The 127,821-nt window shown below is 34.9% G+C and overlaps 4 protein-coding genes across 5 annotated transcripts; 2 read left to right on the top strand and 2 right to left on the bottom strand.

Moving 5' to 3' along the window:
* Positions 1 to 4,010: 4,010 nt before the first annotated feature.
* LOC100372046 (putative ATP-dependent RNA helicase DDX52) lies at positions 4,011 to 15,389 on the bottom strand. Its single transcript, XM_002740962.4, has 13 exons — positions 15,237 to 15,389; positions 13,335 to 13,673; positions 12,965 to 13,150; positions 11,930 to 12,010; positions 11,009 to 11,183; positions 9,739 to 9,811; positions 9,002 to 9,205; positions 8,258 to 8,348; positions 7,852 to 7,974; positions 7,101 to 7,327; positions 6,014 to 6,085; positions 5,333 to 5,425; positions 4,011 to 4,331 (listed from the first exon to the last, which is right to left on the bottom strand). Exons 1-13 carry the CDS (start codon positions 15,324 to 15,326, stop codon positions 4,040 to 4,042), a joined length of 2,046 nt encoding a protein of 681 aa, XP_002741008.4. The 5' UTR covers positions 15,327 to 15,389; the 3' UTR covers positions 4,011 to 4,039.
* LOC100371285 (glyoxalase domain-containing protein 4-like) lies at positions 15,377 to 24,943 on the top strand. Its single transcript, XM_002740958.4, has 9 exons — positions 15,377 to 15,538; positions 17,090 to 17,139; positions 17,308 to 17,428; positions 18,621 to 18,765; positions 19,328 to 19,378; positions 20,449 to 20,618; positions 21,807 to 21,920; positions 23,071 to 23,157; positions 24,355 to 24,943. The coding sequence occupies exons 1-9, from the start codon at positions 15,449 to 15,451 to the stop codon at positions 24,427 to 24,429; spliced, it is 903 nt and encodes a 300-aa protein (XP_002741004.1). The 5' UTR covers positions 15,377 to 15,448; the 3' UTR covers positions 24,430 to 24,943.
* Positions 24,944 to 37,513: 12,570 nt separating this feature from the next.
* On the top strand, positions 37,514 to 75,603 carry LOC100371895 (serine/threonine-protein kinase TAO1-like). 2 transcript variants are annotated; one of them, XM_006824268.3, is made up of 19 exons: positions 37,514 to 37,622; positions 54,876 to 55,142; positions 55,501 to 55,572; positions 55,933 to 56,034; positions 57,062 to 57,107; positions 58,550 to 58,699; positions 59,221 to 59,281; positions 59,969 to 60,060; positions 62,280 to 62,455; positions 62,602 to 62,769; positions 63,103 to 63,237; positions 65,069 to 65,119; positions 67,014 to 67,358; positions 68,188 to 68,316; positions 68,949 to 69,143; positions 70,031 to 70,270; positions 70,887 to 71,099; positions 71,657 to 71,839; positions 72,180 to 75,603. In XM_006824268.3, the coding sequence occupies exons 2-19, from the start codon at positions 55,008 to 55,010 to the stop codon at positions 72,384 to 72,386; spliced, it is 2,700 nt and encodes an 899-aa protein (XP_006824331.1). In that variant the 5' UTR covers positions 37,514 to 37,622; positions 54,876 to 55,007; the 3' UTR covers positions 72,387 to 75,603. The 2 variants fall into 2 exon arrangements, with proteins under 2 accessions (XP_006824331.1, XP_085347208.1); XM_085491082.1 differs by lacking the exon at positions 65,069 to 65,119.
* Positions 75,604 to 76,094: 491 nt separating this feature from the next.
* LOC100371745 (phosphatidylinositol-3,5-bisphosphate 3-phosphatase MTMR4-like) lies at positions 76,095 to 121,678 on the bottom strand. The gene is made up of 16 exons (XM_085491081.1): positions 121,502 to 121,678; positions 108,739 to 108,929; positions 105,782 to 105,991; positions 101,551 to 101,633; positions 100,864 to 101,048; positions 100,201 to 100,294; positions 99,909 to 100,022; positions 97,253 to 97,428; positions 96,680 to 96,850; positions 96,245 to 96,356; positions 95,556 to 95,751; positions 95,004 to 95,189; positions 94,435 to 94,605; positions 91,966 to 93,270; positions 84,994 to 85,190; positions 76,095 to 81,390 (listed from the first exon to the last, which is right to left on the bottom strand). The coding sequence occupies exons 2-16, from the start codon at positions 108,739 to 108,741 to the stop codon at positions 81,213 to 81,215; spliced, it is 3,381 nt and encodes a 1,126-aa protein (XP_085347207.1). The 5' UTR covers positions 108,742 to 108,929; positions 121,502 to 121,678; the 3' UTR covers positions 76,095 to 81,212.
* Positions 121,679 to 127,821: the final 6,143 nt, after the last annotated feature.

The raw sequence follows: 127,821 nt of genomic DNA, 5'->3' as shown, positions 1-127,821 counted from the left end.
GATTTGTCTGAAACTTAATGCACAGATGGCCAGGGATAATCCATAGGCTGATTAGTTTTGGGTTGCAACTTTGAATGTCAATTACCTAATTTACATATTATTTAGCCAGTTTTTGACTTGTCAGGTGCTATAAATGGATAAATTTGACTAACATACCAAATGACCACATATGACATCCAACCATTCCTCTGCATTCTCCGCTCTTCATCTAATTCACACCTGACTTGGTCTCAAGAGATTGAAGGTTTGCTGACATTAGATGTACCAGCTTTCTTACCTTGTACAGACATGAGCAAGTGTCAGAATACGCCTTGGATTGTCCTCAAAACAAGAATGTTTGTCAGCTATTGTTCAATTGTGTGATGTTCTAATATGTCTACTCAAAATTGTTCAATCTGTGCGAGTTTCACTTCAAGGAGTTAATTCACTGTTTGCTAAAGCACCAAGATACATGCAAGTAAAAATCTTATAAACACACAACGAAGTGTAGTTTGTAATGTCACTGTTTCGTAACAGTGATTTATTCATATGGGACCTTTAATTTTTTCTTTTCTGTTCTCAATTTTGACTAGGATTTCAAGAAAACCTTGACTCGTGCAAGTGTGATCATTATAATTTCAGTATACAATCAGTACTATGATAACAAATTTCTTATCTGACCGTGAAATATTTTCTTTATCTCGCAACTGTAAGCTGATATAGTCAGAATGGCAGTTTAAAAAAAAAACAAGCAGCCTATCGGCTGAGATAGCTCCGCTGTTAGCAATGCACATTTCAATTAAAGAACTGAAGACATCATTAGAAAATGAACAATATGAATAGTATCAAAGCAATCGGACTTACAGTTTTTAACAAGAAGTGGATATCATCACGAAATGAACAAATCTGAGAGAGGTCCACATGTAGTACCTATATATGTAGTATCAAAGCAATTGGACTTGCGGTTTTTAACAAGAAGTCGAAAATATCACTTTTTACCAAAAATTACAAAAATATTCACCAAAATTAGAGAATTGAAGATATCATTACGAAATGAACAAATCTGAGAGAGGTCTACCCAAGGTACATATACACCAAGTATCAAAGCATTCAGGCTTGTAGTTTTCAAGAAAAAGTCGAAAAAGTAAAACATTGACACGGACGACGACGACGACGGACAATCACTCATATGATAAGCTCTGCTCGACAAAGTCGACAGCGGAGCTAAAAATATCAGAATTATAAAAACATTTGTGGACAATCCAACTTTAGGGATAGTCTGACGACTTGCGCCCTCCGTAGTGCGAGGGCGCTACTACGCCTACATGTCAGGCTACTTTCGGGTTAGATTGGGAATGCTAAAATGTCTTGTGATCAATCTTGGGTTAAACCAATCCCATACTGAGGGACACATTACATGTCTTGTGATCAATCTTGGGTTAAACCAATCCCATACTGAGGGACACATTACATGTTTTGTGATCAATCTTGGGTTAAACCAATCCCATACTGAGGGACACATTACATGTCTTGTGATCAATCTTGGGTTAAACCAATCCCATACTGAGGGACACATTACGGGTTAGACTGGGAATGCTAATGTCTTGTGATCAATCTTGGGTTAAACCAATCCCATACTGAGGGACACATTACGGGTTAGACTGGGAATGCTAATGTCTTGTGATCAATCTTGGGTTAAACCAATCCCATACTGAGGGACACATTACGGGTTAGATTGGGAATGCTAATGTCTTGTGATCAATCTTGGGTTAAACCAATCCCATACTGAGGGACACATTACGGGTTAGATTGGGAATGCTAATGTCTTGTGATCAATCTTGGGTTAAACCAATCCCATACTGAGGGACACATTACATGTCTTGTGATCAATCTTGGGTTAAACCAATCCCATACTGAGGGACACATTACATGTCTTGTGATCAATCTTGGGTTAAACCAATCCCATACTGAGGGACACATTACATGTCTTGTGATCAATCTTGGGTTAAACCAATCCCATACTGAGGGACACATTACGGTAAATATCAATATAAGATGCAAATAATTATTTTCATCCAATCATAATTTCTGTTTGTCAAATGACATGTATTTACTGATGCATGCGAGTCTCGCATTGACATTTAGCTAAGCTGTGCACCCTAGTAAAAATGGTTTGATCTAACCAGTTTGAGTAATACCACTAATCTTTGGATTCATACATAGCAAACCCATTCGCAACTAAGCTGGTAAAAATGCTGCTTGGTTTTTAAAAACAACATGCATGGTGGTGACAGTAATTGTGAAGAAAACTGAAATCAAATCTGTGAAAGTATTGGTGAATGGGTTGTGGTTCTTATACACAGGTTAGGACTGCTTAAAAGTGGTCACTATATGCAGGTGGGTCTTTATATAGAGGTGGTCACTATAGGCAGGTGGGTCTTTATATAGAAGTGGTCACTATATGCAGGTGGGTCTTTATATAGAGGTGGTCACTATATGCAGGTGGGTCTTTATATAGAGGTGGTCACTATAGGTCTTTATATAGAGGTGGTCACTATATGCAGGTGGGTCTTTATATAGAGGTGGTCACTATATGCAGGTGGGTCTTTATATAGAGGTGGTCACTATAGGCAGGTGGGTCTTTATATAGAGGTGGTCACTATAGGCAGGTGGGTCTTTATATAGAGATGATCACTATAGGCAGGTGGGTCTTTATATAGAGGTGGTCACTATAGGCAGGTGGGTCTTTATATAGAGATGATCACTATAGGCAGATGATCACTATAGGCAGGTGGGTCTTTATATAGAGGTGGCCACTATAGGCAGGTGGTCACTATAGGCAGGTGGGTCTTTATATAGAGATGGCCACTATAGGCAGGTGGGTCTTTATATAGAGGTGGCCACTATAGGCAGGTGGGTCTTTATATAGAGGTGGTCACTATAGGCAGGTGGGTCTTTATATAGAGGTGGTCACTATAGGCAGGTGGGTCTTTATATAGAGGTGGTCACTATATGCAGGTGGGTCTTTATATAGAGGTGGTCACTATAGGTCTTTATATAGAGGTGGTCACTATATGCAGGTGGATCTTTATATAGAGGTGGTCACTATATGCAGGTGGGTCTTTATATAGAGGTGGTCACTATAGGCAGGTGGGTCTTTATATAGAGGTGGTCACTATAGGCAGGTGGGTCTTTATATAGAGATGATCACTATAGGCAGGTGGGTCTTTATATAGAGGTGGTCACTATAGGCAGGTGGGTCTTTATATAGAGGTGGCCACTATAGGCAGGTGGGTCTTTATATAGAGGTGGTCACTATAGGCAGGTGGGTCTTTATATAGAGATGGTCACTATATGCAGGTGGGTCTTTATATAGAGGTGGTCACTATATGCAGGTGGGTCTTTATATAGAGGTGGTCACTATAGGCAGGTGGGTCTTTATATAGAGGTGGTCACTATAGGCAGGTGGGTCTTTATATAGAGATGATCACTATAGGCAGGTGGGTCTTTATATAGAGATGATCACTATAGGCAGGTGGGTCTTTATATAGAGGTGGCCACTATAGGCAGGTGGGTCTTTATATAGAGGTGGTCACTATAGGCAGGTGGGTCTTTATATAGAGATGGTCACTATAGGCAGGTGGGTCTTTATATAGAGGTGGCCACTATAGGCAGGTGGGTCTTTATATAGAGGTGGTCACTATAGGCAGGTGGGTCTTTATATAGAGGTGGTCACTATAGGCAGGTGGGTCTTTATATAGAGATGGTCACTATAGGCAGGTGGGTCTTTATATAGAGGTGGCCACTATAGGCAGGTGGGTCTTTATATAGAGGTGGCCACTATAGGCAGGTGGGTCTTTATATAGAGATGGTCACTATAGGCAGGTGGGTCTTTATATAGAGGTGGCCACTATAGGCAGGTGGGTCTTTACATAGATGTGGTCACTATAGGCAGGTGGGTCTTTATATAGAGGTGGCCACTAACACTGGTTTGACTGTACTACAAATAATTTTCTTGAATCTAAAAAGCATTCGGATAAAACTAGATGCATTTTAATCATCATAAGTTTTTCTTTGTTTTCTGTGTTGATTTCTTTGTGACTGATTTTTCCTTTCGATGAACTTGCTTTACATTTAATGTAGCAGTTTTTGAAATGGTTTCAGTCCTTGTGTCAGTTTTTGAATTCTTCTCCTTCACTTTGTTTGGTTCTGTAACATGACCACCATCAGCAGTTTCCTTTACAGGCTTTTCATTACTTTTCCTTCTTGTTTTGATTTTCACCTTTTTTTCATTTTCATTGACAACACTGCGGTCTTCATCCCTTCTCTGCTTGATCATTTTGATAAATTTCCTAGAGCAAAGAAAACAGACGACTTTTAAAAGCAGGTACCGTACATATATTCAAAGATCTGATCAGGCGCAATCTGAATTCTTGAAATTATGACGTTTGTATTCTTTAGTATGTTTAGTAGAGGATTTTTAAGATATTCTACTAGCCCCATGTAGTTTTACATAGACTTGACCAAGACTAGTGTATATGCAAATTACATGTCCATATATGGTGATATGCAATGAGAATGCTATTCTGTGTGAGCTCCAAACACTTGTCAGTCATACACATTTCTGACAAAAGTCATCACAGAATGTTCAAATTAATTATGGAAACAGAAATAAGTGAGATTATTGCATTATTAAAAATTCGAAAAACGTGCAAATACGCAATGACGCAGGAAAAATCAATTTCAATGACTCGCTGATCTACTAATTCTAGAAATGTACGTTAGTCTTGCTTTGTGTTGATGTGTTGTTTATCGATAACCTCATTATTTTAGAGCAGTGTCCTCAGTGCTGAAAACTGAGTGAAGTGTAAAGCAGCCATTATAGACCTACAGCTTTTTTAGTCAGTGTTTAAGAAACTTTGACCCTGCATTCAAAATGAGATGGAATGTAAATAATCTTCAAATAAATTATGATTTGACGATGAATCTGATTAATAATGCAAGACTGGGATATTCAATTTATTATGCTGATATAGTAATTTTCCTCGTATTTGGAAAATAACAAAAATTCAACAAATAAATCTGAACCATGATTCTTTATCATGTAAGTCACATGTACAATGTACTTGACTGCTAAAAACAAATACTGTAGAATACTTTATTTCCACTTGGAATTTATTTTCACTGAAGTGATGCATTAGTGAAAATAAAATCCAGCCAATATACTTTTTTTCCTATGTCTCACATTCAACTCATCAAAAATCAGTGAAAATAAATTCCATACAAAACACCCAAAAAGTTTTTTCAGCAAAAATTCATTCCAGCTAAAATAAAGTATTTCACAGTATCATACTTTTTCCTTTTTGTCCTTTGCAGTATATCTGTGGGTAATGTTCTGATGGTCTCTCTCTTCACTTCATGTTTTGCCAGCTGCTTCCTTGTTTTCCTGTGAGTTAAAAACATGTATGCGTAGGTGAATTGATCATTGTCTTATAGTAGATGCAGCTGCAGAGGTTTTTTTGTTAATGCTATGTAAAAACGAGTGAGGTCTCACATTTTCTGTTGCTGGCTACTTTTCTAAATCGCAAAAATTTAAACATTCTGCCCACTTGCCAGATTTGTTTTCAGTCATTATAAAAATTCACACAAACCTTTTTTCGCTTTAATTTCTCATACATATGTGGTAGATATCCTGTAGTGACCAGGGATGGACACAGATGTTTCAAAGACAGGCACATGGTCAAATGTCATGATAACCAAAGTGATTGACTCCTTATAATTAACGACTACAGTGAAATTTTCACTCTTTTGGAATTTGTAGATATTCCCCAACAAAAACTGTTCACATAAAATTGACATGTACAGTCATGATGACAATCATTTTCATTCAAAGAATAAATGATACCGTCTACAACTAGATATTTAAATCCAATATTGAAAGTTTAAATGAAACATACTCTAAATTAGATCAATAAATTTCCTGAAATTCATTCAATTTTCAATTTTTTAAAAACAAATTTTTAAATTTTCTTACTTGCTAGGTTTGGGTAATTCTAGCATGTAGTCTGGTACAGGACATCCAGCTTCTCTCATGACATTTGCAATACTGAGGAAACAATATACAAACAAATAAATCAAACTCATGACATTTGCAATACTGAGGAAACAATATACAAACAAATAAATCAAACTCATGACATTTGCAATACTGAGGAAACAATATACAAACAAATAAATCAAACTCATGACATTAGCAATACTGATGAGGAAACAATATACAAACAAATAAATCAAACTCATGACATTAGCAATACTGATGAGGAAACAATATACAAACAAATAGATCAAACCAATAACATTAGCAATTACTATTACAAACAATAAACAGACAAAGTTCAATAACCTCATTCTATCAGATCAGTATTTAGAAAAAATGTTATATGAGCTGGGAAAACTAAATAACATGTTTGGAAATACTACTCCACTCTAAAAACAATCATACATTACAAACATTATGTCCATCGCAGACAAATTTACAAACTTCTTTACGTGTACTATTTTGGTGCAGTTCAAAACATGCTTCATCCGAGTGGCCCAGAATGAAAACATAAATAAAACAAAATCAAGTAAAATAGTCCACTGAGAACCTTTTGACAGTGAGAAAAGCATCAAATAGAGTTCTATATTCTCCCCTCATTTTGTTCACTATTCCATTACGGTACCTTGGTTACAGAGATCAGTGGAATAGTACTGTAAAATACTTTATTTTCGCTTGGAATTAATTTTCGAGGAAGGATTGATTCAGTGGAAACAAAATTTTTTCTATATTTTACATTCAATTCATCAGAAATCGGTGAAAATAAATTCCATACAGAACACCCAAAAATTAATTCCAGCTAAAATAAAGTACTTTACAGAAGACAATGATTAAGAGTGAATAGAGCACAATTTGATTGGTCGAAACAAGTCACATGGCTCTCTCAGTGTTTATTTGTACTGCCAACATACATTTTACATACCGGGTACTGTTAAATGTTAATTGCACATATTTGTACTAGATAATCAATTTTTTCACTCTACCACATTCACAACAAACTCTCAGTATCAGTTTTAAAACCCACCTCCTGAGGTTTGTCACATCATCGTGTGTAAAGAATGTCACAGCTCTCCCAGCTCTGCCCGCTCTACCAGTACGTCCAATTCGATGAATGTAGCTCACAGCTGATGACGGAAAGTCATAGTTGACGACTAAGTTGACTCCTTTGAAGTCAATACCGCGGCCCATCAACTCTGTACATATCAGTATCCATATCTTGCCAGCACGGAAACTCCTCACAACGTTGTCTCTCTATAGAAATAAGAAGGCGCGATAAGGCAGAGTTGACATTTCACTCTATAATCATAATATGTATCAAAGTGCACAGTCAAAAGTAATCCTCTAACATGGCATGCTTGTATCTCAAATGTTTTCATTTAACATAAAAGCAGAATAAACACGCCTTGTTTTATGCATAGAATTTTAGTAACAACTAACCAGTTTTGAAATGGCGTACTGATAAATTTAGATAGAGTGCAAGGTTAACTTTTCCAATATTGCAATTTTCCAATATTGCTAGTACTTCAACTGTGTGATGATACTGTTTACAATATGATTGTAGAAACTGGGAGAACTTTCTTTTTAAATAGCAAAATAGCCAAACAAATTTGTCACATACATGTTTCTTTTTTTTATCTGCATTTCTACATTTTTGTAAAAAAAGTGTTGAATGATTTGAATGTAAAGAAAAACAACCTATAACTAAATGAGTTATGATGGCGAACAGTTAAAATTAAAAAATGTGTTATAACACACAAAGTACAGATGACACTGACCTGTGTTTGTGTTCTATCGGCGTGAATGACGTCTACGTTAATACCATCATAGATGAGTTCAAGAAATAACTCTTTAGCTCTTTCCTTAGACTGTACAAATACCAACATTGGAGGCTGAACACCCTGTATAGAAAGCAAAGTTTTAGTCAATAAGCTTAAACTTCAAGCCTTTTTCTACGTCAAATATACTACAGAAATGCTTCGCACACGAGAGTCACAAACTAAAAGTCAATCTCTGTGTATATGATTCAAAATTATGTTGAAATTTAAGAAAAATTTTTAAAATGTGTAAAAATTTATACTGAATTTTTTGTAGGAAAAATTGTTAAAAGTGTGCAGTCTGTAACATAGCATTTTATACAGGATTTGATCAAACATTTGGAAAATAAACTTTTCCAAACTTTACCTTCCTAATAATGTCCCTGATTGCTAGTAGTTTACCATATTCTTGGCCGACAAACAAAAGCTCCTGTTCAATAGTGTCAACTGCTGCATTCCTGGAAAAAAACAAAAAATTAGTCTCACATGAGGGAGTAATGTTTTGCACAGAAAAGATAAGAAGAAAACAAATGCTTTGATCTTTTTTAAAACAATTTCTATGAAAGAAATTACTAGTTTAGCAGTATAAAAGAAAGCAGGTGTGAAACTTGGAAATTTAGGTGTGCACTATGTTGTGCTGATAATAGATCATCCTTACGACAACAAGAAATTTTCTGCCGACTTGAAAACTAGTAACCTAAATATGTAACACTTTTTATTAGATATTAATCCTTTCAGCGCCACCATTTTTCCCGCCAAGCAATTTGCTTGTTTTTATGTATTTTTTGTTAATTTTGGACCAAATATATACATTGAAATAATATCATATTGGATACAGATCATGATCAAAATTTTGAAGAAAATATTTTAAAAAATGTTTTATTTTGTGGAAGTTGACAAAAATTAACTTTGGCAGTCAAAGGATTGACACTATAAAGCTGCTAATTTAGGTTGACTATTTTCCAATACAATGATGTGAGAAACATTCAAAAAATGTTCCAAACAAGCATTTGAGGTATTGCAATATAATGAGCACCCCTCCCCTTCCCCCTTCAACCAAAAAAATGCAACTTTTTGAGCCGCTATGATAATTTGAGCATGGATTCCTCACCTTTGACCAATAGTGACAGACGCAACATTATCTAAATTCAGTTTGCACCACTGTTCGACATCGTAAGCAAACGTTGCACTGAACATGGCACGACGTACTTGCATGGAGTCACACGCTTTGTAGATCAATGCTAGCTGCTCGCGAAATCCTTGTTTTCCTTCTTCAAATAGCTTATCAGATTCATCCACAATTAGCCATTCAACGCTGCACGAAGAACAGATAAAGACAAGTCAACAATCAAAGGTAGATAAAAGATTAGGGCACACAACTATGGTGACATGCACAAAAGATCCTACTTATCAAAAGTCATTGTGAGAAAATTAGTTAATCAAGAAATATAAGGGTATGCAACACAGAAATCCATGTGTGATGGAGAACTTCATGTGAAATTTCATGCGAGGTCTATGCGTGTGTCAATCAACATTATTTTTGACAATGAACTCATTGAACACAATGGACGCTTGGAAAGGTTTAATTGTGTGAATAGAAATGAATGTGGTTATACCAAATTGCACATGCACATTATATGAATACATATGCAAGACTGTTAAAAAGACAACAGAAAACACTAACAAGCTTTATCAATGTCTGGCTCATTTACGATGATATTTTCCGAAATGTGTGTTTGTCTTGCAAAATGGATGTTCATCGCATGTGTCATATATCCTTCATGTAATTCTTGACATAACACATAATGTAAACATTGGATGTATGTTTGGGAAACATAGGTTACTTACTTTGTAAGGTTCAAAGCTGGAGGGTGTTGATTCAACATATAGACCAGTCTGTTTGGTGTGGTCACTAAGATATCTAGCAAAGAATGAAAAAAATAGAATGTTTACATATAAGATGAATTTTTTTTATAGGAAATCAAACGTATGCCTTATTAAACAAGCCATGCCTGTTAGTCCCTGTTAGTTATCAAATCTAAGTTATATAATTTTGTTTATAGTAATATAGTACAAGTACTTGTCCATATTGAGAGAAATTGCTCTGGAACAACATTAATTAGAACAAAATGACCTCCGGTCGACCATTTTGAATCAGATCGATTTTGAATACATCTGTATATCTATATCTTATTCTATGATGTATAATATATAAAATTTGAACATCAGTCAAGCATGTCAGAGATATGGCTCTATAAACACATTCATTAAAACAAAATGGCCACCAGTCAGCCATTTTGAGTCCAATCTGAAAAACAAAATGACAAGCATCTGGGACCAATAATGTCTAATGTGTGTACAAGTGTGTACCAAGTTTGAACAAAATCTATTAATAAACAACCAAGATCTGGTTCCGAAATGACAGAAATACTTGAGTGTTGATGATTTTTTAGCACAAAAATGGCCACCATTCAGCCATTTTTAATTGGATCGCCAAACCAATATGTCTGTATATCTATGAGATGACAAATAATGAATATTAAATATTTGAACATAATCAATAAAAGCATGTCAGAGATATGGCACTAGAACCACATTCATTAAAATAAAATGGCCACCAGTCGGTCATTTTGAATGTCCAATGTATGTACCAAGTAAATGCTTGATTATAATGATTTTTCAGTACAAAAATGGCTACCATTCAACCTTCTTGAATCTTGATCAGAAACAAACTGATGTGCATATGTATAATATTATGTATGATGTATGTGTGAAGTTTGAATGTAATCAGTCAGGATGCACCTACACATGCACATTTAATAAGTTCTCGTTTTCAGACTATGTCCGAACAGGAACTAAAAATTAAGGCAACAAAACTTTGGGTTAAGATTTTGAATGATACAATTTTCTCATCAAAATTTTGGCACAACATTTTCCACATTTTTATAGACTGCTTTGCCATGTCCAAAATGATTGAAAAAAATTTTATTTTGCAAAACTAAATTGTTTTTCCTTTGAAGAAGAGCTCAAAATAACTTTGTTTACATTTGTTAATTCCTATAGTTTCTGTAACATGTCTCGTTATTTAATATGTATCAAAGACAAACCTCACACTCACCAAATTTTTGTGAAGATTGGGGTCCAAATTTCTTGGCCGCCTGAGAAGTCTTGTCGATGATATGAATCCTGAAACTTCTGCCCTCTGCAAGACGACAAAACTCTCGGTATGTTTGCTGGGCTAATTCTCTAGTTGGTGACACAACCACTGCACGGAATCCTTGCTTTCTTGGCTCCTGAAAAATATGTAATATTTAGTGTTAAATGTAAGACTTTTAAACTTAAAACATCAACTTGCACAATGACATCACCAAATTGCACAATGACATCACCAAATTGCACAATGACATCACCAAATTGCACAATAACATCACCAACTTTCTCAATAACATCAGAAAACAGATACATATAAATAAATTATGAGGGCTTGCAACTAGTGATTAGAATTAATTTCATTTGTAGCTGTTGTAAAGATTAAGATCCAATTAAGTCGAGCGCAATAATCCAAACCAATATGAACCCAAAGAATCAAAGACTTATTTTTTAGAATAAATATTATCCATATTTTTTTTACTAATAAAATGTGGGACCGTATATTAACTGTGGGATCAAAGGTGCACTATTAATTCTATGATAAACATAATTATGTTGTGATATTTCATTAACATCAAACAATTTGTCCAGGCAAGCATTGGTTTTAAAAGCTAGATAATAGTAGTAGTTCCTTGGTCTCCATAGACAGGGACTACAACTAGTTATTTAAACTGCAAGCACACATACCAGTACTAGTATGTTTCACAACTAGTTATAAAATCTCACCTTTGTGGCCAATCAGATTTGCACCAATATATAAAGACACAACATTTATCTAATTAGGACATGCACATACAATGCAGTTTCCACTTTTCATTTACTGCTTTCACAAACAACATATTGTCAAACATTTTTCCCGAAATCAGACTGCTCACTAATATATACCTACCTTCAGATGGTGTAATACTGGAATAATAAATGCAGCTGTCTTTCCAGACCCTGTTGGTGCACACACCAAAACTTCCCGTCTCTACAAGAAAAAGTAGAGTCTCGGCATTGTTGCTATAGCAGATGTGACTTGTGTGTGAATCCCTAAGATTGCACCATGGAATTATGGGACACCACGTATTATTATTACTAGTGTTATCAATCTGTCATTCGTTTTCCATTTAATCAGTTAATTAACACATTTTCTGCTGCGGGGTTTTCTTTCCATTTATTTTGGCTATCGGGTGAATTGATATGTATAAGTTAAAGATGAATTGCCTCTTTCACCAATAGATTCTGTAGACGTGATTTCCAGTCTGTGTTCACCGTATATAATCCAGTTATTGTTTCCTGCCCTCAATGATATTTGTTAGAAATGATGCAGCAGGACACAGAGTGGTAAAACTTTGTACTGTGAAATGGCAATTAACGGCATTGTTATCTGTACAAGTATTCTGACAGTCAATCATACACATGGAATGCGCTGGCTAGTTATTCAAAATAAATAAAATAAATTACTTTCAGTATAGTTAATTATCTGAATAAAATCACTCAGCGTGTAATCATTGGTTTGAGAGTCACAAAATTACATCATATTAAGTATGTAGAGTTAAGCATGAACACAAATAGTTTCGAATAACTTTAATAAGTTTTAAAATTGCACACAAATAATTACATTATACTTTAAGAACCTGACTGTAAATAATACTACAATTCCTGGTGATAAGAATGAAATACCTATAAAAATTATTTATTTCCACACCTTTAAATGATTGACAGATGCAAGACTATGACTATGTTTCTCCAGTCTCTTGCTTCTGAAGTTCAACAATTCAGCTTCTTTTTAACTTTGAGTTCTACAGCAAACAGGAAGTGATTGAAGGCACTAGACTTGAATGTGTTTCTTAGCATGGTTACTAAAACTACTTTTACTACTTTTTTAGTACGGTAACCGTGTTCTTAGCAAAAGAGTTGATCTCATCTATGGAATACTTACATGAAGCATCAATGGGAGTGTCTGCATTTGTATAGGTGTGGGAGACTGGTATCCAACGTCTTCAACATTTTTCAAGATTGTAGAATTAATTTTATATTCTTGTTTCAGTTGCTGGAATGAGTCGATGGGATCCGGGATGTCGGTTCCAGAAATATGGATTTTGTGTTTTTTCCGGAATGCATTTACCTAGAATTAATAAGTATATTTGGTTAATGAAAAAAGCATCTGGAAATCTAATCAAATACCGGGGTAATCAAATAAATTCCACTCAGAATGCAAGAAAAGAATATTTAATAACAACACATGGACTGCAATAGCATACCAAAACACATGGGTTTTGTTCATGCCACTTCAGTGACCTTTGACCAACCTTTTCTCGTCTGATTTGTTCAATTTTTTTAGGATTCATTTTCTTTTCTTCCTTGTTCTCCGGTTTCCATGACGACAACAACTGAACATCATCAAGATTAGCTGCACTGAAATTCTCTGTATTCTCAGCACCAGAATGGCTTTCTGTTATTGTTTTCTTCTTTTTCTTTTTTCTCTCAACATGTGCTTCTTCAATTATTTTCCTCTTTGGCCTTTCAGGGCTGTTCTCTGCAGCTAATTCACTATTCACATCACCATGCTTTATGGCTGATGTGCCAAAAAAATCTAGAGCCTTCAGCAAATCAGTTTTGAATTTCTTATCTTCTGCAGGTTTGACAAGCTGTAAAAAAAAAACAATATCTCTCACATTATGTACATTGTAGTATTTGTACACAGCTATAAACACATTGTGAAAGCCAAGTGAAACATGTTTCTTAACTTTCTAGATACTACTTCGTTTACTGTGCATTAAATTAATTTGTGATTTGACACTGGTCCACTAATTTAACCTGAGGAGAATTGTGAAATCTTTAAGATGATAATCTGATCGGCTAGTTATTTTTCATAACAAATTCCATTGTTAATTCTATTATAAGTACTGTAAAATCTGTATTAGAAGCTGCATCCCTAATAGAAGCGGCAAGCCGCACCCATTCTTTTTGAACAATTGAGAACCAAAAACACATCATTTCTCATATGTGTAGATGCTCTAATAGAAACTGCATCCCCTTTTTGCATTGAACCATTTTAATAGAAGCCGCGGCTTTTAATACAGATTTTACAGTACATCACAACAGCAATTGCTTGGCATTCAAAGGACACTAACAATAAAAGATGACTGCATACAGTGTGTTTATGTTTGATCTTTTGCACATAACTTGATTAAGTTCTTTGCTTGGGAAATCCACTCTTACAGTTGGGAATCCATATATCGTTATCTCTTGTGACACCAGAGTGTCATCCTCATTTTCATTGTGACCTCTAAGTTGATATGAAGTGCCAGTGACTCACAAAAATTTGCTATGACGCAACTAGTTGTGATGATTTACTGGCGTGTTACTAACGCAACAGAGAAACATATATTGAATCCCTACAAATTCTGTAGGATACACTACTATCAAAGACAAAATTCTAACAATCCTAATTTTAGCTTCATGTTATTTTAAATTTTATTACAATATTGCTATATTCAAGTGATATTCACCACGACCACCCCATTTTTGTGTGGTCATCTTAATATAGTAATTCCAAGGATCAGCACCTTTTTGGTGGTATGTAAAGGTGGTCATCAACAAGGTTGTGCTTGTCAACCGTCACCATTATATCAATATTATAACATTTTTACCATAGGTTCCTATGACATAGATATCATAAGCTATATATCAAATTGTAGGCTGGGGATATCAGCTGAAAAAATCATATATCGAGAACGATGGGATACTTTTTTGTTGTCCTGAATTATGTTTAAAATCTGAGTTTTAAAAAAATGTCAAAAATGTAATAATGCGTTCTATGGAATTGTTCTAAAAATAGCCACTTTTGAACAAATATTAGAACAAATTTCTCCAAATACTTCACTATAACACACAAACGGGAAAACAGCTCCATGATTTTTCACAATAAACCGATTTATGACCAACTTTCTTAAAAATTATGAGCAAAATTTCTACATGTACCTTGAAATTAGCCCTGCGTATAGCGCTGTGTTGATCGGGCGATTTGCATCGTATTATGATACTAAGCCCACGCACGACACAGTCTATGTACGCAGGGCTACCGTACCGTACATGTGCATGTGGTCCCGGTATGTGAAGTGGTCGCTAAAAACTGTTACAATATTGTGACTCTTACAATCCCAAGTTAAATGTTAGTGACCTATAGTTCGGAATGTTTAACTTCTTACCTGAAACCTCTCTGCGTCTTTCTGGAAACGTCTAAGATCAAATTTAGCTCCGGATCCAAGCTTTCGAAATAAGTCCATGGAGGTCGCCATTTTGTAAATACAAATTTTGACTTGTGATGGCGCTATATACTCACAAATGTGACCTGTGACCTAACACCTGAGGGTCACGATGGGGTAATGTCTGTGTGTTTACAGAAACCATTGTTTTTAGAATGTCGACGAGACGAGCCTTGCATTTTGTCTTTAAAGTCGGTGACCGGCGAAAAACAGCGAGATTTTACCGAGAAGTTCTGGGGATGAAGGTATAAAGTACTTGTTAATCCTTTTTTTTTTTAAATGGTATCCATGTAAATACTAATACAGTGTGCGCCAGAAACCTGTTGTTCATAATGAACGCATTTACAAGTATCTGTAAATACCGGTCTTCAGCTTTCATTCATGTTTATATATGAAATCGTGATTGGCTCAAAAGCTCAGCATATTTTTTTACACCTAATCTGTGTGCATGATTTATATATGAATGCAAGTTCATTTGCTGATTGAAGGGCGGTAGTTGTTGCACCACGCATGCGCGAGATATATGGGTCTCGTATGTATAAGATTCCGACTTTGACTCTTGCGCAGACCAAACAGTACAAACTGAGACATTACCATGCTTTAATTACTTATTATGTCAGGTGATCGAAGTAGTCATCGACGGTTGCACGTCGCACCCAGGTCAAACCTTATATACTTATGTTTTTCATTATTAGAAGAGCGCACTGGATTGTGGGAGAATCAATGTTTATCAACACAAATGTCGCACATGTTTGGTGCAACGAACACTGCATTTTAATTGGCATTGAACTAACTCATTCATATATTTTTAAAAAAATAACCATAATATAATGTAACCACACTATTGCTGGGTTGGTCGGTTGGAATTACAACAGCCATTTTAGATTCATAAACTCTGTATAACGTACGTCCACACCTTTTAGTCAGGCACTGTCTGATACATTTATCTTTGTTTTAACAAATGAGGAAACACATACCGTATTTATCCGGGTAAGAGCCCAGGGTCCTGAACATGGAAAATTGACAAAAAATAGGGGTGGGCCTATGCCCGGGCATCCCCTGTTCAGTGACATGGCGTATAATTATGGTAATTATATGCAAATTATTGGTAAACTATCTTTGATGTATCTTTTCTAGCTGTCAGGAACCCATGCAAGTATTAACATATAACATACTACCACTTATTTGGAACTATACAAGGGTCATTTATATGGACTGAAAAATATTTTTAAAAATTGGCGAATAAATGAAGTTCATTCCCCTTTTCACTGATTCTTCATAATTGTATGCAGAACTGTATTTTGTAACACACTCTTACTGTGCCCAGAATATGTGATATTTGATGTTTTCATTGATGTTCTTATTATTATATAGCATTCCCTGTATACTGCTTCTTGTTTGTTTCAACCACTAAACAAACCTATTTTTATAGCCGTAATGGATACCTGACTTTAGGCCTCCACAGTTGCTACTAAGGTTACTGTGACATTGGTTGGCTGAGAAATTCAGCATAAATTCAGTTTAAACTGCATGATGGCCAAACACAAGAAAAACAAAATCTGAGTATGAATCTCACAGTTGCCTTCTGTTACATCATTAACCACAGCTTCATACTCTGCTCCAGGGCATCACTGTGCAATTAAATCACTACAGGCGACCTCGACATTGATTGGCTGATTAAGTTCAGCACATATGGTGCTAATCTGAATATGCTAGTGTGAGTTTTTTCAACTACCTAATAATTACCACATCAATGAAAGTGACCAGTTTGGAAAAATGATTATTTGTGTTTTCAGGTATTAAGGCATGAAGAGTTTGAAGAAGGATGCAAAGCCACTTGCAATGGGTGAGTGTTTGAGTACAAACGGGAGAAAATTCACTTGTATCTGAGCAGAATTTGTCACTATGTGAAATAATCCGTACATAATGTAAACAGCTTATATTTCATTCAGGAAATCTAGCTCTAGTTTTAAAATTTAGCAGTTTATCATATAGTATTTGTATCTGTTCATAGACCGTATGATGGGAAATGGAGTAAAACCATGGTGGGATACGGTGCAGAAGATAAACATTTTGTTGTTGAACTGACGTATAACTATGGAGTTGGACAGTATAAACTAGGAAATGATTTTATGGTGAGTGAGCTTCACTGTGCCTTGTGACTCCTTCTCGATGACTCCTGTCGGTTGAATCTGACTCTGTCTCTGGCCTAGAAAACATAATCCAATAATTATTGTAAAAGTGCATTCATCAAGTTGTTTTTATTCAAAATCAGAGAATAAACCAACATGCTGGTATTGTAGGCACATGCACAATTGTAAACTTCTAGATAAGGAGTAACTCCTAGACAAGACATAGAAAACAATGAACATTTACATGGCAAGTTTGTGAATTAGTTTCTAAACACACATCAACAAATTTTGTTTCAGTTTTAAAGAGTCAATCAATTAGTCCTCTCGAAAACTGGTTTTGCTAAACTTTTTTACAGCACACAAATTGTGTAGGTTTCATCACATCATCAACAAAGGGCACAGTGCTGTAGTGAAATAGGGGAAAAAAAGTTCACCCCACACTGACTAGAAACACATTTTTTGTTGTTCGCCTAATCAAAGTGACCACCCACATTTACCAGTGAGGTATTGAATATCTTAAAGATAGAATGTATTAATGTAAATATATAAACAAATGTCTCTTGACAAATTTTTCTTTCATTTTTTTTTATTTTAACAAAACATTTTACAAAAGCGATGAGGAATTCTGTTTGGTTGACATGTTTAATAGTTAGAAACCTAAAAAACAAATTTCTTGTCATAAGTAGTTACATCATTAAGCATAGCTTAACCGTGTTTGAAATTCTCAGAAATAATTTGCTGGAAACAGGGGCTACCAACTTTTGAAAGTTAGTGGCCCTGGCGAAAAGTTGGTGGACCAACTTACCAGTACTTTCAAAAATAGTAAAAGTACAATATATGTACTTAAACTTAAGTAACAGTGTCAATATTACACACACTGTTTACTTGACTGTAAAACAAATACACTTAAATGCTGACTTTTTTATTACTACGGTAATACTTTTACAATGATAGTTTTGATTGCGTTAATCATCGACATCTTTCACTATTTCATCCTCAATTTAAATACAGAGTTCGCTTCAGTTTTACTGAATAATTAATTAATTACTAGCGCTCATTAGTTATATCCTACTACTCAGAAAAGTTGGTGGACTGCTGGGGGACAACGTTACAAAACTTTGTGTCCCTGCAGTAAACTCGGTGGACTTGGGCAACCGGTAATTTCAAACACTGAGCATAATACCTTCTACTCCAGGGCATCACTGTGCAATCAAGTCAAGCAATACAGAATGCTAAGAGATTAAACTGGCCAATAGAGGATGCAGGAAGTGGAAAATTTGTTGTGGAAGCCCCTGGTGGTTACAAGTTTTACCTTTTAGATCAGGAACAGCCCGTTACAGGTATGAACATCTTGGTTTGTCATCTGAATATGTTTGTGTCAGAGATTGTCAGCTTTAGCAAAGCAGCCTAATTCAGACAATAAGCTAATAACATTTCCACCATCTAAGCCACAGTAGTATACACCTTCATACTGTGGCAAAAAGTATTTTTATGGTTTTGCATTTTGTGAAAAAAGAAAATTTAAAATAAGGGTAAGATATTTTTAGACTATTAATTTGGGATGTATTCATCCATCCATGTATGTGTGTATGCGTCAAGAGCCATTTCTCATATATGCTTTGAACAATCTCATTCATACATAACACAAAGACAATGTATGATGACTTTTATTTACATTGACGTTCATTACCGTTTCATATTGCTGTCTAACAGCCATTCAAAGTTGCTGAATTCTGTTACTTGAACGTGTCTGGAACTGTTTCTTGGAGATGAACAGGGTGATTTCATTCAAATTTTATATGGCATTATGCATATCGAGTTATAGGTGCATGTCATATTTTTTTGAGATTATATGAAAGTTGCATAACCTTATCTACATTTATTTTAAACTTATACTTTCAGATCCTGTAAAGAAAGTTGCACTGAGTTGTTCATCTTTAAGTACATCTGTTGGTAGGGTTTTTTTCATTATAGTCATAAAACAAATACTTGTAACAGTGGTTTATAGTTCGTGTAAATTGATATTTTTTTTTTTCATAAATGTACCATTGTATACCTTGCATGGAACCAATATTAATCGTAACACAACACAATGACTGTGGTGCTCCCACATAATAGATGCTACATAAAACTAATGATTGGTACACCTGAGTTCAAATCCTACCTGAGGCCGAACACCTAAAATGGGAGTGACCTCTACCCTGAGTGTTCCGCAGAAGGCTAAATCCAGTGGTTGAGATTCATTCACTAATGAATGTAACTTTGAGAAAACCTTTGTTAATGATAGCAGGTGCTAGTGTTAGACTGGCCCTGGTTGATGCTAAGATAGCGTATTAAATTGCCATTATGATAGGAATATGGTCACACGACCTTGTACATACAATAGAATGTGGGGTTTCCTGCAAAATTCATTATATGTCAGCAGTTGTACTTGCAATTAACTTATAAGAAAAAAGTGAAGAGACACAACAGTACATACCCTTCTATATCTCAATGCCTGGCAAGAAAAACAACACCACTCATCATATATTTTACTTCTCATAGGTCTGATAATGTTGCTATTGTACAATATTTTGCACATTTTTATGTATATAATTATTTGTTAATTTCGAAATATCATTTTCTATTACCAACAAAATATTGTGAAAAATATGGAAAAAGTTATTTATTAATTTTATTCAGTTATTTGGCTACAGATAGTAGTATCATGTTGTCAATGTACAAATTGTTATATACTGTAGAATACTTTATTTTCGCTTGGAATTTATTTTTGCTGAAGAGATGCTTCAGTGAAAATAAAATTCAGCGAATATACTTTTTTTCCTATGTCTCACATTCAACTTGTCAAAAATCAGTGAAAATAAATTCCATACAAAACACCCACAAATCTTTTTCAGCGAAAATTAATTCCAGCTAAAATATTTCACAGTATCTCACAATACTGATGACCACAATTGAATTTGCATTCTTAGTTTTATTCACTAAGACTAAATCAAAGAAAGTGTCTTGTTGTTTCTGTTTAGATTACTGGTCCCGGTTGTGTGGTATGAGTTTGTTTGAAAAGAATGACAAACAAGCAACGTTGGGATTTGGTGATGAGCAATGCAAACTGGAACTTCATGGTCTTGGTGGAGAGAAAGTTGACCATGCATCAGCATTTGGGAGAATTGCATTTTCCTGTCCCAGAACTGAGGTATTTTGTGTATTTGTGTTTAAAATTTGGACTGAATGTGATAATCACAAGTTATTACTAATTAATTGATTTCACATTTCTCTGTTGATTCATTAGATTTTAATATTTTAGAAAAATATATTTGTGAAGTGGTTACAGTTGTGGTAGAAATTGGTATTTGGTTTGTGGATATTGTTACGAACGGGAATCCCACCAACCTGGCCGCCAATATCTCGCACTCTAGGACGCAACGCTAAAGGTCAAACAAAGGCACACAACCAGAATATGTCAAATAATACTAATTTAATAATACAATAACCTTAAACCATTAACAGGAGTAATATAAATCACAAACTGGTCAGCAATATACATCACAATAATAATAATAATAATAATGATAATAGCCCAGCTCCGAATTGCCTACCCTACCTAGGTGCACAACTTGAGTGAGAGTACTGGTCCAAGATCAGCACGCTTTCTGGCGAAACACAGGTCTTTGAATAATGCTGTTTTTACAGCGTAAAACTACAGCAGGCTGTCTCGCATCTATCAGTCCCACATGACGAATTGGACAGGCATTATCTTGAGACATGTGCTGGCTGTCACATTGACACTGCACTGCACTGGAGCTGAACTGCACTGCACTGACCAGGAGCTGGGTGACAACTGACTAACTCGTGTTCACGTTCGTCTTGCACAAACACGAACAAAAGAATATTAATTAGCAATGACAATACATGCTGTCTATTCTAATCCGCAGCTGGGCAAGCCTCGCTAGCTAACTGGGCATTATCAAAATACATTTATATTACAGCAAAATATAGAATATCACAACAATATTTTTTTAAATATGGCAGGTGATATTTTTGGATATTGAAGTCACTGCTATCTGTCTGACTTTTTTTATGTTTTAGTGCTAATTGCAAATGCATGTGTGAATCAGTCTTCTAGAGGTACTAGTATATTACGCATGTTTAAATGCAGTTATACATTGTACAGTCGGCTCTGGGAATTGAACTCAAAAACTCCTTGATGCAAGGAAACATGCTAACCTAATGATTATTGTTCTGCTCCTGGTATAGTTTCTAGAGTATACCGGTACCGTAATGTACATCCATTTGATATCCCTTGTTTCTGCTATTACATGATTTATATTTTCAGTTTTGTTGAAATATTTATTCTATAATTGATTATTGATATTCATTCCAGCTTGCGTGTATAGAGACTTTGATGACTGAAAATGACCAGACGATTGTGACACCATTGGTCAGTTTAGATACACCGGGAAAAGCTACAGTTGAAGTGGTCATTCTAGCAGATCCAGTAAGTCCTCATCCTTCTAGCAACTGGGAGTTAAAATTTACTCTCTGTACGTAAACTTCTCTAAAAAGCCACAAAATCAAACCAGGCTGTGTTCCATATGCGTCCCATGTGATGTAGACATAATAAATATATTGTTTGTTTGTCTACATTGAATTTGAAGATGAACTTCATAGCCACTGAAATTGCCGGCTGAAATTCTCTATGGATAGCCGCCATGAACTTGTATATAAATATATTAGCAAGCGATATGTTAAAGCGCGGTGGTCGTCGCGCAGCATGTGTTCGAATTTCATGTAAATAAACAATGTATTTTGCATGCGTTGTATATGTCGCTATGAGTCCCATATCGAACAGGACGCGGCACGACGACTGTCGCCCTTTAATATCATTAGAAGTTCAACAAAACAGAAAAGTTTTGATTCAATAACTGACATATGATTAAATCTGTTCTCAAATGACATAAACTGTGTGTGCGTGCATGTGAATATCTTGACCTATATCTTAGACATGCGATGACCAATTACATTCAAAATTTACATATACATCATACATAATATTATACGTATGCACATCAATTTGTTTCACGGTCTGATTCAAGATGGCTGAATGGCTGCAACTTCATCATCAAAATCATCGAAATCAAGCATTTCGAGCATTCCGGAACTGGACCTCTGATGTTTACTGATGGATTTTGTTTAAACTTGTTACATACATTGGACATTATGGGACCTTGATGCACTGCATTTTGTTTTTTTCAGATCAGATTTAAAATGGCTGACTGGTGACCATTTTGTTTTAATGAATGCGGTTCTAGTGCCATATTTCTGACATGCTTTGACTGATTATGTTAAAGTTTTATATATTCATTATAGATTATGTCATAGACATACTGATGTATTAGTTTGACCATCAGATTCAAGAAGGCCAAATGGCGGATGTTTAAATTTTTAAGAAATCAAGCATTTTTGCATTCCATTCCACACTGCATGCTGTTCTTTTGCCATGTCTCTGTCATTCATTTGACAATTGCAATCACGTTTTACAGCGATATTGCACTTCATATTACACATTAATTATTATGCATTTGTTTCAAAAACTATAGACAATTTGTTTCAATTCGTTTTACTGGTTATTATTATCATTTTTTTAGGATTCACATGAAATATGTTTTGTGGGAGATGAGGCCTTCCGTGAATTATCCCAGGTTGATCCAAAAGGTGATCAACTACTAACTGAGGTAACCTTATTGTTGATTATTATGTAGTGAGAGAAACACTTGAGTCGCAGAACATTTTCATGTACCGTATTTACTCTATTAGGAGCATACCGGTATATAAATGACACAGGTGACCTATGGTGAAAATAAATTATATTAAATTATTTCATATACAATAAATTCAGATTTTGGTCAGTGTGCGCTTATAATAGAGCAAATACAGTACTGAAAAATACTTTATTTTCGTTTGGAATACATTTTCGCTGTTTTTGCTGAAGGAATGATTCAGTGAAAATAAAACCCAGCGAATATACCTTTTTAGTCCCCGTTCGAACGTAGTCCGAAAACGGGGACTTATGTTTTGCCCTGTGTGCGTCCGTGCGTCCGTCCGTGATCACCTGTATCTCGAACATGCATGGACCGATTAAAGAATTCAGTTCTGGATTCGTATCCGAGACATGTCTGGATTGATCAAGTTCAAACTTCACACACACATGGTACATTGTACATCATGTCACAAATAGATATGTGCATTTGTTTCATGATCCGCTTAACAATAGCTGAATGATGGCCATTTTAAGGCCGAAAATGCATCAAAATCACGTATTTTCACAATTCCGGAACCGGATCTCAGTCATGCATGGATGGATTTTGTTCAGATTTAGTACAATGTGTTGTACATATACAGGTGCATTTCAGTCATGATCTGCTTTGAATGTATATGTCACTCAAATATGAACGGAACGGGGACGTGTCATTGACAATGACTTGTTTCCTATATTTTAAATTCAACTTGTTAAATGTCAGTGAAAATAAATTCCATACAAAGCACAAAAAATGTCTTTTCAGCGAAAATTAATTCCAGCTAAAATAAAGTATTTTACAGTACTTTAATAGTATACACTATAGAGTATAAGTACATGAGGTGCTACAAGCAACAACACTTTCAGTAAGTGGTGTTTATTGACAACAATTCACCACTACCAGAAGGGCTCGTGATCATATTTGTATTTATCTTTTTTATTTCTTTCCAAAAAGTCCAACATTGGATCCAACAGTCTTCGGTGTTACAGAGTTTGGTTTTGTATGGGAACAGCCTCAATCAACATTTATACAGAGGCGTGAGAAAGATACAAAGACTTAAGTCCTCTTGCGAAAAGCATAGAGGGGAGTCCATAGGAAATAATTTCACTTTGTTTAATCTTGGATTTGTTGCAGGCGCTGGAAGCTGACAAGAGTGATGAGTGGTATGCAAAGCACAATAAACAAAAATCTTCTGCAGTGGCTGTATAGTCGCCAACTATATGTTGTTCAATTTCACAGAAACTTGTAACTTTCGTGGACTCAATGGACACTATGATTTGAGTAATCATCTGTCATCAATAAACCAATCAGTAATTTTAGCACAGATTGGTTGTTTGTTTTTGTCAATAGAAGTACATTTATACAGAGGCTTTTTATATATATATATCCAATAAATAAAAAAAAATAAAAAAATCCGTGAATTTTCATTACTCTGTGTTCTTTTTCATCCAAAGAGCTCTGCTCGCATCTATCTATTTTGACACTAGAGGGCGCCATGACATATACCGGTAAATACACAAACTTCTGAACTGTCGATGCCTTTGCAAAAAAGATCATGGAAATGTAGCCATACTGGAGAGCTATCTTGAAAAAAACATAAGTGCTTCTGGAGTGATGGTGTTCTGGTCAACCATAGAAGGTAATTTGCATGATAATACAATTTGTATATGTGTTTTCTTGTAATTATAAAAACAACAATAAAACAATATTTCTTGAACTTAAAGCATGGCATTTCAGTTTCTAAGTATGGATAAATTGTCTGGGGGATGCCTCGATAAATTGAAATGATATGATATGGGGTGTATGAATTTGCATGACATTCCTAAAAGAAAAAAATAATACTCTGTACGTGTATGATAAGGAGAGAAGAAGTCTGCACAGAAAGTAGACGATGTTTCCGAAGCTGTGCTTGAAAGCATGATTAATAATGAAAATCGTAATCAATTTTGTAAACTCTAGGAAGGTGCCTTATTTATGAAGTATATTTTAAGTCTGAGGTAGCAAACACCCTGACAATGACCTCTTGATTTTCATCATGCCAGTACGAAAATACTAATATCTGATTTGGTAACTATGGGTAACAGAATCCCCCTATTTTCGGCAATGTTTGAAGGACTGTATTTTCCATATGAATTTACCATGTATAAATTTTGTTTAATAAAAAACATACAAAAACCAAAAATAAAACTTTGTCAAAACGCAAGAAAATGTACCTGCCCATGAATCCCAAATAATAGTGTGAAACCAATACTATCCACATTGGTTTTGTAACTGCCGTTGGTGGCATACTTATAAACATGAAAGAAACATTCATAAATGTGCTTAAAAATCCTCTAAACAACAAAACGGTTGAAGAAAAACTAACATTCATTCTAGGAAATAAGGACAAGGAAATATTAATCGAGCTAAAAGCACTCTAACATCTGCCTCAGTTCAAAATAGTATCACATACATCAATACATTATGTATATATATTGTTATAAATCTCATTGTCGCATACGACTTGTTTACCACTTCCGTGTGACTGAGAATGTTCTAGAACCGTACTGTGTCTGGGTGGAATTTTTAGAAGCTGGTTGAATAGGTAATAGGACACTGTAGAAGGTAATGGAACATTCTAGAAATTTGTAGTAAATTCCAGACTCATTATGTATGCTGATGTAATGGTCTATTTATAGACAGTATGGGTATATATAGGGGAGTTGTTCAGCACTGAGATCAGATCGGAGATCTCGTTGAATTGTATTGGAGTTTAAGTATCTAGTTATTGGAGTAGTGGAGTTTCACCGCGTTATTGTACTTGATGTTTGCAGAGTATAATAATACCAGTACCAGTTGAAACCTCATCTGTTGGCTCCGTGTTCGTATTTTATCATCGCCGCCAGGAAAGTCTTTTTGTTACTGTTGCCATTTTGGTATTTGAACCATCACACCTGTACTATACAAATTACGGTAATATTACGTTGCGTGTGACATCTGGGGGCTCATCCGGGAACAGTGAAGACATATAGAAGACAACATGGCCAGCAAGATAAAAGATATGTCGAAACAAGAGATGATGGAATGGGCGGAATGACTGGAGAAGACAAAAGGAAATTTATTTTGGAGCAACTGAGTTCTCAGCGAGCTGACAGACAAGTGGCGAGGGAAGAGAGGAAGGCAAAAATGGAAATAGAAGTAGAGGTGAGAAAAATGGAGATTGGGGAAAGAAAGGAAAAATTACGGCTGGAAGCGGAAGCAGGTGAAAGAGAGAAATTGCGAATGGAAGCAGAACAGCGAGAAAAGGAAAGGGAAGCAGAGGTAAGGAAAATGGAGATTGAGGAAAGAAAGGAAAAGTTACGACTGGAAGCGGAAGAAAAGGAAAGAGAATTTGAGTTGAGGAAATTAGAGCTGCAAGCAGCAATGCCTGGGTTCCAACAGGCTGTTTTTGGCGGTCAACGAAATGTGGTCAGTGATGCACAGTCACCAAAGTTGCCTGCATTTGTTGATGGTAAGGACGAACTTGATAGTTATTTATTGCGGTTTGAGAGGTTTGCAACGAATGCGAGTTGGCATAGAAATGGATGGGCCACAAAATTGAGTGCGCTGTTGACTGGTAGAGCACTGGAAGTATATTCCAGGATGTCCGACACTGATGCAGTTGACTATGATCGTGTGAAGGTGGCGCTGTTGACAAGATACGATTTCACAGAGGATGGGTACAGGAAGCGATTCCGTGAAATTAAACCTGAAAGTTCCGAAAGTCCTGACCAGTTAATTGTGCGGCTTAAGAATTGTTTTGTTAAATTGGTTGAGTTGTCAGGCACTGCAGCAACATATGATGGTGTTACCGACTTGATGGTGAAGGAGCAGTTTATTGGTGCCTATACAAAAGATCTTGCAGTTTATCTTAAAGAAAGAGCACCCAAAGATTTAGATGAGTTGGCAGTAATAGCAAAGCAGTACCTAGTGGCACATGGTCGACAGTTATCCACAAAGGACCAGGTGAGGCGCAACGATAATAAGACGACCATTAGAAATACTGATGTGGGACAGGGCAGTAGTATCCGGTGTTATGTATGCCAGGGTGTTGGTCATCGAGCAGTACAATGTCCATCCCGCGTTACTGATGTCAACCATGACAAAGGTGGACAGTGCCTTCAGTGTGGTGCTATAGGACATGTGGCTAATTTCTGCCGTAGTGGACAACACAGGGGTCAAGAAAGAAAGAGCGTCAAACCCAGCACTCTACTGGTGCAGCTGCAGTGGTTAAAGAGGAGTCTAATATCAGTGCTAGCTGTGCTGTTCAAATTAACAGTGATGTGCCTAAAATGGTTGAGAAGGACCATTTGTTGTTAGCATTGGGGGAGCAGTTAAAGGTTGTGAATGGTGCATGTATGGAACGGAGTGGCGCTGTGGAGGACAGGACTTTGCCTGTGGGTCAAGGGAAGGTTGGTGACACAGTTGTGACCATGTTGAGAGACACTGGGTGTAATGGCATTATAGTCAAGAAGAGCTTGGTACCAGATGACCAGTATACAAAAAAGATGGGTCATATGTTGATGGTTGATCGTACTGTAAGAAGGGTTCCAGTCGCCATGGTGGAAATTGATACACCATATTTGAGAGGCACGGTTGAAGCATTATGTGTGCAGGACCCAATCTATGAATTAATTATTGGGAATGTGCCCGGAGCAAGACCACCAGATGACCCGGATCCAGTGTGGAATGTGAGTGGAGCAGTAACAACCAGAGCGCAAGCGAAGAAATCTGGTAAGGTGAAGCCGCTCAAAGTGTGTGATGTAAAGACTGGAGCACATGTAACAAAAGACAAATTAATCGAGATGCAGCAAGCAGACACATCGTTGAAGAAATATTATAATAAGAGAGAACCAGAAGTGAGCGGGCACCATACAACCGAGTTCCAGGTATATGGAGGCTTGCTATATCGTGTGTATCGGGATCGTTCAGTTCCAGGAGGCAAGACGGTACGTCAAGTGGTTGTGCCGAAACTGTTGAGGACTTGTGTTATGGAGATTGCCCATGATTCAATATTTGGTGGACACATGGGGATAAAGAAGACAGAAGACCGGATTGTGACTAGCTTTTATTGGCCTGGGCTACATCAAGATGTTACCAGTTTTTGTAGGTCGTGTGATGTGTGCCAGAGGACTGTATCAAAGGGATCAGTTGTGAAGGCCCTTTTAGGTAAGATGCCTTTAATTGATGTGCCATTTAAGCGTGTGGCTATAGATTTGGTTGGACCAATTACGCCAACCAGTGACGGGGGTCATCGATACATCTTAACTATGGTGGACTATGCTACACGGTATCCAGAGGCAGTTCCACTTAAAAATATAGATACGGAGACTCTAGCCGAGGCGTTGATTGACTTTTATAGCCGATTGGGGGTTCCAGAAGAAGTACTAAGTGACATGGGGACTCAGTTTGTGTCAGAATGTATGCAAGAAGTATCAAGATTGCTCAGCATTAAGAGACTGATGTCTACACCCTATCACCCCATTTGTAATGGACTGGTGGAAAAGTTTAATGGTACTTTGAAGAAGATGTTAAAGCGGTTGTGCCATGAATAACCAAGGCAATGGCATCGGTATATTAGTGCTTTACTCTTCGCATATAGAGAGGTACCACAGGAGTCAACTGTTTTTTCCCCATTTGAGCTATTATATGGTCGAACGGTTAGAGGCCCAATGAAGATCCTTAAAGAGTTATGGACCAAAGAAAGCGATACTCCTGAGATAGTTAATAGTTACCAGTATGTGTTTGAGTTGAGAGATTGGTTAGAACAGACTTTAGAGATTGCTCGAGAAGAATTACAAAAGGCACAGAACCGATACAAGTGTTACTATGATCGTAAAACGAAGAAACGAGTGCTTAAGGAAGGAGATAAGGTGTTAATTTTGCTGCCAACTGACAACAACAAGCTATTGATGCAGTTGAAGGGTCCTTATGTGGTGGAGCAGGTAATAGGCGAAAACGATTATCGAGTGAGGGTAGGTGACAAAGTGAAGACGTATCATGTAAATATGTTAAAGTTGTATGTTGAGCGGGAGATGTCGCCTCAACCAGATGGAAGTGAGACAAGTTACTCACTAAATACGGCCATAGACTTGATGAATGCGGGGTGCAACGAGTCAGATGAAGAGAATGCTGTAGATGAAGATGATCTTCTAGAGTTAGGAACTTGTAAACCAAAGGAGTCAGGTAAAGATGTTCAAATTGGTACAGACCTGACAGAACACCAGAGAAAAGAACTGGTGGGTTTAGTCAATACTTATGATAAGGTGTTTACTAACTTGCCAGGAAGGACCAAGATAATCAGTCATAAGATTGACCTGACAAATGATACACCAATACGATCTAAGCCATACTCACTACCATATGCAATAAGGGAGGCAAGTTATTGAAGATATGTTAAAAATGGGAGTAATCAGGAAGTCCACATCACCCTATGCGTCACCGGTGGTGATTGTAAAGAAGAAGGATGGATCGAATCGCATATGTGTAGATTATAGGAAATTAAATAAGGTCACTGTAACCGACCCTGAGCCAATGGTAACAACAGGGGACATATTTCAGAGGCTACATAATAGTAAGTTCCTGTCAAAAATTGATTTAAGTAAGGGTTATTGGCAGATACCAGTAGCTGAACAAGATATACCAAAGACAGCATTTGTTACTCCTGATGGAACTTATGAATTTTTAAGGATGCCATTTGGAATGAAGAATTCGGGAGCTACTCTGGTGCGGGGAATCAGAAAATTATTGTCAGGTATGGAGGGGGTTGGAAGCTATATAGATGACCTGATAGTTTATTCAAGCTGCTGGGATGAGCATGTTCAAGTATTATCTGAGTTGTTACGAAGACTGAGGGCAGCGGACATAACAGCTAGACCATCCAAGTGTGTTCTGGGTGCAACATCAGTAGAGTTCCTGGGTCATGAAATTGGACACAATGGGTGAGGTCGAGTCACGACAACATGGAAAAAATTCGAGAAGCGCAAAGACCAGCGACCAAGAAAGGTGTCCGATCATTCTTTGGGCTGATCAATTACTACAGAGACCTCATCCCCTTATTCGCAACTATTGCAGCACCCCTGAGTGATCTACTAAGGAAAGGACAACCCAACAAAGTTGTATGGGGAGAGGCCCAGGAGAAAGCATATGACACTTTGCGGGAATACTTATTGGGCAAACCAATTTTGAAGTTGCCAGACCCACAGAAACCATTTGTGTTGCGGACGGACGCGTCTCAGGTAGGAATTGGAGCAGTACTTATGCAGAATCATGGTGAGAAGCTTCATCCAGTTGCGTATGCAAGTAAGAAGTTATCCGATGCAGAAAAGAAATATTCAACTGTAGAAAGGGAATGTTTAGCCATTGTATGGGGCGTGAATAAATTTCGCCTATATTTAGCCTGTGTGGAGTTCATTTTGCAGACGGATCATAAGCCATTGTCTTACCTGGATAAAGCCAAGTTTGCAAATGACCGAGTGATGAGATGGGCGATGACTCTGCAAGGATATAATTATCGTGTTGAGGATATTCCTGGACGGGACAATGTGGTAGCGGACTACCTGAGTAGATTGATGGACTGAGGAACTTTTGAACAGTATAGTAGAATGTTATTCGTTTATGACTGTATTTCATATTTTATTATATTCTACTGTATGTGATTTTCGAATTTTTGTACTCAAAGCTTTATTCAGTTCGATTTGATATATTGTTTTGTTGTTTTATTTGAAATTGTTATCGTATTCGTATCATTGACGTCGTTGCTAGTCATGTAATATTATATGTTATAATATTCTTGAGAGGGGAGGCATGTCGCATACGACTTGTTTACCACTTCCGTGTGACTGAGAATGTTCTAGAACCGTACTGTGTCTGGGTGGAATTTTTAGAAGCTGGTTGAATAGGTAATAGGACACTGTAGAAGGCAATAGAAGGTAATGGAACATTCTAGAAATTTGTAGTAAATTCCAGACTCATTATGTATGCTGATGTAATGGTCTATTTATAGACAGTATGGGTATATATAGGGGAGTTGTTCAGCACTGAGATCAGATCGGAGATCTCGTTGAATTGTATTGGAGTTTAAGTATCTAGTTATTGGAATAGTGGAGTTTTGCCGCGTTATTGTACTTGATGTTTGCAGAGTATAATAATACCAGTACCAGTTGAAACCTCATCTGTTGGCTCCGTGTTCGTATTTTATCATCGCCGCCAGGGAAGTCTTTTTGTTACTGTTGCCATTTTGGTATTTGAACCATCACACCTGTACTATACCAATTACGGTAATATTACGTTGCGTGTGACACTCATTTCAATGTTTGTTTTCGCTTTTTTATTGTTTCCATTTATTCTCACATAAATATCCCAAAGTGGATTTGATTGCAATAAAGATATAGATATTATTATTATTATTCGTGCGGTTACGGTATGTAGAATTAAAAACATAATTTGAATAAAAAAATCAACAAGTATGATAAATAGCCACAGAAAAGAAGACGCACTGAGACCCACCACCCAGCATAACGGTTAACAAACGGGTTCCACCAGCATATGTTAAATGTTGTGCTTTCTCCTCGTGTAATTGCTTTTCTCATGTTTACTCAGCGAATTTCGTTATGGTTATGACACATCAAATATGATTGTATGATTCATTGCTGGGGCTTAGACATGTTGACAGGAATTATTACTTCCCCATGTGTTCCCGGCTTCAGGTGTAATAAACATCAGCTTGCAAACTATTTTTAGACATTGAAATAAAATTGAGTGATTTCAGTAACGATACTCTGATTATAAAGGAAAGTAGTTTCGTTCGATTAAAAAATAGTTGTTCAATAAATTTTGAATGACGGAAATACACATGAAAATAGAACATACGGCCGTAAAAATATCATAATCTCAAAACAAGTCAACTGTGTACGAGTTCGGTTACGAAAAATGATCATAATTTACTTACATCGAGTATGATGTATGATCTGGTGGTATTCTTGCTACATGTACAACCTTTCACAATTGGACGCGTGCTGCGTGAACACCGCTGGTGAAATGAAAAAGTGGTTTGGGAATATCGTCAATTACTAAAAATCGTCATTATTGAAACTGTTTTTCGAATACACACAGTATTCGTTGAAATAGGTTTTACTTCCACCAGCTAATCAAATATGGCGCAAAGGACGCACTTTGATTTATTTTAGACTAACATGTGTTCGTGTCCCGTATTTGAAGAATACGTGTTGGTGCCGCAGTTTTCACCCCCCCCCCCCATTTTCACGGTCGAGTCGATATTTTTTATCCCCAATTACATGTATAGGATTTTCGGCCATTTTAGCAAAATATGAGTCTTTTGGGGCGAAAAGCGCCAATAACGAGCCTAAAAGCGAATATATAAGATATACCATCATTGGTTAATTCGTTACTATCTTTTCTGGAAACACACAATGTTTGGTTATCAAAAAACATAATTAATCATATGATAAGTATACATGGTTTACATAGTGCTTTTTCAAAAAGATAGTTTCTTAAAATGGTCGCAGTGGGTGCTTGCAAATATGTCATCATCCGGATGCTGATTCCAAAATATAGAAACGAATCTTTGAGCGATCGCCGTATGATTTATATCTGGTTTTGGGTTAGTTGAACGAATAGTTCTCTGAGAGCTACTTTTTTAGGGATGAGATCCGATATAAGTATATGAAGAAGTTATTGACGAAGCGTTTTGCATGTGATCGACAGGATTTTAAATTGTATTTAATCTATAGTTATCAGGTAACCAGTGTAACTGTTTAGGAATATGAGTGACATTTTTTAGTATACATGCGATGACATGGGCAACACAATTCTGAGCTCTTTGTAAAATATTGAGTTGTGTGTTAAACCATATAACAGAGAATTAAATGAATCAAATTTAGCAGCGAGAGTTGAGTGAATCAAACGAGCACGTGCCAGTGTTTCCTCGGCTAAAATGGTCGAAAGTGACCAATACGTTATATAGTAAAGGAAGGAAATCCTTTGACACGTGGTAGCAATATGCTGGTGTAATGTCGAATATAATTCCAAGACTGTGAGCAGCGGTGGCAGGTTTTAAGGGCGGGAATCGTTGGGCAGCGCGTGTTCGAATGTTATGTAAACAAACAATGTTTATTACTGTACGCGCGTTGTATACAACATGTGAGTCCCATATCGAACAGGACGCGGCGCGACGACTATAGCCCCTTTAATAACTATGGAATTAACGTGAGCGTCGTTACGAATGGTTTTCCGTCATTAAACTGCAATTCTATTCCATGTAGACATTTCTCACTTTGAAAGTGTATGTATTAGTTCTAGCAAGGTTACTAGAAGAGTTTTCTAATTGTGGTTCTAGTGAATGATATGTAAAGTTGGTTGTCATCAACGTATTGGTGGAATTCATGTTGACGAATAACCTGGCCGAGGGGTTTATGCATATATTCTGTCGTATTAAAAAAATAAGATTGGTATGTATCGGTGATATATGATAAAAAAAAAAAACATTCAAAGTTTTAAAGTTATGGTATTCCAAATGAACATAGTCGTTGAAGAAGTGCATCATGGTCGATAGTGGCAAGAGCAGTTGATTGGTCCAACAGAACAAGGATGGCGTTTTGTCCTGCATTCAGCAGCATTAAAATGTCATTATGGACTTTGAGTAGCTCTGTCCCGGTGCTATGTTGTTCAACTTGCTGATTGTAGAGTTTTAAAGATTTCAAACGAGTTAATATTATCGAGCATTTATTATTGCAAAAATTTGCTTTTTGTGAGTCGATTCCTATTAATATCCTATTTGCGGTTTGTAAGCCCGAACGAGACCTCCTGACAGAAAAATACGATTACCATAGATAAGAATATATGATGTAAAATCTAGAAAATGTGTAAAATGTTAACCATAATCCTGATTTAGTATGATATTACTAGAGTGACAATAGTAATATTTCCTGGAGCCGAAATACGTCTCAAATATTAAAGTTACAGTCGTGAAAACGATTTATACGTATTGAGGAAGTTATTTGAAATTAATGGTTAATAAAATAAATCATTCAATAAATAAACTGTACAAAGATGTAAGAGCCCTGGATTATCAAATAATGATGAGTGTTGAATTTTTTTTTTTTTTTTTTTTCGTTTGTGAATATATCTTATGGATCGTGTATCTAATACGTATTACATGTAGTATGTTGCCACTAATTTATTCAATGAAGCCCTGCATACGATGATGTGGTGCTATCATGGTGTGTTCCATCGCGATTACTAGACAATTACGAACTCGGGCAAACGAATGATCACGTGTGCAACACATTACGTCATCGTTTCAGTTCAAGTGATGTCATCATTATTTTGTCATTCACAACAGGAAGTTATTTAAATGGGATGCATCACGCAAATACCATCACGTACGTGATGAAGAATGAAGAAAAACAATTCAGGATTCACACTTTTTTAACCAGTACGTTCTTATTACTTCATCACTGACAATGAATGATAAATGTAAATGTATAATAACGTGGTGATTTCGAGCCCTGTGTATAGAAAGTGTGAGTCTGGAATGCTGTGCCGAGTTGTACGCATTGTCACGGGGCATAGAAACTGTATCACGTACTGTCAACCGTATACAAACTATGCCACATAGAATGCATACCTGGGATTAGATACCCGGATGTTGAAGTCTTCTTTTTGTGTTCTTCTTAGCATGCGAAATCATACATGTACTACCGCTTACCTGTATATGAGATGAACAACAATATAATGTAAAATACTTTATTTTAGCTGGAATTTATTTTCACTGAAAAGACTTTTTGGGTGTTTTGTATGGAATTTATTTTCACTGATTTTTGATGAGTTGAATGCAAAATATAGGAAAAAAAAGTATATTCGCTGCATTCTATTTTCACTGAATCATTCCTACAGTGAAAATAGCGAAAATAAAGTATTGTACAGTATGTACAATGATCAAAGTTTAGCGCTAATCGGAAGCATGCATGCGAGTTAGGTTAAAGTAGGCATGATGAAAACCTAAAAGGAAATGTTAACTCTTTCTTTACGGTATTAATAAAGCATTATTCTATTCTATCTATTCTGATGAGTATGCATACTTCGGGAATAGAGAAGTCACGCTTATGTTCATTTCTGAGTTTTTGTAAGTATCAGCCGGATTCACGTTCATAAACTGTGGAGCTAAATGTTCGTGTATAATATTCCCCTACATGACTCTGCTTTCATCACTTCAGTTTGCAGGGGTCGCCACTTTTTCCGCTTGCAAAGCGTCGTTGTGTTACACATGAACCAACGTCATCGAACACTACAACACCCCGATCGCCGGTCCGATCAGTAAAATATGATGACTCCGTATGACTCCTTTCCAAAAAAAACAAAAACAAAAAAAAACCACAAACAATTGCCGACATTTTTGTAAAATGCGTCCACTGTCTCAATAGAGATAAAATACAATGTTAAAATATCTGACTTGGACATTTTGTGGAATAGCTATTGATAATACATTATGCGACACACACACACGTATACTAGTATAGTCTGGCAAAAGTTCCAAGATGAATTATCGGGTAAAAAGGTATTGCGAAGGGGGGGGGGGCATATCCCATACAAATCAAGTGTGTTTTTTTCTTCACAGAAAAGAGACTTTATAACCCGGCTTATGTATGATAATATTCTATGATGAAAACTTTTTTCATCATAATTTAAGAAATGTAAATTTTGTTCAGACTCAGTTATTGTAAACGAAGCCGATGCAAAACGTTGAATGTATCTTGATATTTCAAAATTGTATGCACATGAGCTCATAGTTTTTCAATTATGTCCCTGTCTTACTTCATAATGCGCTAACTACATCTACTAACGTTCGCCGTATTTGCTCTATTTTCTTCGGCGAAGTCTGATTGGTGTTTTACTAGTAAATATTCAAATTTGATCAGTAATTAACGGATAACCAATTATTAGTATGTTTGTTAGTTGTGCATTTTATATTAAGCAGGCTCCGTACAGGCAACCAGAAGGGTTTCAGTGTAACATGGTATTTTCTGTTTGAAATCGTCTTCAAATATTCAATCTTGCTTGTATGCGAAAAATGCATTCGATGCGCCAGGAACCAACATCGAACGAGACCTAAAAGTCAAGTTGATGACGCAGTCGAACCGAATCATTACGAGCTTCATAAATCCACAAAATGTATATTGTAGAATTGAAATGAATGCGTTTGTAATAACTAATTGATTTATTTTGTGGCACTTCTCTCCGGGAACATCCGGGATACTAGGAACTTGCGGCTCCGGGGTCTTCAGTGTGGCTGGGCACCATCATTCCGGCCACAATTCTAGTATGCAGTCAGTCAGTGTTCGGTTTTAGTCGACCGTGGTCAGTGGAAACGTCGGTTTCATTTCGAAGACATGTAGACATCTTGAAATGTAGTGCTTGCACATGCTTGTCTAGTAGGTTCTAGTGCAGAATTCCAAAAACTTGGCGTTGAGCGTTTCGCATATTCTGAATGTCTGGGTCTGGAATGATAATGATCCAAGAGTACAATTAACAATTCAACTGTAAGTGAAACACGCTATAGGCTCTGGGGAAGTTTTTTTTTTTGGTCTGGGGCTTGATCGTGGGTTTGACCTATATGATTCAAATATCTCGGGGACGGATGTGTTCAGAACATGCGTAACAAATAAGGGGATTTTGAAAACACAATCTCCGCTGAGAACATTTTGAAAACGAATTCTACATATTTGTACCAGTTCAAAAATGGATTGTTCGTCTCCATACGAAATAAAAAAAAACGAAAAAACTGTTAATATGTGATCTTATTTTCAAATAATTTCATCTATGATGTTGGTGTCCGGGGGGTGTTGTGTTGTAATTATGGGTCCTGCATACTACGTTTGTTATGTGAAATCTAGGTACCCAAATAATACACAAGCACATACAGTGAACAAAATACAATAATAAAAAAAATACATTGTATTTGTTTATTTATTTGAAAAAAAAAACAGAATAAAATACATAATCGACTCGAAAATAAAAAAAAATAGAAAAAAGCAAGTTTCGTATACAGTGTAAAATATTCTGCTTATAGACTTAGTGGCCAGCAAACTGTACTTGCGATTATTATCGTGTTTTAATATTGTGTCAATTTTATCTGTACACAACAAACTTTTAAAATACACTAATATTCAGAGCGTAACGGATAAGATCATAACGCCGCTATGACGAACATGCAAATCTGTCATTGAATTGTACAGCGCATGCGCAAAATATCCGCCATATTGGATGGTCAATTTCCAGGGAGGAGTGAAACATTCTAAGTTTTTAGTTGAAGAATTCGGCAATTTCTCTACCTTTTGCTGCTCAATTTGATGTATTTCACACCCGTGAGTATAGCACACACTTCTCTAGTTTGTAAATATGTCTTTGTATTCCTATCGATTGCCGTATTTTGCGTAAATAATGCTTTCTTAGTCAAAGACCTCATCTCCGTTTTGTAGATCTCTGGATTTCACGGCGATCATTCAATCAATCAAGTGATCCAACCCCTGCCCTGGAGTTGTTTTAATTTTAGCTAAATCTTACGTTCTTTTGCATTACATCGACATCGGCACGATCATGTATATGACCCATTGCAAGATGTTATTTTTGAGTTCGTCGATCCACGAATCATTTTGAATAAGCTTTACGTTAAAGTGCCAAGTTGTTGATGTTTTTTTTTTCTGTGTGTGTAAAGTCCGGGCGTTTACACACGTTTTTATGAAAGAATTAAATATGAAGACGGCCGGCGATCGACCCGGGCGCCGATCGGATGTCATCGGGAAGTCTTGTCATTTGTCAAATATGCACATCGGATGGCCACAGTTGTGAAACTTGAAAATCAGGAAGAAGCCCACATGTTTGTGTACATTTGTCTTGCAATGTCTTGCATTTCCTCTGTCCAGTTCCGCCTGTTTTGAAAACTGTCACTGTTGTATTTGATAACCGGCTCCGGGATTAACTATAATAGTTTGACGGTTTGTAATCATATTTTACGTTGTTACTTGTTTTTTAACTGCCGTAATTTGGAACTTGTGGAGAATTGTTTGTCATCGGCACTGTCTGGTTTGGAAGGTCACCAGGGAATGCTCATTTCCAGTTGGCCGAGCGGCAGACAATACTAAATCTGTTACCCCATGGGGCTTCATAGCCAGACCCATGTCCAGTGGTCTTTGCCTCATCATTGATTGCGGTCTTGATAAAGCAGGATAATGTTATTTTTATATAAAACTGAATGTGCACAGTAATTTATATATTTTAACTTATATATTTTTTTCTTTTTATATATGAATGTTTAAAAAATAAATAAATTAGTGTACATTTATGTCAGTGTCATAATGTACAATGAATGACTTACTTCTCAGTCATGCAAATTATGTAACCTTGTTTACTTATACTTGTTTGGAGTTGAATAAAGCAGTTCTTAGTAGTAGTAGCTAGAGACAGTGTCTTTGTCAATTACTAAACATAACATGACAGTCAGCTTTCGAACTTGATTGACTCAGACCACAACCCATGCCCAGACCCAAAATATTCATGCAAATCACATTAAATTGTCATTGTTTCGCTTAATAACAATTCTAGCAAAAACAGACTGGAAATAGTCGTTTTCACTCACAAAACAAGTACTTTCAGGCGAGATTCTATTTCTAGTAAAAATATTGTATATGACGCCACATATTTTAAATTATTTTATTGAAAATATTGTGAAACAGCTGATGACACAGAACAGTGATTGACCTGGATTTAAGAGAACTGCCATTACCTATTTTATTTTATTTTATTTTATTTTATTTTCAAATGTATCAGCTAAAATTAAGTACCTTACCGCTTATGCTGTTAATGCAAAAAACAAAATGATCAGATTTGAATATAATTATTGAAATATTCAAGCACTCTGTACATATATATAGAATTTGTTTTTTGACCTGTTTGACATGTATATCAGGTAGAAATAGCTTTTATCCATGCTCCATGTCTGATAGGGGTTAATTACTGATCCATTATCTTATTAAAAAGTAGTTTTCTGGCCTTGGTGGTCGAAAATATTCAGATATTGTTACCTCAGTAGTTGTTTGTTAATAGACTCTGTTTTCTATTGTCTATGGTGTGTTAGGTAACAAGATAGACCAAAGAAAAGTAGATTTTTTACAATGTGATAGCCGTGTTTACATTTTAAATGGAGAGATTGGAGAGCCTGTTGTGAAGAGGTCAATATGTGGCCCCCTTGATCTCTTATGATGTAAGCATGTGAGAAATACACAAGAGGGTTGCTTAGTTTACAATCAAATAGCAGGCCTTGAGTAAAGTAGCAGGCATGTTTATTTGTGTACATGTGTTATTGTATATATACTAAGTATATGATGCATATGTTATTATCCCCTACTCCAGGTGTTGTCCAGATTTTTAATTGTAAGCTTGGTGTGACTACTGTAAAATGACTAATTTTCACTGGGTTTAAATTTCACTGATTTGACATTTCAGGCATATTCAGTGGGTTTTAAATTCACGGTTTTATCATTTAGATAATGTGTTCTATGCTCAATTTTATATATTCACTGGGTTTTAATCTGGCGCATTTTCCAGTCAGCGAAATAAGCAAAATTAAAACCCAGTGAATAATTATAAACCCTTTTACAGTATTGGTTAAAATGTGCGAAACAGGAGGTTGTTGAACTGGCAGGATGGGGCGGGTTGACTGACTGACTGACTCATGGCTGTTAGCGCATTGGTTTGTTCAGTGTACTGTAAGCATCAGAATGTTATTTACGCTGTTTTTTGTTGACTGTTATTGTGTTCACTTGACCTGAATTCTTAATTAGTTTATTTTTTTAAAGCCGGAAGAGTCGTGTATAAGTAACCCCCAAATTCTGGCGACAACAGCGACTCGCTATTGAAGTCTCAGCTGAAAATTGTCCACTTAATGTTGAAAGCAATTATCGGGTATGCGTTCCTTGGGTTAGTTGAGTGACCCTTCCTGTGTGTATGTTTGCTAATGCTGACTGTGACAGGAAGTAGGGTTTTTCATCTTTTTTTTTTTTTGTGGTTCAGCATTTATCTAAACTTTAATCATGTGGCAATCATTCCAGTTTGTTTTATTCTCACTGGGTGAGTAGTAGGCATCTGGAAAATAAAATATTTATTAATAATTAACTCTCAATTAAAGAGCCATAAAAGCACAAATAACTGTGTCACCCTGCTGCCTTAAAACTCAAGGTTACTCTTGGTATGGTTTCTGATTCCAGTTTTGTTTTTGTCTTAAATTTAAAAAAAAAAATATTTATGATTGATGAGTAATTGTAGGCTCGTTAGGATTACGTATAGAATGTAATCATAATATAATATGTGCGATTACAGGAAATGCCTCTCCTCATTGTGTTTGACATTATGACATTAGTGTATGGTATTATTTGTATTGTATTACTAATGTTTCTGGTTCTGTATGGAAGGTTTTTTTTTATTTATTTTTTTTTAATTTGGTTGCATTTATCAAATGGGGGTTGCGTAGAAACTTGCGCATACTGGTACCGTGCTTGACATGTTTGTATGATAGAGGCTGACCATAACCGTTTATAACGAAATTGTGCTTAAACCGCAGCTCTTCATTCCCCGGGATTGCACCTTGGAATCATGGTATACTATTGTTTCCTAATTGTGATTTTGAATTCAGAAAGCAAATAAACTGTTCAATAATTATTCGTCTCGTACAAGTTATTCAACTGATGACGAATTGACTTCAGTCAGTAAAAGTAGGAATATAGATTCTGAAACATGAAATGAAATGAAGAGGTGACTTCCTATTCACAATAATAACAGCTTAGATTTAGGGACATGAATTTTGTTGAATTATTAAGTCTGGATTTCCAGCGACCATTAATACCACTTTATATTTCCACTTGACTGTTTTTTCGATAGAATGGCAGAGCAGTGAAAGGAATTTCCATGGGACATATTTTTTTCCTGAATTCAGACAACATAACTTTGAGCTAAAATAAAGTAAATCACAGTAATTAGAAGCAGATAGTGCTTTATGGCTGTGACATTGAACATGATCTGAAGTGACAAGGCACTAAACTTGTTACATTTTCAATTGCCATGCATTTAGCCATCCTTTCAGCCAGACTGACTTCCACGTCTAATTCTAACTTGTGGCCCTAGGGGTCAAGGTAATCTCCTATTCAATGTCTAGTTACTTACATTAAGGATGTAGTCGGGAAGTCTGGAAAAATGCAATAGTTGAATATATATATATGTGTAATATGGTATTAAGTATAATGTGGAATACGTCTTTTTAAGGTATCGTGTTATTTTAGGTAATTCTGCCATATTTTCGTTAATTTAGCGCATTGTTAATTTTATAAGGGGTACGTCGAATGTTAGTTGCAGCGTTCTTCCAAGGAAAATAGCATAGTGCAGTGAGTAATTTGCATAATAAATTAATATAATATGGTAATCACCTTTATATATTCAGTGTTATGACTAAGCTCTATTGTATACTGTGAAATACTTTATTTTAGCTGGAATTAATTTTTGCTGAAAAAACATTTTTCATGATTTGTATAGAGTTTAATTTCACTGATTTTTGATGAATGTAAAACATAGGAAAAAAGGTATATTCGCTGGATTTTATTTCCACTGAATCATCCCTTCAGTGAAAATAGTGAAAATAAATTATTTTACAGTATCCTGAATTAGGGAGGTGGTGGGAGGCTACTCTATAATGATCTGGGGAGAAATCTGAGCTGAATTAAGTCTTTGATAACTCATACAATTGCATAGATACATGTAGATATATTTTTAAGGATTTTCTTATGTCAACAATTTTTAAATCTCCTTAAAAAATTTGAATATGTCTTAGTACATTATGTATATTGCAAACCAGTACCAGTAAACTTTGACAAAATTTGAATATTCGAGATGAATGAAAATTAACCACTCCAAGAATCTTTTGCAGTGAAGGTGTTGATGCCTTTATAGTACAAGTCACCTGATTGGCCCCTATTGATTCTAACAACATAATGGGAGATTGGTTGATTATAATACATAATTTTGCATACCAATTGTCAATACTAAATTGCAGCAATGCAAATATTTTTAGTCCCCGTTCGGACGCAGTCCGAAAACGGGGACTTATGTTTTGACCTCCGTGCGTCTGTGCGTGCGTGCGTATGTGTGTGCGTCGGACATGTATCTTAGAAATGCCTGGACCAATCACAATCAAACTTCACACATACATCATACATGATATTATACATATGCACGTCAATTTGTTTCACGATCTGATTTAAGATGGCCGAATGGCGGCCATTTTTGTGCTAAAAATCATCAAAATCAAGCATTTCCCAGCTGTTTATAGATGGATTTTGTTCAAACCTTGTATATACGTTGGACACTATAGGACCTTGATGCACAACATGTTGTTTTACGATCTGATTTAAGATGGCCGAATGGCGTCCATTTTTGTGCTGAAAAATCCTTAAAAATCCAGCATTTCTCGGCTGTTTACAGATGGATTTTGTTCAAACTTTGTATATACATTAGACATTATGGGCCCTTCATGCAAACATTTTTTTTTTTCAGATAAGATTCAAAATGGCTGCCAAATGAATGTGGTTCTCGTGCCATATCTCTGACTTGTTTTGACTGATTATGTTCAAATTTTAAATATTCATTATACATCATGTCATAGATAAACAGATATATTGGTTCGACGATCATATTCAAAATGGCCGAATGGTGGTCATTTTTGTGCTAAAAAAATCATCAAATATCAAGCATTTCTGGCATTTATGGATGGATTTCAGTCAAACTTGGTACATACATTAGACATTACTTGTTCCTGATGCACGTCATTTTATTTGTCAGGTTGGATTCAAAATGGCTGACTGGCGGCCATTTTGTTTTAATGATTGGGCTTCTAGAGCCATGTCTCTTAAATGCTTTGACTGATTATGTTCAAATTTTATATATTCGTTATAAATCATGTTATATATATACATGTATTCAAAATGGTTGATTTTGAATGCTGTTCCAGAGCAATATCACTCAATATGGACAAGTACTTGTTTGACGATCAGATACAAATGTCAATCATTTTAATGTTAAAAAAATCATATTTCTGACATGGTTATATTCCAGCTATATTACTATATAAACAAAACTATATATCTTAAATTTGATAACTAACGGGGACTGTGCCATGCATGGCTTGTTTCTTGTGGTTCACATAAACATTGGTATTGTATAAAGTCTGTGGTGTTAGTGGTTCATAGGATATAGGAGGTTGTGTATTACCGTTTGAATTGTAGATCCTAGTATCATATTTGAAATAGATTAATAGATCCTGTATTTCAAGGAAGGCTATAGATCCATCAGGTCTTGTAAGAATGCATCTGTTCTGTGGGGAATGTATGGCATCTGATCTAATCCTCGTTATGGGATACAGCCATGTTTATTGCGACGTTTATTGTTATCTCTTGAAATACGTGTATAGTCCATTTCAAGTAAACTGAAAGTTGTTAAGGGATATTTCTGACGTGTACTTTATGTGCAATGTAACAGAGATTTTGACTACCAATAGATGACCTTTCATGCACTGCGAGGTCTGGGATGAACGTCTGCAAAAAAAACTATTCAATTTGAATTTCTTTTGTTATTGCTCTCTGTCGAAATGCCGATCTTTGAGAGAGGAATATTGCATAGAGATATCATTACTTCATCACAATTGCTCATTATTACATGCAGAAATACTCCAAAAAAATTTCACGTTTGCTAAATTCCAGCGATGTTTTGACGCCATTATGACCTTTATTTGTCCTGTTTTTACGTTCGATTTCACGTATAAGCAGGATCTCTCCCAGTGATCGCAATTCAATGACACTTAATTAGATGAATTATCATGCGAATATTTTGGTTTAGTGTTTTAAGGTGTGGTTTAATTGGCTGTTATTACAATAGTTCCTCTTCATCAGGTGTAATTAATAACACTTTACTGTTCGTAAACTTCCCCAATTTTACGTTTCGAGTGCATTTTCTGGACATTAAATTAACCGGTTTTAATTTTATATCCCATTTAGATTACTACTAATATTAATTAGGCATCTTTCTTGCATTTGGTGGTCAGCTGAATATGCAAATTTAATTACCAGAAATACCCGCATTCGCAACCTATTTTGTGATTGACATAAATCCATACTAGAAGCCTAATATATATATTGGGATCATTAGTGTTTGTAGTAGTTTTCTTCTCTCAATAAGGGAAGATAGATATTCAATTCCAATCTTTTAATTAACATCATTTTTATTTAATAATTTACCAATTGCAGAAGAAAAAGATGTTGAATGCCACAGAGTCAACTTTTGTCGATTCAAAAAAAAAAAAATTAAATGAACATGGCATTATGTGAGTTTGGTCTAAAAGTAAACAAAGAATTTATATAAAAGTGCATATTGTTATGCAAAATTTTGGACAACATTTTTTGGGGGAAAATCGTGGCGTCCAAAAGTTACCTAAGTGGGAATGTTATTTGTATGTGGACAGTTTGGAGACAAAAATACATGGCACCGTGCGACCCAACAGAAAATAATAACATTTTAACTTGGCCTCTCCAGGAGGATTAATGGTCCGACCCTTAATTACATTTACTTACATGTCAAGAGATAAGGCATTAAATAAGGTGTGCTATGAACTTGTATTGGGAGGGTGACAGTTTTTGGGAGTTTTTTTTTTTATTTAGATTCTAGATTAGCGTAGAGATAATTTGCCAGTTCATTAACCTGTTTATGTCCTAGCAGGCTGTTCCAATTAGTATCCTCTAGTGGGGGAAAAAAATAACTGGGTCATGTGACCCGGACCTTTGTTAAATATATCTGGTCTGTATGCATTCACAGAATAATTTGATGCTGTATACAATTAAGTAGCTGTATGATATTGCTAAAGGTCAATCAAAGGTCATGCCATGGTCTGCTATTTCAAGGGTCCCCATAACACGTACTGTAAACCATCAAATTGACACCGATATAGATATTCGTGATTTGAATCTCGTTAACGATGCAATTTTGTGCAAATCTGTGTGAGTCGCAGAAAACAGTTCACTGCTAAAAAAAAAAAATTGTGATTTTACACGATTGGTGAAAATTTTTCTCTTGGGTTCAATTTTACGAGTTAATTGAATAGTTCCAAATGTAATAAATGTAATATTGCTAGGTAACTTACGATTGACAAACCTATGTACATAGCATAGTACGTAAATATCTTCATAGTGCAGACAGTGTAAATTTTGTTGGTTTGTACATCATAACGGAACGAAAACGTTTTGTTTGTCGTTATCATCTGTATTGTTTTGTCGGGAGATTATTTCATGCCATGGTTTGTTTTGGTGCGGCATTTCAAAACATTTTGAGGTGGCGAGTGGTGAAAAATCTAGGAGCAAGTATGAAGTACTGTAAACACATTAATTATTAAGGTTTTTATTTTCGCTACTTTCATTGATAAGTTAAATTCACGCAAACATGTAGAATGAAACCATTGTTTATTGTCAAGTTCGTGAGCCCAGTGAAATTGCTCAAAATGGTGAAATTAAATGCCAGTAAAAATAAATGGTTTTACACTGTAATATTTACTCTAATGGAAGTACACATGGACCAAAATTCGCGTTTAACAGAATACTAGATCATTGAAATCTAACATATTTTGATCATAGTCACACGTTTGTCATATAATAAATAAGCGCATGCTCTACTAATATTTCACTTTTTTTTCAAAAAAATCACTGAAATCTAGAAAGAAGTCTTGCTGAGCAATCGGAACAATTTACACTTAATTTATCATACTTGAGGGAAAAACAAGTTGGTACAGTCTGATCTAGATCATAATCTGTTTGAAATCAAACCGAATATTGAATACAGCAGTGGAATTTTTAGCCTTAGCAGCAGCAGTCGTTTCCTAGTTACATGCGGTTCATCCCAGAATGCATTGCTTTGAGGCCATTAAGTCAAGGTGTTCTTATTATTGGTTTTACCTCTATTTTTATCCCCTGGGGAGCTGTAAAATTTAAGCTCAAATGTCAAATGTATGTGGCTTTTTTTTTTTATAGTTTTAAGGTCAAGTGCGCATGTTTTTAATAATTGTGGATTTATTTCAAATTAATTGTATGAATAATTGTGATTTATATCTGAGATTAATGAGTTCCTTATTTTATGTTTTTTTCTTTCTAAATATGTTTGTCGATACAAACCACAATGTTCACTATTGTTTTGTTTGTTTTCGCCTCAGTGCTTTCACTTACGGTTCGCTCAGCTGTGTTATCAACACAATAGTCACATGCAGTCTGAAGCTGTCTACCATGCCTTCAGAATGATTATGCCACCAGAAAACAATGAAAATAAAAAAAAAAGACAAATAAATAAAAATAAACAGCTGTATGTAAATATATGAAACTTAAAATCAGAAAGTCAGCTCTGAACATGCTGTTTTATTGTACATACAGTATATAGACGTGCATTTCTTTGATCACATTCAATGTTACACTTCCAAAAAAACCTGAAAAAGAGAAATGAATGTAGAATGTTAATAATTTGACTCCATGCATGACCTTTAAAAGGTCACACATCCTGGTACTTTCTGGGGGTACAGATCCACTATTAATGAGATTTCTCAATTATTTTCCCACTAAAAATGCAAGCAGTTGTCATAGTTCCTAAACAGTTAAGAATGTCAAAAAATGATGTATCATATTAGAAATTATTGCTGTTTTAGATACCAATACCCCCAAGAATACCAGGATGTGTCAGGGGTCATGCATGTGTCATATTTGTGTTACAGTAGATACTCTGTTTGACTTATGCATATGCTATGATCTGCTATCTAGTATTGCTGATTTTAAGATAAGAAAACTGCTTTACATATGTACTGCATGTGTAATAGACTAGAAATTGGTGACGTGAATTATAAATAGGTGTATTCATTGATCCCTGGTGTTATGCATAGCAAAGTCCTGCTTGTGGTTCCAATAGTCAGGTGACTGAGTAGTCTGTCCATCTGTCTGATCCTTCATTTGTGTGTATGATTCTTCTTAAGTAAATGTTTCTAGAAAGATTCAGCATGGCATTTCTATCGCTAACGGGACTTCTGATGGCTAACTTGATTCAAACTTTACATATAGACATGAGAAGGCATATTTGCATATCATTTTGCTTTGCATTCTGATCAAAGATGGCCAACTGGTGGCCGTTTAATTTGCGAAATCACACATGTTTTGTAGACCAAAATGATTGAATTTTGAATTGGATGTTGGATTATAAGACAAATATGGTTTAAAGTGCACTATTCAGGCAAAAATATGCTCTTATATGATTGTCACTTTTTGTCGTCTTATTCATAGAATATTTATCAACAAGTAAATTCCTCTCAATATACGACTTTGTGTAATGTTTGATTAATTCCTGATATGCAAATTAAATATGCTAATACTTTGTACTTTCCATTGATTAAGATCCTTTTAATCTTAATCAGACCAGAAAAAGTCATATGATAAAAAAAAATATTATTCAAACAATAATTTTCCATAAATTATAATATTTAATGTGATCAAAAATGTAGGGCAGCTGTCAGAATTACTCTGTTGGTGTTTTGTACACTACATGCGTGCGTGGTGACGAAACATTAGCGTTTCTCTTGCATACATTATTCAAATGTACTGCAAATTTGGTGTGTTACATCAGGATGTAAGCACGAATAGTCACTGCAGTGCCTCTGAGTCATATTGGGTAATGCATTTTAGATGTCTAGACGACGACTCAAACTGCCTCCATTAGTGGTACTGTGTCCTGTATTACCATGGCTGTATTATATTCTGACTGTGTCATCTATGGTGACTGCTCGGGCTAGTCAATTTATTAAATATTATCAGGCTAGGCTGATTTATTGTCAGTGACTGAGAAATTAAAAAAATGAAATACAAAGATAAGTAAATTGTAAGTAAATTTATTTCGGCTTAAAAGAACAATTCTGTTTAAAAGATTATTATCCACAGTGTAAAAGAATGCATGCTTTTAGGGCTTCGATAGATAAACTATTTTTTTAACCACAACAACCAAGTCCACTTTTGTCGCTTTTTACATTATCAATCTATTTAAATTTTCCGTAATTTAGAAAAACAACATTGAGACCTGTTTGCAATGGAAGGTTATGTTCAATTAAGTCCAAAATAATAAAAAAATACAGATTTGGCGCTAATATCGTGGTGGAAAAAATATGGTGTACAAAGGTAAAATAGTGTGTTAGCTTTTTACAGTACACTACGGTTGAATCAACAAATATTCACTTTTCACATTTTTTCACAAACAAGCAAAAATCATGAGCACAGTTGCCATTGTTGTGATTGCCGCATTTCTGATCAATGTCAAATAATGCTTGAATTAATTCTTGAGATGTGTAGTCATTCTTAGTTTTTTTCTTATGTGAAATCACGAAATCAAATACCCACAGAATATGCAAATAAAGCATAATTTAATAATTCTACAAATTCATGAGGCTGTTGCCATGGTATCCAGCCTGGTTGCCTTGATGTCTTTCAAAATACTGTAAAATGACTAATTTTCACTGGGTTTAAATTTCACTGATTTAGCATTTCAGGCATAACACAATTTTTGTCTATTTGGTTCGAAATTAAGATTGAATTCAGTAAAAATTATAGAAACTGAACAAATTCTCCATTGTGTCACATCATAGTCACACGAATATAAAAGAGTTTCAATTGCAAATAAAAGTCTTGCTGTTCTATCCTAAAAATGTGGCTTACATATTTTTGCAGTCGTCTTGAATTCATTGTTCACTTCACCACCAATGGACAGTTTACATTATAACATTTGTCATTCTCGCTTAGACACTGGATAATATTTTACTGAATCCGCATTTTCCATGTATAATATTATGAAAAAGAGAAATTGATGTAAATAAATAAATCCGTACTGTTGTCTGTGATATGAACAATTGTTAGAAGCAAAATTGTATTTTTTGAGTGGTTGAACTATTAATTATTATTTTTTATTGGTGGGTTTATTCAGTGATAACATGGGTGTCATAGATAGTGGTCATTTCAAACATAAAGTGTGAAAAAACACAGAAAGACTGAAGGCATAATAATTTCTCATCAGTAAGAAGAAGAAATGTTCATCAAGATTAATCGATTGAACTGAATGTTCTTCGAGGTAATAACCATATTTGCTCTATCAGTAGTGCATCAATTACATAAATTGCAGTCAAAACAAGTAATATTTTAATAATTCAGTTAACAACAAATGTAATTTTTGGTTAGTATGTTCTTCTTTCGGAGATGCACTTCTAATAGAACAAATGCATTGGAAAAGGTATAATACATTCAAGAGTTGATACAGTAAGAGTGAAAAAAAAAAAAAGATTACTTGAGTCCATTTCCACTGCATACCGGTACTTTTGATTTCTGCTATTACTACTGTAAAATCTGTATTAGAAGCCACATCCCTAATAGAAGTCCCACCCATTCTTTTTGAATAATTGAGAACCAAAAATTTACCATTTCTCATATGTGTAGATGCTCTAATAGAAGCCGCATCCCCTCTGTTGCATTGTACCATTTTAATAGAAGCCGCAGCTTCTAATACAAATTTTACACTACTAACAGTAACAATTCTTGATTATGTTATTGTGGTCTGGGTAATTCGATTCATGTCTTTAAATGGCCAGTAGCTTAGATGTATAGGGATTTACTTGGATTACTGTCATAATAACTTAATACCATCTAGATCTCTCTGCTATCACTTGAACTTCAGATAATAGAAGATTTGATGAAAATTCATCAGTGTCAATGTTTCCAATTCTGAAATGTTTTCAATTAAATAAATAATTCTGGCAGCTGCTTTGTAATGTAATCAGGCTTCCATATCTTATTTTCACAAAGATAGGTTATGGTAATTACAGTCGGTCAGTTTGTTTTCTTATTTTCTGAAACATACGATACTACCACATGATAGTTTTTGTAAAGCTTGATTATTTTTCAGCTAATAAAAAATAATTAGCATAATAACTTGTTAATCCTGTTTATCGCATTTTTATCTCAATAATTTATCAAATATATATATGTTAAAAGTGTCATATTTAAATTATCAAGCTAATTTCCCTTCCTCATCCCTTCCCTTTCTTCCGGGACAAAAAAATTATTCGTCAAATTTAATGGTACAGTTATTTCTTGGTCGTTTCCTTAAACTGAATTTAGTTCAATTTCTCTTCAGATATACTCAAGTTGCCATCCTTGACCTGAAAGTTTATTCAATCATTTCTATATTTTCCTTCAGTGTGTGGATAAACAGTAATTTATTAGCTCTGCGCCTGGGACTCATATGTACATGTAGGATATGAAATGATAAAATAGCTTCACTGGTAAATACAGATTAAATTATAATCTTCATCACTCATATTGTTCACACTGATTGACAAGTTTGTTTTGATTTAATGCCAAATGCAGTGTGTAGTTACCTGAGAGAAAATCAGTAAAATTATCACAGATTTTCGGCAAATGTACGCATGTGATGTATTGAGTTCTACCGTCTACAAGTATGCTCGTTCATGTCCGGACTTGGCTGGCTGACTGTAGTTGAACCTTAAAATCAGTATCCAGTGTCGGTCAGACACGTGTATAATATTGCCATCCAGGACAAGAGATGACCCAGATACAGATTACTGTGTCAATCAACATCACTGAATTTAAATAGCAAAGCAATCAGCTCGGTGACTTGGGACATGGTTCACCTGCATATGTCCTTTGTTGTTCCCTCGCACAAAGCCACATTGTAATGACTGTATACAGAGTCTCGCTGTGGGCTTTGAATCGCCCTGGTATGTCTGCATGAAATGTATCAGGTCCAGAAATGATTAATGAGGCTGCAAGTCTATTTTCTCTAGTAAGACTTAATAATGCTGGGTATGCCTGGGTACAATGAATGGCTGATATATATATATATACATATACATAATGTGAAAAAAGGGTCACCTTCTGTTGGCGTCTTTTGTTGTAGCAGTTCAACTGGTGTGTTGTATTTTGAAGTGGTGTATCTTATTTCCAGCTTTTCTTCACCTCCTCCATGGATTTGGTGATGATATTGTCTGTTAGTTTAGCTATCCCAGTATGCACTGCAGCTGATTTGACATTCCTAATTTCATTTATTAAATGGTGTGTATATTAGATTGATCTTCTGATTCCAGTTGAAATGTTGTTGCAATATTTGGCGTTTGTTTATTTCTGTAATATTTGGCGTTTGTCCATGTGTGTAATATTTGGCGTTTGTCTATTTCTGTAATATTTGGCGTTTGTCCATGTGTGTAATATTTGGCGTTTGTCTATTTCTGTAATATTTGGCGTTTGTCCATGTGTGTAATATTTGGCGTTTGTCTATTTCTGTAATATTTGGCGTTTGTCCATGTGTGTAATATTTGGCGTTTGTCTATTTCTGTAATATTTGGCGTTTGTCCATGTGTGTAATATTTGCCGTTTGTCTGCATAACCTTGAAGTTTGTTATATTAGCCCTGGTGGTAGATTATCGCAGTTGTCATTAATTATTAGACAAATACTTGTGTGTTTACATACGCCCATGTTTTGTTGGTCATTCTGCAATGACTTGTACATTTCGATATTCGTTATCCACCTTCCTCCTAAGTAAGGTAGGTTTGTTAGTTATTACCGTGTAGTTTTGAAAGTTAAAATTTAACATCTGTTCAATGATCAGAATCGTGTGTTTGAGTGCTGTCAGTGTTGCTGCTTTGTGTACAACTGTATCAACTGTATAGGTTGGTTAAATCATAACAAGTTCTGCCATCTTCTTTCTTTCTCGCAACTAAGGTGTTCACCACCAGTGCGATTGTGTCTCTTTCTGATATGAAGCAAGGAGTCAAATGTTATTTGGTCGATCGCACATCTTTGTCAACTGTGTTTTTTTTTTCTCTCTCTCATCACAAGCCTTCTTCTCTTTCGCTTTCCAACCATCATGGTCCTTACATGTACCTCTGTTGTTCCATAGTGACATTAGATCAGCTATACTGTTACACTGTGTCGTAACTATAAGCAAAATGACGATGGTTTTCTGTGCTTGCTTCTCATAAGTAAATTTTGAAACTGAGAATTGTGCGTTTTGTAAGATCTTATTTATTATTATAGCGTTATTGACGATACTGGAATAATTACAGTTTCAGGATTTTTTTTTTTCAAATATCATGCATAGCCAGTTTTGATCGACTCATTTTGTGGCTCATTTAAAATTTCTGGCATTTTGCGCTTTTCTAAAAAAAATTTTTTATGATTTAGTTGATATCAGAAAGTTCATATCACCGTCTGATATTATGCTTCAGAATAAATCGTGACAGCAAGTCACAACATCAATATTCAAATCAAAGGAGTCATAAACTGATGTTTCGTCATTTCTATTTCTAGAACTGTCAAAGGCCAATCCACCCTTCAAAGTCAACAAGTTAAAAAACTGTCATCGTTTTTAAGCATATGCAGATTTACTTGTTGTCATGCGTAAAACGTGTGAAATTTCTCTTCCATCTTTGACTACATTGAGGAAGAAATTTTTTGCAAGTTTGTATTTACTGAGCAGAATGCAATTTTTCATCTTTTTGTCGTATGCTGTGTCAGTCCTGTTTATTTGACAAATCTTCTGTTCCTGGCAGTCGTGTACCAGTGTCTATTTCAAGATCAAGTTATGCATAAATAAATTGTAGATTGTTTTAATTGATTTCATCAGAGCTAATTATTTCTATATACCAGTAAATATACGTTGTGTGTTCTGATAATAATAACAGAGTGACCTTCACGAGGTCACATCAGCCCAATGACCTTTGTTCCCACCCTTGTTTTCTGTCACTGTACCTGCTCAGTGTTCTATATTCTTCTCAAAAGTTGTATCAAATACTGTAAAACCATTTATTTTCACTGGCATACAATTTCACTATTTTGACATTTTAAAAAATTTCACTGGGTTTTAAAGTTCACAAACTTGTTAAGGAAATAATGAGTTCTATTGTTATTCTACAAGTTCATATGGATTTAATTTAGCAAATGTCAACTACCAATGAAAATAGCTAAATTAAAAACCAGTGAATAATTAATAATTTTACAGTGTTTATTTTTCTTTTACCCTGAACTTTAGGTGCAAAGTTTGTACGTTTTAATTATTTTCCTATAATTTCTTTGTTAATTTTTAGACCTAATTACCACTCTAAATTTCTATAGGCTACAGGGCTTGATCGAAATTATTGATGAAATCTGAAAACATTTTTTTGGTCTTACTTTGTGAAAGTTGATATTGAAGTTGACTTCGGCCACTGATCACATATCCCAAAATCTGAAATTGAGGTGGCATGGTTTAGGCAGTTTGTGATTCTCTGCAGTGACGCTATTGTATATCAGGTGATGTTAGTTCCAGACAATGTCTACATGGTTATGTAGTGTCTATATCTCTTGTAATGTATACATGCCTCCGTGAAGTGTCTAGTGTTCTTTCTCTTCCCTAAAAATAGTTCACTTTCATAACCACATAAGGTCACACATCCTGGTATTTTTGGTGGTATGACAACATCACAAACATGCACAATTAAGGCATTTTAATGTATATTTATGTTGCCAACAGAAACATTTTATTCAAGTAGTTAAATCAAATAATCAAGTCTTGGAAATTGCGTTGAAATATCAATAGAATAAAATTATTTTTGATTTTCATACCTACAGATGTACCAGGATGTGTGACCTTTTAAAGGTCATGAAAGTGGACTATGGTGGGCAGCATGATGGTTATGTAATAATAATTAGTATAGTAGATTATTTTAAAACAAAAGCCTTCATTAGCATATGAATTAATCTTAATTGTCTTCTAGAAAGTTTATGCACTGCAAAACTCAAAGGTGCCGAGAGGGAAAGTTGTTCCCTTAGTGCGTGTATAGTTTCTGTGGTGCCGGCTAGATCCCCAGCATTGAAATGAATTCCTGCACATGGAATTAAACTGTTTCCTTTTTCCTGCCATCGTTGAATGGATGTATGAGGAAGTAAGGCATCTGTAGGCACAATCTTTCTTTCAACATAAAGTATGTCTAAGTCAATTAAAATGCCTGTGATATTTTTAAAATTATACCGCATCTTTTGCGCAAGTCTGCAAAACCTTGGAGACTTGAAACCTGCAGGTTTTGCTTTGAAGTTTAGTAATCATGTGGAGAATGGCATAAGAGCTCCATTGAACTTGCACGAAATAATAAGATATACTGCATTTCACAATTGCTTAGAATTGTTGACAGTCTTGTATGCTAGGCTTTACGAATTACTGATCATGATAGCTACATTGTTAAGGTAGTTGCGCTTGTCTTGTATATTTGAATGTTGGACCTTAGTTCAGAGTGAGGTTGACTGTCATTAGAGGTACATACAGTATTTGTGGATCCAATCTGCTATTAACCTAGGGTCAGGGCAAGTCGCAATTGAGAAATGACATCACTGACGTATATGATCTTATTAAAAATAATACAAAAAAATTTCCCATTCCATCATCTCATTCTAATAATTCTTATGTCTTACAGACTCTTGTATATTGATGAAACAGCGAGTATCTCGATGTGAAATCTTAGTAGATTTCGTAGTGATAGTTGAATAATTACTGCTGTCGGCGAAACCAACACTGGGGTAGAACAAATTGCCACAATCGCAGCACGATGCCATCGCTTCCCACTCGGGTGTCCAATATAAAAGATCCAAATGTGCAAGCTCTCTTCTCCGACGATGATCCTGAAAAGTTGTTTGAAGATCTACGAGAAATTGGACATGGCAGCTTTGGCGCTGTCTATTATGTGAGTATTTTGTATCGAAAATAATTTTTATTAGCAATGTCTTGTGTGTGTTAACATGTCAAAATATATCTGACGGTTTATTACCCTTAACTTTTTTAGTGGCATAATTTTTTTTTTGAGTTAAATTTTGCTAATTTTTGTTTTGCGATAATTTTGGATTATGAATAGAATCCCCCCCCCCCCCATTGGCTGCCGACCTTGATTAAGATTATCAACAAACAATGGAAAAACAATTACTGGTTTTTGTTCTGTGGATGAAAGTCGTCTTTTGCGCTCAAAGGCTCAAAGTAGGTGTATACTGATGTAAATGTTCACGGTACTAGATGAAAGTAAAACTATAGTGCTCTTTGTTCTGTAGGCAAGAAATACCAAGACCAATGAGGTAGTAGCTATTAAGAAGATGTCGTATAATGGCAGACAATCACATGAAGTAAGTTATATACAATGCTCGGACAAATTTGGTGCCTGGGGTGCTGGGGGTTATTTGTGCAAGGTTAATATCCTCTTGGCAAGAGGATACAATCGCCCATATTTGGCGTGTAACATTTGTTTCTGCACTCTCCATACTTATACACTGTTCTGTAATACAAACCAGAAATGTGGCATCTATCTTGCATAGCAGTGGCACATGCAACGGCCTCACTATATGTTACTTTTGTATTATTTTTTTTTTTCAAATTTGCAAGAATATAAAGTAAAGATTATTTAATTGTATTCAGTGATATTATCACCTGTCCCTGTTACAGGGAGTAATTATCAATGTATTTTTTTCTTCTTTTTTTCTCATCAGAAATGGCAAGACATTATAAAAGAAGTAAAGTTTCTGAGTCAGTTGAAACACAGACACTGTATAGAATATAAAGGTTGTTATCTTAGAGAGCATACAGCATGGGTAGGTGTTTTCATCTTGTCTAGTCTTTCCTGACCTGTAATCAGTTTGCCCCAACTTTCTCTGTCTGTAAATGTAGCCAGATAGTTTGACCCACCTTTCTCTCTCTGTAATTGCAGCCAGATAGTTTGACCCACCTTTCCTTCTCTGTAAATGCAGCCAGATAGTTTGACCCACCTTTCCTTCTCTGTAATTGTAGCTAGATAGTTTGACCCACCTTTCCTTCTCTGTAATTGTAGCCAGATAGTTTGACCCACCTTTCCTTCTCTGTAAATGCAGCCAGATAGTTTGACCCACCTTTCCTTCTCTGTAAATGTAGCCAGATAGTTTGACCCACCTTTCCTTCTCTGTAATTGTAGCCAGATAGTTTGACTCACCTTTCCTTCTCTGTAATTGCAGCCAGATGGTTTGACCCACCTTTCCTTCTCTGTAATTGTAGCCAGATAGTTTGACCCACCTTTCTCTCTCTGTAAATGTAGCCAGATAGTTTGACCCACCTTTCCTTCTCTGTAATTGTAGCCAGATAGTTTGACCCACCTTTCCTTCTCTGTAATTGTAGCCAGATAGTTTGACCCACCTTTCCTTCTCTGTAAATGTAGCCAGATAGTTTGACCCACCGTGACATTATGAAGACATAGTTGTCATTGACTGCCCCACTGTCACAGTATCTGGCTCAGTTGTACTTTCATGTTACTTCCTGTAGTAACATGAGGGAATTGATGTATTGGTAAATTCAGCAATAGTGAAGGTTGAAATTAACTCTGTATCATGTGGTTAATAATGTCTGATTAATTTCAACTTTCACCCAAATACATGAATGAAAAAACCAAAGCCAACTTTTGTCACATTTCACAAAACTCAGAATTTGTTTCTTATTTGTCCGTAAATTTTATTAAGATGTTTTTGAGTTCTGTATCTATTCAATAACAGTGAAATTTGGCACACAGTATAAAAACTTTTAAATTAAAATTTTTTTCTGTACTTTCCGCTTCATCCATGTCTTACGTAATAATGCTTATTATCTCTGCAGCTGGCAATGGAGTACTGTATCGGGTCGGCATCTGATATTATTGAAGGTAAGCAGAAGTTGATTGATTTTTTTCAAGTGGCTCTTCCCTATATATTACTCTTGTAATGAGTGCCTAGAAAATCTCATCAGATTGTTATATATCATATATCTGAAAAAATTATTATCTGCATTGTACAAGGGTCACTATGTGTCATCTATTTTGTCATTTCTAATTGCTTTCTATAAATAGATGCATATAGCTTTATTACAAACGTGTGTAGCATGTGTTGCATAATAATTGAATTGTGGATGATAACCGTGGGCAGTATGGTTATGAGTTACTACCTCAGCGATCAAATATACTAGTTATTCTTTACTGTAATATTTAACAGTAAAATTATTTCACTCGGCTGACACCGATATATTTGAATGTGGATACCATAGAAGTATACCCACCCTCATTCCGGACCTGATCATCTTGGGAGATATGTCCTCCTTGGTGACATTCATGTTATTTCAATACACGTGTAATTGTCAATGCATCAATAATCGCGTCTCTATCAATGATGTAAATTTTACATTAAAATCTTCAGCCTCAAAAGGGAAGTACCGTACTTTCCCGAGTATAAGCCCAGGGTCCTGAACATGTAAAATTAGGAAAAGTAGGGGGGTGGGCTTATACTCGAGGACCACCTCAGAAAAGATAATATTTTGGGGGGTTTAAAATTGTAACCATCTTTCCAACACCGAAAAATTATCCAAATTACATTTTTCGTTCACAGTGCCAGCCTTTGAGAAATATTACGTCTTTTTGATTTCCACTACACTTTTTACAATGAAGAAACAAATATGTTCATAAAAATACACACATTTTATTACAATTCGATTTACATATCGTCTGAATTTTCGGTGCAAAAATGGGTAGCGTCTGTGGGAAAAGTGTCAATAGCAAGATCTTTATCATTATCTTTGTTGGAATGTTTTCAATCGTACGCAAACTCTCGATACAAAGCAATTTCCGCCATGGTGTTTTCTATCATGATTTGACCTGAACAACTTCCTTTGACCTAATAGGTCACGTCTTTCGTTAACCAATCAAAATGCTGTGTCGTACAGACGAAGGTTTCCGATTATTGACGAAGTAATTTTTTCAACGCAATGCGGAAGTGAATTACCGCGATGTTAAAATGCGATCTGATTTCAATAAAAAATGGTGATTTTTTTCCCTATAGCTGTTGACTCGCAATTTTAGAAAGGTAAACTGGAGTAGGGGAAGTATTTAAACTTTTCACGGTCTCCAACAAGTCATGTTGGCGAATATTTTGCTCGTTCACATCCCATTCACGAAGGTCTCAATGGACACGATTATTCGGAAAAGTAAAACGATGTTCAATGACCAGGTTTCATGACTTGACGATCACATTTTTGGAGTTTTGGAGTACTTACCAAATTACAAGCCACAATTCTGAATTTTCCATTCATTTTAAGTTTTCCAAATTCTCATTTCAGTTCACAAGAAGCCGTTAGCAGAGATTGAGATATCGGCCATATGCAGCGACGCTTTAAAAGGTCTTGCGTATCTCCACGCTAATAACCGAATTCACAGAGATGTCAAAGCTGGGAATATTTTACTGACTGATAATGGCACAGTTAAATTAGGTGAGTTTTTAGTCCAGTACCTAGTTTAGTAAATTTTAAATAGTTATTACATGATTTTTTTCCGACCCAAACATCTACATGTATATTCGTCATTAAGGGGCACATCTATTCATGATGAAACGCTATAAATTCTATGGGTTATCTTGCAACCAGTTCCAATGAAAATTGGTAGTGTTCTGCTACCAAGGACAGGTGTCAATATTCACACATTTTAAACCCACATCATTTTTTTGTTGTTTTTCCAAAATATTGATCATGACTTGTAGCAAATAGAAATTATGTATATTTTGTTCAAAATTATGAAAACAGTTTTTAAAAAAATACATAAAAATGTTGCACCACAATTTTGTCCCGAAAAATTATGCTGCTCAAAAAATTAAGTCATTTCACTGTCTGTCATGGTTTAATACATTAGTTTTAATATTAGTTAAAGGAAAAAATAGACAAATTTGGTACAATCAGTAAGTAACATGTTGCTTGGAGTGCTAACTACCATAATTCCTTCTTTTCTTCTTTCACAGCTGACTTTGGTTCAGCCTCCTTTGCGTGTCCGGCCAACTCATTTGTGGGCACTCCATATTGGTAAGTAGTTTCAATCTGTCGCAGCAACTGAATATGCCGCTTTACGACTTTTCTGTTTAAAACAACATTTCAACATTGAAATAAAACAAAGATGAAATTATCACGACAATTAAAATCAAGCGTCCACATTGTCCTGTAACTTAGTATGCTTGAAGGACAGGAAATCGGGGAAAAAAATCTGGTTGTCAGAAATTTGTTATAAATTTTTCTTAGCTTAAAGAGATGATCATTGAGTAGCCAGGAAATTGAAATATATCATTCAAAACTTTACTGTTACTTTTCTTTTCACCTTTTACAAAATAACCACCCAATTTTTTTCCAAATTTTGTCAAAGATTTTGACTGAATAGCCAGGAAATTAAATAACTGTTTTTGTTGAAAAATGTCAAAAATCAAGAATTTTGTGGGGACGATATAGTGTTTAAAAAGTCAATACATGGTTGCTGTAAACTGGTATTCATATTACAAACAGTTGAGTTTCCTTTCAAATGTTGATTCTTCGGCACAAAAAGTAAAACGCAAGTCCCCACATTCACCAATGAATTGTTATTCTTGATGACTTTTAAAGGTCAGTGACATTTTATACCAATTTGTTACCTTCTTGTCTGAGCAATGAATGTATTAGATGCAACACTGAATAGAGTATTGTACCGCTAATGTGTTACATGTGTGTTTAATGTTTTTTTAGGATGGCTCCTGAGGTCATATTGGCAATGGACGAAGGTCAGTATGATGGAAAAGTTGATGTCTGGTCGCTAGGAATTACATGTATTGAATTAGGTAAGTCAAAAATCTGCAAAGAAACAGGAGTGACTTTGATTTGTGTAATATTAACATGTTGAACTTTGTAAGAAGCAACAAAAATGTTTTTTTTTTTGGTGATCAAAATCGTTAACCTTTTTATTTTAATTTTGAATAAACGTACACCTACCAAAAAAATGACAGTTTAGTTAATAAAAAGAGTTGTTAAAATAATTAGAGATTAATATTTATGTATTTTCACACATATTCGCTAAAATCGACTGGCAGGATTGTTTTGTAAATTCTTTTTCAGAATTTTATCATCAAACACAGAACGGCAAAAATCAATATAGAAATTACTCAAAAATATAATTTTAAATATGCCAAATATCAGAATGGCTAATTTTTATTGATTGTTGTATCACAATTAAAAATTACTTCAAGAATGCAAAATTAACTTTCATTTTTGATAAGCTGAAATATCCGGAATATATTTAATTATAAAATTTCACATGTTTTAAATGCATTCCAGATTTATGCATTGGTTCATTTGAAAAGAAACGTTTTAAAGGTGCATCTCATCTTTGTATCGATATAAGTCGTGACGCTAATTAATGCAAATCTACAATTTCCAGAATAGCCTGTTTTTTTTGAGGAAATTAAAATTTGTGTCAGTTCCTTCTCCTTTCAGCATTTTTTCCTGCGCTGCTGCCGCTGTCATGTAATGACTAGTTGACCTGACATAATACTTCACGTCGTTTTACACAAATGATTGATTCAGTCCTTATTCGTCAAATTAGTAATGTGATTTATTTTCAATTCATTGCACTGACATATGTAGTTGACTCGCAATATGTCATTCTTTCTTTTTCTTGAGGCAATTCAGATAATTAATAACTAAATCATCCATTTACTTGAAGTACCTCAGGTGCCAAATAATTCTACTTGATGCTGAAGCTACTCCATGACTGAAAACCGCTTTTCGTTCATGAAAGAATTTTTTTTTGTGCAAATTCAGTCAGTGAGATTTTCACAATTGTGTAGCAGTGAGAATACCAGTATTGTTGTAGAAACTTACAAAATGTTGTCCTCACTCAAGTTTTCCATTAAATTATCAAACAATGAAAAACCTAGCAACAAAAATTAAGCGTTTTACAGTATTTGCTATAATTTACATTTTCAACTTGTAACATGTAACATATTGGTTAGATGCTCTATTTACAAAGAACTATGGATGATTTCGTTATATAATGAGATTACAGTAAAAGAATTAATTATTCACTGGGTTTTAATTTCGCTTATTTCGCTGACTGGAAAATGTGCTAAATTAAAACCCAGTGAATATTTAAAATTTAGCATAGAACACATTATCTAAATGATAAAACCGTGAATTTAAAACCCACTGAATATGCCTGAAATTGTAAATTTAAACCTAGTGAATATTAGTCATTTTACAGTATTTTGGATTATTTTATTGTCTGGATCATTGCTATGTTATCAGACAATTGTTCAAAATGGTAAATTGTTGTTGAGTTTCATTACGCTGTGATGTATGTGACTATTTTGGAAATAAAAAATGTAAGGTTTGTAATAAGATATTACAGCCATGAAATGGCCATTAATCAACACTAGCCTCAGGAAAATAATCTTCTACGTTTTGACACAAATTGGCAATAAATGTATATAAAGTATACTATTAATGTAAAATCAGTTCATGTGTTTAAAACTTTCTCATTTGTCACTTACTGCATCAACCTGTGTGTGGAAAATGTTCCATGTCCCTTGATGTGACATCGCCTGTGAGCCGTGCATAACTGATTCAAAATTAACACTTCTACTTTAGTAAAACATGGAATCTGTTAAAGCTCAACACATTCTTCGTTTTTAAGGACAATGAGTAACTAACCTTTCAACCTCTAGACTTTCTCGCCCAAATTTTTCTGAACCCTTTATCTTATATTTTTCAATGTTCCTAGAAATGAACCCTAATTTTAAAGCCAACAGACAAAATTTGTGTTGATTTTCATTTTTTACTCAAAAAAAAATTAGGCTATTTGTGTTCAATATCCTGAAGGAAAGTGCAGACTATAAACGAGACTATTTTGTGAATTTGTGATGAAACAATGACTTTGTGATTTCTCTATAGCATTAAGCCGCCTCAAATCAACCGTGATCTATTGTTTCTATGACACATCGAGATGCTAATTTAGAAATTTGTAACAATCAGTATATATATATATATATTTATTTTTGTTCAGCGGAAAGAAAGCCACCACTATTCAACATGAACGCTATGAGTGCACTGTATCATATAGCACAGAACGATCCGCCAAACTTGAGTGCCGAAACATGGTCAGATGCGTTTCGTGACTTTGTAGACACTTGCTTGCGAAAAGATCCTCTCGATCGGCCGCTAGCAGAAGAGCTTTTATCTGTAAGTATGTCACATGGCATGGTGTGTATTTATATCAGTCTTTCAAAATTATTTAAACTGCAAAATTATCAATATTTAATATTTTAGACTACCAACAGAAATAAATAGCTCTAATTTTCCCAAATTATTCTTATTTACCCATACAGAAACAGTTTTGTACAAAGGACCCGCCTTCTTCTGTTATAATAGACCTGATAGAGAGGACAAAAAATGCTGTTGAGAAGCTAGATCATTTGAATTACAGAAAAATGAAGAAATTACTTGGTTACATTGACAATGCTGGTCATGATCTGCCAGTGGACGATGGAATTCAGGTAAGTGTATATATATATATAATATTTGATGTTTTGTACCTCAAACAGAAAGAACCGTAATACACATTGTGCACGTTTCTACAATGCGAGAACTTCTGCTTGATTCTGCCAGCAACTTGTTATCTGATTGGAAGTCTAGTGTTTCAGTAAGCTCTTGTCACCATTAACGGACATGCTATTAATTTTTATGATCATGTGACAGTGTGTAAAGTCATTTAGAAATCTGATAGGTGGGATAATTGTTAAAGTTCACTGATATCGAAACACCGCAAATACAGCAATAATATCGACACCGTTGCAATGTTTTATTGTATATCTCTATTTTCCTTTCAGGATCACGTCTTTCCAGTTTCTGATCAGAAATCCAATAGTGTAAATAGCCAGCAAAGTAGCAGTGTTAGCGGTAGTGTTAATAGCTTGCCTGGGGCTACGTCTGAAGTTGAAGACCAATCAATTGGAATTCGCAGGGTGAGTGATTAGTACCCCCTCACATGACCAGTCCCGCATTTCTTTTTGTTTTTATCAGCATAACTCAATCCTCTGGTATTTCATAGTGTGTTACACCCAGGTTTCTTGGTTACTCTAAGGGGTTCACTTTTAATGTTTGTAGTTCAGTCCCACTTTTCTCACCATATTTCCTTAGTTTTGCATGAAAATTATTTAATTTCTTTAACATACAGAAACTATTCACTTGATTCCTTCTCTCCTTCCCTAATGTCTGGTTCTTGATATATTGGAGAATATTGATTGGAATTCATAATTTTGATATATTCTTCAATCATATGCCTGATTTCAAATCTTCATTTCATTGTTTTGCAATATACCATATGCATGACCCCTAAAGGTCACACATCCTGGTACTTTCTGGGAGACAAATTCTCCATCAGTGAGAATTTCCCTATTTTGTATAGGATAATAGTACCCCCAGAAATTACCTACATGTGTGTGACCTTTAGGGATTATGCATAGTGTTTGTTGGTTAACTATTTCCTCACTGTTAATTTACATAAAGTAGTCTCATTTGCTTATTACAATTAAAGGAATAAAGTTCTCAAAACTTGTACGTTATATCAAATTCTGTCTGGGTCCTAAATTGAAATTGAATAATGTGAAATTGTGAGGGAAAATATTTTCCATTTTGTGTTTATGAGGACTGAAGTAGAGACTGTATGACTCCCTGTCAAATGAACCTTGGTAAAAGTTTAAATTCTGAGTCATGTTACAGTACTAAACGGCTTTTATTTTATGAGACAGAAATTGTAAATTGGGAGTCACTGACTTTTTCTGGGATTCTAAGGAGTCTCAGTGATTTTCTGGGGTTCTAGTGAGTCACAGTGACCTTTTCTGGGGTTCTGGGGAGTCACAGTGACTTTCACTTGGTTCCTAGGGAGTCACAGTGACTTTCACTGGGGTATTCAAGTCACAGAGACTTTTACTGAGGTTCTAGGGAGTCACAATGATTTTCATACAAGTCAGCGATTTGCTGTATTTTGCTTTTATATTTTATGCATTTATTTATATTTTTTATTGCCAAGTGTAAATAAAGTGATGTGCAGATTGTTGCCATGCATGCACTATCATCTATACGTTTTTTCAATAATGATGTAAATCTGGTGGTAATCGTCATTCTTTGAAGCACAAATCAACATGTAGTGTAAATGATTCAGTTGTACTCGGAAACGATCCAGGCTTAGTAGCAGACTCTTATCTATTATATTGCCACACACACTTCACTTCCTGATTTCTCTTCTTCTTTCCGTCTGCAGCTTTGCTGCACTCAGTTTTCTCCTTCTAGTCTAAGAGTACGCAAAAGATACTCATACCACTTTACCCGCTCTCCAATCGTAAATATCACTCTTTTTTTATATCTGCCTGCGATCTTTAAATTAATGCTAATCTCCATGTTGTTTAATTTACTGATTTTACTTGGTTTTGAATAATTAACTTGAAGCATGCTTGCTTTTGCTGCTACAGTTCACCGATGCTTTAATTTATTCCCGCTCTTGTTATTTCTCCATTTCTCATTTCATTACAGCCCCTCCCCCAAATATATTTCTTTCAGACAGTTCTCACCGTCTGTACTTCCTGTTGTCTATACTCAGCTTGGACGTGGACTTGAAACAAAAACAAAAAACATACATGGATGGTTTGTGATTTCAATTTATGGAATGTTAATCCACAGCATCCGTTCCATTTTATAATATCGCCGAAAGCTTATTGTTTTACCCCGGAACTGCAATGACACTAAATTCATTTCATGTTCTGCTCTCTCCACTGTATATTTCTATCTTTCATGCAGTATACGCACATAAATGAACGGAAATGGTCCGAGTTAAGCATGATTAGTCTCGTAAGTTTCACTCGGCTGTTGTATGTTGGCGGCATGCTATCTTTTAACTGTGTCTTATTGTAACTATTATTCTAATATTTAATGCTTGTATCAATCATGATAATATTTCTTTAATTTCTAATCGTATGTTATCGGTAAGCATGTCTAAGTTCTAAGGATAGCAAGTGTTCAATTCTGCTGTAGTGCGGTTCAACTGATTGTAAAAATGTTGTATGCATGTACGTCTTGTGCTCGCTGAGTTTGATGGCATCAATAGGTGACGCTTACTTCCCTGTTGGCGTCTGTAGATATCGTGTTCTGTCTTTCGCTTTGCATCGTCACTTTAGACTGGATCTACATCCAGTTACCGTTTGTTAAACATTGATAAGAACTGTAACTTGTTAGTAGTGGGAGTGGCTTTAGATCTTACAGGGATTTCGAGTCAAAATAGAATCCAAACTCAAGTTGGGTTCGAGAAAATATAAAACCAAAATGTTCTTCTGATTTTTTTTCTCCTTAAACTTATTGTTTCTTATCAAATAACATATTCTACAACTATAGTTACCAGTATACTACTCTTTGCCTCGTTGTTCTACGGATGGAACTTAGTTTTCGGTAGATCCGCATTTACTTGGAAAGTACTTTTTCCTCAGATCCGCATTTACTTGGAAAGTACTTTTTCCTCATCAGCGTTCACTCGAAAATTACTTAGTCCTTGTTCTACACAGTTCACATTTAATAATGCTGTTCTAAATAACGCCTGTTTACTAGGAAAAAGCCGGCTTCTTTATTATTTTTGCATTTCCTGGTAAGCAAACTAATGTTCAGTTTGGTGTCACATGTTTCAAGTGGCGAGTACAACTTCATTATTTAAAAATGATGCAATTTTTTTAAGCAGCACAAACCTGGATTCGAACCCAATGATTTCCAGATTGATGAGCTGTGGATGCAGGGTCACTCTACTAAATGAAATAAGAAGGTGATTTGTGATGCAATGCAACACTTAGTTTGCTATGATACACGCAAAAGGATTGTGTAACACATATACGCTGTGAAAACACTCAGTCCACGAAAAATTACCTATGACTCCAAATTCGTTGTCTGTTAATTAACGATAGCGGTCGCGTGTCAGTGACGTGTCATACCAATTCTTAGAGGACACAGTTAGAGATATTAATTTTAGTTCACTATTCATTGTACGATAACATTGTTAATTTAAACATATTGTTGTAGACATTATTTCTGACGTATTCAAACCCTTCAGTCATAATGCAGTGATATGGGCATGGATATATAGTGTTCACATTTAATAATATTACAGTATAAAGTAGCCACGGAAACTGATAGGGAGATATAAACTGTTCTGAGGGAACAGCCTCTTATAATACTATGTATGATAAATTGAAATTGAGATATTGGGAAATATGATACTACGAATATTTTTATTTCAGAATTTCTTTTCTGCACAAAACCTACTATAATATTTGTCTATTTTTTGTTCTGTCCATGGCTGTATTTCCGGTGGATATTCTTTTGATCGTAATGAAATTGTTCTGTTTAGAATTTGTTTTTGTTATTAAAAGGGATGAGGATTCCAGTGTTCTCCCCAGGATACTGTGACTGTACCACCAGGGGTTTTACCACAACACTGTTTTGACATCGTCACAGTCACTATCCTGACCACCATAGTGATTTATTTCTGTTTATTGTGTGCATGTTTTAATAAGTACGTTACTCATTACAATTTACGTTTGGAATGACTATTCAAATTAGTATGCAAATTGTTATCGCCATAGTGGTTTGAATTACTGGGGGAAAACCGACAGAGAGCGATTCAGATAACATTAGTATGGTATCATAGCAACCATTTTAATTTGACAAGATGACTAATATAAATATCCTGCTTATTTTTCAGAATTCCACCAATAGCATGACTAGCGACACAGAGCCAACAGAAATCAGTGCCCCCAACCATAGCCCCATACATGCCAACAATTTTGCCACAATACGTACGACGACGATAGTCAGTGCCCAGGCGCACGCACACAAGGATGAGAACGAACTGAGAGAGCAGATGACTGGCTACAAACGAATGAGGCGACAGCATCAGAAACAATTACAGCAGCTAGAAAATAAGGTTGCTGCCGAAATGGAGGAACACAAGCAAAAGCTTGATAAAGAATTTGAACAAGGGACGCACACCAGCGGAAAGGAATTAGAGAAGTTGTTACAGAGGCACCAATTAGAGCTGGACAGAAAGGTAAACATTTGCATATATTTACATAGATAATGATTCTCTGCTAGGGGTTGTTGTAAATCATTTCACAGATATCAGTTCCCATAAACTTGTTAATGGGCACAAAAAAGATTATTCATGGTTTAGCATGTTAAAACTATGAAAGAAAATTTATTTAAAATTTCTATTTACTGTATACTATCAGAGGTACATTACTTGGGGTTTGCGACGCGCAAAGTACTGTATGGTGACATCATGTCAAGATCCCATTCAAGTCTCATCGCGTAGATAGCGAGACTGATGCTACGACCTTCTGACATGAAATAGGCAATTTGTAATAATCAATAAAACATGTATTACCACATTCATAATGAAAAAATGTAATACATCGAAAATGTACAGAAAATATAGTTATCGTAATCTGTCATATCGTGAGCAGCTATTTTGATCCACCTGGACATCCCAGTATCCTAGTTACCTCGGGCATGCACATTTGCATTTTTCTGAGTTGAAACGCTTATGCAAGAGCGAGATTGAAATGGGATTTTGGTATCATGTCACCATAGTTGCAAACCCCAAGTAATGTACCTCTGATACTATTTATTTTAAATAATATTTGACATTGGTGAGTTTCTCTTGTTCGGGATGGGTAGAAATGTCTGCAACCACATATCTTTCGTAAAATATGCTTCTAGTTTGGTGAATATACAGTACCTTGAGCTGTACTGGCCATTAAATGGTCAATACAATAATGTACAATTTTTGACCCTAGAGGGAGGTATTCACTCATGATTTATTTTCAGTAACCTTGTTGATATCCCTGACAATGTCAAATATAACATTTTTTCCGCAGAACAAGGCGATCACCACAGAGGAGAAAAAAATGTACAAGGGAATATTACAGTTACAGGATGTGGAACTAAGAAACTTTCAAGCTCTTCAGAAAAAGGAATATAAACAAAATAAAGAACAAATAAAAAAAGTGAGTTATTGCTGTCAAGGACTTTGAAATATCTGCATGCCATTTAAGCATATTTGACAATGCACAAATTAACAGAAATATAATTTACTGTCAAATAGTTTATTTTAGTGGGAATTAATTTTCGCTGGAAAGACTTTTTGAGTTTTTTGTATGGAATTGATTTTCATTGATTTTTGACGAGTTGAATGTAAAATATAGAAAAAAAAAGATATATTCACTGGATGTTATTTTCACTGAATCATTCCTGCAACAAAAATAGCGAAAATTAATTCCAAGCAAAAATAAAGTATTTTACAATAATTTTGTAAATATACATCTTGAGTTAGCAAAATTACAGCTTAGCTAAATCTGGTAAAATAACACACTGGCTAAAGACTTATTTTACAGTATTCATTATGTATGCTGTGCAGTTATATTGACAGGAATAAGACAGAACCAATGATTTGATAATGTCTAGGCATCTTTAAAAAGTTCCCAAATAAAATATTAACTGCTATAAAATTATTACAGTAATTTTTCGGCAACAAATTCATAGAAAACAGCACAAAGGAGCTGTAAAATATTACTGAAATAATTTTTTGAACTTTTTTCAACCAAAAATTGCCATTTTACCATATTTTCTACCTTAACAGGAACTGGAAAGTATACCAAAAAGGGACCAGGATTTGAAATTGCGAGAACACAAGGAAACTTTACAGCAAAAGCAGCAAGAAGCAGAGAATAGCCTGTTGAAAAGCCACAAAGGTCACATTGATTTGGAAATCAGAAAATTCAAAAGGTGTCAGTTGCTGGCAAGACACTCACTAGAACAAGATCAATTGAGAGAGGTAGGTAGTGTCACCATGACAACAGGTACTATGTTAATGAGTAAATTTGCATTTATTTGTATAATCGCGAATTTATAACATAATGGCCTGCCTGAACATTGTATCATACTTTCTCAGCTTATTACTCATACTCTATGCACCCTCCTCACTCAAGGAACTAAGTTAATAGTGAAGTACAGTAATATACAAGACTGTGTTTTTTTCTGAAATTCAGTTATAATACTTTTAAAACATTCATGAAAGATGAAATTAAAAGCAATTCTAAATTGTTAATCTTATCTCATGATCTATAAACCAGGTCAACCCTTAAGGGCGGAGATACGTCACAGAACGTTCTATGTTGCTAAGACGCACCCCACTCGACCATTTATTTCTATGGGCTCTGCGCGAGCTGTTGTGGAACGTCGGTCAAAGAGCCGGTGAAAACAGCTAAAGTCATGAAAACAACACAAACTCAATTTTGAAGTAATCTTGAACAATTAAATTTATATATGTTGCACATGTAGGGTAATCTTGTTACACTGTTCAGGAGAATCTCAACAACTAGTCCAAAGTACATTTTCTTGAGAGTTTTCGGTCTTTGTTTTTATCGTGATGGTTGCCAGGCGGTGAAAATACATGGATGTCTGAATACATGAATACTGTGGTGTGGCTGTCAATCTTTGAACACTAACGGTCATTTGTATAGGGAACATAATCCATAAAATAATAACTACCATAGAAAATGCAAACCTGACATTGTGACTGTGTACACTAACAATAATGTTGTAGTCCAGACCTTCTTTGTTTATTGGTAATTCTAAAATTAGTATAATTAGGATCTACTGATATTGGCAAATATAACATCTCATGTGATTGTCACTTGAATTTGTATTTATCTCACACAGGAGCTTATGAAGAAACAAGCGATTACTAGCTACGACCACTCCATGTTGTTGTCACACCATGACTGTACGCAGAATCTTGAATACAAACATATGCGTCAGATACAGGACATGAGGATAGAACAGATGAAGAAACAACACATGACGGAACTCATGAATCAGAAGGAGTACACGAAACGTGTTGAGAGAGAACTATCGAAGAAACATGCCCTAGAAACCAAACAGCATCCGAAAAACCTACGAGTGAGTACGCTTATTATAAGTTCTGCAAAGTTATCATGATTAAGTGATTGATATTTTTGGCATTTTGTTTGCTCAGTGGAGAGGGCGCTGTTGGGCTTGTGGCTCTGGTGGTCTATTGAAAACCCGATATTATCTGGTTTATTTTCTATGATAACCATGCTATCGTCTTACTAAAGCGTCCAGGGATGGCATGCAAATTAATTTTCATGACAATGTTTTGATTTTTTATTTATTTTTTTTGGATAGACACCAAACTGACACCATTACATTGACTTATCGTTAACTTCAGCCGAGTCAAGCACACAGTTGAAATAATACTGTAAAAGCATTTATTTTGCAATCTTGATCTTCGTTTATATTTTTCAGTGATACAAAAGTAATTATAACTGTACTTATGACATTGTTCATGTTAATTTAATTTAATGGAGATCACCTGAAACTGAAACAGATGTATGGAAAATGCAAGTCTTCATAGTAGAATGACTAAATTAATTAAAATAAAATCTGGACAGAGTTTTGTGTGTCTCACACATGTATGTATTGGAGATCTACATTGACTGTCTTGGTATGCCAAGTATATTTTGTAAATTTAAGCCTTATTTCTTTGTCCCTGCAGCAAAAAGAGGCACTAATCAGGAAGCAGTTTCATGATGCGTGTAAAACGCAGTCAAAGCAGTACCAAGCATTGATAGAGCAGGAACTGAGGAGAACTCCTAGAGAACAACAGAAAATAGTAAAACACAACCTCAAAGAAGACAAGAGAAGAAAATTATCTCAGCTCGGAGAGCAGTATAACCAAACTATATCTGAAATGTTACAGTCGCAATCGGTGAGTCAAATGCAAGGTTAAAAAAATTCATTCATGACCTTGATCGTATTCAAATAGATACGGTTTCATCTTATCTGGAGTATATACTTGCAAAATAACTCTTGTACTTGCTCTATTATAAGTGTATCTCCTATAGAAAAGCATATAAACAAAAAAATTGAATTTGGTTTCTACTTATTCGTTCAAATATTACTTATTTTCGACCATAGAAACATTTGTATTCTACACTAACACATGTGTAAATATATCAAAAACCTTTCATGTCTGGTGTCAACATTTACTGTGAAATCTGTATTAAAAGCTGCGACTTCTATTAAAATGGTAAAATGCAACAGAGGGATGCGGCTTCTATTAGAGCATCTACACATATGAGAAATGAAAAATTTTTGGTTCTCAATTATTCAAAAAAAGTGTGTGCGTCTTCTATTAGAGATGCTGCTTCTAATACAGATTTTATGGTAGTAGTTGTTGAGGAAATTTCACTCCATTCATTCATGTTCTGGCAGACCACAGATGCCTTTGTTTGAGATATTTTTTTTTTTTTTGTTGGTTCCTAGTTAAAACTTGATGAATCACAGGAAACTGACGTTGAGAAATTGAAACAACAACTGGAAATTGAAATGGAACAGTTGAACGCATACCAAGTCAAAACAAAAATACAAATTGAGTGTCAGCACGAAAAGGAGAAGCGAGAATTACAAGAAAAAGTTTCTCTTCGAAGGGCTTTATTGGAGCAGAAGGTGAGAGAAATTCTTCTAGTGTATCCCATCATGCATTGTTACCCAGAATGCTGTACACCATTTCATGAAATAATGCTAAAAATTCAAGTTGATTACTAATACTTATTTTGCTGTGAATAGTCGCAATTTCAATTAATATGATGTTAGTGCACGAACATATTTTGTTTTGATATTTGAGTTTCATGAATCAGATGTTTTAAAGTGTTCGACTGGGATCGACGTCTTCCCCTTTAAACATTATCTGACACGTACAGAATAGTATAAACTGTTTAATTTCACAAGTAACAAATTTTGGCGTTCTGGCATTCACACTCTATTCAACACATTGTTTACTTTTTAGATGGAAGAAGCCAAACTGAAGTTCCAGAATGAAAAGTCAGAGCGGATACGCAGGTTACACGAACGTCAAGCAAAAGAGATTGAGACATTTGATGACGAAAGCATACAGCTGGGTTTTAGTGCAATGACGATAGCCGAGATGCAGCGCCAGTCAGTTGACCCCAATGGTGGTTTCGGAGACGCTGGACCAGGTGGCAGATCACTGTAAATCCATCCTCGTAGTCTTGAAATGCTTCTCACGTGTCACCCTTGGCAGTCTAAATTAATGCTGATCTTTTTTTTTTTAAATACTTTGCGAAAATCTGAGTGGATTTCTTTAGTAAACTCAGGAAATGCAAAGCTATTTTAACATGCAAGAAGCTCATAAGGGGAAGGGACACTTGTAAATACGTTGATTTCACAGTCAACCACATTTCCAGGAAACAGAACAGCCTCTAATGTCAATGTGTTTTTTTTTTTAATCTTTAAGTTTTGATAGAAATGATTGATTTTATTTTTGTGTGCATCTGGAAATCTTTAAACTGAATCTCGCTCACAGCTACAAAGCTTTTCAGCATCCATTACCTCACATACATTTATATGATATTTTTTTAAAAACAATCCCAAGTTTTGAAGCTGACCAAGACAGATAGGGTTGTTGCATCCCAATTAAATTGTAATCTTTATACTATTGTGCTATTATTGTTTTAAATTTTTTGCAGAGAAAGTCAAGCCTATTAACTGAAACATAATACTCCATGTGTCGTTGTCGTCCATGTGTCGTTGTCGTCATGAGAATTTCCTCAAAATAGGAATTCTGTCACTGCGCTGATCAAATAATTCAACCGTTTTGGTTTTATTTGAATGATCGTTTCCCTGTACAATTAACAAGAGTAATCAATATGGTTAATTATTCTGTGATCCGATCAGCCCGAAAATAAATATAGTGGAGTATTATAAAGTACAATGATATTAAAAATGTGATAACATTACAGATACTGGGCCTTGAAGTAGTGTCTCTTTTATTACCGGTGCACACAGGCCAATGAGACCTCTTTCCTTTGTACACTGTTTAAGAAATACAGAATCTGCTATCATGCTTTTTTTTTTTGACTCCCGTGTGAGAAGCACAAAGGGGAGTCTTTGCAGTTACCCTGTCTGTATGTATGTATGTATGTCACTTTTTTTGTTCCACCGTTATCTCAAGAACCACTAATCAAATTTTGGTGAAACTTGGTACATAGATGCTCTGGGATAATGTGCAGAGTTGATTAGGTTTTGGTAAAAATCTATGAATATTAATTACCTAATTTGCTTGATAATTAGCTGATTTTTAGCTGTTCCATGACTGTTCCACTGATATATGAAGAACCACTCATTGGATTTTGATGAAACTTGGCACATGGATGCTCTGATCTAATGCGCAGATTTCATTAGTTTTGGGTAAAAATCTGTTTATATTAATTACCTAATTTGCATAATGATTAATCAATTTTCGGCTTTTCCACTGATATCTCAAGTACTAATCATAACATTTCAATAAAACTTGGTACATAGATGTCATATGAGACTGCACAGACTTGATAGTTTTTAGGGTAATATCAGTACATATTAATTACCTAATTTGCATAATTAATTAATTTTCAGCTATTGATATTTCAAGTAGTAATGAACACATTTCAATGAAACATGGTACATAGTTACTTGAGGACTGTGCAGAGACCTAATTAGTTTTTGGAGAAATATTTGTGCATATTAATCACCTTATTAGCATAATTAGTTAATTTTCAGCCCTTCACCTGATATCTCAAGTACTAATCATTACATTTCAATGAGACTTGCGACATAGATCTTTTAGGACTATGCAGAGACATGATTAATTTTAGGATAAATTATTGTGCATATTAACTACTAATTTGCTTAATTAGTTAATTTGTCCTAAGAACCACTCATTGAATTTTAATGAAACTTTTAAAGAGTACTCATCACATTTCAATGAACCTACATGTGTAGAACTATACACCATATTAGTTTTGGTAAATATTTATGCTTCTTAATCACCTAATTAACATAATTAATTAATACTGATATCTCAAGTATTGATCATCACATTTGAATAAAACTTGGTACATAAATGCTCTAGGACAATAGACAGCCTGATTAATTTTGGGTTAAAATCTGTTCATATTAATTCTCTTAATTAGCACAATAATTAATAATTTTTTGGTTCTAATCACATTTCAATGAAACTTGGTACATTGATATTACATTACGCAGATCTTATTACTTTTACATTGCGCAGACCTTATTAGTTTTACACTTAAATGTGTTCATATTAGTTACCTTATTTGCATAATTAGTTTTCTGCATTTCCATCATTATCTCAAGTTTAAGTAATTTTGAATTAATTTTTAATGTGTCTCCAATACTCTCAGCACACGGGAGTTCTTTCTAAGCTTTCTTTGATTAATTTTTTTTTTTATAATTGCTGTTTACACTGTGGATCTTAATGTCTATTTTGCATAATAATACACTTATGTAATGTAATACTATTAAAATGTTGTATTTGACATGTATGAAACCCAAACTTTATGTAAATTACATGGTATGCTTCATTTTAAACCAAACAATTTTTCGAGGTCTTCCTTTTACTTTGACAACCCAATATGTTGATTGGGATGTTTGTCTATTTAATTTATTAAACTGCCATTGCTATTGTGATCCTCCCTCCCCATGATGTGAGGGGCTGGTTTACACACTCTTAGTGTATTTTGTAGAAAATTTTCATACATTTAATGTTTGATTTCCATACAAAGTTGTCTTAAAAAATTATCCTACTGTAATTGCATTAGAAACGCATCAGAACCGAACATGTACTATTCTCGGTGTCTCCATGTTCAACGTTGAAATATTTACCAAGTATTGCATCATGAGAAAACTAGAAGACATCAAACAGAAACCACAATTTTTATAATGTATTACATGTTATATATCATTAAGTATAATTCAATTCAGAGAATGGTAAGACATAAACACTACCCTGATATTTCCATTTTCGCATAACCTTTGCAGCAAATCGATGTGCATTTCATATTGTCGAACGGCAGTGTGAAAAGTCTCATAATTTGCTGCTGAATTAAACATGAATATTTTCATTTGAGATTCTTCGATTTAGAGTTGTGCTTATAATAGAGGAAATACAGTATTGAAAAATGGTAAGACAACTGTGACATTAAAAGATATTTGAATTGCCAAGACCAAGGTTTAGTAAATTATAGTATACAAAATACATGTTTCTAACCGAAACCAGACTTTCAGAAAATCTTTTTTTTTGTATTTAATCTCTATATCTGTCCATTTTACGCAAGGGACCTCCTGAATATAGAAATAATCTAGATGGCAAAACATGAATTTTGTTAAAAAGTAATAAACCTGTACAGAAATGATGTTTGATTTTTTGTTTTATGTTTGTGCTGTCACTAAAAGAAAGTGTTTATCCCAGAGCCATCTACATACTACTGGTATTAAGTTTCATTGAAATCTGATAAGTACATGGTTTTCGAGATATGTCCAACAGCTCAAACATTGTCTAATACAAATGTACCGGTATATGCAAATTAGATAATTACTATGACTGGAGTAATCAGTATTCAATTCTACCTATGCCCCAAGGTTCATTTAAATCGGGTATCAGTGGAGTTAAGACCAAGATTCAGACTTTCTGGGACAGCTTGGATAACTCTGTCAAGTTCGTCTCGGCAAAGGGTGGGAACGTGAATGTCAAGTGGGATTTATGAAGTCTTGCAACAAAGCACGTGGTTAAGTTCTGGTAGTCATTCTGATGTATATACACCCTGCAAACCGTTCTTTTCTCATTAAACTAACATACATACACACCAATACATGCACCATCACAAATAATAAAGCAGACAAAATGTTTCCAGTGTCACCAATAAAGCTGTATTTTTCACTTCAACAAGAGCATTACAATGATAAAGCAATAACCCTTTAAGAACCTCTGGAAATCAACATTTCATTACCCACAATAAGGCCCAGAAAATTCTAATTTTAGAACAAAAATATTCTCAAACTGATGCACAAAGCATTCGTTTTTACAACACTGCAATTATTAGATTTGTAAAAATGGTCTTTTTTATATATTTTTAGCAATTACTATGTTTTTACATTTACTGGTAAATAACCCATTTCCAGCAAGTTTCTTTTGGGCCTTTTACATTGCCAGGTGTGAAAACATCTTGTTCTGAAAAAAAAAAAAAAATGAAAACATATTTCAGAAAAATAATGGAAACCATTACCAATAAAACTCATTTTTAATTTTTCTAGAAATTGATAATTGTTTTCTGAATATAATTTTTCTATAATTTGCGTTATATATCTTGGACTTCCTCATTTTGGACCAATATTTTAGTTTAAACATTAACAAATGGTTACATCAGCTATGCTTTTGTTGGAGATTTCCCAGCAATACAAATTTCTAAACAAGATTGAATTCCATTTGATTGAAAATGTGGAGTACAGTAAACAGCACAGCAGAGTTTATTTTGACTGAATACATTAACCAAACTGCCCACACATTATTAGTGAGCATATTTTTGTCTAGTTTGGTGTTGAACATGAGATTCCAAAAATAAAAGCATAAATTGTAGCTTAATCTAACACGTTTACATCTTTAGTACATGTATATTTTGAGTCATCAGAATGAGACTGCAGTATAGTTCTCTCACAGCGTATTGTGGATCAGTTTCTTGACAAATTTCATAAAATGAAATTACGTCAGATATTCCAAATTCTCACTCGGATGACTTGCACATTTTGTGTAAATCAAATTTCCTAAAAGATAAAAACAGGTTAACACGTTTATATAAATCTTTTATGCTCTTAAATATTTATTACTAAACTCAAAGGGGCATCATTCTATGCATCTCACAAATGCCCCTTTCTGTTGGAGAGTGTATTTCACGAGTTGTATCCCGACTTGTCATATGACCAATGCCAAGTTTACAAAATAACTATTTTATCAAAGTTCTCTGAGAAAGCATGAAATACTATAAATGATCTGAGGTTTATCTGTTAGTGCTATTTATATGCAATTTGTAAACTGCCCCTTTACAGGCAAGCAAAGCGACAGTGTAAACACTGCCCTCTACAAATATGCAAAGTAACAATTTAAATGCTGCCCTCTATAGGTATGCAAAATAACAGGGTAAATGCTGCCCTCTACAAGCATGCAATTAGTAGTGTGTGCACACTGCCCTCTACAGGTAAGCAAAGTGACAGGGTTACGACAAAGCTACATGTTCATCAGTTTTCAGCAAAAGTGGAACTGCAGTTCAGCATGTTTAAAGAGAGAAAACATTACACTTAGTGCAATACAACTTGTTTTGATTTAGATGTCCCCACAATTACAGTACATGAAAACTATGGTCCTTAGTACAAATCCTAAAATACTCAACAGACTTTTTGATGCAAGAGAGCGGGAATGGTGTCAACAAACTATTTTCAAGTTGTATCTAGTAATCTAACATTCACTTCCTGTATTAAAAAATACAAACAAAAATGTCCTACAATTCTATGAAGCAGTCCCAGGGATTGATAGATACCCCTTTAAAAAAAGGCTTTAGGTCTTTACATGAGTAAAAATATAACAATTCTCAAATATTGTTGATGCTATAAGAGTATGCTGCAATAAAATAGACCTTATACATGACCCAATAAAGGTCACACATCGTTAATTAGAATTTCTAATATTAATCCTCTATCTTTGCAATGTTATTGCAGACGTAAACAAGATTCATATGAACAACTTACAACTTCCCTTGTATAGATAGCCACAACAATTTTGCAATAATAAAACAGGCTAATTTGCCATACTGTACCTGGACAAAAAATTAATTAGTCAAAAAGCAAGTGGCGCCAGGAGAAGCGAGATTGTTACAACATGTAGCAAATTGTTTTCGTAATTTTGAATATTTGATAGCCCCAATAAGAAGGTCCCTTGCTATATTACAATTTTACAGAGTACTTTCCTAGGATGTTTGCCAGTTCCCGTATTAATCTTGTTTGCACCTGCTGTAAACCATTTTTGAACAACAGCATTTCATTGCATTTATTGTAACGTACCCCCAAAAGTACCAGGATGTGTGACCTTTTAAAGGTCATGCATAAGCAAATTACTGGGAGTGCAATTTATTTATTTGTACAAATTACACAACCTTGAAAGCACCAGAATGACATTGGTGCATAAAATACTGATAAATTCAACATTAAATGCCCTTGCATATTTACCAACTGGCAAGTAAAATGAGCAAAATGGCAAAGGACAATTTGTATCAAGCAGACCAAAATACCATGTTGCTAAAAAAAAATTCAATTTCATTTTAAGTTTAAATTTCAGTTTCCAAAACTGAACCAAAATAAATGATTACCGGTTACAAACAATAGCCAGTCAGTTATAAATTTATTTTCTTACTTTCAGAGACTATATTTGTGTATAAGTGATAACATTTATTTCAGGAGACCAATTAATAATAATAGGTTACTCAGAAAAAATACATGTTAGTGCATTTCACCAAATGTTGCACGATATCCTGGAAAATGAATATTGTATTAGCTATATTAGGTACACACATCAATAACTTGGGTGTGTTCATGTCAGAATTGCGTTTTATGACATATTCTTTTTTCATATTTGTATGCTTTTCAATCATTTGATTCACACAAAATAAGAATGATTTTTGATAAAAATTGTTGATGTAAATGATAACCACAAGATGAAAAAGACATTCATTTACATGGTTCTGTTAGAAACATTCAAAGGTTGATGGTGAAATGAATCCCATTTTCTGCTTAGAGATGTGCCTAACAGAGCAAAGACAACAGAGTATATTTATTTTAATTTCAACTTCACCAAACCTATTTTCATTGTGATCCATGAAACTAGAGTGAATTTTAGACACTTTTCTTTTTTTTAATAGCAAATAAAATCTGCATACTTTGGAATATTACCGAAATGTTATATTTAAAAACTGACTTTGATATCACTGATAAATAACATCACGTTTATATGCACGTGTATAAAAAATATACACACTTGAGTAGTATTCCCCCTTGAAAATGGCAAAAATAATATTAATCTATTTTTGAAAGGCAATTAATTTATCGAGATAACAAAATGGATTCTTCCGCTGTCAACATGCAACCACAGAATTCACATCCTAAATGTTAGAATCTAATAACGTGACACAGAAACATGCGTACAGTTTTGATATTATAAATATAGAAATCAAGGGTTATTGATTAGACATTCAGAGCACCTTGATCAAATTACAAGCAGATAATTTCTCTATTTTATACTACTGTAATTTAGTATGAGGTTGTCCAGCATAGATGCTAGCTACTAAACTAACATCTGATCAATTTCACTTACACTGACATTGACAAAAAGTAATACTAAATTTCAAAAAAAAAAGTATCTCATGAAATGCGTTTGCTCTTCTTTGAAGAAAATCTCTTACAGAAAAAAGTGCCAATAAACTATAAATTGTATTTGTTGTATGTTGGATTATTAAAATATGACTACTAAGATCACGCCTATGTCATTTACGTAAGTGCTGCTAATAGACCAAATACAGTAATTTCATTAGTTTGTATGTTTTTTAGTCTTTTGCTTGATCAGTCTGCATCTATGGTTCAAACACACACAAGTATACATTTGGTAAGTGAATCAGGATGCACAACCACATATTAAAGTACGATGAACAGACACCTTCTTAAATAAGCACATACCTAAGAAGCAATTTATATCTTCTTCGGTAAACTTAACAAATAAAAATTTACATAATATACAACTTTTTTTTTTCATGGTGAAATAGGCCTTATGTCTGACCTAAAGGTCACACATCCTGGTACTTTCAGACCTAAAGATCACACATCTTAAAACTTACTTTATAAGAGTAATAATTTAATTTAAATTTAATTTTTTATTTTAACCTGAAGAAAAACTGGATGTATGAGGGGAGGGGGTAAAAATGAAAAATTCTCATCGACAGTGAATATGTGCCCCCCAGAAAGTACCAGGATGTGCAACCTTTTAAAGGTCACGCATAAGGCAACATTGATGAATTATTACAACTTTCTAATAAGTAGCATATTTAGTACTTAAAAAAATACAAGAAAAAGAATACAATTATCAACTAACATCTCCATTATATACAGCCCTGATATCCAAATGTCAAAAAATGTGAAAAATAGAACCAGTGGACAGTCTGTTTTATAAACATGACTTTAAATCACTGGTTTCAAGTACATAAAAGGACAGTCAAATGAAATCACCACAAATTGTCACTAAATTAAACAAGCTATTCTGTATAACTAACTAACCGTGGCACGCTAATTTAACCCGTTGAACGCCAGAATTTATTTCACCGAAACTCTGATGAAACATTTTGTTGATTTTTAGGTATTTTTTGGTAATCTTGTTGATAGTCTTAGACCAAATAGACGTAATTTCCTACTGTCTACAGGTATTAATCAAAATTTTGGAAACAAATATGGAAAGAAAAAGAAAAAGATGCAGGTTTTAATTTAAGACGATGACAAAAGTTAACATTGGCGCTTAAAAGGTTAAAAGACAAATTGAAAAACTTTTCTAAATGTACGTGAAATACACTTGTATCTTTCCCTGAAGGACACTTCAAATACAATCTTCTGTCTATAGTAAGTTTTAGTGAATACAGTAGTGAGTTTCTTGCCACTTTAATACAAATTAATAATTATTTTATTTCACTTATCCGTTATGTTTAGTCTGATTTATCATGCAAAGTGAAATCCATCGTTTCATTACCATGTTTTTAAATCATGAAAAATAAGAAAAAAAGATATATTGCAATAGTCACAAAGTTATTTCAAAATACTATTATTCTAGTATATATACTAAAAGACTTTATACCTTTTTTATGGTAAATATTATGAATTTAGTAAATTTTAGAAGAAAAAAAAATCAAAAACATTGTCCTCTTGACTTGCTTGACTTAGGCTATTTAGCCCCAGCAGCGATTGGTTGATCGTGTTCCATTTCAGCAAGTTTTTTTAATTGTTCTGCCTGTAGCTGATCAAAACAGGTGCAGCACACACGCACTGGGTCGAAGAGTTGTTCCTTTGGAATAGGTGTTTTGTAATCTGAACATTTGGCACAGAAAATGTGGCCACAGTTCCTGAAAAATGAATATGAATAAATGCATTAGTCTACAGATTGCACATGTGGTGATAGGTAGAGACATGAAGGTCTGTTTCCAACTTTCAATTCCTCATTCTCAGAGGAAAGTAGCACTTTACAAAAACAAATCAAAGAAAGCTTAGAAAGAACTCCCATGTGCTGAGAGTATTGGAGACACATTAAATATAATTCGAAATTACTTAGCTGAAAACTAATTATGCAAATCAGAAAATTAATATGACCAGATTTGAGTGTAAAACTAATGAGGTCTGCGCAATGTAACAGAAAATCTATGTCTCCAAGTTTAATTGAAATGTGATTAGAACCAAAAAATTATGAATTATTATGCTTATTAGGGAATTAATATGAACAGATTTTTACCCCAAACTAATTAGGTTTGTACATTGTCCTAGAGCATCTTTGTACTAAGTTTCATTGAAATGGAATAATTAGCACCGTGAAAACTCCAAAATTTCGACCCCTCTAAAAATTTGACCGCCTATTTATTTGCCGGGTTTCGGTGTTTTATTTACCTCCAAATTTTCGACTCCACTAAAAATTGCCGACTCATTCTTATTCGAAAATTGCGACCAGTTTTAGTTTTCCCCCAAACGAAAAAAAAAACGATGTGAGCGTTCAAACGGGACCTTCCTCAAAGGCATGAATCCGGGTTTCTGATTGACTGAGAGATTTTTATTTTATTGGTAACGAAAATATATTCTAAATAAACGAAGTTTCAAATAAAAACGAACACAAAAATCTCGGCATGCTGCGTTTCTGAATTGTTGATTATTACTGTACTCAGTAGTGATTATAATAATGTACACAAAATAAATTTGTTGAATGGTTATGAAATACAAATAAAAGTCAACTTAGTTTCATCGTAAGCGAATGATTCCGGTCTCGTATAAACGTTTGATGCTGTAGGATATCCGCCATGTTCTCTTAGGTCAAATAGGTCAAATCGCTAATTAACCAATCAAAAAGCTGGATGATGCGAAAACGGCATGATTTTTTTTAAATAAAAAAATTAGTTGTTTTTAAAAAATAAACTGGTCATCTGAAGAATAATTTAACATTGTTCACAGTGATAACAGCTCATTCTCGAAAGGAAGCTTACCCGCTCACGCTAGTCACGATAAAAATCATACACGTGTACTCTTGAATAGACAGACGTCAATGACTACGGTAAAACTTAGACTCTATTTTAGCCGGCAGGATTGATTGAAATGTCCGAAAAATGACGCCAAAATACACCTTAAAAGTCCCATTTTATTTTCTTAAATCCCATTATATTTTTTAATCCAAGGGCGAATTTACGGCAGAATTTGGTCCCTCAAATCACCGGTACGGTGCTCAAATAAGGGACACGTGAGCTTTGATTCTAACCGGATACATTGCACTGGGTCGGGGAGATCGTTTGCTAAACTTCCATGCATCTTTTGTCCAATGGGTACCTGTACTTCAAACATTCGCAAGTTTTCCTAGGTAGTGCGAGACAGCTTTGTCTTTTGACCTATTAGTTTTGTGCTGACCTCTTCTCCGCGTCTTGATGTTTTGTTTTGCTTGTCATAATACTCACTGATTGATGACTTTGTTTAGATTTTGAGTTACAACTCGGCCACGACCTTTGCTTTTACCGTGAAACATGAGGAAGTTTACGTCAATTGACGGACATTGCATTTTTTAAAAACTAATGAAGCACACTGTCTATCATCCCCATTTTTTTTTGCTGATTTCTATTCTGAAAAATTCGACCGTCCGAAAATGCACCTTAATTTTGACTCTAAAAACACGTCACATTTCTAACACAAATTATTTAAAACCAGTCGAAATTTTGGAGTTTTTACGGTACTTTAGATATCAGTGTGAAAGATTAAAATTGGTTAATTATGCAAATTAGGTAATTAATATGTACAGATTTTAACCCACAATTATTCAGGTCTGTCTATTGTCCTACAGCATCCATGTACATTCATTGATATGTGATGTATAGTACCTGAGATATCAGTGTGAAAGTTGGTTAATTATGCAAATTAGGTGATTAATATGCACAAATATTTACCGGAAACTAATTGGGTCTGCATAATTCTAGATTCATTGAAATATGATGATTAGTACTTTAGATATCAGTAGAAAAGCTGAAAATTAATTATGCAAATTAGGTAATTAATATGCACAATTATTTACCCTAAAACTAATCAGGTCTCTGCATAGTCCTAAAGGATCTATGTACCAAGTTTCATTGAAATGCGATGATTAGTACTTGAGATACCCGTGGAAAAGCTGAAAATTAACTAATTATGCAAATTAGGTGATTAATATGCACAAATATTTATCGAAAACAATCAATCTCTGCATAGTCCTTGAGTATGTAAGTACCAAGTTTCATTGAAATGTAATGCTAACTACTTATATCAAATGCTGAAAATTAATTAATTATGCAAATTAGGTAATTAATATGTACTGATATTACCATAAAAACTATCAGGTCTGTGCAGTGTCGTATGACATCTATGTACCAAGTTTCATTGAAATGTGATGATTAGTACTTGAGATATCAGTGGAAAAACCGAAAATTGACTAATCATTATGCAAATTAGGTAATTAGTATCCACGGATTATTACCAAAAACTAATCAAAACCTAGCATTAGTTCAGAGCATCTATGTACCAAGTTTCATCAAAATCCAATGAGTGGTTGTTTAGATATCAGTGGAACAGTCATGGAACCACTAAAAAATAGCTAATTATCATGCAAATTAGGTAATTAATATGCACGGATTTTTACCAAAAATTAATCAAATCTGCGCATATGTTCAGAGCATCTATGTACCAAGTTTCATCAAAATCCAATGAGTGGTTCTTTAGATATCAGTGGAACAGTCATAGAACAGCTAAAAATTAGCTAATTATCATGCAAATTAGGTAATTAACGAGCATGGATTTTTACCAAAACCTAATCAAATCTGCGCATTGGCCCAGAGCATCTATGCACCAAGTTTCATCAAAAACCGATGTATGGTTCTTGAGATAGCAGTGGAACAGTCGGACACACATACACACATACACACACACATACACACATACACACATACACACATACACACATACAGACACACTAACTGCAAAGACTCCCATTTTGTGCTTCGCACATGGGAGTCAAAAACACTATTGCATTATTGCATACTCACTACTATGAATTTCCAGGGGGCAATTCTCTTACAACGTGACATTCAAAACGTATCTATAAGTAGTTCATATATAGTAGTGTTCTTCAGTTTAAAAGACCTATAGAAAGGACTGTATGGCTCACGTTTATGCACAGTCACATTGAACACAAAATAAGACTTTTATAGTTGAGAAACGATGACAAGCCATGTTTTGGCCGTGTATCAAAAAAACGGGCTTTTAACACCAAAGCTATGCAAAATTAGGATATCAACACATAAATGCCACAGTGACATAATAGACATTCTGAAATACCTCCCACTTGCGTAATACGAACAAGTGTGTTAAAGATAGAAGAGGAGTGATTGGTCGACTTACACACATCCTAAATGCCTCACCCAATCATCTGTGGTGTATGTAGCCTTACTTACCTGCAGTGGTGCTTCCGTTGAAGCATATAGAACAATGCATCACAGTTAAAGCATCGATTAGCAGCATGATCGGGAACCCATAAAGTCACTTGAGTATCACGTTCTTCCACTTTTTCCCATGATAAATCAGACATGAGTGAGCTGCAGTTAGACTGCGGCGGGTGCTCACCACTTACAACAGAGTCAGGTAATGAAATCTAGAGAGTGAAATACAAAACAGAAAATTCTTCACACTCTTCCCATAATACGCTTATTACTTTTCCTCTAACTTGTGTTCCACCATTCTACTCTTTGCCCTGCCGGTGTCCTCTGTGTTGAACTGAGAATAAAGGAAATTGAGTATTAAAGTGGCATACCCATTTTGTATTATATGCAGAACACCTCCCACTGATTATTGTTATTACCATGAATAATGATAAAATTAGTTGCTATGGCGACAAATCTTGAGATTACTCTAAACACATTAGTTATTCACTGGATTTATAATTTTGTTATTTTTGCTGATAAGTAAAATTCACTGATTTAATTTATGAGAATATATAGAATAACAATAATATTCATTGTTTCCCTGCCAAGTTTGTGAAATTAAAACCCAGTGTAGTGTAGAAACATCAAAATAGTGAAATGAAATGTCAGTAAAAATAACTGCTTTTAAAGTATTTTAAACAAGCAGCCTATCGGCTGAGATAGCTCCGCTGTTAGCAATGCACATTTCAATTAAAGAACTGAAGACATCATTAGAAAATGAACAATATGTATAGTATCAAAGCAATCGGACTTACAGTTTTTAACAAGAAGTCGAAAATATCACTTTTTACCAAAAATGACAAAAATATTCACCAAAATTAGAGAATTGAAGATATCATCATGAAATGAACAAATCTGAGAGAGGTCTACCCAAGGTACATATACACCAAGTATCAAAGCATTCAGGCTTGTAGTTTTCAAGAAGAAGTCGAAAAAGTAAAACATTGACACGGACGACGACGGACAATCACTCATATGATAAGCTCCGCTCGACAAAGTCGACAGCGGAGCTAAAAAAGACTTAGTTGGATAAAATTTCTTATGAACCATACAAAAACCAACACCCTTAATAATGCTTACATGGGGTCAGTGAGAGGTTTTCTACAGATCATCCAAAGTGGGAATACAACTTTCACTTGGGATCAGAATTTCATGAATTTTTTTTTATTCGTTGTGAACGGCTGTATTAAATTCTTGAGCTACTCAAACTAGTTCTTGAATTATGCACCGAAATTGTATGTACCGGTACTTTGTCAATTTTTCAATCTAAAATGGCTGTCAATTAGGGTTTACAGTTAGGGAGAAATCACAAAGTCACTCTTACAATGAACTCAAGTTTGGGCACCCCAGATGTTCATTTGTTTGTCATTTAACAGAGCATTTCACTCAACGAAATACCAAGAATTTGTAGTGCTCTCAAAATTGTCACCTTTTTTACTAGGTAGCCGCGGAGATCCTTTTTTTTAAAAGCAAAACAGTGACAGTGATAGGTTAGTATTAAATGTATATAAACCAATCAGTTTTCTTTCAGACACACTGCAGTGTAAGTGTGCACTCGACGATGAATGCACAAAGCATAGCAAGCTAAATATGTATCAAGGCTTTTAACTACTTTGTTAATATTTACATTATTATGAATCACTAGATCAAGACTTAGTTGGGTAAAAGTATTCCAAGTAGCAAGAATAGCTGCACATTTCACGCAACATTCAAGAACAGAGGAACACATGCATTAGAGATTTAAACTAGGGATGATGGGAACAGTATCATCATAACTTAACGTTTTCACTCGCATTGCTCTATTCAGTTCTCAAAAAATGCACTAAGGCAACATATTTAGTGTTTTATCGTCTTATCTGATTTCTTGTATATAGCTTGCATGATTACCGAAATGTCATGAGTCCCAGTATAGCACAGTAATGTAAAGTTATGATGACAGTGTCCCTCAAGGAAGTATCACAAATAAGTACATATCACACTTGGTTTTAACATGCAATCTTAAGAAATTCAAAAACTCAGTCTCCAAATTATTTCAACTTTGAAATAGTGGTTACCATATTAGTTCTATTATAATTGCATCTCCAATAGAAGCTCATGTGAAGCAATGATGACATTTGTTGTATACTAAATCATTGACTAATTATGACCATAGAAACACTTCTGTAGTTTATGTAAGCAAATGCACTACTAAAAGAGCAAATATGGTACATCGCAAACTGTAAAATACTTTATTTACGCTTGGAATTAATTTTCGCTGAAGGAAAGATTAATTTCGGCTAAAATAAAGTTTTCTACAGTAGTAGCAAATTTGGCTCAAAAAATGAATTATTTTAATTTAGTGAAAATACAAATAATCTATAAAAACAGAATATAGGCTAGCTAAATTAGCGAGATTACAGGCTAGCTAAATTGGCTAATTTGGTGAGAATACAGGCTAGCTAAATTAGCAAGATTACAGGCTAGCTAAATTAGAGAGAATACAGGCTAGCTAAATTAGAAAGATTACAGGCTAGCTAAATTGGCTAAATTAGGGAGAATACAGGCTAGCTAAATTAGAAAGATTACAGGCTAGCTAAATTGGCTAAATTAGGGAGAATACAGGCTAGCTAATTTAGTGAGAATACAGGCTAGCTAAATTAGAGAGAATACAGGCTAGCTAAATTAGAAAGATTACAGGCTAGCTAAATTGGCTAAATTAGGGAGAATACAGGCTAGCTAAATTAGAAAAATTACAGGCTAGCTAAATTGGCTAAATTAGGGAGAATACAGGCTAGCTAAATTAGTGAGAATACAGGCTAGCTAAATTAGTGAGAATACAGGCTAGCTAAATTAGAGAGAATACAGGCTAGCTAAATTAGAGAGAATACAGGCTAGCTAAATTAGTGAGAATACAGGCTGGCTTAAATAGTGAGAATACAGGCTAGCTAAATACGCAAGATTACAGGCTAGCTAAATTAGAATACAGGCTAGCTAAATTAGAATACAGGCAGACTAAATTAGAGAGAATACAGGCTAGCTAAATTAGAGAGAATACAGGCTAGCTAAATTATAAAGATTACAGGCTAGTTAATTGGCTAAATTAGTGAGAATACAGGCGAGCTAAATTAGCTTAATTAGTGAGAATACAGGCTAGCTAAATTAGAGAGAATACAGGCTAGCTAAATTGGCTAAATTAGTGAGAATACAGGCTAGCTAAATTAGTGAGAATACAGGCTAGCAAAATAGAGAGAATACAGGCTAGCTAAATTAGTGAGAATACAGGCTAGCTAAATTGGCAAGATTACGGGCTAGCTAAATTAGCTAAATGAATAAGTATACAGACTAGCTAAATTAGTGAGAATACTGGCTAGCTAAATTATAAAGATTACAGGCTAGTTAAATTGGCTAAATTAGTGAGAATACAGGCTAGCTAAATTAGCTAAATTAGTGAGAATACAGGCTAGCTAAATTAGAGAGAATACAGGCTAGCTAAATTAGAGAGAATACAGGCTAGCTAAATTAGTGAGAATACAGGCTAGCTAAATTAGTGAGAATACAGGCTAGCTAAATTGGCAAGATTACGGGCTAGCTAAATTAGCTAAATGAATAAGTATACAGACTAGCTAAATTAGTGAAAATACTGGCTAGCTAAATTAGAAAAATTACAGGCTAGCTAAATTAAAAAATTTACAGGCCAGCTAAATTGTCTAAATTAGTGAGAATACATGCTAGCTAAATTAGCTTAATTAGTGAGAATACAGGCTAGCTAAATTAGAGAGAATACAGGCTAGCTAAATTAGAAAAATTACAGGCTAGCTAAATTAAAAAAATTACAGGCCAGCTAAATTGTCTAAATTAGTGAGAATACATGCTAGCTAAATTAGCTTAATTAGTGAGAATACAGGCTAGCTAAATTAGAGAGAATACAGGCTAGCTAAATTAGAAAGATTACAGGCTAGCTAAACTGGCTAAATTAGTGAGAATACAGGCTAGCTAAATTAGAGAGAATACAGGCTAGCTAAATTAGAGAGAATACAGGCTAGCTAAATTAGAGAGAATACAGGCTAGCTAAATTAGAGAGAATACAGGCTAGCTAAATTAGAGAGAATACAGGCTAGCTAAATTAGAAAGATTACAGGCTAGCTAAATTAGAGAGAATACAGGCTAGGTAAATTGGCTAAATTAGTGAGAATACAGGCTAGCTAAATTAGAGAGAATACAGGCTAGCTAAATTGAAAAGATTACAGGCTAGCTAAATTAGAAAGATTACAGACTAGCTAAATTGGCAAAATTAGTGAGAATACAGGCTAGCTAAATTAGAGAGAATACAGGCTAGCTAAATTAGAAAGAATACAGGCTAGCTAAATTAGTGAGAATACAGGCTAGCTAAATTGGCTAAATTAGTGAGAATACAGGCTAGCTAATTAGATAGAATACAGGCTAGCTAAATTAGAGAGAATACAGGCTAGCTAAATTAGAAAGAATACAGGCTAGCTAAATTAGTGAGAATACAGGCTAGCTAAATTAGCTAAATTAGTGAGAATACATGCTAGCTAAATTAGAGAGAATACAGGCTAGCTAAATTAGAGAGAATACAGGCTAGCTAAATTGGCTAAATTAGTGAGAATACAGGCTAGCTAAATTAGTGAGAATACAGGCTAGCTAAATTAGTGAGAATACAGGCTAGCTAAATTGGCTAAATTAGTAAGAATACAGGCTAGCTAAATTAGAATGATTACAGGCTAGCTAAATTAGAGAGAATACAGGCTAGCTAAATTGGCTAAATTAGTGAGAATACAGGCTAGCTAAATTAGTGAGAATACAGGCTAGCTAAATTAGTGAGAATACAGGCTAGCTAAATTGGCTAAATTAGTGAGAATACAGGCTAGCTAAATTAGAATGATTACAGGCTAGCTAAATTAGAGAGAATACAGGCTAGCTAAATTGGCTAAATTAGTGAGAATACAGGCTAGCTAAATTAGAGAGAATACAGGATAGCTAAATTCGTGAGAATACAGGCTAGCTAAATTAGAAAGAATACAGGCTAGCTAAATTAGAAAGAATACAGGCTAGCTAAATTAGTGAGAATACAGGCTAGCTAAATTAGAGAGAATACAGGCTAGCTAAATTAGAGAGAATACAGGCTAGCTAAATTAGTGAGAATACAGGCTAGCTAAATTGGCTAAATTAGTGAGAATACAGGCTAGCTAAATTAGAGAGAATACAGGATAGCTAAATTCGTGAGAATACAGGCTAGCTAAATTAGAAAGAATACAGGCTAGCTAAATTAGAAAGAATACAGGCTAGCTAAATTAGTGAGAATACAGGCTAGCTAAATTAGTGAGAATACAGGCTAGCTAAATTAGTGAGAATACAGGCTAGCTAAATTAGTGAGAATACAGGCTAGCTAAATTGGCAAGATTACAGGCTAGCTAAATTAGCTAAATGAATAAGTATACAGACTAGATAAGTTAGTGAGAATACAGGCTAGCTAAATTGGCAAGATTACAGGCTAGCTAAATTAGAGAGAATACAGGCTAGCTAAATTAGTGAGAATACAGGCTAGCTAAATTAGTGAGAATACAGGCTAGCTAAATTAGTGAGAATACAGGCTAGATAAATTAGTGAGAATACAGGCTAGATAAATTAGTGAGAATACAGGCTAGATAAATTAGTGAGAATACAGGCTAGCTAAATTGGCAAGAATACAGGCTAGCTAAATTGGCAAGAATACAGGCTACTTAAATTGTCTAAAAATACATTTTTCACAGTTACTCTAATAGCCAAATGTTATTTTGACTATGTTTGGTTTTAGACATTTAATCACAACAACTCTTGTAGCTATCAGAGAAAATATGCAAGCAGAATGCTGATTTACCTTTGCATGCTATAAATACCATTCAAGTCAGCAAAGTGAGAGAAGGAAGGAGAACAAATCATAAGTACAAACAAGTTAGATTGAAGAGATATTAGTAAAACATTCAAAATATTTCACTAATGCCAATTAATGTTATTATTATACATCTGTCGCTGTAACGCCATAAGTTACAGCACGTCGTAATTTAGTGGTATTTTAATCATACCATATAAAGAAATGTGAATTTCAAATATGGAATGATTATGCAAAACAAACATGGCTGCCACCAGGGTTTGAACAGACTCCAGACAAAGAAGTTCGCTGATTCTGTTCTAAATTTTTTTTGATTTCGGCATTCCCATGATGTATCCTTAGAAGGGAAGAATGTATAATGATAAAGTTATAACGAGGATACCTCAAAGTATGCACTCAGACAGTACACCGTCGCATCGACCTCGGCTGCGTGTTGGTCGATACTCCCGCTGTACATGAGGTTTCTTTATTGTCACTTAATTTATTATGTTTAAGAATTCTCATTTAGTTTGACTAGTACCAGTAAAATAAAATGTACAGTGATGGTTACGTTGCACATGTGCACACCTGATTGGTTGGTAAGAACAGTCTAACATGGCGTTGTTCATTGCTGATTTTATGCTTACACAGCCATGTGTCCTGGTTAATAAAACTTGTCACAGCAGATCGGAAGTTAATGCTGATTCATGCATGCCATCTTTTTTGATAACGTTTTAAAATCAAACTCTGATCATTCATATATCTTCATCCTTTCGGCAAAAATAAATTCCAAATGAAAATAAAGTCCTTGAGGGTAGATTATTTTAATTTACTTTGCTAACAATCTTGAATAGTATTCTGATGTGTGTGGATTCTCACAAATACTTTGAGCCACACTTAGAATCTTCAAATGCTCCCCGTAATCTGCGCATATTCATTCTATTAGTATTTCACGTAATAATCAAATATTTCAACAAGAATATCTTTAATCACATTAAAAGTGCATCTTTATAGCACAGAGTGAAAACGCATGTTATAAACTAAGAAGGGCTTTGCTCCAGAACACGAGATGTGTCGAGATAAAGTTAATAACTCACCGTTTCTTCTTTTGTTTCGCCATTCAATCCTGGCAATTTATTATTTTGAAAAGCTAATTTTGTCATGTGAAGCTCTCTTCTCAGGTATCCCAATTCACGCCTGTATTTCTGCTCAATTTCAAAGAGCCGCTCCTGAACGCTATCTGGCAATGAAGTCAAACCATCGGCATCAAGCCGGGGATACGGACTGCTGATTGCACATCCAAAATCGCCTTTTTTCAAAATTTCGACCCTAGGGCTGAGATTGGGAGTAGTATATTCTGAGCTGTTTGTGGGACTAGTATTATTTCCATTCATATAGTTACTATTTACACACCCGTTACTGGTATCGTTGGTACTGGTGTGCAAATTTAAAGGTTGAGGAATGTGCCTATGTTCTAAGTGTCCATGACTGGCAGGCTCGTGTAAATTAGGGTTTTTCAAATCAATACAAGAGTCACTGATATCAGTAGTGCTAGTGCTCACAGTGCTTGTTTTCACTAGCTCTAATCCTAGTTGATCCGATTGCCCATCCTCTTTGCTATTTTCATTTGTGTCTTTCTCAACATATTTCGTAACAATTTCTCCGTTTATTTTACATCCTGAATCGCCTGTTAACGTTTCAGTTGAGCTTTCCATTGCATTTGGGGAGACGTTATTATCTCGAACTATCTCCTCTCCTGAAGTGCCATTCACTTGAAGCGTTTCCACCATCTTGATAACTGGACTAGAGTTCTTCAGCGGCTGTAACTCTGTACTTTCTTCATCTTCACTGCTTTCTTTGAAACCATTATAAGTACCGTTACATGTAATGTCACCCCCATTTACTCCATTGCTCAAATCTTCTTCATCCGCGCTTGAAATCACACCATTTTCGACAACTTCCGCAGAATCACTATTGCCATTTTCACTGTCAGTGCTTGTAAATTCATCAGTTAATGTTTCCGGAGCAGTCACTAAGCTCTCAGTCGTACCTTCACTGCTTTGTGTCAGCTTTGTGACGCTGTTCCCAATCTGATTGTCATTCATCAGTCCAGAATCGTGTACATGTTCACGCAGGTTCGGATCACTGGAAGTACGCACAAGACCACTTGTTTGATGCTCAGCATTGACTGCCCTTGAATCATCATCCTTGTTCATTGCTTCGTGAATATCGTCACATGACCGAGTACGATGCCTTTTCAAGACTTTAGCAGTGATGTTATCAATTGCATTGCTACTAATTTGCATATGTAAATTATCATCGGGAGAAGCTGGAGCGGAGTTGAACATAAACATGTTAGTCCACAGATGAAGGTTCCTCATATGGCAGGAAGGCCATAGCACCTGATGAGAAACAAAAAATGTTCAATGTTTGTATATTAATCAGACAAAACATAGTTAGTTTCAGTTCTACGTGTAGGGAAAATGAGAGTCCAGCCTGATATTTTGTATTTTAAATTCATGCAAAGTGTGTCAAATTATGTTTTTCCAAAGATTCACATGTCTTTGTCACTATAATAAAATATACAACCACAGTACATATTGAAATTAGAGCTCTGCAACTGGACATGCAATTGAAAAATTTTAATTAAAAATGACCTCGCTTCTTATGTCAAAGCTGTCAGATGTTAAGCCATCAAACTGAACACTAGCTTTCATATCTTCATGGAATGACACAACTAACTGATGAAGTGTTGGTGGGCATCCTATTCGTTTCAAAACCATGTACAGTCCAGATCTGCTGACTGTATCAAATGCCTTGGTGAGATCCACAAATGCAATATGTAGGGGTAGTTGTTGTTTGCGGCATTTTTCTTGTAACTGGCGTAATGAGAATATCATGTCTACTGTTGAGCGTTCAGATCTAAAACCACACTGACTTTCTGGTAGGAAACGATCTGCCAATTTTTTTTACTGTAGCCACTATGATTCCTGTAAACCGTTTAATTTGCATAGCTACAAATTGTCAAGATTTTATGCCATTTGTAAAGACGAAAATTCAAGGTCAGTGATCCAAAAATTACACTGCTACTAAATTTTGCAATTTTCACTATCTCGATAAATGAAATTAGTTTACATTATATATACTAACGGCTACTATAGACTGCTAAATATGCTAATGTATTTGCTCTACACATGAAAAGGTCACATGAACTAAAATTTATTTTTTAACTGGATCATTATAATATACTTAGTTTGAACACAGACGCACCGCTGTCATTTACTCAAGAATAAACACTTCTAATAGAGAAAATACAGTACTGTAAAAGGGGTAATTATTCACTGGGTTTTAATTTTGCTTATTTCGCTGACTGGAAAATGCGCTAAATTAAAATCCAGTGAATATGTAAAATTGAGCATAGAACACATTATCTAAATAATAAAATCGTGAATTTGAAACTCATTGAATATGCCTGAAATGGTAAATCAGTGAAATTTAAACCCAGTGAAAATTAGTCATTTTTACAGTAACTTGGTTTTGTGTAAATGCAATAAAAAACACATCACCTGTTCGTCTTGGGGTGAATAGAGTAAATTGCAATATTGGTGTTTATAGACTTGGACAAACGACCACACTGAGCAGGTCCTATCTGCAATGCTACAGTTGTGTCGTTCCATGGCACTATTGCAAAGGAATGTTCCAAACAAGCTGGAAAACGTGTGATGAACCAATTTCACCTGAAAACAACAGAGTAAATCAGTTTAATGATTGTGAAGTGAAGTCCACAAACAATGTAGCTTGATTAAAGCGAGTAGGTTGTCACCTGCGCATGCTCTGGAATTGAGTCCCAAGCGACAATAACACAAGCTAAAAACGCAAAGGCTCATAGGTAGACGATTGTTTATAAACAATGACGCTATGGCCATCTGACGCATGCGCAGGTGACGACTCCCCTGCTTTAAATATAGCCGAATAATATAATATACATATATATTTCAAAATGTTTGCATTGCTGGGTGGAGGAATTAAGCATTATAACCAAACTGCAACAAATTTCACACACAACTGAAACAATATTACTGATAAGCATCACTCTCCCAATTCTTAATGTCATTTTTCATTAATATACACATACCAGGAAAGTTTCGTTAAACTCAAATGCACATGGAAACTGTTTTAGTAGCTGATGAACACAGTCTAGCCACTGCAGGAAGACAGGACACCTTTCATTGATGTCGTCGTTGTTCACAGAATGTCCACACCGGTCTGCAAATTTATGTCCATAGTCCAACCATTCCCGCTCCACTAACACTTGAAATCCCTGGATTAAATAGAATGTGAGTACAATAATTATTAATTTGCTTGGTCAGGGCTAAAAAGTCATCAAGGATATTTGCTTTATGGATGTTCCACCTGAATGCAAAATTTGTCCTTCACAGTTTTAATTAGTCAACGGCAATTCCTGAAGTAATAGACTTGGGGTGCTCAGGGTGCTCAGAATGAAGTTCCCGCCCACTTCTTATAGCATGCAAGAGAGGAGGCAGATTGGTCTTTATTATTATTATTATTATGTACTGTTCCAAAACATTACTAAATCTTATCTTAGAGGCGCATGGCATATGCATTGTAAGATGCCAAAACTAGGAATACATCACACAACTATAAAAAGATGAAAAGCTGCCACTACCTCTATTGTTCTATAGTAAGGATCCAGCAGTAGTTCAGCCAATGCCACAATCTGAGGTGTTCTATCCCAGCCATCGGAGCAATGAACTAACACAGGCCTTTTCTCTTTCTCAATGGCACTGACTACTGTCAGGGTAGATTTCAGTAAGAAGGAGATGTATTGCAACCACTTTGTGTTCTCTAATGCTGATAACCAACTGAAAAGAACAAAACAACATTTATTTACACACACTAATGACCTTCTGCATAATAGATCGGCTAAAATCATTAAAATCATACCAACACATACACCTCTTTTAGAGATGTACTTCAAATAGCACATATACAGTATTTATACATGCCTTTACTTCAAGACAAATGCAATACATGTTTTAGAATAGAAACAATACAGTATTGACCAACTTTCTTTTTCAAACATGTCTCTATCCTGAAAATATCCCTTAATTGTTCCAAATTTGGGATTCACTGTGACTGATCATCAAGTTACTGATGTATACATTAATGAAATAACCCCCTCTGTAGACCAGATTTGGAAATACATTTAGGAAATAAAAAGAACAGACTTTAATATCAAAACAATGGCCAAGATTGCTAACAAGAAACCAACAATCCGCAAACCTGCTTTGTATATATGCTTCAACTAAGCTGGAAAACCATGTCATATAATATACGTTTGTAGATACAACTCACCTGGACTGATCTGGAGATATTGCACATAGACTTCGCACACTTTGGAAACTCTTCCTGATAGCATGAATGTTTGCAAGATTCATGAACTGTATCTCACAATTCGGGTAGTATTCTATAAAACAAAGCAAACACACAGTTTACGAGTAAATGCGATATCTAGGTAAAAATATTTTTCATCTTTTGGGATACCGATGTTATGAAAATCAAGTAAACAGAGCAAGTGTTATGGACACAGTGGCTAATCAATGTATATTCTAACTTGTCTATATGTGTGAGCAAACATCATTCATTTGCCTTAAACATAATAATATTTAATTATCAAAATTTCTGTAAAGCACACACAAAAAAGATGATACATGTATGTACATTTAAGTCATACACATTACAGGCCATTTACAAGGATTTGACAAAAGCAACAAGTGAGCAGCAACTAACCTGCACATTCACATCCACCGCCCTTCGCTCTGTTTGCTACAGCTGCAGTGTATGACCTTGCGTCAATGATTAACACTTTTTTAGCCTGTGTTTGGATTGGGTCATCCTCACAAATATGAGGTACAGTGAGCATACTGTTATCATCATCGCTGTCGTCACCACCTGTAATGGCTAAAATAAACACACAAAACATATTGAAGCAGTCAGTGTTCTGCATAAATGTTGATTAATGTTACATCAATGGATATTATTGTCTGGAAGAAAAGATGAGGTGCTGATATTACAGTATTAAATAGCACACAGAATTGTGAAACTGGGTGTTTCTCTCTAAAACAGAAACACTATTAAAAAAAAAAAGATTTTTCAAAATGATGATAGAGGGCGCTATCAAACAAAGTTTACATTATCCTTTGAATTACTCTTTACCTGTCCAGTGTAATTTAGATCAGTGTCACATCAGACAAAGTGACCAATGTGTACATGACAATTTTTGTGCGCATTTTTGACTTGCATACTTTTATGTATCACGTTCATGTACATGTATCACGTTCATAGATTACCCTTGATACTCACCTGGATTACCGTTGATTAACGCAGGCGTTTTCTCGCCACTCAGTGTACTCTTTTGATCAATAGCACATGTTATTGCCAGCATATGCAGATAAGTCTCGTCATCCGAGTTACGCCAGCCAAGCCAGCCAACCTCTGGCTGACTGCATCTCGCAATCACGCTTGAATTGTGGGGATGTCTATAAAAAGCAATATATACAAATTTGTTATATATACCTGTACTATAAATGGAAGCATTTGATTCTCACCACAAGATTTGACACTCCATAGGAGTTTAAGTTTGCTTTAAGCTTAAGACCCCTCCTCCCCTAAGTGAAAAAAACACTACAACAAAATATCAAATTTGTTCCAGACTCTTAAATATTAACATAAATTCATCTTGCGTGGTATGTATTTTTAAAAACAACAGCTGTAGACGTATAATATTTCATCTTAATAGCGAAAAAAACATGTTTGTTTCGGGATTCACAGTATTCAGTTTATGTCAATATTAGATTTACAGATCACGTATCTGGGTTATTGATTTTAGTGGAAATGTATTAGAACTCTTGAGATAAGAAGGTAGTGAAAATTTCAAAAAATAATTGTTGCCATATACTGACAGTTTAAAGATGATAGACTGTCGACAGTCAGAGTGACTGTATTCATTGTGTTCATAACGTGAACAACCAACGCATTCAGGAGGTCATTGAGAATAAATTTGCAAATAATTTATTTTGTGATGTCAGCATCAACTATGAATTATTCATATCAACTAGAATCCAGCACTAATGTCCTTCGCGTGAAATACAAACACCTTTGGCGTTTGAATGTCTAAGAAAGGGATTTTGATTACATCGAGCAGACATCTTAGTTATTCTTATTTGATTGTATGCATGTGGTATAGCTGAGCTCCAAAACACTCAAATCTGATGGAACGAGCACATGCAGTCTCAGTGCATTTTCTCTGTCAAGATGGCAGCTAATTCAATAATTTTCCATGGCAACACCATGTCATTTATATACAAACAAGTCATTGTTAATGACACAGTCCCCGTCCCAAATATTGTGATCTGACATATCAATTTGATGCTGATGAAGTCATTGAGATTAGATTGAAACCATTAATAGGAGATGGATTTGTAAAAAATTATGATTTAGTGCTTTTACACAAGAATTGGACATTGGGCAGTCATATTGAATCAAATTACAAAAAACAAGTGGCGTATACAACAGATTGTTTATTTACATCAAAACACGTGTTCCGTGTAGTAGTAATATGGCCGTTATTTGGCCATCTTTGATCTGATTATGAAACACACTGATATGTATGATGTATGTGCCAAATACGAATGAAAATGGTACATAAATTGTGGAAATATAGTAGTAAAGCCAAAAAGTCAGATTGCTATCAATCGGCCATCCTTGACCAGATTTTGAAACAAATTGTTATGGACATGCATCCTAACATGTATAAAGTACATGTATGTGCCAAATTTGAATGAAAACTGACAGAGCACTTCCAAGATACCACATAAAAAAACAAAACAAGATGCCTGCCAGTCGACCATCTTTGATCCAATTGCGAAATAAATTGTACTGGACATGTAACCTAACATGTATAATCCATGTACTAAGTTTGAATGACAACTGACAAAGCATATCCAAAATACAACATTTTCAAAAAACAAGATGGCTGCCAGTCGGCCATTTTGAATCGAATTGCTAAACCACTGCATGTGCATTTGTCCCACATAAGGTACTAGGCACATGTAAAGAATGAACGGAATTGGTCCACAGGATTCTGAAATATTACTATTAACAGACTGACGCACGAATGGACGGATGGACAGACAGACTCAGGAACTCACGGGTGGTCGGGGACATGTATCCTAACATGTATGAACGATGTACTAAATTTGAATGAGAACTGACAAAGCATGTCCAAAATACAACATTTTCAAAAAAACAAGATGGCTGCCAGTCGGCCATTTTGAATCGAATTGTGAAATAAATCGTCATGGACATGTATCCTAACATGTATAATCTATGTACCAAATTTGAATGAAAACTGACAAAGCATGTCCAAAATACAACATTTTCAAAAAAACAAGATGGCTGCCAGTCGGCCATTTTGAATAGAATTGCTAAACCACTGCATGTGCATATGTCCCAGATAAAGTACTAGGCACATGCAAAGAATGAACGGAATCGGTCCAAGGGATTCTTAGATATGACTCCGGACAAACGCACGGACGCACAGACGGAGCCCGAATTATAAGTCCCCGTTTTCGGACTTCGTCCGAACGGGGACTAATAATAGTAATATGTTTCAACTCAAGTCTTCAATGTTTACAATTTTTTTTTTGCTTTTTTTAGACAAATTTCAGATATCTGTGTCTGCTTTATTTTCTTTACCATCCTAAACTTAGCTGAAGTAAAATGAAAAAGTTCTATCCTATAGACACAAATAAAAGAATTTGCCATTGAGGGCGCCCTAGTACAGCATTTTGGGTTTTAAAAAAATGGAATTAGCATATTAGATACATTATATCTTAGTTATGCTAATATCTTATTATGTAGACAACTGCAATAGCAATTTCTCAACAAATTTACTTAAGGAAATTCATTAAAAATACACAACCAGTGGACTAAATTTTTCTTTTAAGCGAATACTCACCTCCAAACCACAGCTGGTATTCTCTTTGATGATCTGAAATTAGCAATGCTGGTTAACTGTTTATCTGAGATCCATGCTGGAACGATAATTTTCTTCGGATATGTGGGACAAAATCTGTAAATGAAGTTTGAAAATCCAATCTATTCTCTTCCAAAGAAGCAGTAAAGTGTAAATCAAAGTATCCTTGTCTTAAAAAAAAGTACCAGCATTAGCAGGCTACATACATACAATGAGTGTGACATATTTTAATGTTAGAAATATCAAGTTGGATGTTCTAAATTCATAAACTTACGTGAAATCTTCATTCAGTGTGCATATTCTCCAGCAACCACTTAAATGAAAACCAAGCCTTTCCCTTTCTAAATCAAAGTTGTAACGAAATCCACCTGCAATATATAAACAGACAGAAGTTGGGTATAATGTTTTAACATGAAAAACGTCCAAAGCGAACATCAATGTAATGACAATGCCACAGAAGATAAATACAATGAAGATGGTTAAGGAGACCCACTGAGAGTCATCCAAATAATACAAGCCAGGATTTGATTGGTTCTTGAGCCAAAATAACAAGAAAGGGATGGTGCGTACTTCACAGATTGTGTTGGGAAGTCAATCAGGGGCTATCTTGCTGGTAACCAAATCAAGGGACATTGATAGCGAGCGGGAATGTGCAAGATCATACAGTTCCTATCATTGTGAAGTTAACTGGCTATGCATTACATTATCTCAGAGGCAACATACTGTACTTAAGTCAAAGATTGTACCTGATTGGCTACAAAACCCTAACAGTTAACAGCTAAACCAATCAAAAACCAGCTTGCTTGTTGACAGGTTCTTTCAACAAAACAAACCATGTCCTTTATAAATACTTCAACTCAACTACACTATTTCTTCACTTTTCAATCATTGTAAGATGTTTAAAATTAGAGAGAGCTAGAAGAACACAGTATCTTACCCGGTGAAACGAAAAATGAATACATTTCAGTACTGCAATCAATATCAGGTTGGCAGTGTATGGCATCAAAACACCATGCATGGAATGCAAAGGCAAATAAGTCTTCTATTTTAGACAACGGAGATGTCACATTACCCAGTCTCTTGTACCATTCTTGACATTGCTCATTGGTTGAAAAGGTACACCTATACAAACAGAAATTCAACCAATAATGATGACAATATATATTGCATTGCAGTGAGATTTGTACATGCCAGTTATTCATTTCAAAAGCATTGCATAGACTCTTGTCAGTCTGTGTCTTCAAAGTAGAGTAGTAGTTAGTACTGTGAAGACCAAATTTCCATCAGTTCAAACTGAACGGAAATAATGACGAGACTGAGAATTTAAAAACTAACAACTTTACAACATGCATGTTGCTAGTGGAACACGGCAACATTCATGGACACCACCATCAACAAGCTACAAGCACACGTGATGTGATGTGATTTGTGAACTGGACTTCCAGTTTTCCACCATCATATTAAGTTTTGAGTTTATGAGAAAGATTATAAACGCAATTTATTTTTATGTTAAGTATTTTCAATGTCAAAAGACTTCTGTATTCAATCATGCACATGGAAGATCATCAAATAATTTTCAGGGCAACCTTTGAACTCGACAGGCTTCTGTACTTATAGAACTCACCTGAATGATCTTCCATCCTTACAAAAAATATACAAATAAAATATATCTCTACACTCCACTGATTCTATCATGCGTATAGGAACCTGCAAGACAAAAAAAGAAAAAATTAAAACTAGCATCGTATTGATAACCTGATCATTACCAAGCAGTTCTATCAAAAAAATTAACAGAAACCAGGCATGAACTGAAAATGCTTCTGTGCTAAATTGATTAAATTGTTATGCAAATTATCTAATTAACATGTTAGAATTTGTACCAAAATGTGATCAGGTCTGGTGTCCTTGATATTTCATTTCAATCTGGCCAGTGGTACTTGAGATATCAGTGAACAAGATATGACACAGCCAAACAAACAGATTGACAGACAGGCTAACAGACAGACAGAAATTGGTGTGACATTACTTTCGGTTTGTGTTTTAAAAACAGAGTCAAAAATCACTTTAGACCAAACAGATGCATTTCATTATTTAATGGTTTGAAGACGTATATAACAAAATAGCAATATTAGTCACAACTATCTTCTGTACAACAGGTGGTTGTTAATTTATTGTAAAACCAGTAACTATGCGAATATACTTAGTTAATTTTAATTTAACTGCGCAAACATTTGGTCATATTTAAACAACCTTATTATTATACAAATTAAGTAATTAATATGCATAAATTTGAACTCAACGCTAATCCCGTTTAAAACGCACCAAATTTCAATAAATTTTAATTTCAACAGTTACAGCATAATTCAGTAATATTTGATAGTCACACCCTTTTTCAACGCTTGTTTATTCTATTGTTTCATACTGACCTAAATCAACAAATTACATGCAGGAAATCAAATATCACTAGAAATTATTAGTCGGGCAGAGTTCACCACTTGAACTTTAATCAGCCGAGTCAGCATTATTCTTGGTACTTACAAGTTTATTAAGATAAACCTACTTAATATTAGCTGACAACCATTGTGTGATAACATGTCAGGACACTGGAATACTGGATACGGAAGTGATTGTCACATAATTTGTATTATATATTGTTGTCATGGCTGAGTCATAAACCACTACTCAAGTTTAAAGTACTGTGTCGTCAGTACGCACTAAGATCAGAAAAAAATTCCAAAACAGACTTCTTCGATGCAAGATTCATGTAATTACCTAGAGTTGCTTGATTTTATAGAATGTATTCAAATGAACGCTGTATATTGTACAGTAGTAATTTCATGAGTAAAATGCCGTGAAATATTGATTCCAAAGAATCCTGATATGATTTACAATGATCCACAGCATTTACATGAATCATGGAAGGTAATAGATAAAGAAGAGAGGACGCTATTGTTCTCCCCTGTTTACTTGGTAAACATTCCTACTATGTAATTATGTGAATAATTAGCATTCAGGTCAGCTCGGAAACAGTCAGAGATAAATTGATGCAAAATCCAGCAACATGACCAAATCACAGATCCTCGTAAAATATTCAGTGTTCATGCTAGAACCTGTGGCCCAATAACAAGTTACTTTGACCCTACTAGGGTCCTAGCATAATAATTCAAACAGGCAATGTATTTAAAAGTCAGTTTGTCATGAATAGACCGGAAACAAGATAGTGAAACTATTGCGTAAAAATGGTGTGTTTTTTTTTCAACATCACACATCAGTGCACATGTAATCGACTGAGCTTACCCAGTATCTGAAAGTTTCTGGTACAAATATTTCAGGAGACAACAAGGCGTGCATTTTTACCTTTTTCAAACTAAAACAAATTTACTACAGAAACCAAGCAGTATGTCATCAACTCACGCTGAAATACAGTGGCAGGCCTTGTATATTTCCGCCTCTTTTTCTATGTGCAAAACATGTTGCAGTCAAGGCTTCTTTTTTCAGTCCCGAGTCCAGCCCGTTTTGTTGAGTTAAATAAGTGGGAATGACAACGGGTTGAAAGGAAAAAATATACATTGTACTATGTTCATGTTACAGGATTATGGCACGTGTCGAAATTTTTAATCTTTTGTGTTTGCAGATGGATTACAGATTATTCTGGGCCCGCTTAGGACTGTCTCGATTCGTGCCGAAATCACGCCCTCATTCGTCGATCTGTTATTTCACCCAAACATAGAACACAGTTGAACTCTGGTGACCTTGCCCTTTGTTATATAATATAATTCCCTTTATCATAGTTTGTTTCAATATAAATATGCATTGTCATAATTAATTTTGAATACAAACAAGTTTTGGGGTTGAACCAACAGTCTACCGAATGTCCTTAAAAGATGTAAATATCTTACAAAAACATTGGTGCCTTATTTGTTTAATTATTTTAAGGGACATAATTTCCAGCTTTATTCAAAGTAATTCAGATATTTTAGTATAAAAACAAATGCCTCATCACCAAAAAAAAAGTGCTGCATTTAGACGTGAATAGATTCATAGAACATGCAAGATAACAGAAAATCTTAGCTGGCTTTTGTCCAAGTATTTTGTACAGGTGTCTGTCAAAAATTAATGATTCACTGAGACAAATATGAACTGCCTCATTGTGTGACTACTGTATTATATGAAAAGTAAAAAACAAACGCCCTTTATAAATAGCTATCAGGTTGCAAAATCTGCTTTGTATGCAAATCAACTTAAATAGTTAGTTAGTTAGTTGGTGTCCAGTGGAGGGAGAAGTCAACAGTACTGTTGCCTCCTGAGAATCTACATCTTCAAACACTGCAATCTTTGAAGTGCGTTTTTAAAACCAGTATTATAAAAACTCTATCATTCTGTTCTAATAGCTGAAACATATTCCTGTGAGTTTTCATTTGTCGAATGAACTGTTTGTCAAATACAGAATACATATATTTTAGAACAATTTTCTTTTTAAAATGTGGATGAAATGTTTTGCTTTTAATGTATTTTTTATGTATTGTTTTTGATTTGATAACTTTTGACTAAACAGATTTTCTATTAGCTTCAGATCTTGATCAAAGTTTGGCAGTTCATAGCAGTGCTTATATTGATTTTCTGACATCTTGTTTTCTGTAAAGATTTTATTGGTAGGTTTGCAAATGTGTATCAGAATGTGCAATCTCTCCATGAGTTGGTTTTGAAACCCAGTATGGGATTCTGAGATACATTACCAAGGATATTATTACAAGATAAATCATTTGCTTCATTGAACACATACAACAATGCATATTTCCACTGAGATCAGTGACTTTTGATGTGTATCACCAGTGATCAGTCAAGTAGAAACAGTCAAAATATTTTATAAGATTTTCTCAATTTTTGCATGATATTTTCATACAGAACATCTGTTGTTCAAACTCAGGGAAGACTTTATACTGATGAATAAGGTGACCAAGTTTGATGAAGTTTGGAATAGAATTAGTAAAGTTATTATGCACACAATAACAATTATTAACGACGACGACAACGACGACGACAACGCCGGACAACATTTTTCCCTTAATATACCTTTCCCTTCCATCTTTGATGGTACGGGCAAGGTAAAAAGGATGCCATAATAATAATAATTGCTATCTTGAAATTATATCCATTTATTGTTATAGAATTTGAAGTCATTGTACACATGAACGGCAAAGATGATTCGAAAAACAATTATTTTTTCACGTTGATGTAGCATTGCAAGAAAATATCGGTTGCAGCAGTACATAAATATGCGTCGCTAACGACAGTTTACATTCATTATTACAGCATCTGCCTATATACTAGTATATTTGCATTTCCTGTTATCGATTATTTACTACCAGGCTTGAATGAAATTTATTTGTTTAAACCTAACTTTTTGATGGGAAACAATATTTGTTTTATTTGTTGGTGTGAAACATCCTAATACGGCCTGACTGACGATAATTGCTGAAGAAGATCACACAACACAGTCAATATTTAATATCATTTGTCTCATGCCTTTTGTTTGTTGCATAAAACGTTTCTAAAATTTATTAGATATTAATACTACCAACACACATAAACTAGCCGTGGTTTTGCAACTCCAGAATCATGTTGTGAATCAGGTGAGCAAGATATTATGACCTTTTTGTGCATACAACTGTGTCAAAGTATGTTAAAAACTAGCAGCAAGTACATTTCAAACAAACCACTTGATCTTTCTCTTCATTCTTTCTGATCTCACTGGGAAGCTGACTGCATGAAAATATTAGACTAAAATGAATCACAAAGAGACACACGTACATGTAATCACAATTCCTTCGTGAGTTGATATACAGTGAACTTACATTGACAAAGGAATCTTCAAAACGAATCAGCAAACGAAAATTAGAGAGAGCAATTGTAGCATCAGCAGCTTTTCCCAGAAATTCCACATACTCTCCCAGCAGCTCTGGGAATGGAATTTGCAGGTCATCATAGTCCTTGTTGGTTTGTTTCTTGGGAAACGCCTCACTGGGATTAATACTAACAATGCTGTCCTGTTCCTCTTGAGAATTCTGTCAAAATACAATATTAAGATAACATATAGAAAGTTGAGAAAAGGAAAGGCAGAGAGTACTAAAAATGTCTGTGACATGAATTTACAAGAAAAATTTAGTTACACTTTACACATAGCGTATTAGATTTAAGGGAATTCTTGGCCCAGAAGAAACATGCATGTCTCATGAAATGTGCTTAAAGAGATGAATGCAATTGGTGAAGACAAGTGCCTGAGATCCAGCTGAATAGTGCAAATGCTTGATTTTATTTCATTTTTGCAACAAAAAACAGCCAGCAGACAGCCATCTTGAAAAAAACAATCAAATACCACATGTACATCTGTCTAATCTTCTAAATAAACAACATTTTCGAGAACTGGCTGCTCATCTGCCATTTTGAATTGAATCACATTTGAACGATAATTATTTATAATCAAATTTTTCTCCCATTTTTAAAGTATTTGAAAATCAAAGTGTCTCAGTACCAATAAAGACACAGCAATAAAAAAAATAAGAAAGGTTTTACACCCAATGTATACGTTTGCATTCTAATTAAGAATCTCCTCGAGTTGAACTAATATAGCAGTAATCAAATAGATCTTTTCATTGGGTGTAAGAGATAAATTATATATCATACGATAACATCTTATGAAGTCATTCCCAGGGGTGTGTTCTATCACGCCACAAATGTGTGCTTATAATTAAACAGTTCTGATTCCCACCTAATTCAGTTTAAAATGTAGCTATAAAAAGAACTTTTCAAAATTAATAATGGATTCATGCTCTATATATAAACATTAATGCAAGCAACGATCCACTTTGATAATAAGTAGCATTGATTGCATTTGTATTTTACTTAGTGTACTTAATGTTAAGTAGTTGAATGCCTATAGCCAAGGAAATATAATTTGCACTACAGAGTGCCTGCTCACTTTCCCATGGTTGGAGTAGAATTTTGTTGTTTGCCATTTATCAATAAAGGACTACTGTATTTGCTCTATAAGTGCATCTCCAATAGATTTCTTACCACAGGGTGAAATTCTCATGTAAGAATAGGCACTTCCAATAGAGAAAATATAATTTAAAACAGTTTATCATATACCTCGTATTGCCCGGCCTTGTAACGCTATGGGAATCCCGATGCGCGAGCCGTGCAATAATTTTCCATATCACGCTCGGGCCCTGTTTACCATATTTGGTAAACGCATCTATTTCCTGGAACTACTTTCTGTTTATAAAAAACGCGTGTAATTTGCGTCTGCGCTTCGATAATGGCTGACGATATTATTCTGTGGATGGAAAATATACCGAAAACACAAGTTGGACTCATTATTAACCTGACGAAAGCCGGCATTCCACCACAACCAATCATAAATATAACTGGTCACAAAAACGTGTCAAGTTTACAGCACTACGATACTCACATTCAGCTGGCATCGGTGTCGCGGGATACACCCAGCGACACCAATGCCAGCTGACTGTCTGACGATACTGTCTCTCGAACAGAAGATCGTCAGCGCATTTCAGATATTCTTGGTTACGCCAGAATCTGGAACTGTAAACCAAACTGCTTCTTGTCAAGCAATTGTTTCTCGTTCAGCGACTAAGGTTTTTAACAACTGTGAAATTAATGTGTCTTTACCCGTCTTTACCTGTGGCTACAACATCAGCTCCAAGAAATCGTCCGCTGTCGGACGGTCAGTAAATGACCAACTTAGCTGGACTGTAGTGTCCTTTCTTAAGAAAGAAAGTTTATAATGAGTTCGTATTTATTACCGTTAAAATATTGTTATAAATTTATGTTTTTTTCTGTTTCATTAAAACGTAATTTGTGGATATATTTGGCGACATTAGTTTGTCTATAGATCCCTGTCACTGACGTCATGCGGTACCGGTCTATTGTGTGAGAGATGTTGATGCATTTGCGTCATTTAGAATCCATTGTATAAATCCGCACCAGTAAAAAGGCCCGTATCGAAACCCGGATGAAATCGAATAGGTTTTCTTTTGGGCCAGACGAGCCCAATAACATAACTAAGTACTTTTTTTTTCATATAAGGTAAATGATAAAACCTTTATGGACTGGATACGGCTTTTGCTGCCCTCGATCGTACGGCTTACGCGCCCTCGCAAGCTCGGGCGCTTCCGACGCACGACCTCGGGCCGCAAAAGTCGTATCCAGTCCATAAAGAATAATATCTAAACTATAGTAGTATGAGACATAGACAAAACATAACAAAAAATAATAGGAACAATATACTTATTGCATCCTCCTCATTGGCTGTTTTAAACATAGCGTCACAGGGGAAAGCAAAAAATACAGACGAAGATCTCACACTAGTGTTAGGACAAGTAACACAAGTATTGCATAAGTAGGTTAATTATTTTCCAGTTGACTGAGAAATGGCTTTTTGTACTGTGGATGAAGATTATTTTCCCTCGCATTTTCAACCCTGGAGATTGGAAACTTGTGTGATCGATACCAAATTGAATGGAACGGCTTTACTCAAGTTGATTCTGCAACTCAATTCAATGTTATGGTTGGATGACTTAATGTAGAAAGAAACTATTGAAGAATTATACAAACTGTTCATGTATAGAATAACACAGCATAATAAGGTTCAAAAGTTTACATTCAGAGTTTGTATAATTTTAGTTGAAATTAAATGATCTAAGTTTTCATTAACCAAATATTTCTAAGTAAGGCTAAAGAAAGTGAATATTCCAAATTAGCATGAATTTCTCATAAACGTCATCCAACTTACCATGATGACTACAGGAGATTGTTACACTAAGTGCTTGGCTGCTGATGCTGACTACACAATTCAACCTTTTCTCTTACACACGATCGGAATTGCAATGTATCCTTCTGCTGATGGCACAAATTACGGTCAAGAAACTAGGTGTGGTGTCTGATAGGCAGCCATAAGCAGGGCAAATCACAGAAACGGGTGACCTAGTAAGAAAGTATACACCAAATAATATGTAAGTGATACTTGTATGCATGCACAGGACACCTTTCAAGCATAGTACGATGAACTATTGTATGTCAAAGCAGTTGGATTATCACTCCTAGGAGAAATATAAGCAGAGTAATGATATTTATACAATCTATACATATACCCTACTAACTCGGTGCCAGTGAAATTATTTAAGAGACATTTTGAAACATGTACATGCAACTTACATGCGACACCGCTAAATATATACAACTTTGCAACACGAAAATAGTATGTGCAAGACAGCAAAAATAACATTAATTCTCATGGTAATACTGGGCAATGTTTATAAATACATCGAAACAGCACGATCTCAGACGATACATACCGGTAAGCAGTGTTTGAGGTTAACACACTCAGTCTGCTGATCCAATCAGAACAGATGAATTAAATTGTGTGAATTATATATATATGTTTTTCCCACATTGGGAAGGAATGGTCTCAGCAATAACTCAGACAACCATTTTTTTTTTTTAATTCAGAAAAATTTCTATCATATCTACTATTGAGCAGAGCATATATATTCAATTCATTTTGGAGAAATATAATTTAATAGAAATTGAGAGCCCTGTACAGGTTATTATTTATGCAATAATAAAGCTTACATGGAGATATAAATAATAGGCTTTGATACGCCTCTCACAATAGTTTGGCACATCCCCGTCCTTGCCCTGGTATCACAGAATAAAGACCAGCGCAAAGTCCGTCATTCACCAAAAACTTTCTATTGTCATTTTCTGCATTATGAACTGCAAAAAATACCATGTCAATCCAATAACTCAAATGAACATACTGATTTTTTTTTTACTGGAATAAATATCCAGTGGGTAAAATCATAATCATGTATAAAGAATTTAATTTGATGTGTCAATATCAGTTCTAATGGATATTCAATCAGTCAGCGACTGATACATGTAATTTGCTTATACAGGTTCCATGACTTGGTTGAATTATTGAAGTAAAATATGCAAGGTGTTCTCTCATTGGCTTGATAGCAAGAGATTACATTTCAGTAGCCAATCATACATGAGTGACATTTATACATATATAGAGGTCACTGAATGTCAGTTACGCTTATCGTAGCTATTTTATAGCGATGATTATTTATTAGGGTTCTTAACTGTACTGCTGGTTGAATTTAAAACAATGTAATATATGATGCATAATTATGTTTAACATATTCTGCATGCTAGTGGGTGTACCAATACTTTGAATTCTCAAGCACGCATCAGATATCTGGAACATGACAATGTATAATGTATCATGATAGGGCTTTTGGTTTTTATACCACTGTATCTTCAAGTTATTTAAAAATTTTACATGTAAAACCTGATTACAGTAGCAGATCATGCATTTCTCATGATTATCTGATATAAAACACACTTGACACATGAAGGTAACCTCTATGACTTTAAGCTTACAATGCATTAGAAAGGAACATAATCAGGCAAAATACAGCTTTAAACTGGCCACTGCCGATAATATATCAATCCCTGAAATTTATGGTTTTTTAGACCTTACTTTTCAATACTACTCTAGATTTGTTTTTTTAATTTGACTGTTTGATTTTTTGAGTGTTTTCAAGGGTTTTTGAAAAAAAAAAGGCAACGATATGTGTAAGAACCATGCATGCTATTTACAGCGCTGGAATCAGAAGACTGAAAAAAATTACACAAATGTCTATCATTACATCACTGTGTATTTACTCAGAGGTTTCAGAGCATACACTACCCGGCACATTCAGTGGGCGAGTCCCATATTGAAACATACAATAGAAGCACAGTTCAATCATAACTCCTATGCATCTGTACTAAATACTAAATCACCTAGTGATTATACAATTCTGAATTTGTTAAATAACTAGAAATAAAAAAAAAACATTATTTCCACTGTTAATTTACGCTGAGGATACAGGAATGGCTATAGAACATGAAAACACAAAGCCAAATAATATACACATCATGATGACAGGACAATTAATACAAATACACCCAGTTGTTATTGCTAATGCTATAATAAAGAACTTATAATGATTGCTCTGATCTGCTCACACACATGCCGCAACGCGTTTAATATTGGTCACGCACACCATATATAAGACATGTAAAATACATTTATATGCTATATGGCGCGGTGTCTGTGACGCTTTAATTTGTGACTCCTATGACAAAAGGTGGATCATACACATGTATCAACGTTTTTTTCGTTTTCAGCTGTTGCACATGTCTGGAGCAAGCCAAATAATAAACATGGCCTATAAAGAATAAGCCTGGATCCCCAGGGACCATGGAATTACACGCATATAAATTCACAATAATGTGGTCAAGAAAAATATAAATTATTAGTAAGGATAACAAATTTAAAATTACCTTGGTGAATTTGTTGTCAAAGTTGAAAACAAAAACAAACTTTGTGTGTATTTAAATTTTATTCTACAACTTATACTTATTATGGATATATTAAATTAATATTGCTATACTAACTGATACTAATTCAGAGATCATGTGCAGAAGAGAATGGCAGCTTCAGTATGGCAAAAAGTGATTTTTAATAAGTTAGATTACCATGTACCAACGCATGTGAATTTATGCGGTAATGCACACAAGATCCAGGCCATGTGATAACAGTGATGAGAATACTGATCAATCCAGACACACACAGCTTGTATGTATGACTCGTACAATCTAATGTACACACACTGACTGCTCATGTGTGACTAATAATTTTACATCATAATGTCTATGTTATCCATGTACAATGACTGTGATATTCATTGAAAGTACACAAAATAATAATTTTGATATCTATAGAACTAAGAAACTGTAAGTACCAGTAGTACAGGTAAAACAATAGGAGGGAAGAATATGGATGAAGATTTAGTAAGAGGCTGACTGTTTTCATAACAAGCAGGACAAAGTACATCAGGGCAAAACAAAAGAAAATTGTTAAAGGTTTAGCTTCGTGTTAGGGAAAGCTGAAAAATGATGAGGTGACAAGATATAAGAACTACTGTATTCCCCTATATGTATGATTTTAGACACATAGGTTGTTATTGTAGCATGCTTATTGATCAACTTTTAGAGAAAGTATGAATCACAATTCGAGTGTTAGCATGTTTTACCCCTGTTGTACATCACTGGAATGTATAGTCTTGTAATATTTGATTATAATAAATCATATTTGCTCCATTAAAAGCACATATGTTTATGTAAATGACAGGTGTTTCCATGGTTGGAGATGTGCTACTAATAAAGCAAATACGGTATTTTCTTTAATCAGTACATGTATAGGTAACATATCATCAGCAATGACTTAAAGGTAATGTTACCCTGAAGGTAAGTAACATTCTAGTATTTTCACATTACCCAAATATACACGTAATTCATAATACCAATAACCTCACAATAGTACAAATGACGAATTCATTTAGAAAAATGGTTCCTGAATGGCATTTTATGATACCAATCCTTAATTCATTGCCTAAAAATCCACACTGGAGATCAAAGAATTGACAAACTTGATTTTAATAATTCAAATATTCTACTGTTCATTATTTCTAAGTATTATTTTGATATCACCAGCTATTTGCAAGAGTGATGTGAGGCACAGCTGGTAATGATATGAACCATATCATCTCTAATTAGCTACAGTCATGCTTTGCATCACAAAATGAATTCAGATACACTAATATATTTTGAAACGTGTACACATGTATTTCACCTCTCACCTGTATGAGCACATATGGTTGCAGGTAATCAAAACAATTTCAAAATATAAACATATGAATGAGAACAGCATTGATGCAATTCTCAATGGTAAGTTACCAAATGTACCTTATGGATTACAAAACAACAGCTGTAAGTAAAACAAAGTGCATGGGGTGATTACAACATGAATCCACCGTCAATTAAGAATTTCAAATAATCTGTTCCTAAGAGGAAACAAAAATTTGCCCACTCTTCATATTTTATCAACAACACGTACAAAGTACGGTACAGGGTACACCATAGCGCATACAGATCAGATAAGCAACATGTGACCACCAGCTGACCCTATAGTAAAAAAAAGTTCACATTCCTGCCATGGAGACTGCACATAATTGTAAACACTAATAGCCCACCATCAATCAATGCTATACCAGAGATGAACACATGACCCATATGCAAGTGTATTATATTCAGCCCAGTCAATCTCAGCAGTAAGTTGTGTGGCAACCACAGGTTGGGTGGGGTTCACTATTCAATACATGTTCGATCAGCTTTAAATAGGACTTATGCAAATTGCAACCCCAGTCTTGTTGATACTTTACTTATTTATCTGATCATATCCACGGACGCAGGCCGACGATACACCTACGCAATATTGTGATTACTAAATATCCTCCCTTTATGAAAACAAGGTTACTAAAAAAGTTCAGTAACTGAGATGAAAATTATTAAAATTATATACCTATTGCTGACAAACATGAAATTCCAGAGTCAAACATGTAGCATTTCCAATGCTCTGGATCGCCGATGTAAATAAACCAGTTTTATTGCAACAAACACCCCCTACTTTTAATATACGGAAAAAAAACACATATGCATTTAAATACATTTTATTGAAAGCGGTAACTCAATGCGCGAGATGACACACAGCTGCATCAGTAAACCGCATGAAAGACAATCAAATCAATAAACACATGATGGCCAACAGCCTGTGGCACGTACATGAACAATAATCGCAAATTTGCTGAAGTGCCTGTGAACTAAATCGAATAAGGGAATCAATCTGTTGGCTTTGAACACATATAGATACTATTCATTGTCTAGTATGGTGAAACAATGCATATTACGGGTCTGTATTAAAGTTATAATAAATGTACATCTAGATTATACATGTAATACTGTACAACACAGTTGTGCCATACTAAACGCATAGTTGATAACGGTAATTCCCCTGGAACTTTAAAGCATGAAAAAACACATATCACAAAAAATGCATTTAAAAAAAAAAAAACTTGTGTACATGCTGAAGAACAGCAAAATAAACTTCAGAATTCAACATCTTACCAAGCTGCACAATTGGACACTTTCAATATTCTGTAACAATATATGTACCTTCTTTTCAGTAAAAAGTGTTGTTATGACATGGAGGATAAACATAACTCACCACAATCAACAGTATCATGGTAATAATTGACCAATACATACATAGCTGTGAAAAGTATGTCCTATTTAACTCAAAATGAACTCCACACAAGTTCCCCTACAGACAGATCAGTCACAGTCACGTAATCATTTGGAATGAAATACCATACATACTCACTGAAAGAATTCTTAAGCACAGTAGTTATTCAGAGACAATTTCTTATGAAAAAACGCGATGTAACACACCAATATGCATACACGACCCCAGACACACCTCCTAAAGGTTAAAGTTGACATAATTTGCATAACATTGGCTACATAGCCAGGGTACATACATGTATTCCAGTCCTCACTTTGTTTATTCTTAAATACAGGAAACATTGTAATAATTTTGTGATGAACATCAAATATTTTACATGTAATTACATTCTCAACAACAATTGCCTTTTCTGATGATACATCTAGACATTATTACGTTTTAAATAGTGCTATCGTATATTTTGTGGCTCCGAAAGTTGTCGTTTTTTATGTGCTAAGTTTATTTTACCACATAAAAGTGCCATCACACACATATAAGTAAATTTCTTTGCTGTTTGTATTTTTTACATGACATTACTAAGGGCGTTTTGTCTTCAATCCCCATAGCAGTACATAAGTAGCACATTCTTTGTCAATTAAAGTTTTCGGTTTTGTATGTCTGCCCATTTTGATTTTGAGATATAGTGATTGCCTCGTCTGAATTTACTCAATTGTGTTCTCATTTTGATGTTCTCAATATCAACCAGGTATTTTTCCAGTCTGAATATCTTTTTGAAACCTCTGTATGTTCTCAGTTTATTTGTTTTCTCTGACGTTATTCTTATTGTCATTATGGATATAAATTTTCCAAAATAATTCAATAGATTTTAATAATTTGTTTGTCCAATATTTGTGATTGGGTTTTTGTTATTATTTTTTAAGTTTGCATGCCATATTATAAACCAATATCAGGGGTAGTCGCCTGCCATATGACCTGCTACAAGCAAAAATTGGTCGTCTTATCTCCGCACTACTGAGAGCCTTTTTATTTATTTTTGGCCTGATGTTACGGGATGATGGCCTGATATTAAATGTATTTGAGAAACCCCTGCAACATATCAGCGAGTCAACTAAAACTACAAGGACAAGACAGCTTCCTTTAGTTAGATCTTTCACCAGTAGTCACTGAATGTTTACATATTAATGACAGATGCAGTTTGTTCAGTTCAAAGACCTCATGCTGCTAGCTACATGGAAGGGTAAGGGCAGGACAAGGTTATAGTCTAGGAAATGAGAATTAATTCATGGGTTCATGTGAAGATGCACTCATTGTATGTAGCACACATTCTAGCTCACTTAACCCTAATCTTTTCCGCCCCATGTACTTTTACATTGATTTAACACCGGTAGACAAACATTAATTCATAGCCATTGTCTTCTTTAACTGCTACTGGAATGCAAAAACCACATCAATTTTTAAATCTGGTTGGAACACTGGCAGGATGAACACAAGCCCCACAATGCACTACAAGTCTGTTGTCTAAAGGTTATGGGCAATCTCCTGTGTATGCAAATTAACTGGATAAGATTTATGGCGCTGTTGACATGCAGGGGACAAGGGTGCAATGTCCTATCATGGACACCTATAAACCACAGGAAGAATAAGTTAGTTTCCTTTGAAGTATGAAAATTGCAGTGATGAAAGTTTATTTTGGCTGTTAATATTAAGTAATTAATGTAAGTTGATGTTTTATTTTCAGAGTTGATAGAGTGACATTGGTCGCAAAAGAAAATGGGCACTACAACACTACAGATACAATACTGATCAATAAAAGAAATAGGACACGAAAAAAGCATTGTTAAAATTGAATGGAAATTACACTTGTAGACCCTATCATGGTGGTCTGAATTGAAATCTAAGTATTATGTAAACAAAGATTCATGATAGACTATGTACATTTGAAAGCGAAAACAACCTGTCCAATTTCATGCACAGGCAACGATTTTATAGCAGAGCAGTATTTCACCATTGCTTTTATGATACCTAAAAACGATGGTCCGAAAAAAATGTAGATTTATCGTCTAAGACTGCTTCTAGTCGAAAAATGTTAGTTAATGATTGCGCTAGGCTGTACATGCCTATTGGCCAATATGCAATACTGCTTAGCTGTGATCATTATCACCTTTGCATTTGCTAAGTGTAGTCATATTTTTTGATTAAAACATTTTTTTTTTCTGAAGAAAAATCTATTTTTCCTTTCTTTACAAGTGCACAAGTTTTTGTTTACTTATTGGACACTGTATTAAAGTACTGCTTCATTATTATTCATGAATGTCAAACATAACTACAAAGCTCAAGTAGGTATGAATGAGGATTAGCTCATGTTTGTCAATTGCAACCACCTGTAAACAACAGTTATTTGCAAAGTCTTCTGAAATCAGCCAAAAAAACACCATTAAACTGAAATATAAATAGATATTGACATTTTCCTTTCAGGTTTATTTACTTATCTATCTAAGTGGGAGCGTTAAAACAAGAGATAACCTAGCTGATGGTACAGATTCACAAAAAGCGATGTTTTCTCCATTTTGGACAAAACAACTTCGGTTCGCTAAAATCCAAATAGCGACTTGGTGAGTAACAGTACGCTGTTGCCATTTAGTTTTTCAGACAGTCAAGAACATTAGCTTCGAAGTCGTAATTTCATTATGTAAGAATGTGGCCTGAATTTCGTCCAAACATCGCCCGAAAAAAAGACGTGACATCGCAGTGACACTAACAATTGTGGTGAAACAGTTACCATTTTAGCAATGAAGAAAACAATAATTAGAAAAAACAAAATACTTGTTTATACCATATGACGTATTCTGTTTTTAACAGCAAGAATAAGAATATTATATTAGCATATTCATTGTTACTCATTTATCACATCTGGTTACTTTTAGAGTCACATGACCTTTTAAAAAAGCATAATATACATAAAGAAAATTTTTTTTCAAAAATTTCAAGCCAAATGCTTTTGACAAAAATATAGGTTTGATAGGTTGTGGCCATATTGTTCTGGTAACAAAATTTTTCTAGCACAAAGACTGTTACCTTAACAGTAGCATGTTTAATGGTCAGAATTACATTACCAGAAGTTTAGAGTTGAAAACACTTTCACTTTCAAACTATTAACATCAGTATAATAATAAAGCATTGAAAATAAAGCCTTGCCAGTGGGTATCATTCCCTACTTAGGTGAAAGTTTACAATAACATTTGCATCCTTCACTGGAGTCAGTTCCACCACCAATACAGTGATTGAACACCAGCATGAAATATGGTAAACACTGGTCATCCATAATGATTTCTGTACATTTCCTGATACTGTGATAGATATGCATTTGCTAAACAATTTTATTTGACAGATTTTTTCTAGAAATATGGCACTTATAGAAATGAATAAAATATTAGTTGGAACAAATCTGTGTGAAAAAATTACACTACATTACATGACATTACGTTACATTACAGATAAATTGTTAGTTTCAAATCCGAATGTGATAATGGTAAACACGGATGTGTCATACTAATTGAAGGACAGTGGTTGTCATGAAGTGTGTGTTCAAATTTCAAGTAAACAAACATTATATACGATGCATGGGTCCCATATCCAACATGGCACAACATGGCAACCACTGCCCTCAGAGAACATCCAGTCTATTGTATGATGATTAACAACTCAAAAGTCAATATAGTGGTGAAAATAATGTAAACAGAAACATAAATTTATTTAATAACATTGCTAGTTTAAGGACGAATTAATAATATAGCTGTAGAGTAGTTTTATGTTAAAAGTAACAACACAAATACATTTAATTTTATTTGTTTAGATGAAATTGCTGCTTTTTAACTTACTGGAAACTTTTTTCCTGGCACAATATACATGTAATCATTGAACACATTGCACAGGTGTATGTCAAATTCCTGTACATACACCAAGACAATGTACTAACTAATCACTAAACCCCAGACATTAAAGGATTTTTTTTTTGTGATTTTGAAAATTCAAGCCCATACAAATTTAGTTGTACAGTATTCAGAATGAATAAATCAAACATAAAATAACAATTACATATTGCATTTTATTAATATAAATAATTTATCCTTCGACCAACGAGTTGTACTATTATCGTTAGCGTGAACCGAAAATGTTCTTGGTGAATCCAAAATACCATTGATTTTCACTATTGTGATTATATTTACTCATTTTCGAATTGTCAGTGAAACCATAAAGTTCTACTTCTATTGTACCGGGTAATGTTCATGTGGATTTAACTCAGAGAAATTCACTTACTACAGAAAATAATCTAGTGAATAGTTATTGCATTTACAACATGCATCACAAACATTTAATTAAATCCTCAGCAAACAAATTATGAAAAGAATCATTTTTCCTACACATAGAACAAAGCACATATAGAAATATTGAAAGTATGATAACTGTCACGTAGGCTAAGTTAGTAATCCACACAACATTGATGTGTATGTGGAAAGGCCTTGACTCTAGGTTGGAGGTATTGTGAAGTCATTGACCTTGGTACTATCATTGTCATGCCTTATAATACAGTATGTAGGTCAATGCAGTACTGTACAACTAACTTGTTAGTCTTATTGAAATTATTAAAAAAATTAAGAAAAGCCTGAAAACAAAAAGTACATGTGGTAATGAGATCAGCACACTGAAGGTGGTCGATTACAGGTGTATGGTTTACAAGCATTCTTTTTTGGATGTACCAGTAAGTCAATGGAGAAGGGTGTTTGGTTTAGACAGCCAAATCAACTAGCAGAGCATACATGTATGTCCATAGTAACTAAGAGAAATTTTGGACACATAGTTGTAAAATGACAATAAAACGAAGAATGAAAAGCACAAAGCCTTTAAGAATGGCAAAGAACTAAAAGGAAAGACAACATCAGGACATACATTAAATTTAAAAGGTTGGTATCCCTCATACATGTACAACAAATCTCTGAACTGTGATGGCACGTACACATAGTACCAGCGGCACCAAATGTTATTAGTCACATGCTGGAATCCCATACAAATGACCTGCAACTCTTGACTCCATACTGCATGTGTGTGTATTAAATTAGGATTGAAAAGTTGATTGAAATACTGTGATGACATGAATATACCTGCATTATATAACACTAATGGTGCTATTCTAGATAGCAAAATACTGATCTACAAATTAGAGATGACAGTGCAAGCATGGGAGAAGACAAGAAACAAGTAGAACATCACTCATAACTGAAAATAGACAAAAAAGTCAAGGGCTTTAGGAGCTCTGATTTGATTACACTAGAATTGAATTTTATAGAGAATATTCCAAGAGGATATTACACGTATCAAGCCAGATTCTAAGTTCACTATGACCAAGGCACATAATCCAGGGTCTCTATACTTTATTCACTCATTATTTAAGTGAAAACGAAAAATCAAAACAACACATATAAATAATACATGTATCATTTTTGCATCATACTGTACAAAAATAAAATTTATATATCCATGGTCAAATTGCAATAACCTAATATTAAATAAATTCAATTTTTGATTCATGTGCGCTTTTACTTGAGATGATGTGTCTGTAATAACAAATATGGCATAAAGGTGTAACGATATCAACAACTTGTTCATGAGAGATTGTAAAACAAGGCTAAATGGTCAGCTGTGCACAGTAACACATGACTCATTCTTTTGTATTCAAATGCATGCACATGTAAACACATCTGAACACAATGTAACAACGCAAAATTCCTACCCTCGTTCAAGGTTTGTTTTGAAAAGCAAATATTAAATGTGAAAATAGTAAAACAATAAATATAAATAAATAAATAATAAATAAAAGTGATGCAAGTTATGTGAAACATTACACTTGCACTCTGAAACGATATCTTTATTGCTATCAGGGAACTTGTGCAAATTACAGAGATATGTATTCGTTTGAATTTCAATATTTTCAGCAATCCCATGATCTAATATCAAATTATTGAATACCATACACTAGAAAAAAACACTTTAATACATGTACATCTATTAATCAGCCTCTCATCAAGGTGACACTAGTGGAAGTGTTATCATATTGAGATATTAATAATACAGTCTAATGAAACACCATGCTAAAAAGAATAGTGCTAACATTTATAGATCCCACTAAAGACTTCAAGTTTCTGATTTTATTGTGGTGCGGTATTATGTACGGTTGTCAACTTTAAAACATCGTTGTCATTTTGTTATGTTAAGTTCAACATGGGTCCAATGAGTGTATATATACATGTCGAGCACACACTGAGTAACAACTTGTGCTTTATGCCTGGAACTGACCTCCTTTGCATAATTCAGCGAATGCAGATTTATTGGGTAATAAATGAACAGATTATTATATTGGTAATATTACACTTTTTTTTCTTCTACAGAATTAAGAGTGAAAGTTGAAATCGAGCCAAAAACATAACTTCCTCTTTTACCTGAGTCAGCAAATTGTACTGAACTGTCCTTTACAAACTAGATGCTCATAACTATTTTATGCTACAGGATTTTTCATATTTCTGAAGAACTGGTGGCAAGATTCTAAGACGTAACCCCCATGTAATAATAATTATACCATAGAAGGTAGGGTATTGTTAGTGCGACTGCAACAAATAGAGGACCGGATTAGTAGATACGTATTCTACATTTGACCTGCAAAATTAAGGATTTACACCATAAATAACCCCACTTTATTTGCGTTAAATATTATTTCTGACATATATGCTTATAACCGGTGTTTTAATTACAAAACCATCGTTGAAAACAATAAGAGCTATATTTTAACGCTGCATGAATTTGGACCAAAATCTGGTCATACATTACACCGTACACGTAATACACGTGAACTTTTGCGATGAAAACAAATGAAAAATATCGTTTTTCACGCATTTAAATGTTTTTTTCCCACAATTTCATCAATAATTTTGCTTGACCTGACAATTGAATTGACATGACGACGTTAAGGAGAAGAGATAAAATAGGTTTACGGCCAAGTTCGTCCAGCGATGGAAGCAAAGCTTTGCAAAATGCACGTCTGAATGATGGTCCGTCGATGATGGCGACCTTGCAAAACGAACACAACATGGCTGAACATCATGACTGTGTCACGACAAAATAATTTCCAGCGCGATCATGAAGTAAATAAAAACATGCGGGCTACGAAGGAAATGTATTCCAACGATAATAATACATTATAATTTGTCAAGAAAAACGCAAAAGCGATGTACGTATTTCTAAAACTGTGTCACGCAAAAACGACTGTCAGAAAATTGCAACTGCAGCGAAAATTTAAAACAAAACATACCTCTAAATGCCTGATACTGCAGTCAAATAACCATAAACAACAGTGACGTCAGATTCGCTAGATATTAGAAATCGAAATCCGAATTAGAAGCAGAGCAGATATGACTCTGATCCGGAAGAACTGAACCAATTTCGTTTACGATTTGACACTCGGAGCTACAGAATATGGAGGAGGGGTCGTCAACAAAATGATGATGTCATTGTGAGGTCACGTGATGGTGGGAAATCCCCCATGATACATTGCGAAACTGCTATACAGTGTATAGTCTGCCCTGGCTTTTCGGGTACAAAAACAATATATACAATTGTTTACTGGTTTTGAAACTATTAATAGCTACTTCAACTATGTTGAATAACGTATTTTATGGTTTCTGTATGATAGGAAAATCAATTATTGTTCACCTTATACCTTATTGTGTGTGCATTTGTTACCTCCTTCTTGCATTTCATGATTTCTCACCTGAGCGCAAATTGTTTGTGTCTCAATGCTACTATTTTTAGACAGTGACCACTTGCTCGAAACTTAGTGAAAACGTCACACGAAACGACATATATGGGTACTACTAATTTCCCGACATATACTATGTTTAGCTTTAGTCTCACTTTTATTGTCACTGTATTGGCACAGTTTCTACGACCAACTTGAATAAAGCGCACCAGTTAGAATAGCGGATGCTCATTCAATAGAACTTTTTTTTTATTGTTCTGTCGTGATTTTTCTTTGTTTTCCTATATTTTTTTTTTTTACCGTCATGTTCCCTTCATGTTCCCTTACCAAAAACTGTTGGAGGGCGTCGCCCTTCCAAAATCAAGCTGAAACCCTCTGTGTCATCAAAATTTACCCTTCAAAATGCAGGAAATAGCGTTTCAGGTGGTCTAGATTTCCAAATTTGTAAGGGGAAGCATGCCCGGACCCCCTAGTAAGGTAGCGCTTTCGGCGCAAGGTAGGTGGGCAGATACCCCCCCCCCATGCAGTATTTCGTGCCGCCGCCTTTGTCATGTCACGTAATGAAATTACATGTTGTTATGATAATTAGTCAATTCATATGCTTTCTACTGTTATTGTCTATACTTTCATTTGTTCAAATGTTTGATTTATTGTGGTATAATTCAAGCATGGTGTCGCACTATTGTCACGTGATATTACCCGGGGTGATATTACATATGGTTGAGTGTCGACAGTCCTACTGGCATTTTTCGTGAAAACAGTAATAATCAGGCACCGATGTTTGCGGAGTCATAAGGGCCTGAGGTCGGCATTTTAAATTAGGCCAGTGGCGGATCCAGAGGGGAGGCCAGGGGGGGCCATGGCCCCTCCCAAACGCATGACGATTCATATTATCTGGATTACGCATAGCTTCTCTGCGATTTACGCTCCGTATATGTTAAGCGAAGCTAGGACCCCCCCCCCAATACATTTTGCTGGATCCGCCCCTGAATTAGGCTTCGGGGACTATTGCTATTGTTTGGCTATAAGTCAACGAACGACCTGAAACTGAAAGTTTCCCACGAAAACAGTAGTCATAAAAATACCACAGGTGTTTTGCAAAATCATAAGTGCATGAAATCGCTATTTTAAATTAGCTATGGTGTACAGTCGCTATTATTTGGCTATGAGTCAGCGAACGATCTGAAACTGAAAGTTTAGTTAACAAATACTGCACCGTATGAACTAAGAGCTCAATCAATGCCAAACAGATACTACAATGACGTTATTGTTTGTACATTGTATTTTTACTAGGTTCAAAAGTTTGATTTCTTGTCATATATTTCAAGCATGGTGTCGCACTATTGCCACGTGATATTACCCGGGGTGATATTGCATGCGGTTGAGTGTCGGCAGACCTACTGGTCTTTTCCGAGAAAACAGTAGTAATAAAAATACTACAGATGTTTGCGAAATAATTAAGGGCCTGACATCGATATTTTAAATTAGTTATGTTGTACTGTCGCTATTATTTGGCTAGAAGTCAAAGAACAATCGGAAACCGAAAATTGAATTTACCATAAGAACCAATGATCACAATAAATGATGAAGAGATACTAAAATGACGTACATTACTGAAGTTATTATTATGTTATATGCTTTCTCGTATAGCAATCCCCAACATTATTTACTTTTGATGAAATCTGAAGGTAGTGTTGACTTTTCAGAAGCTCAGAAGTCAAAAGCACAGAGATTCAACAGTGTCACGGTTACAAAAATAAAATGAAAATACATTGTTCTAACTAAATATACAGACCTACTGGTCTTTTCTCCGAAAACAGTAGTAATTATAAATACTACCGATGTTTGCGAAATAATTAAGGGCCTGACATCGATATTTTAAATTAGTTATAATGTACTGTCGCTATTATTTGGCTAGAAGTCAAAGAATAAACCGAAACCGACAATTTAGTTTAACAGAAGAATCAATAAGCACAATAAATGATGAAGAGACTCCAAGCAAACGGCTATTATACACGACATTTGGAAGTTTTGTGAGCCTGTTTAATGTATTGAATCTTGAGAAGAACAATATTAGATGACTTTATTTATATGATAATTTCATAAACGTAATTACAAAGCTTTATATTATTTCCTTGAAAGTGCTAAGTTCGCAGCCAAATTGCAACTTGACCATAATTATTTTTTTAGTTAAAAAATGTTCAATCAAATACTATCCATATTACCTTATCTCACACTTTGAATAGGTGAGGATTACACATTTAAAATAAATATTTCCCGTAATATAAGGACTGACAAACATTCTCCCGGTCTGTTGACATGCGTCCTCTATGACAATACAATTATGTTGTAAGAGCCATTTTTGTTTATCAATGACATTGCCCCCCAAATAACATTTCATTTAATTATTTACCGCAATCTGAATACTAGTAATCAGCCACTCTCCCAATTGAGCTTTTGACTCCAGAAAAGCAGACTCTACCGAAATATGGATATAAAGAATTGAGTCTGCCGCTGATGGCGCTATTCACAGCAGTTTACAATACTAGTAATTGGAATACCTTGGCCCCGGCTGTCCACTGCCTTGGTTTTCGGGACTATTCATCTTGAAATTTGAATTTCAGTTCAATGTTCAACAATTGCCTCTATATTTTTATTTATTTATTTATTAATAACATCCATTGGAATGAATGATAATGGATACAATACACAAAACAACAACAACAATAATAATAATAAAACATGGAAAGTGACACGACAGAGCAAATAAACATACACAAAAAAAGCAACAATCAAATGTGAATATGGCAGAAAATCCAAGAATTTTGAAAGTCATTAGGTGACATCCATGTCTAGGAGCTGTTGCTGTCTGGATTCAAAACAGATTCGCAAATATTGGCCTAAAGGAATTGACAGAGATTCCTCGGGTAAATCTGAATTTGTATACATGTTTCTGTGTTGGGTATACACAGAGCAAGGCTTCACGAAGTGTTCTTCATCTTCGATCAGATTTGTGTTTGTGAGATTTCTGAACCTTGTGAGCGGACAATAGGAGTATTATCTATTTGCGTAGTAATCAGAATACTTTACCCAGTGCAATTAGTATGTAGAAAAAAAAGGTCACCCCTGGTGGCGCTATTTGCAACCCAACATTTCAATACTTTTACATTGTGGTACACATGTACGTTATTGACTGATTTAATGTTTGTGTTAAGATCTGTACGTGATGAGAATTAGTTATATTTTACGAGGTTGTACCATTCGAATAAATGCACACACTTGACGCACACGAGCGACCGTGCCCTGGACATACTAGATTATTATATACAGTTTTTCCAATTTAATTGGATCATTGTGCAATTTGTCATACAGTAATTTTGGAAATTAGATAGAATAAATTGAAAAGAAATTGCATCTTCTATTGATATTATACGGATACCTTAGTACTAGTTTTGAAGTCTCGTGTTTAGATTGGTTTCATGACGATCGAGACGCAGAGAGCAAACAACTTAGCTGGCAATGTTGCTACTTTCACGCCGGAACTTACTATGGCGCTGTCTGTAATTTTACTTGCATGTTGAATTCCCCGATTCAACAGTTGCTCTTGGGTTCATTACTATAAAACATGTTGAAAAAGCGACACCCAATTTTAGCGAATTGTGGTAAAATGACGTAATAGCGAAATGTTGATTTAGCGAATCTCTCTTGTCATTGTTGATCTCCTGTTTTCACAATACGTGTCTGCCGCGCGCAAAAACAAATGCAGTTATCATCTCGATAAAAACAAAGAAAAACTGAAATTTGATTCTGTTCGCAATGATAAAAACTGATTCAACAGGGATTTGAAAAAGCGGATATCGTTGCTGCGTTACACCCAGAACATTGACCTTTTATATTGGGACTCAAAAATTACTAAGTACTACTAATTTCCCGTAATAATATATCAGTATCACTTCATTTATTTATTTTCATTGAAATAATGACCACAATGACTTTACGCATTGTCATCTTAAATGACTTTGTAAACTCTTCCAATGCAACGATTTCCGACGTAAACTTTTCAACTTTTGTTTTAAAACTCACTGCTGTGCGAAATTTACAGCCGTTCTGAGAGTTATTCGGACAGTCAGTTAGCAATATATCTTGGAACTTTGCAAAACACTTGGGTCTTTTCCAATATAGACTTGATGGCGCCGTTTTTATTGGCACGCCCACAATTGGGATCATTCCATTATCTTGCTAGATACAGGTAAAACGCTGTTTTCAAAATGCGTTGGTTACCATACATTAACAGGTTATATAAAGTGCCTTCCTTGAGCTCGAGTGAATCACTTTTTCAACTGCAGTTTGAAAATGACGGGGTATGACGACCGTTATTATGTCTATAGTTCATTTTCATAACAGGTACAACTGACTAAAATGAACGAAGGGTTGACAGTTTTCAACAAATTTAAGCAACACCCAACTTGTGAATTTTAAAATTACTGAAATTAATTACAATATAAATATAAAAAATAAAGAATGTTTGCTGTATACGCACGCTAGATAATACTTGCAATTCACCATGCCGACAACCCTTATAAAATAGTAATCCCAAACCACGCGCCGGCCAACCAAGTGGCGCCGACAAGTCAAGATTTGGCAAAGACCGAAGTGTTTTGCAAAGATGCAAGTCATTTTGCTAACTGACTGTCCGAATAATTCTCAGAACAGCTGTAATACACTGCTTTTGTGTCTTTTAATGCAAATTTTGCAAACAATTTTCCCAACTCCTCAAACACCCTTCTTCCAAAGCTCCTCCTTACTATTAAAACTAGCAAAGTTTCTTAAAAAACTTTGCAAACTCTTCCAGTCTACCACTGCAAAATTAAGATCTTCCCAAATTGATTTTTGTACTTTTCAAAATTTCCTGCCATCCAGTGCAACATTAACGACTTTACCAAACTCTCAAATTGTCAGCTACCAAGGTATTTTTTCTGACGTTTCAGACGACCGCATCTTCACGACTTTGCAGGTAACTCTCCCAGGAAGAGTGTCAGTGATTATGTATATAGGACAAGCACCGGTCATGCGAGTTCCGATAATACATTTCTGAGAGAAAACAATTTGATCACTTAGGGGACACTGTTGATTAACGAAGTTTACATTTCTACAATCTTAACATTTATGAAGCTAAATTTTAAGTACTAGTTGCACGAGGGGAGACTATCTCAAATAAACTAAAAATACCTAGACTATAATGAACAAAATTAAAAACGTCAATACTTCTCAAAAATGTTACTTTTATTTAGATACATGTACAGATCTGAAAAGACAATCTCTAATTTCCACAAAATAAAAACTGAATATAGCAAGAATATGAATAAAAGTACTTTTTTACAATGCATTTCTGTCAATTAAGTTAAAAATTTAGGTTTGTAATCCTCTTTCTAGAAAAAAACAAGAACATAACTACATAAATTATTCCAAAGTAATTACTACATCATGATTTACACGTTTTCAAACACATCAACAAGGTCATGTGGAGTTCATTCATACAGGGTATCTGATCTCAAAGGAATTCATAAACATGATAGTAGCGCACAAATCCTACTCAAGCAGTAACCATGACAACTAGCTTCACTACTATACTTTGAGATCATGCAAAGTACCAGAAAGGAACTTTTAGAGTCCCATTAATGTCTGGATCAACTCACTTCGAGACAGCATGTTGGCCACTCGTGATTACTGTGCAGAGCAATAATGCCTACCAATCAAATCGGCATACATGTATTACTTCCACGTTTTCAGTGGTAAGCAGAACAAGGACATCAGCCTCTGCAATGCCGCCTGTCAAACTGAAAGGCTCGGAATGTACCTATATACACAAATCA

The sequence above is a fragment of the Saccoglossus kowalevskii genome, chromosome 16 (genome assembly GCF_978046115.1).
Source record: "Saccoglossus kowalevskii chromosome 16, keSacKowa6.1, whole genome shotgun sequence".
NCBI lineage: Eukaryota > Metazoa > Hemichordata > Enteropneusta > Harrimaniidae > Saccoglossus > Saccoglossus kowalevskii.
The sequence above is the reverse complement of the archived record's forward strand: the minus strand, read 5'-3'. Positions and strand labels throughout refer to the sequence as shown.

Coding starts and splice junctions, on each gene's coding strand:
- LOC100372046 (XM_002740962.4), bottom strand. CDS start 15,326: ATGGCGACCTCCATGGACTTATTTCGAAAGCTTGGATCCGGAGCTAAA. Junction 12,011..12,964: donor CACTCCCATTGATGCTTCAT/GTAAGTATTCCA, acceptor TTTTTCTTGTAG/AGACGGGAAGTTTTGGTGTG. Junction 11,184..11,929: donor CAGTATTACACCATCTGAAG/GTAGGTATATAT, acceptor CATATTTTTCAG/GAGCCAAGAAAGCAAGGATT.
- LOC100371285 (XM_002740958.4), top strand. CDS start 15,449: ATGTCGACGAGACGAGCCTTGCATTTTGTCTTTAAAGTCGGTGACCGG. Junction 17,429..18,620: donor AACTAGGAAATGATTTTATG/GTGAGTGAGCTT, acceptor CTTCTACTCCAG/GGCATCACTGTGCAATCAAG. Junction 18,766..19,327: donor TCAGGAACAGCCCGTTACAG/GTATGAACATCT, acceptor TTATACTTTCAG/ATCCTGTAAAGAAAGTTGCA.
- LOC100371895 (XM_006824268.3), top strand. CDS start 55,008: ATGCCATCGCTTCCCACTCGGGTGTCCAATATAAAAGATCCAAATGTG. Junction 65,120..67,013: donor AGTTAAGCATGATTAGTCTC/GTAAGTTTCACT, acceptor CTTATTTTTCAG/AATTCCACCAATAGCATGAC. Junction 71,840..72,179: donor GGGCTTTATTGGAGCAGAAG/GTGAGAGAAATT, acceptor TTTACTTTTTAG/ATGGAAGAAGCCAAACTGAA.
- LOC100371745 (XM_085491081.1), bottom strand. Junction 101,049..101,550: donor AAGGATGGAAGATCATTCAG/GTGAGTTCTATA, acceptor CTGTTTGTATAG/GTGTACCTTTTCAACCAATG. Junction 85,191..91,965: donor GCGAAACAAAAGAAGAAACG/GTGAGTTATTAA, acceptor TTCACTCTCTAG/ATTTCATTACCTGACTCTGT.